This window comes from Citrus clementina, unplaced genomic scaffold (genome assembly GCF_000493195.1).
Source record: "Citrus clementina cultivar Clemenules unplaced genomic scaffold, Citrus_clementina_v1.0 scaffold_7, whole genome shotgun sequence".
Lineage (NCBI taxonomy): Eukaryota > Viridiplantae > Streptophyta > Magnoliopsida > Sapindales > Rutaceae > Citrus > Citrus x clementina.
This window is the reverse complement of record NW_006262075.1, coordinates 10,886,647-11,014,800: the sequence shown is the minus strand read 5'-3', so window position 1 is coordinate 11,014,800 and position 128,154 is coordinate 10,886,647. Positions and strand designations below refer to the sequence as shown.

Sequence of the window (128,154 nt, the reverse complement as noted above, 5' to 3'; positions counted from 1 at the left end):
ACATTCTTTATGAGATGCGCTCGGCATCACATGATCAATTCAGGATCACGACAATCACTTTATTTAAAAGTGGAGAGATTCGGCGAACAAAGCATCAAATTTTCTTAAAATCTTTTTTATTTGTGTTGTTTCTCTCGAGGATGTGAAAGTGGACAAAACAAATGAAAAAGCGTACAGTGACAAAGCAAATCGATTTTTCTGTGCCTCCTACGGCCACGTATGTGTTGCATCTGTGACACTATAGTACGCGTTTTGTCTTTTATCTCAGGTTATTATTGGATTTAAAAGTAAATGATCCAACGAGCAATAGATGGCCACGTTTCTGTTAAAATAAAGGACAGAAAAAATTATATAGTGGTTAGAATCTATTTAAAGGTTTGAGACATATTTGTGTAAGATAAATGCAATTTAGACGGTGATGAAATACAAAATTATTCATCAATGATTACCATTAGTGTAAAAATTATAATTTTAACGTTTGGAAGAATTGATAACTGTTTCATCGTGCCGTGAGTCTAAGCTCACATGCACCTCTTTACACTAAATTTAATACTTAGCAATTTAGTGGTTTAATCACCTTGAATTAAAAAAAAAAATTCAATGAAGGATCCCGATTTGACTTCATTGTAGTCATTCATTATGTTGAATCAACTATTTTATAATGCATGACAATACTTGTAATTTTAGACCCTTGGATTGTATTTGTATTATCAAAGGCCATTTAAAGGTTGTGGTTGCAAGTTCACCAAAAATATAATGTAAATGCCCACATTTGATCAACCTAGAATTTACCTATATAGAGGCAAGAGATTTGATGATTCGATGTGTAGAATTTTAGAGGTGAGTTTCCTAGAGAATTTTAGAGTAAATCTAGAGTGAATTTTATGGAGAAGTGTAGTTAATAAGAAGAGATTTCTTTTTTTTCTCTTCTTCTTTATTTTAAATTTTCTTATATTATATTTTTATAAATTTATTAAATAAAATAAATATTTTATTTACTAATATGAGTGGTTAATTTTTTAAGCGAATGTGATGAGTAAAGGCATAGTGGCTAATTTTCTTGTATTATACTTTTACAAATTGTTTGTTTCACTATTAACCTGGGAATCGAGGTGGCCAAAGATGCAGGATGGACCCCTTTGACTGTCGAATCGGATTCAAAAGTGGTGGTTGATTTGGTGCTGCGTAAGAGGAGCAGTAGAACAGAGATTTTTTTTGGAGCATTGAAGATATCCAAAGCAAAATTGAGGGAGAGAGTATGATTGTAATCCAGCACATTCCAAGGGAACGTAATGCAATGGCACATGCTATAGCCAATACAGCATTAGCATGCAGTGATGATTGTGTCTGGAGGGGACCTTTTCCCCTACAAATCATAAATGTATTCACCCAATTGCTTTAATGAAAGCATTTCTTCTTTAAAAAAAAAATAGTTTATTACAAAAAATATAATGAGTTCGACTATTGATACTCCTTCATTAATTTCATAAAAATTTTATTATATTACAATTATATTTAAGAATAAATTTAAATAAAATAAAATTATTTACATTTTCTTTCTCTTTTGAATTTTATTTTATTTGCACGATATAAATTTTTTTGTTATCACTAAAATAATTTAAATTTAAGAAGTAATCCTCTAAGCCAAAACAAAATTCTTATAATAAATATAACAACTTAATTAAGATACAACGTAGGAAAAAATAAACTAAATAAAATTTTATCCCTTTACAACTAATTTTTTAAGGATTCTCAAATTAATTGCTAACTCAATAAACCCAAAATTTATAGGGAGGATAAAATTATATTAAACCCATAAAATATTCATTATTTTTTAAGTATAAAGTTTTTTTTTTGATTTTTTTTAAATTTTTTTCTTTAGAAATTAAATAGTAAAAAAAAATTTAAGAGAGGAATATAAATATTAAGTCGAAAAGAGTGAGAAAACTATTAGAAATTAAAAAAAATCATAAATAAAAAGAATATTATTTAAAAAATAATATTTTTAATATTAAATAAAAATATAATTAAAAAAAGAGTTTCAATACGATTTTAATTGACTCGAATGTGACAAAGGCGCTGCCCGAGAAGAAAATTGGTGGGCAGTGTTTTCTCCGAAGTAATTGTCATACCATTACCGGATATTATTTATTTATTTTATTTGAAGTTGGAAGTGGACGAAATTTCTTAAAATCATTTTTATTTTTCGTAAATTTCCCCGAGGATTTGGAAGCGGACGAAATGAATGAAAAAGGGTACAGTGACTAAACAAATAGATTTTTTTTGCGCCTCTACAGCCATGTCTATGTGGTAACTGTAACACTATAGTGTGCGTTTTGTCTTTATCTCATGTAATTATTTGATTTAAAAGCAAGTGATCCAAGGAGTAACAGATGGCCACGTTTCTTTTAAAAATCGGGTAACCCTATGTTACGTTGAGTGTAACATACACATACTCACATCAACAGTTGAAGTCAGTTAAGAAGAGGTAAAAATAAGGACAGATAAAATTATACAGTCGTTAGAAACTATTTAAAGGTTTAAAACAAATTTGTATAAGATAAAAGCAATCTTGACGGTGATGAAATAAAAAATTGTTCATCAATGATTAATACTAGAAAGTATACATTAATTAAATAAAAGTAAAAATTATGATTTTAACTTTTGGAAGAATAGGTAGCCGTTTTATTTAATATTAATTTTAAGAGGCTGGGTATCATGCCTTGTGTCTAAGCTTACATGTACCTCTTTACACTAGATTTAATACTCATCAATTTTGGTGGTTCAACCACTTTGAATTAAAAAAAAAAAAAAATTCCAATGGAGGATCCCGATTTGATTTCATTATAGCCATTGATTATGTTGAATCAACCGTTTTATAATGCATGACAATACTTGCAATTTTGGACCCCTTGAATTGTATTTGTATTATCAAAGGTCATTTAAAGGTTGTGGTTGCAAGTTCACCAAAAATATCATGTAAATGCCCACACTTGATCAACCTAGAATTTGCCTATATAAAGGCAAGAGATTTGACAATTCCGTGTGTAGAATTTTAGAGGTGAATTTCCTAGAGAAATTTAGTGTAAATTTAGAGTGAATTTTATAAAGAAGTGTAGTTAATAAGAAGAGATTTTTTTTTTCTCTTCTTTATTTTAAATTTTCTTATATTATACTTTTACAAATTTATTAAATAAAATGAGTGTTTTGTTTACTAAAATTTATTAAATAAAATGAGTGTTTTATTTACTAATATGAGTAGTGGGAACACTCCAATAATTAATAATCAGTCTCATCACACACTCTTACGGCTTAATTTCAAAAGCTTTTTATATGATTGATCAGTGTACGTTACTTACAACTACCATTTTGATTATACAATAATTTTATCTCTGCAAAGTTTTTAGACTAGACAATTCTGGTTTTTGTTTGAAAGTGCTTTTTGATGCTGTTTGCTTTTGATCCGCGGAGAGGCAGAGACATGATGCGTGGTGCACGCAGCTGCCTCGTCAGGCCCACATGACACGAGGAATGAGCCATTCTGTGCAATAAAACGCTCGCCTTTTTTATTTCGGTCAAGCTTGGCTAGAGTGCCAAAGTGAAATAATTTTGTTTTTGCTTGGTTCGTTCGTTCACACTTGCTTTTCAATCTGTTGAAGGAGATGTAAGATTTTGGAGTGATTGGATTCCTTTCTTTCATTAAGTTCCATATATTTATAAATGGTTCTCTTTGCCGTATATTGCTCGTTGATTGGAAATTTTTTATCTACCCATTTGGATTATTTCTCATTATCAACAAGAAAACAATTCACAGTCTTGAACTTGATGTATAGACAGCGAGTCACGTACGCGGCATTTGGCAATTTTGCAAACGACGTGTCGATCTTTGAAATCACATACATCACTTTTAAACGACAACAAAGTATGGGCCTATGCCGACGACTTGTTCGTGTCATCTTCTGCGTAAAAACCATGCTCATTTCCAAAAAATTCCCCCCCACGCTATTAAATGCCGAAGATTTATCTCTATTTCTTTTCAAACAGTTTTACGGTACACTCGAAAAGAATTATAGGAAATAGACAATTGAATATCGTCAATTCAACAGTTGCGTTGATTTTCTCATACAGTCATGCCTAAACAAAATCAATAACCAAATTGTCAAATCACCAAAACGATAATCATATAAAATATGTTTAGCTTGATGCTTCATTACGGACTTGTTTCTTTGTCACAGGCTATATTTTGTATGTATGTTCTTAGATCAATGAATCTCTGAAATCAGCGTCTGATTTATAATATGTTTCTTGAATTATGAGTTCATAGTCCAATCAATTAATGAATTCGGTCAACAGTTGCCGTAATTATTTCTTGGCCTAGGAAGCATCGTCGACCTGCGTGTATAGACCGCAATCAAGAGCTAATTATTTAATTCAACCAAAGCATAAAACCCAACCATTATTAGCAAAAAAATAATTGAAGTGTAACTAACATTGAAATGCTAGCCTACCTTGATCTCTTCAACATAATTTAACATTCGTTTAGCCCTTTTTAGACCTAATGTTGACTACTAATATAATAGTGGGAACACTCTAATAAAGTTGTGGCATAATATATACTTAATTCTCATTTTTATTCATTGAGTGGTTAATTAAAAACTAAGTCACATAATATTAAAACAAGTGTATATATATAAATGTTATGGCCATGATTTAAATATCAAGCATGGATCTCATAATCTTAGCGGATTTTAAATTTATACTATTCCTTATCAACTTTTTTTTTTGCAATTTTTTTATGTAATTATTGACTGCCAGATTTATACTTTTAGAGTAATTAACCACTTTAATTTGAGTCGTGCGAATCAATGTCAATTTATAATTATGGAAGAATAAAACCGAAATTTGAAGAATTAGAACTATTGGAAAACGAAGCATTAAATAGTGATTAAGGTATGAAAAAATGAAACTTCCACAGGCAAAGTAACATTGTCGATGAATAATGTAATTAAGTAGATATGTTTGAAACAGGAAAGCTTATACAAGTTTAGCAATAATGTAATTAACTCCGATAAAACAATTGTTTGCTATAATTGAATAAATCATATTTGTTTGTATAGGATGATTAGATTTCAGTGTTATTTGCTTTTATATAAACTTCACCCTCATCTTGTAAGTCTAAAAACTTTGATTAACACAGAATTACTTGATTCCATCAGATTAAAGTTTGGTGTATGAGTATAATGCGTTATTCATACATTCTTTGTAAGCACATAATTAGTTTCAAACTTTGATAAACACAAGATAATTTTGCTTCGTTTAAGGTAATGGCGTACATAGCCCACATGTTGTTCCCGTCTACTTAACATGCCAACGAAAACATGTGTATGTATTCCTGTGGCCAATGATTTTGTTGAAATTTGAAGAAATATTAACCTCGTAGAAGTTGTCTATATTGAGTGACAAAAATTTATTCTAAGGTCGGTCACAAGCATGTTGGGTCAAGTGTCCCTAAACAGTTTATTTCGTTTGAGATGAGAAGCTATCTAAAAATGATTAATGTAATAAAATTTCTAGTAATTCATAGTTAGTGTATATAATGGATACACTGGTTGATACATAGTCGCCATACTTTTGCATAACAAAAGGGCAATACGTTGCTTATTTAAGAGTCATAGAGGAAAGAATCACAATAGAGCACCATCCAAAGAGAAACCAATACATGTATAATTAAACATTACAATGATATCTTATTGGTTTCGGGGAAAATTGTTGATGTCCCAGTCCTTTATCCGATCCAAGTGGTTATCACAGGCTTGCACACAAACGAATTGTCAATATTAAGTTTAGCAGTAATATTTAGTAGATATCAGAAGCAGCTTACAGATAGTATCATCGCTGGTAGTTGATGTCATCCTGAAGAAGTCATCCTCTTCAGAACAGTTGCCAAAGTTAGTTAATTGTGTCCACTATAATCAGGAATAAGTTAGTATAAGTTTTGTGAAATACCGAATTGAACTTGATAAGCCTAATGCCAATCGTATAGAAAGAATGTAAAGAAAACAAGTACCTATAGGTTATATGTAGTAGAGGGGTGTGAACAGGTGTGTCTGGCTAAACTGTTTTGAACATGATGTCATTGCTGGCCTTGCCTGAAACAGGTTTGAGATCTGAAGTCATTGGTAGAGCAAATTGTCACTTGCTTGCCACTTCCAAGCACTGTCTTTGGCTAATTTCATCATGCCTGGTGCATATGTTGACATATAATTTTCTGCGGACATCATAGTCTTTAATGTTTTAACTAATGTATTGTGTTGCCCTGCAAGCATAAGGACATAGAATTCCAGAGATCTACCACATTCCACAACTGCATGTCGTCATTTGTTCCATGTTTAACTCATAGCATGATGAAATGCTATTAGTGACTTTGACAAGATATTAAAATTAAGAAATTAACAAGTTAACAGTATTGTCCGGTATCACATAATTCATACCAAATATTCAGAATTGCAACAAAAAATGAGCTCAAACATACGACAAGATAAAATTGCATAGATTGCTTAGCCATACAGTTATCAAACATATTAAAACTAAAGAGAAAAAAATGAAAAATCACTGATGGTATTAAATGAGATTGTCCTTATGCAGAATATTCAAAATAAAAGTTCTTTTGAGATCAAGAATCTGTGCGGAAAAGAGTAACAAAGCTATTAACACTGAATAACATCATTGCAGAGCAAATATAAAAAAATTATTTCTTATTCAGGCTAAGTGATTAAAGATTAAGATCAAAACAAGTAAACATATTATATTCTACTCTTGAATTGGCTAAAGTCTACTACCTTACATGCCTCAAGAATTTAATACTCGGGTTAACTACCAAAACAAAGCAGATAGTTCAAACCTGCAACTTTGGCACTACAGTAGCTCCTCCAATGAACTCCACTGCATATATCTCGTCCATTTTCAACCCTGAATGCATAAGTTCATAGAGCTCTTCGAGCTTTTGACAGGTAATGCTGCTCCTAAGAGACAAAACAAACCCCATATATGCATGTGAATGTATTTGGGTTTATTATCTGTGTGCAACAGAACAAAATTTTCACCAAAATTAATAAATAAATTTTATATATACCAGCAGCGTGATTCAAAATAAAAGTAAAATAAGCCAATATAATTGATTAGAGTATATATATATATATAGAATAATTTACCAAATGAAAGTACCACTAGTAAACTTGAAAAAAAAAAAGAAAGAAAAAATCTCTTGTAAGAATTGGAATAAAAAATGTATCAGCTCAGTCAGTCTGGAGTCATTTTATTGACTCTATTTTTCATCAGAAGATGTCTTATAGTGCTATATTAAAGAACAAAGCACTCGTAAGAGAATATGCAGTTCCTCACCCTCACACAACAAACTCTATTTGTCATGTTCTGCAGTTCCTCACCCATTTAAAGAACACATTAATTTTGATAATAAAATTAAACACACCTCAAACAGTAAAATCTGAACTTGAACTCCACCTACCTGAAGCCCCTATCATCATGGAGAGATTTAACTGATATTGGTTCCATTGTGTTCGTACAAAGAATTATTTTTGTTTAATTAACTTGCTTCTTCAGTTCAGCCATGGCCTTGGGAGATTTCCTCACATCACCCAATTACCAACTTGTTTATTAAACTCTTCTGCAAAGTATTCAACCAACCGTAATTCCATGTTCTGACTGCCAAGTTCTGCGTCCCATCTAATATCCTTAACCTGCAAAATTGTCAAATATCAACTAGCATCTAAAAGTAATTAGATACGCAGGAACATAACACAAGCGACACATAAAGATTGAATAGAGCACGGATGAAGCGAGAAAAAAATAAAGCTATGGGAATAAAGACCACTCAATTCTTATTGCATCCTTATATTCCCAAATTATTTAGTCAGGGAGTTAGGGATGGCAATGGGGAGGGGAGGGGAGGGGACCAATCTCCCCGTAACCATCCCCAATATTTTGTGTATGTCCTCATCCCCTTCCCGTCCCCGTCAGAATTACTTAAGAGAATCTCTATCTCCTCCCCGAATAATAATAGGGGATCCTTGAGGGTCCCCGATTCCCGAATAATTAATACATTTTTTTGTTTTCGATTTGAGTTAATCATATTAAAATAAAAGTAAAGTTCGAAAAATATCTTGCATTAATATCCATTACAAAAGTCACATACATTAAATTAGTAAGTAATGCAGCATGCAAGGGATACAAACTTCTTTTACAAACTATCATAAATAAATTAATAGTCTAATACAAAATTGTTACAAATAAAATCAAATTTAGATTCAAAATTAACTTTTTCAATGGTGGCGTGGGCACTTTATAAATGTGGACTATTCCCTTTACAGCACAATAGTTAAGTAAGAGCAAATCAAGAGCAAATATTAGATTAAATTAGATTAGATATTAAAATTGTGATTCGCTGTGGGCAATTATAACATCTAAAAATAAATAAAAAATAGATTTAAGTTTAAAATATTTAATAGATATTAAAATTAAAACAAAATTTTTGGGCTAATAGAATCTATCCGGTCTTTTTAATGTCCTAAATAAAAATTTAGAACTTTAATTAGTTAATTAGGCCTAAAAGTTTAATGATATAAATATTTTGATATTTTTTATCTGATTTTGAGTGTTGAAAATGTCATTGAGTAATCATTGCAGCTTTGAATCTATCAAACCAAGCCCCGAGAGCTTGCTTCAAGCCATATATAGTCCTTTTTAATTTGCAGATGTGTTGGGGTTTAGTAGGATCCACCAATCCCTCAGGTTGTGCCATGTAAACTTCTTCAACTGGAATGCCATTAAGGCATTATTAATATCCACTTGTCTGATTATCCACTTGTTAAGTACTGCTAGGCTAAGAATAACTCTGATTGTTGAGGCCTTAACTACTGGATTAAAAGTTTCAGTGTAATAAACTCCCTATGTCTAATGAAACCCCTTAGCAACTATATATGAATCTCGTTGAATAAACATACTATAAAATTGTAAATGTCTCATATATTTTTTTTTCCCGTTTCTTCTTCCCCTTTCTCACTCTCTCTGTGTGATGAGTCTGATGGTGGCTTCAATTATTGATAAATGTTGCTAATGAAGAGAAAATGATAGTAGAGAGGGATGGATTCAAAGGGAATTTATCTTTATTTTGTTAATTTTTTTAATCATGAAAGTATTAATTATTATAAGATGATATTATAAAGAAGACGAATGGTCATATCTTTGAAAATTTTGTTGATAATGAGTGATCGAAAATGAGATACCATAATTCCTCAAGAGAGGAAAACATTTTTTAGTATTAATTTAATGATATTTTTATATTTTTATAAATATTCGTGTGTTATGATGATTACTATGTCGTGGTTGTAAATAGAAACTTTTTAATACTTACAAAAAAAAGTAAATGAAAAAGATTGTAAGGAGATAAATTGAATTTTGAAAGTGTAGGTAATTAGAAATTTTTATAATTCTTATAAATAAAATAGAGTATAAGGGGCTGAACGACATTTTACAGTAACTGAGTCAGCAAAGACAAAAGCTCTTGTAGCGTACAACAGTGGCAACGGAGCCAAATGAATGACCAAAACTCCTTTTTATTTGATAAAATTGATTATTATCTAGAAATAATATGTTAACCAGTTGGATACACTTTTTAGAATATATTTTAATTTGCATATAATATAAAAGATCTGTATGTTGAATAAGAATGGACTATAGGTAGTAGCAGAGCCACTAAGAAAGTAAAAGAAATAATAAAAATATCTCTTTTCTTTTTCGTTAAACTTTATTGGGATAATTATTTGTACTAAATTCTTGTGTTTTGAAGATGGGTTGGTTCTTTAGTGTAAGATGATCATTATGGTTTGCTTAATAAATTATCATTGGGAGAAGTTAATTCTAGTACTTAATAAGAAGCAATTAAAATTCTTTGATGTTCTAATTTTTTTCTTGAGTTTAATTTAAGTGATTGGTGTTTGATAAATTAAAAAATAAAATAATTAAATCATAATCATATACTACTATTATTAAAGAAGGGGTGGCATAACATTTTTAAAAGTCCAAGAGAGCTTAAATCACAAAGGATTTTAATTTGATAATTAGTTTTGACAACCTTGGAATTATGATGTTGATGTTATCAGAATTTTGATGCTGGAGACAAAATATGATGATGCTAGCCAAGCTTTAATGTTACTCACGCTGGAGATAAACTTATTATAATTTGCACGAAATTCAGATGTCAGTTTTGTTAATCTTTAATTTTATTTAATATAATTTTGAATGCTTTTTATGAAACAAAAATAAAAATTTTTACTTCTTAAATACCAAAAGTATTTTAACACATTGTTTATGAAAAAATGAACAATACTCCTTTTTATTTGATAAAATTAATTATGTTTCCCATATTTTTTAATCTCTAAATATACCCAGAAATAAAACGTTAAACAATTAGAAACACTTTTTTAGAATATTATCCAATTTGTACATAATATAAAAGATGTGAAAGTTGAATGAGAATGGACTATAAGTAGTAGCAGACCCACGAAGTGCGCGACTTGGTCCAAAAGCTTCTGATAACATATTTTATTTAGTTGGTGAAAATTATAAATTTGTCCTGTTGGATTAATTAAATACATAGATTTGAGTTCAAATTTTATTTTAAAATCACATATAAATCTCATTCATTTGCAATTTATTAGTCCAGTTGTTTAATTAGATGTCCAAAATCCAATTGAATCTATTAAAATGGGGTCTGTGATCTAATTTGAAATTTAATCTTATTTACTCCAAATATGCAACTTAACATTAGAAAGATGAAAATTAAATCTATTATTACGAAGAAAAATAAAAATATCCTCTTAAAACTGTATTTTCTGAAGACATGTAAGTAGATATACTAATAAGATTATAAAAGTAATGAAGTAAGAGCGTGAACTCTTTTCTTTGATTATTTATAAATTTTACTCTATTAATATGATTTTCTAGCTACAACAATGAGTCTACAATATTGGATTTCAATAAACATAATAAGATCCGTAATTAAGGTCAGGAGAATTCTGTGTGCTTTTAAATCACGTGGAGAAAAGTGTGAATCCTGTGTGCTTTAAATCACGTGGAGAAAATTGTGAATTTTGGCCAGAACATGTTCTTCAATTGAGAAAATGGTGTCCTCAAACAATGGAAAATTGAGAAAATAGTGGGCCAGTGTTTACTTCAAAATAAATGTCATACCATTACCAGATAATATTTATTTGTTTATTAGAGTGAGAAATTCTTTATGAGATCTGGGTTGGAAATTGAAATAAACATTTCTTTATCGCATTTACTAGAATCTGTTTTATTTGGAAGTGGATAATATGTTTGCTAAATTGCCTCAGAGGGTTTATTACCCCTCCCAAATTGGCACAACAACCCCGGCCGGCCCCCCCCTGCGGCGCCGGTTTGCTGCCATTCCATAATCGTTTAATAATCTGCAAGTATTAGGCCAGTATTGGAAAATCAGTAGGAACAATTTTCTATGAAAATTAAGACAGCTTGTCAGTAAAATGTGATGTGTGATGGCCACCATAACTACTTTTTTTAGACTATCAAACATGAGCTGAAAGTTTATTGGATGGATTTGGCCATCGCCCAGGCGACGAAGGCTGTTTGCGATGAGCCTAGTAAATTGGCTTGTCGCCCAAGCGATGTACGTCGTTGCCCAGGTGATGGCACCCATCGCCTATAATCTACGCCATTAGATTCTGGACAAAGCTTGTGACTTTGCACTGCTAAAGGTTTAAAGACTATAAAGGGCTACTACCAATTAAACATCATTAAAGTGAGTTCTTTAATATTAAAAATCTAATAGGTGTTCAATCAATCAAGATGGCCAGCCCCATGAATTAACTTGCATCTTTTACAGTTTCAATTCCTCCGTTACAGCATTTTACAATTTCTTTAATTTTCAAGCCGTTTTTGATGGGTTCATCAAAGAAATAGGCAGTCATTATATCTCCAATTTCTTCTTCTTTATACTTTTGTCTCATTGTCTTCCAAATCCTCCGTTTCGGGTAATTCTTTCTATTTCTTCCATAACTGTTTTCTCATTGTATATAATAATGGTGATTATTTCTCATTATAAGTGAAATCTTCCCTGAATTTGTAGCCAAGGTTCTTCTATATCCTTGAGCCTTTTCAAATGCTATAATGAAAGGCAAAAACATTCCAAACTACAGCAAATTGCTGCGGTTCTATAACTTCACCAATCTAACGAATTCCTAGAAAACTGATTTCCTCCGCCTAGAGGTTGTCGTAATATTTTTTTTTCTTTTTTGAAACTCTCATATTCATCATAATTCCTGCAAGAACATTGGGAGCCTTATGCCTAATTATAATCCTTTGTTTTTTTTGGGGGCACAAGGTTCTTGCAGGAAGCTAGGGGGCCTTCTAAGAGAAGCAATCATGTTCAGGTTTTCTTATGAAAAAGCTTCGAGAAAAGTTGTTTATATCAATTTTTGTGCTTTGTGCTTTCTTGTCTGTTAGAAAAGATTTAAGGAAAATTATTCATTACTGTAAAGCCATGCATATAAAAAATTCTCTCTTATTAGAAGTAAAATTATCTCTGATGAAGAAATGTGATTTCTGGGTGAAGTACAGTTGGGCCACATAGAAGGAATGATGTCGTAGTACAAGCTGAGATTTTAGAATCGCTTCGAATTTAGTGGGAGTTGGCCAGTAGAATATTTGCGTTTCTGTAGCTTGTAACTACTTTTTGCCTTCTTTTTCTGTAGGATCTTGTTGCCTCTGCTGTTTAAAAGACACTTTATGATTTTAATCCTGTTTCAATACTGAAAATTTGTTGTAAATATAGAAATCCCATTGAAAAATTTATTGGAGCAGCAATTTCAGCACTGCAAATTAATTTTGACAGCATCAAATATCAAGCATGCGACCTCCAATCTTTATTTTGCTACTTTATTTCATTACAAGTTTTAATTTTATTCAGGGGCCTAAGCAAATTATAATAGATTTTAAAACATCCCATGTTGCTTCTATGTTACTTTATGCCCCTAAAGTTTTGATGGTGTTACGATGTTATCATGTTTGTCACTCAAATTTCCATGATCTAAGCTTGAGGAGAAGAATATTGATGATAAGGGATAAGAATGTGCGAAACGTCAGCTACTTCACAGAATGATTTTGTGGTTTAGAATCTACTGGTGGGCAAGGCACAATAATGTGCACATTGCATTCTCTTATGGAATTCAGACAAGCTGGCAAAACATTCAGCATCAATATGAACATTATAACATGATCTCATAGCCTCGTACAGCTGACAGAGAGAGAATGATGAGTGATAAAGTTTGAAATTTGCTAGTTTTGGTGGATTGAAGACGGAGTTTGTTTCATGTGCATTGAAATTTAGATATTCATGCAGGTTTGTTAGCTTAATTTGGTTGGTTTTTGGTGTTTGGGATATTTGATAGAAGCCTGGCAGTATCTGTAGGCGGTACACTGGGTTCTCTTAGTTGTTATAGAAGTCTTCAAAAGACCAGATTGAATTTAATCCGGTTCTGGCTATTATTCTCATCTTCATTTCTCTTACAGACTGATGAAAGCAGGAGATTTCAAGAATTTAACAAGAGTTCTGGTTCAAATGGATGGTGATTCGGTTCTTAATCTAACGAAATTGCCTTCCGTTCTTGGTTGGCTTCAATCCTGTGTTAAGTAAGGATTTACTGCCACACGAGAGGAACTCTCTTCCTTCTCTTAATGGTAGAAGTGATCTGTTAAAGATGGAGCACGCCTTGATTGTGGAGAACCTGCAGAGTTTTGTAGAGAAATCGGGAGCTTCCTACAGTGTAATGCCTTGTCATATCTATCATATTCGGCATGATGAGGTTTCTTGTTCTGTTCATTTCCTTCATGTGAGTGAGTATGTGCAATGGAGCTAAAGCAAGCTAAGTCAAAGCCACCTGAAGCTGGGAGTCCTTTGGGGATTCGGGTGCTCACGACAAATGGCATTCTAACTGCAGGGTTTAGCAGGAGAGACCGCAGAGTGTGGTAATTCCCTCCTATGATTCATTTTGTATTTATTTCACATTTCTTGCTTTATATGATATGGTTATGGTGTCATCTGGAGTATGTTGTCAGTAGATGCTCACGAAGTATTTAGTTTTGATGTTAATAATTTCCTTCAAATAGAACTGAATTTTACAACAGAACCAAGAAAAGTAAAAGAGAGCAGACATGGTGTAGTATTTTATTGTTATTATTTAAGCCTGAATAATAGTGCCTAACAGACATAAGTTTTTCTCTTCTAATCTTTGAACTTTATGGTAACATTACAAGTTGTCTGGTTAGTTCAAATCTCAAGAAGTAAACGTAAAGCTTACTTGCTTGAGCAAATGGTAAAGGGATGATGAACTTTTGCCCTATTGAACTTGTCATTTTCTTTTTCTCCAACACTAGTTTGTTTTGCTTTATTATTTTTCTTCACATACCAAAAAGGAGTGAAAATTGGAAAGACTACTCGCAATGCTCTTTCTTTCTTGATAGGAAAAAGAAAATGGCAACATCACAAATTTACAATGTCTGATATGAAAGACAAGAAAGCATGTTAAACACAATTAGATACATAAATTGACAAAAAAGCTCCTACCATCAATCTATGAAAACTCTATCTCCATAGGATCGAAACAAGTAGAGAAAACTCTTTGCGTGACTCGATCCTCCAATTGTAGCTCCGAATGATCCTCTTCTTAATAAATGCATCGATCCAATGGATGCTTTGGTCTACAGTCAAATGGGTGAAATCTGTTGGAAAAGCTATATAGAGATCGCAGAATATTTTAATTTTTCACCTACATTATGCTAAAACTACTTTCGAAAGTGAGATACAGAGCCTTTGGGATGAGAAAATCAAGCCACGATCCGTCATTTAGGCCGAATCTAATGGACTTTTTTTTATCAGTAGCACAAATTTTTTTAATACCAACATTACATAAATTTCACTACTTCGAGATAATCAATCATCGAAATTGATAGTAACATTTTTAAAAAAGAAGTCATATTCAGTTAAGCAACTTGCAGGCCTTATTACTAGCAAAGCAATTATTAGAACAAATAAATTTTTTAGCTGAAAATAGGAAACAATATCTCCGATTTACCATTTATCCCATATTATTTTTATAATAACTAATAATTTCTAACAACATAATTTACAATATTATTTTTATTTATATGTATTATAAATTAAATAAATCATATGAATGATAATTTGAATAAAAAATTAAGTATTTAAAGTAAGAAATATATGTTTTGATGTGAATAAAAATTAATAATAAGATATTTTTCTTACACTTTTTATTTTATAAATATTTTCTTATAATGAATATATATAAAAAAAGTACAAACAAATATTTATATTTTTATTCAAATCAAAATATATATTTCTTGTTTTAATACTTAGTTTTCATTTTAATTTCTATTCATACATTTATTTAATTTATAATAAATATAAATAAAAGTATATTTAAAAATAAAGATAATATTAAAAAATTATACAACTATGCAATTATTAGCTGTAATGAAAATAGGAGGAAAGTAAATAGAATATATTACCAGCAAAGCATTTCTAAGAACAAAAAAATTTTATCAACTGGAAATAGGAAACAGCAGTGCAGAAGAATGACAAGTGACACACACGCAACACCGTAGAAAGCTTTTAAATTAAATGAAATGGATAGACAAGATAATCATTAAGCACACGCAGGAATTTTATTCACACTCTTGCTCCTTATTGTACTTCATTATTCTTAAAGGTAGGAAACAGGGCGAGAAAGCATTTTGAGTGGCTTGATCCTCCCATTGTAGCTCTTCCCACCATTTTCTCTCCCCGTAAATGGCAATTTTACGTCCCTTTGCGCTGCTGGAATTGAGCGGGAGCTTCTTCAACTTTGGGCATAGCGATATGGAAATTGTCTCCAGCTGTGGAAAGGGCAAGGGATCGCGGTAGATGCGCTCCAAATTACTTGCATTTTTTATTATCAGAAGTTCGAGTTTTGCGAACAAGTTAAGCCCTCCCATCATCTCTGAAACTTCACTCAATTTTTCAACACTGATTATTTCTTCCATGTCATCACAATGAAATATTTGCAGCCACTTGAGATTTGGAACAAAAACAAGCCACGTCAAGTCCTTCACATTTGAGCAATTCCGTATGGCAACCGAGTGAAGTTTACGCATTTTTTGTACCTCTCCCGCGCAGTCGACATTCCAGTCTTCCAAATTACTATCCTCGATATCTAACTCCTCAAGATGCTCCATGTTTGCTAGATGCAACAAATTGAGCGGTAGACTGTTGCAGTCTTTGATGTGCAGAGCTTGAGTGATATTCTGCAGCTTTGGGAATTTCAGAAAGTTTTCAACACCACGCGAACCATGTAAGGACAAGGTGATGAGATTTAATTGTTCCAAACAGTGGATTTCCTTCATCAATGATTCAGCATCATCAGATAGAACGTTGCCTTCTTCCACTATTGGCTGGTGACTTTGACCGCAACACAGCATCCTGAGTACCTGTAACTTTAAAAAGCTTGATATCAGCTGCTGTGGAATTTTACGCATTTCATATGTATACTCCAAGTTCAAATATCTCAGATTCACCAATGCCTTGAGCTCTTGCGGCAATCCGCGCACTTCAGTCCAAGACAGATCAAGATGGTGTAATGAAACCAAACTTGAAATCCCTACAGGCAGTTCAGTTAGGGAATCATTTCCACTTAGATTCAAAACTCTAAGCGAAGGCAAGGATTGAAAGAAAATGTCCGTGATCTCCTTAATACAATTATATTCCAGAAGCAATGTTTGCAGGCGCGGACAAGTGGGAATTTCTGGTAGACTCCGAATTTCATTATCTATCAAAGATATCCTTTTGACCCCTTCCCATTCTTCAATCTTTGGGGCTTCAGTTAATCCAACTCCTGCACGAACCAAAAAGTTCTCCTCCTCCTCCTCTATTTCATTTGCTATCCATAATGCCATGTCACGGATCATATCGTGCATTTTTACATGGTCACCTCCTTCCTCCAATAAGCATGCACGAACGAGAGCACCAAGAACCCCCCACCCGCTGCTGGAATCCAGAAATCCTTCACTTTTCCAATACTCCATCAAGTCGGTTTTTTCAATTTCATAGTCTTCGGGAAATAAACAACAGTACAGGAGACAAGATCGAAGTTCATCTTTCGGCAAACTATCATAGCTGAACTTTAAGCTCGAAAGCACCTTTTTCTCCATACCTTCGAATTTAGAAGCTGATGCGCTTAGGATCTCAATTGCTTCTTTCCATTCTTCAGGGTACACTTTGCTCGCCATGGCATTGCCTACTGTTTTGAGTGCTAACGGCAAACCATGACACTGACGTGCCATATCCTTGGCTAGCGTCGGAAAGTCGGAAAGCTTGTCAAGAACGTATCTCCCGACCACCCCCTCAAATAATTTCCAGGCATCGTCGTCTCCCAAACAAAACACTTTGTACCGATTCTTATGGGCTCCCATTTTACTACAAGTACCCTCAAAACGAGTTGTGAAGACTATTCTGGACCCAGAATCTAGTGTCTGAAGAGGGACGCCCAATTTGGTTAAATCAATTTCGGACTCCCATATATCATCCAATAACAATACAAACTTCTTATGCTTTAAAGTGTTGGTGATGTCTGAAGCCCTTTCTTCAAAACTTTTATCCTGCCATGAATTTTTTGAGAAGCCTATCCTTTTCCCAATATCCTCTTGAATCTGCATCAAGTTTGGCTCTCTAGATACAACCGACCAGATAACGACATCAAAATCATGCTCCTCACTGCAGAATTTGTTATTGACTTGTTTTAACAGAGTAGTTTTGCCGATGCCCCCCATACCATATAAGCCAATAATTCCATTATTCTTTTTTTGCTCAGTGATGCATCTCCAAACTTGGTCAAGTATGGATTCTTGACCAACAATTGTTCGGTCAACAGCCATTGCAACCGCTGCACCTTCTGGTACCCCCTCATAAACTTCTTTCATTGCTTCTCCTTTTTCCCACAATTTGATTACTTCTTCCTTCAACTTCTCCACCTTTTTGCCGAAGTCGTAGCTTGAAATCAAGTCCTTGGAACAGAAGCCTCCAAGACACAATCTGTCAATCTCTTGATCTCTTTCTTGTTGCAGCCTCTCAACTTTAGTTTCTATTTCTTCCACCCTTCTAAACCAAAGTTCCACCGTCGGTGTCCGTCTGTTTCGGGGTTGTTGTTCAGCAAGCCTAACCTTATTCAGTAGATCTAGTTTTTTTGCAATCAAGTTCTCCTTTTCAGTTTGCAAGTCATCGAGATTACCTATAAGACCCCATATATACTTTGCTTGTCCACCGACGTAAAATAAAATTGGACGAATTGTGTCCGCTGAGAAGAAGGTTGAGATGATGCCACCCATTTTTGTTGAAAGACTTCAAAGGGGAAAAAAATGAAGAAGAGAAACTAAACAGTATAGTATGATGAAAGACTTTTATTATTATCTCCTCAAGTTATAGGTGAGAGATAACATTTTTTTTTGTTATTATTATCTGACTACCCAAATAATTAGCGGCAAAATTATCTTTTCGGTGAAAATCATATTATAGATCCAAAATTCCAATTAATGTGAAGGCCAAATCGGCTTTTGACCAAAATGCTAACACACCCATTATTAATTTTTATTTATGAATGTTATTATTATCATAAATTTTTTTTGTTTTTTGTGGGGGCCGGGGGGTCCAGCGTTTTGACCAAAATGCTAACACAACCAATTGTCATTATTAAGTGTTGATGCCTTGATGGTGAGAGCAGAGGTGTCGGCGAGGGGGTTTAATCAGCATGGATAGGTAAGTGCAGTGTTTTGCCTTATGATTCATTTGGTATAAAATTTATTTTATTCAAAGTGGGCCGGTGTTTTCTCCAAAGTAATTGTCATACCATCACCAGATCACACGATCAGGATCACGACACTAATTAAAAGTGGAGAGATTCGGCGAACAAGGCATCAAATTTCTTAAAATCTTTTTTTATTTGTGTTGTTTCTCTCGAAGATTTGGCAGTGGACAAAATGAATGAAAAAGTGTACAGTAACTAAACAAATAGATTTTTTTCCTGCCTCTACAGCCACGTCTATGTTGTAACTGTAGCACTATAGCAAGCGTTTTGTCTTTATCTCACGGAATTATTGGATTTAAAAGCAAGTGATCCAACGAGCAACAGATGGCCACATTTCTTTTAAAATATATTAGGAAACCAGTTAACAAAAGGTGAATTACACAACTATAATGATAGGTAACAATATGTTGGTCAGTTGTGGATAACAAGATTAAGGACGACAGATAAAATTATGTAGTGGTTAGAAACTATTTAAAGGTTTTAAACAAATTTGTGTAAGATAAAGGCAATCTAGACGGCGATGAAATAAAAAATTGTTCATCAATGATTAATACTAGAAAGTATATATTAAATAAAAGTAAAAATTATAATTTTAACTTTTAAAAGAATTGGTAGCCGTTTTATCTAATATTAATTTTGAAAAGCTGATATCGTGTCGTGTGTCTAAGTTCACATGCACTTATTTACACTAGATTTAATACTTATCAATTTAGTGGTTCAACCACCTTGAATTAAAAAAAAAATCCAACGGAGGATCCAGATTTGACTTCATTATAACCATTGATTATGTTGAATCAACGGTTTTATTATGCATGTCAATACTTGCAATTTTGGACCCCTTGGCTTGTATTTGGATTATCAAAGGTCATCTAAAGGTTGTGGTTGCAAGTTCACCAAAAATATCATCTAAATGCCCACACATGATCAACCTAGAATTTGCCTATATAGAGGCAAGAGATTTGATAATTCGGGGTGTAGAATTTTAGAGGTGAGTTTCCTAGAGAAATTTAGTGTAAATTTAGAGTGAATTTTATGAAGAAGTGTAGTTAATAAGAAGATATTGTTTTTTTGCTCTTCTTCTTTATTTTAATTTTTTTGTATTATACTTTTACAAATTTATTAAATAAAATGAATGTTTTGTTTATTAATATGAGTGGCTAATTTTTTAAGCTAAGGTGATGAGTGTGAAATTCAAGGATCTAAATTGTGGATTTAATTACTTTCTCAACTGTATTTTAAGTTTAATGTTTGTAATTTATATTTTCTACCTATTATTTTCATTCCATATTTATATTTATTTACAAATATAAATTTGCTTGGATGTATATAAATGTTTAGACGCAACATTGACACACGAATATGGTAGTGGAAACATTCCAATATGGCCGTGGCAATTATGTACTTCATTCCCATGTTTATTCATAGAGTGGTTAATATTTGTAGATCTAGATCCCTTGGATTTATGTGGGTGTTTAGACCTAATGTTGACTACTAATATTGTAGTGGGAACACTTCAATAAGGTTGTGGCATAATATGTACTTAATTCTCATATTTATTCATAGAATGGTTAATTAAGAACTGAATCACATAATATATATCTATATATATATATATATATATATATATTATGGCCATGATTTAAATATCAAGCATATATCTCGTAACTTTGGCGGTTTTTAAATTTATACTATTCCTTATTAACTTTTTTTTGCAATTATTTTTATGTAATTATTGACTGCTAGAATTATACTTTAGAGTAATTAACCACTTTAATTTGAGTCCTGCAAATTAGTATCAATTTATAATTATGGAATAATAAAGCCAAAATTTGAAGAATTAGAACTATTGGAAAACGAAGCGTTAAATAGTGATTAAGGTATGAAAAAATGAAACTTCCACGGGCAAAGTAACATTGTCGATGAATAATGTAATTAAGTAGACATGTTTGAAACAGGAAAGCTTATACAAGTTTAGCAATAATGTAATTAACTCCGATAAAACAATTGTTTGCTATAATTGAATAAATCATATTTGTTTGTATAGGATGATTAGATTTCAGTGTTATTTGCTTTTATATAAACTTGACCATCATCTTGTAAGTCTAAAAACTTTGATTAACATAGAATTACTTGATTCCATCAGATTAAAGTTTGGTGTATGAGTATAATGCGTTATTCATACATTCTTTGTAATTAACTCAGAATTGGTTTCAAACTTTGATAAACACAAGATAATTTTGCTTCGTTTAAGGTAATGGCGTACAGCCCACATGTTGCTCCCGTCTACTTAACATGCCAAAGGAAACATGTGTATGTATTCCTGTGGCCAATGATTTTGTTGAAATTTGAAGAAATATTAACCTCGTAGAAGTTGTCTATATTGAGTGACAAAAATTTATTCTAAGGTCGGTCACAAGCATGTTGGGTCAAGTGTCCCTGAACAGTTTATTTCGTTTGAGATGAGTAACTATCTAAAAATGATTAATGTAATAAAATTTCTAGTAATTCATAATTAGTGTATAAAATAGATACACTAGTTGATACATGGTCGCCATACTTTTGCATAACAAAAGTGCAATACATTGCTTATTTAACAGTCATAGAGGAAAGAATCACAATAGAGCACCATCCAAAGAGATGGGTGATTGCTTGTGATTACAATATCTTATTGGTTTCTGGTCGATCTAAATGGTTATCACGGGCCTGCACACAGACGAATTGTCAATATTATGTAGTAGTAGTATTTAGTAGATAGCACCAAAACATTACAAGAGAGTGTCATCACTGGTAGTTGATGTCAGCCTCTTCAGAACAGTTGCCAAAGTAAGTTAATTGTGTCCACTATAATTAGGAATAAGTTGGTATAAGTTTTGTGAAATACTGTATTGAACTGGATAAGCCTAATGCCAATCGTATAGAAAAAATGTACCTCTAGGTTATATGTAGTAGAGGGGTGTGAACAGGTGTGTCTGGCTAAACTGTTTTGAACATGATGTCATTGCTGGCCTTGCTTGAAACAGGTTTGAGATCTGAAGTCATTGGTAGAAGCAAATTGTCACTTGCTTGCCACTTCCAAACACTGTCTTTGGCTAATTTCATCATGTCTGGTGCATAAGTTGACATATAATTTTCTGTGGACATCACAGTCTTCAATGTTTTAACGAATGTATTGTTTTGCCCTGCAAGCATAAGGACATAGAATCCCAGAGATCTAACACATTCCACAACCGCATGTCATCATTTGTTCCATGTTTAACTCATTGCATGATGAAATGCTATTAGTGACTTTGACAATATATTAAATTTAAGCAATTAACAAGTTAATAGTATTGTCCGGTATCACATAATTCATACCAAATATTCAGAATTGCATCAAAAAATGAGCTCAAACATACGACAAGATAAAATTGCATAGATTGCTTAACCATACAGTTATCAAACATATTAAAACTAAAGAGAAAAAATGAAAAATCACTGATGGTATTAAATCAGATTGTCCTTATGTAGAATATTCAAAATAAAAGTTCTTTTGAGATCAAGAATCTGTGCGGAAAAGAGCAACAAAACGAAGCTATTAACACCGAATAACATCATAGCAGAGCAAATACAAAAAATTATTTCTTATTCAGGGTAAGTGATTAAAGATTAAGATCAAAACAAGTAAACATATTATATTCTACTCTTGAATTGGCTAAAGTCCACTACCTTACACGCCTCAAGAATTTAATACTCGGGCTAACTACCAAAACAAAGCGGATGGTGCAAACCTGCAACTTTGGCACTATAGTAGCTCTTCCAATGAACTCCACTGCATATATCTTGTCCATTTTCAACCCTGAATGCTTAAGTTCATAGAGCTCTTTGAACTTTTGACAGGTAATGCTGCTCCTAAAAGACAAAACAAACCCCAGATATGCATATGAATGTATTTGGGTTTACTATCCGTGTGCAACAAAACAAAATTTTCACCAAAACTAATAAATAAATTTTATATATACCAGCAGTGTGAATCAACATAAAAGGAGAATAAGCCAATATAATTGATTAGAGTATATATATATATATATATATATATATATATATAGAATAGTTTACCAAATGAAAGTACCACTAGTAAATTTGAAAAAAGAATAAAAGGAAAAAGATATCTCATGCAAGAATTGGAATCCAAGGGCCCAGTCAGTCTGGAGTAATTTTATTGACTCTATTTTTCATCAGAAGATGTCTTATAGTGCTATATTAAAGAACAAAGCACTTGTAAGAGAATATGCATCCCTCACACAATAAACTCTACTTGTCATGTTCTACAGTTCCTCACTCATTTAAAGAACACATTAATTTTGTTAATAAACTTAAAACGCACCTCAAACAATAAAATCTGAACTTGAACTCCACCTATCTGAAGTCCCTATCATCGTGGAGAGATTTAACTGATATTGGTTCTATTGTGTTCGCACAAAGAATTGCTTTTGTATATTTAACTTGCTTCTTCAGTTCAGCCATGGCCTTGGGAGACTTCCTCACTTCACCCAATTACCAACTTGTTTATTAAACTCATCTGTAAAGTATTCAACCAACCGTAATTCCATGTTCTGACTACCAAGCTCTGCGTCCCATCTAATATCCTTAACCTGCAAATTTGTCAAATATCAACTATCATCCAAAAGTAATTAGATATGCAGGAACATAACAAGCGGCACATAAAGATTGAACAGAGCACTGATGAAGTGAGAAAAAAATAATGCTATGGGAATAAAGACCACAGAAAAAAATAATGCTATGGGAGTAAAGACCACTCAACTCTTACTGCATCCTTATATTCCCAAATTATTTAGTCAGGGAGTACAAATACTTACAAATAGCTTATGAATCCCTAAAGCTATCAGATTCTATTGTTCTAACTATGTTACCATCGGCTTCTAAAGCTTGATTGTAGCTCTTTAAATCGGTAGCTTTCTGTTTGTGAGCCCCCGCCTCATTGCTGTAATGAAATTACCGAACCATTGTTACCAATCTCACTTTCTCTGATTCTCATAAACAAACGCAGTGTTCTTGCAAGCTAATTACAAGTTTTAAATCTTTTCAAAAAAAATTTCCCGATGAATATGAATCATCGGGAAATTTTAATTCCCAAAAAAAAAAAGCGATCCTCTAATTCTAATTTTATGTCTTAATTGCTGTTGCGAGATCAATTTTCAGATGGAATTAGTGAAACCCTAATCAGGACTAAGAAATTTTCGGAACCCACGCATGTTGAACTGCTATTAAATTAATATACAACCAGCTGCAACGGTTGTCAGTTGCTGCATCAATTATCCAATAATTAATTTCAGCCGCTGGATTGAACTGGGAAGCACCCAAGAACTTTGTTAAATACTAAAAAAGGAGATTGCCACTTTCCCCGCTATAATAATTAACATATATCATTTACTCTTTTATTATTTTTATAATGATCAAAAATTTCTCTGACAACATAAATTTATAATATTACTCTTATTTTTAATTACTCTTTTATTTACATTTATTTTAAATTAAATAAATTATATGAATAGAAACTAAATAAAAAAATTAAGTATTAAAAATAAGAAATATATGTTTTGATATGAGCAAAAAAATTAATAATAAATTTTTTTTGTAATTATTTATTTTGTGAACATTTTCTTATAATAAACATTTTGTAATATTTTAAAATTAAATGTAAAAAATATAGGTAAAATATTTTATTATTTATCTTATAATAAATTTTTATTTGTCATTCAAATTTTCTTATAATAAGTTTTTTTATCATTTTATAATAACTTTCTTATATATTTATTTTAAGAAAATTTTCACAAAATAAATAAGTACAAGAAAAAAATTATTAATTTTTTTCTCATATCAAAACATATATTTCTTATTTTAAATGCTTAATTTTTTATTTAATTTCTATTCATGTGATTTATTTAATTTATAATAAATGAAAATAAATGAGTAGTTGAAAATAAGGGTAATATTGTAAACTTATGCTGTCAGGGGGGTTTTTGGCCATTATAAAAACAACAGAGAGAAAAGTGGTATATGTTGATTACTGTAGGGAGAAAATTGGCAATTTCCCAAAAAAAAAAAATATATATGGTACAATATCTCAGTTGCAACATAATTGAACCTTACCTCTGTAGTGCAAAATATTTATTTTCTAAGAGTTAGTGTACATTCGGTCAAATTTATTTATTTAATCTTATAACCTTTTTTTAAACTTAATATTTTTTTATAAAATTTGAGTAAATTTTTTTTAAAATTAAATAAGTTATTTTATCTATATTAGTAAAAGTTTAAATTTTAAGTTTTTTGAAGTAGAGGTTAAGTTTTTTTAAAATATTATATTGTCTAAAATATGCTTTATATATTTCACAATTTTATTTAATTCATTTCATAACATAACTTTAAGAAATTTACCTATTAAAGTAATTTTATAAATTTTAATAAAAATTCTCATTGATAACCAAACCATTATTTTTTAGTAAAAGCTCTACTTAAAAAGTTATAACAAAAAATAGAATCGAAGATAGTTAAAGGTTGGTGCTCTGAATAATGGTGAGGATATTGGTAAAATATGAAATAAAAGTATATTTTTGCTAAAATACTCAGGTTCTTATTGAGATTGGACAATTATAGCTTTTTATATTAAGTAAACATTACTTGCTGTTACTTGAAAACTAAATTAATTTATTCCACCACTTTTATTTTGAAAAACTTATAATTCTTTAGTATTTTTTAAATTATTATTTACAAGTCATATTACTATATATTATTAATTTTTATTTTGTAGTTACTGGATTTTTTCACAATAACTACATTATCTAAATACTAAATAGGGCCTTAGAGTTAGTGACAATAGATTGGATGTACTTTGGATTAAATTTCTGCACTTATCTCAGTAAATTTATGAAATATATTGTAAACATACGTACATAGACATAAGATAATAACAGTTCTAGTAACATTATAAAAAAAAGAGTATACAACTCATAGTTTTAGCTGCAAGACTTGTGACTTTGCACTATTAAAGGTTTAAAGACTATAGCAAGCTTTTTAAAGTTAACAGTTTTACAGCGTTTTACAGTTTCTATAATTTTAAAGCCGTTTCTAATGGGTTCATCAAAGAAATGGGCAGCGATGCGGTACTTGCATTCTAAAATTTATTTTGAATATCAGTTAATAATTTCAAAATATTAATTTTTATTTGGAATATTTTTCGACTTCCTATATTGTTCTCATTACCTATTTTTTTAATTACCTTATTTCCTCTTTACATCCAATAAAATATTCATCATCACAAACAAAATATTTGAACTTTTTTTCATTTTTATCAACTTTTATTTTGCTTTCATAATATGGTTTGACATATGTTTGTTCTTCTCTTCAATGTCGCAATTCAATTTTGTTTTTCAAATCCATGAAAGAATGCGGATTAGATAAGAGTGAAGATCAGAAAGCAAATTTAAAACAAATTTTATCCTTTGATTTCTTTCCTTTTTCATATATTGTAGTGGTGCAATTTATTGTTCTTCCTCCACCTCTGTTTTTAATTCCTTTTGTAACAAAAGATGGAACGTATTACATGATGTTTTCCTAGCAATTCTATTAACAAAATAAAAAATAAAAAATAAAAAATAAAAAATAAAAAAGGTTTAGTCCATAAGTACAGATAGCGTTTTCATATGAACTTTCATTCATTTCTTCATCGTTGATCTAGTTTATTGTAGATAAAATAAGACGTTGGATAAAAATTTATTGAACTATATTTTATTAAATTGTCCTCAATAGTAAATTACATTGAGGTTAATTTAGTGAAATAAAGAACTATTAAAATGTGAGTGTCTGTTATAGTCTTACAGACACAAATTATTGCAATAGGAAATCAAACAAAATAAAAAGAATAAGTGATAAATGGGTTAATTTGAGGAATCTAAGCTTTAATAAATATATTTTTGGTACTTTGAGGGACTAGATATCTCCCAATACAACTACTCAATCTCTAAACAAAATATTTCAGTCTACTATTATTGATATTGATGCTAGTTTAAATACTATCTTATAGAAGTTGGACCTCAAGATTAAAAGCATAATAAAACCCATGTTCATTAGAATTATGTAAACACAACAACTACTTTTATTTAATCAAAATGAACTATGATAACAACTCAAAGAGATAAAGATAACTTAAGAATAAAATTATATAATTTTTTTTAAAGACCACATCAATGTCCAAAATAAATTTTAGAGAGCCAATAGCCCTACCCTATCTTCAATTTCTTCTTCTTTATATTTTGTCTCATTGCTTTTCAAATCCGTCTTTTCCGATAATTCTTTGTTATTGACTTACTTCCATAATTATTTTCACATTTACATATCTACCCAACTATGCCAATTTTTGTGCTTTCTTGTCTATTAGAAAAGATTTAAGGAAAATTATTCGTTGTTGTAAAGCCAAGCATATCAAAAAGTATTTGTGATCTACAGTAAAAGATGTATGAGTTGAGGCGGATGAAGAAATGTGATTTCTGTGAGAAATTCGGTTGGGTAACAAACAAGGAATGATGTATTAGTATAAACTAAGATTTGGCTAGTAGAATATTTGGGTTTTTGCAGGTTGTAACAATTTTTTGCTTTCTTTTTCTGTAAACCCTTTTTTTGTAGGATTTTTGTTGCCTCTGCTAATTAAATGACGCATTATGATTTTATCCTGTTTCACTTCTGAAGATTTGTGGTAAATATAGAAATCCCTGTGAAAATTTATTAGAGCATCAATTTCAGTACTGCAAATTGTTTTTGATAGCATCAAATATCAAGCATGTGACCTCCAATCTACACTTTGCTGCTTGATCTCATTTGAAGTTTCAATCTTGTTCAGGGAACTAAGCAAATTATACTGTAGATTTGAAACATTCGATATTGCTTCTGTTCCTTCATGCCACTAAATTTTAGATTCTGTTATCATGTTTTAACTCAATTTTCCAATGATTTAAACTTGAGAATATGGGAGACGAATGCTGATGATAACTGCTAAGGAAGTGTGAAACGTGAACTACTTTACACAGATTTTGTGGTTCAAAATTAAATGGTAGGCGAACAAATGTAATGTGAACATTGCATTCACATCTGGAATTGGGACAAGCTGCCAAAATATCCAGCATCAATATGAACATTGTTAAAAGAGCATATCTCCACATCTTCACCGTCCGTTATTTAGCCCACTGCAGTAACAATCTCGCCATCATCTCCTCACCATCTTAAAAGAGCATATCTCCACATCTCCTCGTCGCCGTCATCTTTGTCTTCACCGGGGATCTTCATGATGATGATGATGATGATGTCGACACTGTTGATCATGATTCATGATGCCACCACCAATTCCGATTTGTTGTTGCTATTGTGATGATGATGATGATGATGATTTTGATTATTACTGTTATTTTTTTTAAATGGATTATTATTATTATTATTATTATTATTAACAATAAAAAGCATTATAATTAATTAATATATTAACAATAATTAATAATAATTTTTGAGTTGAATTGTTAATAATAATAATAATTAACAATATTTATTAGTAATAATTAATTTTTTAATGATAATAATAATTACAATAGTTAAAATACAAAATAATAATTATGATAATAATTAATTAAAGATTTTATAGTAATTTATTACAATTTAATTCATTACGATTTTGATTCTAAGACAAAGTAAACACATCAATGGTAATATAATTCATTCTAATTACGATTCCTATAGTTCAAGAAAATAACTTATTATGGTTTCAATTCTTCATTTCGATTTTAGCTCATTATGATTCTAACTCATTCTGATTCCAACTCATTTCGATTCATGTTGAGTAAACGTACTTTCGTTTCTTCTTCCTCTCTCTCACTCTCTCTGTGTGATGAGTCTGATGATGGCTTCAATTGTTGCTAAAGGTTGCTAATGAAGAGAAAATGATAGTGGAGAGGGATGGATTCAAAGGGAATTTATCCTTATTTTGTTAATTCTTTTATCATGAAAGTATTAATTATTCTAAGATGGTATTATAAAGAAGATGAATGGTCATATCCTTGAAAATTTTGTTGGTAATGAGTGATGGAAGATGAGATACCATAATTCCTCAAGAGAGGGAAGCATTTTTTAGTATTAATTTAAGGATGCTTTTGTCTTTTTATTAATATTAGTGTGTTATGATGATTAATATATTGTGATTGTAAATAGAAACTCTTTTTAATACTACAAAAAAACAGTAAATGAAAAAGATTGTAAGGAGATAAATTGAATTTTAATAGTATAGGTAAGTAGAAAATTTTATAATTCTTATAAATAAAATAGAGTACAAGGGGCTGAACGAAAATTTACAATAAACTGAGTCACAAAAGACAAAAGCTTTTGTAACGTACGACAGTGTCAACACAGGTGGATCAAATGAATGACCAAAACTCCTTTTTATTTGATAAAATTGATTATTATCCAGAAATAATATGTTAACCAGTGAGATACACTTTTTAGAATATAATTTAATTTGTTATATAATATAAAAGATCTGAAAGTTGAATAAGAATAGACTATAAGTAGTAGCAGAGCCACTAAGTGATAAACTGCCCCACTTGTACCCAAAGTTTCAGATAACATATTTTATTTAGTTAGTTGAACTTGCAGATTTGTCTTGTTGGATTAGTTAAATACATAAATTCAAGTTAAAATTTTATTCTAAAATCACATACAAATCTCATTCATTTGCAATTTATCAGTCCGGTTGCTTAATTAGATGCCCAAAATCCAGTTGAATCTATTAAAATAAGATCTAAGATCTAATTTGAAATTTAATTTGATTTAATCCAAATGTGCAACCTAACATTAAAAAGGTCAAAATTAAATTTATTATTAAAAATAAAAAAATAAAATGTTTGCAACCATATATTGCTCTTCAAATTTTACAATTTGATGATCTTATTTTAACTGTATTTTTTGAAGAGATGTAAATGGATATACTAATAAGATATAAAAATAATAAAGTAAGAGCGTGAACTTTTTTCTTTGGTTATTTATAAATTTTACTCTACTAATATGATTTTCTAGATACACCAATGAGTTTGCAATATTGAATTTCAAAAAACATAATAAGATCCATAACTAAGGTCGGGAGAATTCTCTGTTCTTTTAAATCATGTGGAGAAAAGTGTGAATTCCGTGTGCTTTAAATCATGTGGAGCAAATTGTGAATTTTGGACAAAACATATTCTTCAATTGAGAAAATAGTGTCCTCAGAAAAGAAAAATTGAGAAAATAGTGGGTCGGTGTTTACTTCAACGTAAATGTCATATTATTACAAGATGATATTTATTTACTTATTTGAGGTTGAGAAATTCTTTATGAGATATGGGTTGGATGGAAATTGAAATAAACATTTCTTTATCACATGATCAGGACACTCATTTTATTTAAAATCGAGGAATTCGGTGAACAAGGCATCAAATTTATTAAAATCTTTTTTTTTTAAATTTTTTTCTCTCTCTAGAATTTGGAAGCGGACAAAACAAATGAAAAGAGTACAGGGACAAAACAAATAGATTTTTCTGTGCCTCTGGGGCGTAGAATAGTTATTTTTTAAGGGTTCAAGTGCGTATACGTTTGGCAACAGTAGATTATCATTTAGACTTGTAATGGGAGGGCAAAATTAGCAATTATTTAGAGAATTAGTGGTATAAAATCATGGCACAAAAGATGTTTGCTAAATTGCCTCTAAGAGTTTTTTTTTTCTTTTTTTAACCTTAAGTTTGCTGCCTTTCCATAATCGATTAATAATTATCTGTAAGTATTAGGCCAGTATCGGAAGATCAATAGCAACAATTTTCTATGAAAATTAAGACGACTTGTAAGCAAAATGGGATGCGTGATGGTCACCAAAGCTGTTTTTCTTGGGCTAAAAACTTATTGGATGGATTTGGCCATCATGCAGGCGACGAAAGCTGTCGGCGCAATGGGCCTAGCAAAGTGGCTTGTTGCCTCAGCGATGTACATTGTCGCCCGGGCGACGACATCAATCACTCGAGTGATGGCACCTATCGCCCATAATCTATGCCACTAGATTTTGGGCAATGCTTGTGACTTCGCACTGCTAAAAGTCTAAAGACTGTAAGTCCATAACAAGCTATTATTATTCGTACATCATTAAAGTGAGCTCATTAGCATTAAGGTTTAATTAAAAAGCGTTTGATACTTTATAATTCATTTTGAGGAATATACGTTTACGTAATAACGTATAAAGAAGGGCAAAGCTTACGTTACATTCGCTGTATGTTACAGCCATAAAGTTTTAAATCCTTAGAAAATATAATAATTGTTAAAAAGTTTAATAAGTTCTAAAGCTCTACTTTCAGCCCCAAGCTGCAGCTAGGCAGCAGTACTGCAATTACTTCAATTTTTTTTTGAAGTTTTTCATTTTATAGTTATAACAAATTTAATACCAAATTACTCAGCAATTATTTTTATTTTATTAATTGAATCTCTAACTTGTTTAATCTTATATATATTGAGTTTTTATTCATTATATTAATGATCTCTTACTTTAATATATCATGATTTTCAATGTTGAAATCTTTCATTAATTGTTTAACTTTATTAAATTATTTACTCAATTGATCTCTTAACTTTTAATTTTTTTTATATTTTCTTCATTGCAATTATTAATTTCTAATATATTGTTTACACTTTCTATATCATTTATAGATAAATTTGGGTTTTCTAATTTATTTAATAAATATAGTGACATTCAATTTAATTGATTATTTCTCCATATCTAAATCATTGATCATATCAAGAATTTAAATCTTCCATAGAAAAATTATTTTTGCCTATAGCTAGAAGGTGGTAACTTATTGATTTTTATGTTTTGTGAAATTATTAGAGGTTCCGGTAATTTATTCATTATACCATTTTTCTAATAATTTATTAGATTTGTAACATATTTATCACATATAAGATCTCTTATAATTCAAGATACTAAATTTAGATTACAAAATTTATGTGACAAAATTGATGGTATGTTTTTAGGATGAAAAAATAGATTGAATATATGTGTGTGTGCATTAGAAGAAAAATATTGTCTATGTCTCAAGAGAGACAAAATTATAAATACCTGTGCAAAAAGACATTCAAAATTTGTAAATCTTTATGAATATGATAATCAGTTAGATCTTTATAAAAATATGGTAAAAACTCTATAAAATTTAAAAATATATGTAGAAAAGATGGACAACAAAACCATTTAATTATACAAAATCAATGAGGACTTATTTAAAAATAAATAACTATGTGATTAAAAATAAAATTTTTTATAAATTACTATCACACCTAGACTTGGTTTTATGTTAGAATAATTCTCATCTATTGAATTTAAGAAATGTCAAAATCAATAACCTATATTTATTGGTTGTTTGGTATATTATTTGTAACATAAGCTTTGCCATAAAGATGAGCACATACAGTGAATTATTAAAAAAAAAAGACATAAGATATTCGACAAATGTCAAACACGTGCGGAATAGTATAATTTACAAAAGGATATTTGTATCTAAAATGGGGTATTCTTGGCTAAAAAAATAAAACGAATGAAAAGCTGGCTAAAATTATAAATAGCTCCTAAGTTTTGGCTATTTTCAATAAACAATTTCCTAATTTAAGAGAGAAAACTAATGTCAGTATATAAAGGACACTTGTCAGGTGCTATGTGTTCAATCAATCAATCAAGATGGGCCCATGATCTAACTTGCATATTTTAGGTTTCAATTCCCTCCATCACAGCATTTGACAGTTTCTTTAATTTTCAAGCCGTTTTTGATGGGTTCATCAAAGAAATGGGCAGCCATTATATCTTCAGTTTCTTCTTCTTTATATTTTTGTCTCATTGTCTTCCAAATCCCTCTTTTCAGGTAATTCTTTCTGCTTCTTCCATAATTGTTTTCTCATTTTATATAATAATGGTGATTATTTCTCACCACGTACTCACTTCTATGATTCAATTATCACATGAAATTTATTTTACTGTCAATGGCAGCATTTTTAATTCTAGTAATAAAACGTAAAATCCTATCCAACCCACATTTCTTTTTTGACATTCCTTTCATATGTGAGCGGAATTCGAATTCCAGAGGTCTTGTAGAGATTTTATTGGCTAAACTTAATAGCATCAGAAATGCTCTCGATCTATTTCGTACTTGAAATACATGTATAATACATGTTGTATTGTTTGTTTTTGCAGGATACCATGTAGAAGTGGAAAATGTACGACACCTATAGAGGTGACATGCTTCCAGTTGATTATAAGTGAAGTCTTCCCTGAATTTGTAGCCAAGTTTCTTCTGTATCCTGGAGCCTTAGCAAGTGCCATAATGAAGGGCAAAAACATTCCAAGCTATAGCAAATTGCTCCGGTTATATAACTTCACCAATTTAACGAATTCCCGGAAAGCTGATCTCCTCCGCTTAGAGGTTGTTGTAATTTTTTTTCTTTTTAACCATCATATTCATATCAATTATTTGCTATTTCGAACATTACGAGCCTTATGCTTGAATGTGATCTTTGTACCAAAAAAGTCCTAAAACCATGGGCAAAGTGAAATTCCAGAAGTTTATGTTAGGAGCCTTTCTCTTGATTTTAGCAGTACATTGCATTTCATTTTGTGCTTTTTTTTGTGGGGGAACACTAGGTTCTTGCAGGAAGCTATTTGTCTGTTGCAGGAGCCTTAATTGGAGCTCGGAGGATGAGCCTAATTGGGACACTTCTTCTGCTCTGGGGCCTTGTAAGAGAAGCGATCATGTTCAGGTTTTCTTGTGACAAAGCTTCGGGAAAAGCCGTTTATATCTACCCAACTATGGCAATTTTTGTGCTTTGTGCTTTCTTGTCTATTAGAAAGGATCTAAGGAAAATTATTCGTTGTTGTAAAGCCAAGCATATAAAAAAGTATCTCTGATTAAAAGTAAAAGATGCATGAGTTGAGGCTAATAAAGAAATGTGACTTCTGTGAGAATTTCAGTTGGGGTACATACAAGGAATGATGTAGTACTATAAGCTAAGATTTAAGAATGGCTTCGAATTTTAATGAGAGTTAGCTTAGTAGAATATTTGGGTTTCTGTAATTTGTAACAATTTTTTTCCTTTCTTTTCCTGCAAACCCTTTTCCTGTAGGATCTTGTTGCGTCTGCTAATTAAATGACGCATTACGATTTTATCCTGTTTCTTATATATGCAAGAACAAACCGGTGGTCATATAGGGGCAATTATTGGAGATGAATTATTGGAGATGAATTATTGGACAGATAGGTGTTGGGATGTGTGTAGCCACATGTGACTGTGAATTTTTTTATTTCTTTTTTTCTTGCGCTTTGCCTTTTTTTTTTTTTTTTTAATTTTTTAATAAGTAGTTTGCTTGGTTTTTGGAAGAGATCAAGAGGCAAGAAATTGAAATAAAAGAAAGGAAAAGAAATAATAAAAATATCTCTTTCCTTTTTCATTAAATTTTATTGGGATAATTATTTGTACTAAATACTTGTGTTTTGAAGATGTGTTGGTTCTTTAGTGTAAGATGATCATTATGGTTTGCTTAATAAATTATCATTGGGAGAAGTTAATTCTAGTACTTAATAAGAATCAATTAAAATTTTTTTGATGTTCTAATTTTTTTCTTGGGTTAAATTTAAGTGATTAGTGTTTAATAAATTAAAAAAAATAATTAAATCATAATCAATACTACTATTACTAAAGAGAGGTGGCATAAAATTTTTAAAAGTCTATATAACTTAGGTCACAAAGGGTTTTAATATGATAAAAATTGTATAAAATAAAAATGTATTAAATAAAAGAATTTTGATGCTGAAAGTAAAGATGATGCCAGCACGCTATAAGCATAATGGCATTTTGAGATGATTAGTTTGACAACCTTGGAATTATGGTGTTGATGTTATCAGTATTTTGATGCTGTAGATAAAATATGATGATGCTAGCCACGCTTTAATGTTATTCATGCTGGAGATAAACTTATTATTATTTCTAACAGTATAATTTACAATATTACTTTGATTTACAAATATATTTATATTTATATTTATTATAAATTAAATAATGATTTGAATAAAAAATTAAGTATTAAAAGAAAGAAATATATATTTTGATGTGTAAAAAATTAATAATAAAATATTTTTCTTGCACTTTTTATTTTATAATATTTTCTTATAATGAATATATAAAATAAAAAAGTATAAAAAAATATTTATTTTTTATTCACATTAAAATATATATTTCTTATTTTAATACTTAATTTTTATTTTTATTTCTATTCATACATTTATTTAATTTATAATAAATATAAATAAAAATATATTTAAAAATAAAAATAATATTAAAATATTATGCTATCAAACAATTATTGACTGTAATAAAAATAATAAGAAAATAAATAGAATATATTAATCATAATATGGAAAAATTGACAATCTCCCTTTCCAGCAAAGCATTTCTAAGAACAAAAAAGTTTTATTAACTGGAAATAAGAAACAGCAGTACAGAAGAATGACAAGTGACACACACGCAACACCGTAGAAAGCGTTTAAATTAAATGAAATGGATAGACAAGACAATCATTAAGCACACGCAGAAACTTTATTCACACTTTTGCGCCTTATTGCACTTTATTATTCATGAAGGCACGAAACAGCCAAACAGGGAGAGAAAGCATTTTGAGTGGCTTGATCCTCCCATTGTAGCTCTTCCCACCATTCTTTCTCCCCGTAAATGACAATTTTACGTCCCTTTGCACTGCTGGAATTGAGCGGGAGCTTCTTCAACTTTGGGCATTTCAATATGAGAATTTCCTTCAGCTGTGGAAAGGGCAAGGGATCGCGGTAGATGCGCTTCAAATTACTTGCATTTCTTAGAATCAGAGATTCGAGTTCTGTGAACAAGTTAAGCTCTCCCATCATCTCTGAAACTTCACTCAATTTTTCAAAATTTTCAACACTGATTATTTCTTCCAGGTCATCACAACCAACTATTCGCAGCCACTTGAGATTTGGAACAAAAACAAGCCACGTCAAGTCCTTCACATTTGAGCAATTCCGTATGAGAACCGAGTGAAGTTTGCGCATTTATTGTACCTCTCCCGCGCAGTCGACATTCCAGTCTTCCAAATTACTATCCTCGATATATAACTCCTCAAGATGCTCCATGTTTGCTAGATGCAACAAATTGAGCGGTAGACTGTTGCAGTTTTCGATGGACAGAGCTTGAGTGATATTCTGCAGCTTTGGGAATTTCAGAAAGTTTTCAACACCACGCGAACCATGTAAGGACAAGGTGATGAGATTTAATTGTTCCAAACAGTGGATTTCCTTCATCAATGATTCAGCATCAGCAGATAGAACGTTGCCTTCTTCCACTATTGGCTGGTGACGTGGACCGCAATGCAGCATCCTGAGTACCTGTAACTTTGAAAAGCTTGATATTAATTGCTCTGGAATTTTACACATTTCACGTGTAAACTCCAAGTTCAAATATCTCAGATTCACCAATGCCTTGAGCTCTTGCGGCAATCCACGTACTTTAGTAGAAGACAGATCAAGATGGTGTAATGAAACCAGACTTGAAATCCCCACAGGTAGTTCAGTCAGGGAACGATTTCTTCTTAGACTCAAAACTCTAAGTGAAGGCAAAGATTGAAAGAAACTCTCAGTGATCTCCTTAATACGATTACTCGCCAGAAGCAATGTTTGCAGACGCGGACAAGTGGGAATTTGTGTTATACTTTGAATTTTGTTCTGCATCAAGGATATCCTTTTGACCCCTTCCCATTCTTCAATCTTTGGGGCGTCAGTTAATCCAACTCCTGCACGAACCAAAAAGTTCTCCTCCTCCTCTACTTCATTTGCTATCCATAATGCCATGTCACGGATCATATCGTGCATTTTTACATGATCACCTGCTTCCTCCAATAAGCATGCACGAACGAGAGCACCAAGAACCCCCCACCCGCTGCTGGAATCCACAAATCCTTCACTTTTCCAATACTCTATCAACTCGGTTTTTAGAATTTCAGAGTCTTCGGGAAATAAGCAACAGTACAGGAGACAAGATCGAAGTTCATCTTTCGGCAAACTATCATAGCTGAACTTTAAGATCGAAAGCACCTTTTTCTCCATACCTTCGAATTTAGAAGCTGATTCGCTTAGGATCTCAATTGCTTCTTTCCATTCTTCAGGGTACTCTTTGCTCGCCATGGCATTACCTACTGTTTTGAGTGCTAGCGGCAAACCATGACACTGACGTGCCACATCCTCGGCTAACTTCGGAATGTCGGGATGCTTGTTAAGAACGTATCTCCCGACCACCCCCTCAAATAATTTCCAGGCATCGTCATCTCCCAAACAAAACACTTTGTACCGATTCTTATGGGCTCCCATTTTACCACAAGTACCCTCAAAACGAGTTGTGAAGACTATTCTGGACCCAGAATCTAGTGTCTGAAGAGGGACGCCCAATTTGGTTAAATCAATTTCGGACTCCCATATATCATCCAATAACAATACAAACTTCTTATGCTTTAAAGTGTTGGTGATGTCTGAAGCCCTTTCTTCAAAACTTTTATCCTGCCATGAATTTTTTGAGAAGCCTATCCTTTTCCCAATATCCTCTTGAATCTGCTTCATGTTTGGCTCTCTAGATACAACCGACCGGATAACGACATCAAAATGATGTTGTTCATCACCGCAGAATTTGTTATTGACTTGGTTTAACAGAGTAGTTTTGCCGACGCCCCCCATACCATATAAGCCAATAATTCCCTCATTCTTTTTTTGATCAGTGATGCATCTCCAAACTTGGTCAAGTATTGATTCTTGACCAACAATTGTTCGGTCAACAGCTATTGCAACCGCTGCACCTTCTGGTACCCCCTCATAAACTTCTTTCATTGCTTCCCCCTCTTTCTTCAGTTCGATCACTTTTTCTCTCAAGTTCTCCACTTTTTTGCCGAAGTCGTAGCTTGAAATCAAGTCCGTGGAACAGAAGCCTCCAAGACAGAGTCTATCAACCTGTTGATCTCCTTCTTTTTGCAGATTCTCAACTCTAGTTTCTATTTCTTCCACCCTTCTAAACCAAAGTTCCACCGTCGTCGTCCGTCTGGTTCGGGATTGTTGCTCGGCAAGCTTAACCTTATTCAGCAGATCTTGTTTTTTCGCAGTCAAGTTCTCCTTTTGAGTCTGCAAGTCATCGAGATTGCCTTTAAGACCCCATATATACTTAGCTTCTCCACCAACATAAGATAAAATTGAACGAATTGTGTCTGTTGATAAGAAAGTTGAGATGGTGCCACCCATTTTTGTCGAAAGATTTCAAAGGAATAAAAGAAGAGAAACTAACAGTAGAGTATAATGAAAAACTTTTATTATATCCTCAAGTTACAGGCGAGAGATAATATTTTTGGTTGTTATTATCATCTGACAACCTAAAATTATCTTTTTGTTGAAAATCATATTATATTATAGATCCAAATAATGTAAAGGTAAAATCATCTTTTGACCAAAATGCCATCACACGCAAATACACAATATTAAATTTTTATTTATGAGATGAAACAATTAATAATTATCATTATTTTGGGGAGATAATGATAACATTGAAATAATATTGGTGATAGTATTGAAATAATATTGATATCGATGTGCGTAAATAGTATTGAAATAATACTGTAAATTTGACCAAAATGCTAACACACCCAATTATCTTTATTAAGATGTGATGTTCGTATTTGGTGACAGTATTGAAATAATATTGATAACGAGGGTAGAATTTTTTAAAATTTTAAAAATTAAACAGTACGGACAGGTGAGTAGACTCTGCAGTGTGGTAGAATTTTTATTAGTAAATTTTTTATTAAAATAATTTTAGTTATTTAATTATTAACGTGAGTTTTTATTAAAAATTATAAAATAATTTTAATAAATAATTATAAAATTATTTAATAAAAAATGAAATATTAAATAAATAAAATATATTTTAAATATTTTGATATTTTTAAAAATGTAATTTATGTTCTAAAAAATTTAGAGTTTAAGTTTTTATTAGTCGAGACAAAAATAATTTGTTTAATATTAAAAAATTACTAAAAAGTAATGAAACAATAATAAGAAATTTTAAAAAATTATAAAATTAAATAAATATTTATAATCATCTAATACCAAAAAAACAAATATTTTTTTTAGAAACAAACAAACATTTAATAGTTCTTAAATATCATATAGAGAGGAAGAGCAAAACACAGTGAGTCAGTGACAACGAGTTGGAGAATGAAAGCAGAAGGGGAAAGAGTTTTGGTTGGTTACTCGGTGGGCAAAGGCAAACACCCTTCTGAAAAGTGGAGTCCATAAAGAGGGTGGGTTTTGTTTAAATCGTGTGGAGAAATTCTTTATGAGATGGGATGAATGCTTATGTGGGTCGGAAATTGAAATAAATATTTATTTATCACATGATCATGATCACGTCACCCATTTTATTTAAAATTGGCCAGATTCGGTGAACGAGGCATCAAATTTATTAAAATCCCTTTTGTTTGTTTTGTTAATTGTTACTCTCCGGGATTTGGAAATGTATTTTTCTGTGCCGCCGCGGCGTGAAATAATTATTTTTTTTAAAGTTTAAGTAAATGAATATTGGATGAAAAATATTTATTTAAATATTTTTTTATCTCATAATATTTTTTAAAAATATAATATTATTATTTAGTTATAATTTGAGTAGAATTTTAAAGGAAATAAATAAGTTATTTCGTCTACGTTGATAAAGATTTAAATTTAAACTTTTTAGAATAGAGATTGGAAAGTATTTTTAAATTATCTCAAATATCTTTTACTTACTTCGCAATTTAATTTCACTCACTTCACAATATAACTTTAAGAAGTTTGTCAATTAAAATAATTTTATAATTTTTAATAATTTTTTTATTAATAAGTAAAAAACTAATTTTTTTAATAAAAATTCTACTTGGAAAGTTATAGCAAGCAGAGTGTAAGAAAGCCTAGGGTCGATGCTCTCAAATCTCAATAATGGTGAGGACACCGGTAATACTAATGTAGAATAAAAGTAGATTTTTTTGCTAATATTGTTAATCTTGTTTGGTAATGAGATTGTATGGCAATAACTTTTAATGTTTGGTAAACACTAACTATTGTGACTTAAGAATTAAATTAATTTGATCCACCACTTTTATTTGGAAAACTTATAATATCTTTATAATTTTTTTTCAAAATAATTATTTATAAGTCATATTTATTATATGTTAATCATTTTTATTTCATAATTATATTTTTTTTACAACAATTATGTTAACTCAATACCAAACATGGCCTTAATGAGAGTAGATTGAATATAATTAAAAGTAAATTTCTGAACTAGTCTGGGTAGATTTATAAAATAATATATAAATACATGTATCTAAAGTCCCAATAAACGTAAAATAATAATACATCTATATAAATTGTAACATTAAAAAAAAGAAGGAAGAAGAGTACCCAACACATTTTTAGCTTGGGGAGATATCAACTAGCTGCAGGACATAAGGTTATGACTTTGCACTATTAAATGTTTAAGGTTTATAACAAGCTACTGCTGTTCAAACATCATTAAAGTGAGCTCTTTAGCATTAAAGTTTAATTAAAGCGTTTAATACTTTTTAATTTATTTTAAGTAATATACATTAAAGTAATAATGTAGAAACAAATAAGTATGTATAATGAAATAGAAAAAAAGCATTGCAAATACAGTTGGTATTATTGAAAGAACGTCTGTTAGTTCTACTTTGAGTTTTTTGAGAAAATTATTTCAACTGGGTGGGGAAGAAAATGATCTTCCCGTCTTGCTTTGTTAGATCCTTTGTTAAAAAAGGAGTTATTGTCACATGAGATAGCTCATTTCCTTCTCCCAATGGTTATAGTGGGGGTGTTCAGTTGGATGACACTCTAAAAACTTTGATTAACATATCATTACCAGATAATATTTATTTATTTATTTATTTGAGGTTGAAAAATTCTCAGGGTTGGAAACTAGAATAAACATTTTGTTATCACACGCACTTAATAGTGTAACTTGCAAAAGGGCTAGCCAAGGCTGTTTCTATCTAAAATGGCGTATTTTTTGGCAATAAAATTAAAAGAAGTGAAAAACCGGCTAACATTATGGATGACTCCTAAATTTTGGCTATTTTCATGATATTTTCACCAAATTTTCTCCACTAATTACTGAAAAAAAAAAAACAAATGAACCATTTCCTAATTTAAGAGAGAAAACTGATGTCACTATGTACGGACACTTTTCAATTACTATGTAATCAATCAATCAAGATGGCCCCATGAATTAATTTGCGTATTTTAGAGTTTCAACTTTCAATTCCCTCCATCACAGCATTTTACAGTTTCAAGCCTTTGTTGATGGGTTCATCAAAGAAATGGGCAGCCTTTATATCTTCAATTGCTTCTTCTTTATATTTTTGTTTCATTGTCTTCCAAATCCCTCTTTTCAGGTAATTCTTCCTGTTTCTTCCATAATTATTTTCTCATTTTATATAATAATGGTGATTATTTTGTCATCATTTACGTCACTTTTATGATTCAATTATCACATGAAATTCATTTTACTGTCACTGGCAGCATTATTCAATTCTATTAATAAGCATAAAAGCCGACTCAACCCACATTTCTTTTTGACATTCATTTCACATATGAGGAGTTGGAATCCCAGATGTCTTGTAGAGATTTCATTGGCTAAACTTAATAGCATTAAAAATGCTTTTGAAATACATGTATAATACATGTTGTATTGTTTGTTTTTGTAGGATACCATGTAGAAGTGGAAAATGTACAACACCTATAGAGGTGACATGCTTCCAGTTGATTATAGGTGAAGTCTTCCCTGAATTTGTAGCCAAGGTTCTTCTGTATCCTGGAGCATTGGCAAGTGCCATAATGAAGGGCAAAAGCATTCCAAGCTACAGCAAATTGCTGCGGCTATATAACTTCACCAATCTAACAAATTCCCGGAAAACTGATCTCCTCCGCCTAGAGGTTATTGTTATTCTTTTTTTTTTAAACAATCATATTCATGTCAATTATTGCTATTTCAAACATTACGAGCCTTATGCCTAAATATGATCTTTGTACAAAAAGAGTCATAAAACCATAGGCAAACCAAAACTCCAAAATTTTATTTTAGGAGCTTTTCTCTTGAACTTAGTAGTACATTGCATTTCATTTTGTCATTTTTTTTTCTTTTGGAGGAACATCAGGTTCTTGCAGGAAGCTATTTGTCTGTTGCAGGAGCCTTAATTGGAGCTTGGAGGATGAGCCTAATTGGGACACTTCTTCTGCTCTGGGGCCTTGTAAGAGAAGCGATGATGTTCAGGTTTTCTTGTGACAAAGCTTCAGGAAAAGCTGTTTCTATCTATCCAACTATGGCAATTTTTGTGCTTTGTGCTTTCTTGTCCATTAGAAAAGATTTAAGGAAAATTATTCATTGTTGTAAAGCCAAGCATATCAAAAAGTATCTCTGATTAAAAGTAAAAGATTTATGAGTTAAGGCTGATGAAGAAATGTGATTTCTAGGAGAAATTCAGTTGGGGTACATAGAAGGAAGTATAGGCTGAGATTTTAGAAGGGCTTCAAATTTTAATGGGAGTTGGCTAGTAGAATACTTGCGTTCTGTAGATTGTAACAGTTTTTGGCTTTCTTTTTTTGTAGGATCTTTTTGCCTCTGCTAGTTATAGGACACGTTATGATTTTATCCTGTTTCACTACTGAAGATTAGCGGCAAATATTGAAATCCCTGTGAAAATTTATTAGAGCATCTATTTCAATACTGCAAATTATTTTTGACAGAATTAAATATCAAGCACGTGACTTCCAATCTATGCCCTGCTACTTTATTTCATTTGAAGTTTCAATCTTTGTGAGGGATCTAAGGAAATTATGCTGCAGATTTAAAACATCCGATGTTGCTTCTATGTTCCTTCATGCCACTAAAGTTTTCATTCTATTATCATATTTGTCACTCAGTTTCCAATGATTTAAACCTGAGAATATGGGAGATGAATGCTGATGATAATGGCTAAGAAAGTGTGAAACATGAACTTCTTTAGATAGATTTTATGGTTCAAATCAAATGGTAGGCAAGACAATGTAATGTGAACATTGCACATCTGGAATTGGGACAAGCTGACAAAATATTCAGCATCGATTGAATGTTGTAAATTGGCATCATAGGCCCAAACAACTGAGAAAGAGAGAGTGATGAGTGATAGAGTTTGAAATTCACTTGTTTTGGTGGATTTTGGTTCTTGAAGGAACTCAGAGAGAAGGTTGGGCCTTTCGATGATTTCTTTCGTGCATTATGAATTTACGATAAAGAATCCTTATTTCTAATGGTGGTCATTGGTTAAGAGAAGCTGGTATGTGAAGTTGAAGGCAGATCTATTCCATGGGTATTGAATTTTAGATGCTCATGCAGGTTTGTTAGCTTAAAAAACCCGATTGAATTTAAATCTGGTTCTGGCTATGCCCCCCTTCTTTCTTCCTTCAGTTCTCTTAATGAAAGCAGGAAATTTCAAGAATTTGACAAGAGTTTTGGTTCAAATGCTCCATTGGGTGGCGATTCTTTTCTTAATCTAATGAAATTCCCTGGTCTTCTTGCTCTGCTCTGACCCTGTGTTAAATAAGGAGTTACCATCGCATGGGAGGAATTCCCTTCCTTCTCTTAATGATAAAATTGAATGCTTTAAAGGTTGATCACACACTGATTGTGGAGAACCTATGGAGAAATTGGATTTTTCTAGAGAAATCAGGTGCATGCCACAGAGTAATGCCTCGTCTTATCTCTCATATTTGGTATGATGAGGTATTTTGTTCTGTTCCTTTCCTGGAGGTGTGTGTGTGTTGCAACAGAGCTAAAGGAAGCTAAGCTAAAGCCATTTCAAGCTGGGGTCCTTTGAGTATTAAGGTGCTCGAAACAATTAGCATTCTAACTGCTGGGTTTAGCAGGAAAAATTGCAGAGCATGTAATTTCCTTCTGTGACTCATTTTGTATTTCTTTCACATTTCTTGTCTTATATGATCTGGTTATGGTGTATCTGGAAATATGATGTCAGCAGACGCTTAGGCAATATGTAGGTTTTGATGTTAACAATTTCCTTCAAACTAGAACTGAATTTTACTGCAGAACCAAGAAAAGTAAAAGAGAGTAGAATTAGCCATTTTCTTCAAGAATTGGAGGTAAAGCTTACTTGATTGAGCAACGTTAAATGGACAATTAACTTCTACCATATTGAACTTGCCATTTTCTTTTTCTTCATTACTAATTTGTTGTTCTTTATTATCTTTCTTCACATACAAAGAAGGGGTGAAAATTGTAAAGATAGCTCACAATGCTTTTGAGGCTTACTCTCCATCTTGATTGGATTGGGAAAATAAATTTTTTCAAACTTGAACAATCATATGCAAATTGTTTGAAGACTGCGAAAACCGCTTTGTAGCAAATTTTGTATCTCTCTTGCATTCTCATATGCAAATTGAATAAGAAAATTTTTGAGATGCTTCATGTATGCTCGAGGTAAAACATTGAGGGACACTAGAATATAAATTTTTGTAAGCCATAGAGATTCTGTACAAATCAGCAACTTTTGTAATGTTAAAAGAATTTCAAGAATAGGGCAACTATCGAAGGTAATGCTCAACAGATTCAAGTTTTCCAAATAGAGCAACTTATGAAGGTTCGACATCTTCATATAAAGCTCTACCTTCTTCTTCTCCACTATAATTACTGCAACCCAGCATTTTGAGTGCCTGTCAACTTTAGAAAGTTACGCAGCAGTTGCGGGCACTCATTTTTTGATGTTACATATTCCAAGTTCAAATATCTAAGATTTACCAAGGCCTTCATCTCTTCTAGCAACTCCTTTATGACAGTTAAAGAAGGTAATTTGGTCAGAAATATAAAGAATCCTAGATTCAAAACGTTAAGAGAAGGTATAAATTGAAAGAAACCATAAATGATCATACTAATTTTGATTCTCTAAAGGAGCAAAGTTAGGAGACAAGGACAATTAGGAATTGCTGATAGACTCGTAATATTATTGTCCATCAATGATATCCTTTTGACCTCTTCCCATTCTTCAATCTTTGGTGCTGCAGTTAATAAAACTCCCGCATGAACCAAAAAAGTTCTCCTCCTACTCTATTTTACATGCTATCTGCAATGCCATATCCCGAATCACTTCCTGCATTTGACATGATTATCATTTACCTCTTGTAATAAATATGTGTGAAGAAGATCACTGATAATGGTGGATCGGTGGATCCTTCATCAAAATCAAGTACAAATCCCTCGTTAATCCAATAATCAATCAATTCCCCTTTATAAACCTCAAAATATTCACGAAATAAACTATAATACAAGAAATGATCTAATTAAGAAGAGCACTAAAGGTACTATTGGCGAGGGCAGTGAACATTGTTATCCTGGCCTAAGATGATAATCTTGATCTTTTGCCTTCGGATGATCCTCTTCTTAATAAATGCATCGATCCAATGGATGCTTTCGTCTACAGTCAAATAGGTGAAATCTGCTGAAAAAGCTACGTAGAGATTGCAGAATATTTTTATTTTTTACCTGCATTTTGCTAAAACTACTTTCGAAAGTGAGATACGGAGCCTTCGGGCTGAGAAAATCAAGCCACGATTTGCCATTTAGGCCGATGGACCATTTTTTATTAGTAGCACAAATTTTTTTAATACCAATATTACATAAATCTCACTGCTTCGAGATAATCAATCTCCGAAATAGATAAACTTTTTAAGAAAGAAGTCATATTCAGTTAAGCAACTTGAAAGCCTTATTACTAGCAATGTAATTCTTGGAACAAAGAAATTTTTTAGCTGAAAATAGGAAATAATATCTATGATTTACCATTTATCCCATATTATTTTTATAATAACCAATAATTTCTAACAACATAATTTACAATATTACTTTTATTTACAAATATATTTTTATTCATATTTATTATAAATTAAATAAATCATATGAATGATGATTTGAATAAAAAATTAAATATTAAAAGTAAGAAATATATGTTTTGATGTGAATAAAAAATTAACAATAAAATATCTTTCTTGCACTTTTTATTTTATAAATATTTTCTTATAATGAATACATAAAATAAATAAGTACAAACAAATATTTATTTTTTATTCACATGATAATATATATTTCTTGTTTTAATACTTAATTTTTATTTTTATTTCTATTCATACATTTATTTAATTTATAATAAATATGAATAAAAATATATTTAAAAATAAAAATAATATTAAAAAATTATGCAAAATAGTAGGAAAGTAAATAGAATATATTAATCATAATATGGGAAAATTGTGAATCTCCCTTACCAGCAAAGCATTTCTAAGAACAAAAAAATTTTATTAACTGGAAATAGGAAACAGCAGTACAGAAGAATGACAAGTGACACACACGCAACACCGTAGAAAGCTTTTAAATTAAATGAAATGGATAGACAAGATAATCATTAAGCACACGCAGAAACTTTATTCAAAGTCTTGCTTGGTATTGCACTTTATTGTTCATCAGGTAGGAAACAGGGAGAGAAAGCATTTTGTGTGGCTTGATCCTCCCATTGTAGCTCTTCCCACCATTCTTTGTCCCCGTAAATGACAATTTTACGTCCCTTTGCCCTGCTGGAATTGAGCGGGAGCTTCTTCAACTTTGGGCATTCTGATATGCGAATTTCCTCCAGCTGTGGAAAGGGCAAGGGATCGTGGTAGATGCGCTTCAAATTACTTGCATATCCTAGACTCAGAGATTCGAGCTCTGAGAACAAGTTAAGCTCTCCCATCATCTCTGAAACTTCACTCAATTTTTCAAATTTTTCAACACTGATTATTTCTTCCATTTCATCACAATCAAATATTCGCAGCCTCTTGAGATTTGGAACAAAAACAAGCCACGTCAAGTCCTTCACATTTGAGCATTCGTATATTGTAACAAAGTGAAGTTTACGCATTTTTTGTACCTCTCCCGCGCAGTCGACATTCCAGTCTTCCAAATTACTGTCCCAAATGCTTAACTGCTCAAGATGCTCCATGTTTGCTAGATGCAACAAATTGAGCGGTAGACTGTTGCAGTTTTCGATGGACAGAGCTTGAGTGATATTCTGCAGCTTTGGGAATTTCAGAAAGTTTTCAACACCACGCGAACCATGTAAGGACAAGGTGATGAGATTTAATTGTTCCAAACAGTGGATTTCCTTCATCAATGATTCATCATCAGCAGATAGAACGTTGCCTTCTTCCACTATTGGCGGGTGGCTTGGACCGCAACGCAGCATCCTGAGTACCTGTAACTTTGAAAAGCTTGATATCAGCTGCTGTGGAATTTTACTCATTTCATTTGTATACTCCAAGTTCAAATATCTCAGATTCACCAATGCCTTGAGCTCTTGCGGCAACCCACTTATGCCAGTCCAAGACAGATCAAGATGGTGTAATGAAACCAAACTTGAAATCCCTGCAGGTAGTTCAGTTAGGTAATGATTTCCACTTAGATTCAAAACTCTAAGCGAAGGCAAAGATTGAAAGAAACTCTCAGTGATCTTCGCAATATGATTTCGATTTAGAAGCAAAGTCTGGAGACGCGGACAAGTGGGAATTTGTGGTAGACTTTGAATTTTGTTCTGCATCAAGGATATCCTTTTGACCCCTTCCCATTCTTCAATCTTTGGGGCGTCAGTTAATCCAACTCCTGCACGAACCAAAAAGTTCTCCTCCTCCTCCTCTACTTCATTTGCTATCCATAATGCCATGTCACGGATCATATCGTGCATTTTTACATCATCACCTCCTTCCTCCAATAAGCATGCACGAACGAGAGCACCAAGAACCCCCCACCCGCTGCTAGAATCCACAAATCCTTCACTTTTCCAAGACTCTATCAACTCGGTTTTTAGAATTTCAGAGTCTTCGGGAAATAAGCAACAGTACAGGAGACAAGATCGAAGTTCATCTTTCGGCAAACTATCATAGCTGAACTTTAAGCTCGAAAGCACCTTTTTCTCCATATCTTCGAATTTAGAAGCTGATGCGCTTAGGATCTCAATTGCTTCTTTCCATTCTTCAGGGTACACTTTGCTCGCCATGGCATTACCTACTGTTTTGAGTGCTAGCGGCAAACCATGACACTGACGTGCCACATCCTCGGCTAACTTCGGAATGTCGGGATGCTTGTTAAGAACGTAACTCCCGACCACCCCCTCAAATAATTTCCAGGCATCGTCATCTCCCAAATAAAACACTTTGTACCGATTCTTATGGGCTCCCATTTTACCACAAGTACCCTCAAAACGAGTTGTGAAGACTATTCTGGACCCAGAATCTAGTGTCTGAAGAGGGACGCCCAATTTTGTTAAATCAATTTCGGACTCCCATATATCATCCAATAACAATACAAACTTCTTATGCTTTAAAGAGTTGGTGATGTCTGAAGCCCTTTCTTCAAAACTTTTTCTCTGCCATGAATCTGTTGAGAAGCCTATCCTTTTCCCAATATCCTCTTGAATCTGCATCAAGTTTGGCTCTCTAGATACAACCGACCAGATAACGACATCAAAATCATGCTCCTCACTGCAGAACTTGTTGTTGACTTGTTTTAACAGAGTAGTTTTGCCGATGCCCCCCATACCATATAAGCCAATAATTTCCTCATTCTTTTCTTGATCTGTGATGCCTCTCCACACTCGGTCAAGTATTGATTCTTGACCAACGATTGTTCGGTCAACAGCTTTTTCAACCGCTGCACCTTCTGGTACCCCCTCATAAACTTCTTTCATTGCATCTCCCTCTTTCTTCAGTTCGATCACTTTTTCTTTCAAGTTCTCCACTTTATTGCCGAAGTCGTAGCTTGAAATCAAGTCCTTGGAACAGAAGCCTCCAAGACAGAGTCTATCAACCTGTTGATCTCCTTCTTTTTGCAGATTCTCAACTCTAGTTTCTATTTCTTCCACCCTTCTAAACCAAAGTTCCACCGTCGTCGTCCGTCTGGTTCGGGATTGTTGCTCGGCAAGCTTAACCTTATTCAGCAGATCTTGTTTTTTCGCAGTCAAGTTCTCCTTTTGAGTCTGCAAGTCATCGAGATTGCCTTTAAGACCCCATATATACTTAGCTTCTCCACCAACGTATGATAAAATTGAACGAATTGTGTCTGTTGATAAGAAAGTCGAGATGGTGCCACCCATTTTTGTCGAAAGATTTCAGAGGAATAAAAGAAGAAGAGAAACTAACAGTAGAATATAATGAAAAACTTTTATTATCTCCTCAAGTTATAGGCGAGAGATAATATTTTTGGTTATTATTATCATCTGACCACCTAAAACTATCTTTTTTCTGAAAATCATATTATATTATAGATCCAAATAATGTAAAGGCGAAATCATCTTTCTGACGAAAATGCTACCACACACAAAGTCACAAATACAGAATATTAAATTTTTAATTTATGGGATGAAATATTATTATTATCATTATTTTGGGGGGTCCCCGGGTTCAGCTTTTTGACCAAAATGCAGCATCTTCAAAAGAACCTTTAAATTTTATCATTTAAATTTCAATTTGTTTACTGATGTGGTAAATAAATGTATAAAAAAATATAATTTCTTTCAAAAAACTTACCAAATAAGAATAAATTAATATTATTTTAATCAAATCTTTTTCACTATTAAATTATATTGTTATTATATTTTTTAAAAGAAATATAAATAATAATTATTGCAGTCTTATCTTTTCAATAAATAATAATAAAATATTAATAGAAGAAGGAGAAACTCACTCGGCAATATTGAAGAGTGAGAAACAAATTTTATTTGAAGAATCTAAATTAACGTGTCTTTTGGAGTGTTTAATATTGATATGGCTCTTCAAATAAGAAGTAAAATCTTATTTGAAGAGTCTTTTGGAAATGCTCTAACACACCCAATTATCTTTATTAAGATGTAATGTTCGTATTTGGTGATAGTATTGAAATAATATTGATAGCGAGGGCAGAATTTTTAAAATTTTTAAAAATTAAACAGTATGGGCAGGTGAGCAGACTCTGCAGAGTGGTAGAATTTTTATTAGTAAAATTTTTATTAAAATAATTTTAGTTATTTAATTATTAATGTAAGTTTTTATTAAAAAATATAAAATTATTTTAATAAATATTTTTTAAAATTATTTTATAAAAATAAAATGAAATATTAAATAAATAAAATATATTTTAAATATTTTGATATTTTTAAAAAATTTAATTTTTGTTCTCAAAAATTTAGAGTTTAAGTTTTTATTAGTCGAGACAAAAATAATTTATTTAATATTTAAAAATCTACTAAAAAATAATGAAACAAAAATAATAAATTTTAAAAAATTATAAAATTAAATAAATATTTATAATCATCTAATACCAAAAAAACAAACTTTTTTTTTAGAAACAAACAAACATTTAATAGTTCTTAAATATTTTATAGGAGGAAGAGCAAAACACAGTGAGTCAGTGACAACGAGTTGGAGAATGAAAGCAGAAGGGGAAAGAGTTTTGGTTGGTTACTCTGTGGTCAAACACCCTGCTGAGAAGTGGAGTCCATAAAGAGGGTGGGTTTTGTTTAAATCGTGTGGAGAAATTCTTTATGAGATGTGCTGATGTGGGTCGGAAATTGAAATAAATATTTATTTATCACATGATCAGGATCACGTCACTCATTTTATTTAAAATTGGCCAGGTTCGGTGAACCAGGCATCAAATTTATTAAAATCTTTTTTTTTTTTGTTTTGTTAATTGTTACTGTCCGGGATTTGGAAATGTATTTTTCTGTGCCTCCGCGGCGTGAAATAATTATTTTTTAAAAGTTTAAGTAAATGAATATTTGTTAACTCACGTGTATATATATGTATAACAAGTCACGTGTATATATTATTGGTTGTTATATGTTTCCTAGTTTGATAGGATTTCCTTTCCTTGTGAACTAGGGTAATTCTTATGTACATATAAATATTGATCAATAAGAGTGCAGACCACTGCAGTTTTGCATCGTAAAATTCTTCAATATTGGATGAAAAATATTTATTTAAATATTGCATAAAAATATTTATTTAAATTTTTTATCTCATAATATTTTTTAAAAAATTATAATATTATTATTTAGTTATAATTTGAGTAGAATTTTAAAGGAAATAAATAAGTTATTTCGTCTACATTGATAAAGATTTAAATTTAAACTTTTTAGAATAGAGATTGGAAAGTATTTTTAAATTATTATAAATTGTCTCAAATATCTTTTACTTACTTAACAATTTAATTTCACTCACTTCACAATATAACTTTAAGAAGTTTGTCTATTAAAATAATTTTATAATTTTTAATAATTTTTTTTATTAATAACTAAACAACTAATTTTTTTAATAAAAATTCTACTTGGAAAGTTATAGCAAGCATAGTATAAGAAAGCCTAGGGTCGATGCTCTCAAATCTCAATAATGATGAGGACACTGGTAATACTAATGTTAGAATAAAAGTAGATTTTTTTCGCTAATATTGTTAATCTTGTTTGGTAATGAGATTGTATGGCAATAATTTTTAGTGTTTGGTAAACACTAACTATTGTGACTTAAAAATTAAATTAATTTGATCCACCACTTTTATTTGGAAAAATTATAATATCTTTATAATTTTTTTTCAAAATAATTATTTATAAGTCATATTTACTATATATTAATAATTTTTTTTTTCATATTTTTTTTTTCACAACAATTATGTTAACTCAATACCAAACATGGCCTTAATGAGAATAGATTGAATATAATTAAAAGTAAGGATTTCTAAACTAGTCTGGGTAGATTTATAAAATATATTATAAATACATGTATCTAAAGTCCCAATAAACGTAAAATAATAATACATCTATATAAATTGTAACATTAAAAAAAAAAGGAAGAAGAGTACCCAATACATATTTTTGGCTTGGGGATATATCAACTAGCTGCAGGACATAAGGTTATGACTTTGCACTATTAAATGTTTAAGGTTTATAACAAGCTATTGCTGTTCAAACATCATTAAAGTGAGCTCTTTAGCATTAAAGTTTAATTAAAGCGTTTAATACTTTATAATTTATTTCAGAAAAATTATCATTGCACCACCTTTATTTTGTTTTATATTCATCCAAAATAAGGTAATTATTAAAATTTTACAAAATCTAAATTTAATAAAAATCAGTTGAGCACCTCTATTTGAGATTTATTTTTATTAAAATTAGGGTATTTTTATAATAATAATTTTTTATTTTTCAAAGCTTTTATAAGATAAAATGGTCTTTTAATTTTTTTAAGGGTAAAATTATCATTTCATTTAAATTATTTAATGGTGTTAGCGCAAAAGTGACTAGTTGATACAAATTTAAAAAGAAAAGTGGTGCAAAGAACATGTTAGATTTTTGTGGTGGTTGGATGAATATAAAGCAAAATAGAGGTGGTGCAGTGATGATTTCTCTTTATTTTGAGTAATATATGTTTAAATAATAATACACAAACAGATGAGCATGTATAATGAATTTAAAAAAGAAAAGCACGTGAGATATTCGACAAAATGTATAATCGATAAAAATGTTAGAAAGGACCATTTGTATCCAAAATGGGGTATTTTTGGCTATAAAAATAAAAGAAATGAACAGCTAGCGAAAATATAAATGGCTTCTCTAAAATTTGGCTATTTTCATAAATTTTCTGATATTTTACAAAATTTTCTCCACTAATTAGTGTAAAAATAAATAAACAATTTCCTAATTTAAGAGAGAAAACTGATGCTAGTAATGTAACGCACACTTGGCACGTGCTATGTGTTCGATCAATCAAGATGGCCGGCCCCATGAATTAACTTGCGTATTTTACAGTTTCAATTCCCTCCATCACGGCGTTTTATAGTTTCTTTAATTTGCAAACCGTTTTTTATGCGTTCATCAAAGAAATGGACAGCCATTATATCTTCAATTTCTTCTTCCTTATATTTTCGTTTTATTGTCTTCCAAATCCCTCTTTTCAGGTAATTAATTTCTTTCTGTTTCTTCCATAACTATTTTCTCATTTAATAAAATAATGGTGATTAGTTCTCATTATAAGTGAAGTCTTCCCTGAATTTGTAGCCAAGGTTCTTCTATATACTTAGAGCCTTTGCAAATGCTATAATGAAAGGCAAAAATATTTCAAACTACAGCAAATTGTTGCGGTTCTATAGCTTCACCAATCTAAAGAATTCCCGGAAAACTGATTTCCTCTGCCCAGAGGTTGTCGTAAATTTTTTTTTTAAACCCTCATATTCATCATAATTCCTGCAAGAACATTAGGAGCCTTAAGCCTAATTATAATCATTTTTTTTTGGAACGTGGGTTCTTGCAGGAAGCTATTTGTCTGTTACAGGAGCCTTAATTGGAGGTCGGAGGATGAGCCTAATTAGGACACTGCTTCTACTCTGGGGCCTTCCAAGAGAAGCGATCATGTTCAGGTTTGCTTGTGACAAAGCTTCGAGAAAAGTTGTTTATATCGACCCAAATATGCCAATTTTTGTGCTTTGCACTTTCTTGTCTATTAGAAACGATTTAAGGAAAATTATTTGTTGTTGTAAAGCCAAGCATATAAAAAATTATCTCTGATTAAAAGTAAAAGATTTATGAGTTGAGGCTGATAAAGAAATGTGATTTATGGGTGAAGTACAATTGGGGTACATAGAAGGAATGATGTAGTAGTACAAGTTGAGATTTTAGAATCGCTTCGACTTTAGTGGGAGTTGGCCAGTAGAATATTTGTGTTTCTGTAGTTAGGAGAATATTTGCGTTTCTGTAGCTTGTAACTTTTTTTTGCCTCCTTTTTCTGTAGGATCTTGTTGCCTCTGCTGTTTAAAAGACACTTTATGATTTTAATCCTGTTTCAATACTGAAAATTTGTTATAAATATAGAAATCCCATTGAAAAATTTATTAGAGCATCAATTTCAGTACTGCAAATTAATTTTGACAACATCAAATATCAAGCATGTGACCTCCAATCTTTATTTTGCTACTTTATTTCATTTGAAGTTTTAATTTTATTCAGGGGCCTAAGCAAATTATAATGTAGATTTTAAAACATCCCGAGTTGCTTCTATGTTCCTTCATGCCACTAAAGTTTGGATGGTGTTATCATGTTTGTTACTCAATTTTCCATGATGTAAGCCTGAGGAGAAGAATGTTGATGATAAGGGATAAGAATATGTGAAACGCGAGCTACTTCACACAATGATTTTGTGGCTTAGGATCTAATGGTGGGCAAGGCACGGTAATGTGCACAATGCATTCTCTTATGGAATTCGGACAAGCTGGCAGAACATTCAGCATCAATATGAACATTATAACATGATAAAGTTTGAAATTTGCTAGTTTTGGTGGATTTTGGTCGTTGAAGGAACTGAGAGAGAAGGTTCAATTTAGCAGGCTGACCAAAATTTAAAAGAAGAAACTGTTATGCTGAGGCATGTGAAAATACGGCAGGTTCTATTATTTTTTTAATGCAGAGTTACGAACAAGTAATTTTATCATCAATGTTCGCAAAAACGATATGCCAATACACACACATGGTGTCCTCATTTTTTTTTTTTAATATAGACACACTTTTAAGGGAGTTTAATAGAGTTAATTTTTAAACTTATTAAACTGTACAGTTTCATAGTGTATTGAAAATTAACTCTATTAGATCACAAGACATAACAACATGTCCTCATTAAAAAAAATAATGAGAACGCCTGCACTTAAAAGTGATTATATATATATATGGGGGTTCTTTAACTTCTTATCAATCAACAAACAAGTTGATATAAAATATTATAAATTAGAAATACATTTGTTAGCCATTTATATTATTTCTTATAATAAATTTATATTTGTTATCAGGTTGTTGTCGTCAACTCTTCAAAACGGAAAAGCCTCGAATTAAAATAAAGATTACTATTTTTAAACAATTCATGCGAAACAAGTCATAAAACTTATGACAGGACATATCCCATTTTTTATGTAAACTTGTTCCTCAGAAGTGGAATTCCTCATAATTTGCGATGTTTAGCATAATATTATGATATCCGAGAATTCCTTATAATTTTAATTCAATAAATTAAAATTAATGAATTAATTCAATTTTGCATAATATTTCGTACCATACAATGACTTAATTCCAATGACTAACAGACAATTCGTGATTGTGATATCCGAGAATATTATACATCAACTTGTTCATGGTTAGATATAGAAAAATATAATGTTTAGTTGGCATGTCGCTTTTGTAAATTTGATTAAAATTTGGTTGTGTACAATCATACAATTTCAATGGCATTATCGAAATATTAAACTCATGGACATGAACTAATGGAAGAGTTGTTCAACGACCTACATATGTTTGCATTGTCATTAATATTGGGCAGTCCCCGATGTATGTTGAAAAGTCAGAAAAAGAAAAGATTTTTAAATGTTGACACATAAGTGCGGATTGCTTCAAATTCTTTTACTCTTAAATTCATTGGGTGAACAACACTGTAATCTCACGTAAAAATTGTAAACCGTATGAAAAGTAAATATGTGTCAATAACAACTTTTTATTACATAATATTCATTAAATAGACAATAAATTATTTGAGTGTATAATAAAAATATATTAATTTACCAATAATAACATTGTAGGACTCAATAATGAACATGACTATGTCTAAATTGAATATTTTCAATAATAGTAATAATGAACTTGCCTCATAATCCTTAAATTATCATTAATTAAATTTTTTTATTTATTATTTATTATTATTCTTCTTCTTCTTCTTCTTCTTCTTCTGTATGGTAACCAAACTTTAACCCTCTTCTTTCTTCATCTTCCTAATTAGTTCAAAGATATATCCTAAATATTATTAATACGCCAACTTGTCATGTGAAGGAGGATAATAACAACGTAAAGCTCAAAGCAGACATTTTCAGATATGCTTTATAGAAAAAATATATATATTATATCATGATACGTTAACATCCAAAATCAATTTATACACACACATAATGTTTGTTCATTGAGTTTCGAAGAGCAAAAGTTAGTGGCATGGTAATATATAAATCTCAAAGCGATTCTAGACGCCAATGGCCCATCGGCAATGAACCTGCCCCTCAATTCAACTGGGATTTTTATTACCCTCCCAAATGAGTAGATAATCTTTGTCATAAATGTGTATAGAACAAATATATCTTCCGAATATTAATAAAGTAGATATATTATAAATGTAATATTAGTGTTCAAAAAATAAAGTAAGCATTTTAAATTACTTTTTATAATATTTGAGTGTTTGACCAAATCTTCTACTGAAAATTAAAGAAGAATGAACCAAATCCTCTGCGGCAGCTTTAAAACTTTATTCCGGGGAAAGAAGGGAGAATTGCGGTGAGAGGATCAGCAAATGTTTTTTTATTTGTTTTTCAGCTGAGTGGGGCGTGGCCCCCTGACCCATACATAGTTGATAGTTGCACCCCTAATAGTTATCTTAAGAATATTTTTTTTTTTACTTTTTTAGTTTTTTGTTTCAATTAAAATTTCTCAAACTCTTTCGTTTCACTGTATTCGGGAAACTTTTTCTCTAATTTTTTTTTCATAAGTTAGATACTGTATTCGAGAATTCTTCTCTCACATATTCTTCATCTAGTGACCATGAAAATTCATGAAATTCAAGGAAAAGAGAAAATTAGAAATTCTCTAAAAAACTTTGATGAAATAATAATTTTACTGATATTTTTTCTCGCATTTTTTAGCAACTAAAGCGTTTAGCTCGAATTAGTGCTTTGCCTATGGTCATGAATAATATGATTTTTTTTTTTTTTTTTACAATCTATATATATTTTACAATTTTGGGTTATATATATATAAATGCAAGGTGGAGCTCGGAGTAAATCTTGGGGTGGGGGGGGGGGAGGGGAAGGGCAAGTTCAAACTTCAAGTATTAATAGATGATTGATTTTAGATTTTTTTTTTAATATGTAACTGTGGTGTAGTCACAAAAAATAAGGATGACAAAATCCTCTACAGGTTTAGGTCTCATGGGGGCCCACGCCCAACCAAAATGGGGTTAATTTTAAATAATTTTTGGAAAATACAATAAGGAATAAAGGAAAAATAATCTCTAAATTCTTGATTGGGTGGGGTTTAGTTTCATACTCCTTACACCAATCCCTATTATCTATAAATATTTTTAATTTTTATTGAATTTTTTTTATTAATTACAATATTGGTTAATAAATTTTCTTTTTACTTTTACCTAATATAAATAGACTATAACTAAAAGAAAACTCTACAATATAACTTTTATTCAACCCTAAAATATTGTTATGATTTCTTCTCTCGTAAAGTGCTGCTCTCTTTAAACATTTTGTAATTTTGATATCATTTGAAGATATTTCAGACTTTTTGAGATTTTTTAAATAATTTAAATATTTTGTAATATGGTGATGATTTTACTTAAGTTTATAATTTTTTATTTATTGAAATTATGAATTCATACCTATTACAAAATAAATAAATGGAGAATATGGTGGGGATGGAGAAATCATTCCCTACATGAGGATTTTCTATCATCACCCCATTAAATTTTTTTTGGAATGAAACGAGGAATGGGGGCAAAATTTTTAATGGGGTAGGCCTCCCTATTATCACCCCGCCCCGCCCCACCCTATTACCATTCTTACTCGGAAACTTGTGAATTTTGCTTGTATCTAGAGCAATTTTGATTAATAATTGAGGCTACTGTTATAAATAAAAATAAAATAAAAGTAATTAAAAAAAAAAAGAACAGGGTCCAAACTTTATAAAATTTTTAAAAAGTTATTTGTTATTTTGCTAGAATAAAAAAGCAATTAGCAAAATAAAGATAAAACAATTGGGCCACTTTGACTTTATTTCTTAAACATAAAATTATATTTTTATTCTATATATAAAGTTTACAAATTAATTGTACAAGGGCCAAATCATATTTTTTTACCTAATTTGAGCATTTCCTTTAGAAATTTCAAATTTTTTTTTAAAGTCTGCAAGTGGCGTGCCCCTTCTAGCCTTAAGCACCTTCCGGCCCCTATATAACTGTCAGAAAATACAACTACTTACAGTCTTACACCTTACACCGTGCCGCGTATCTTAGAAAATATTCAAAATTGGTTTAAGTAAAAAAAAAGAGGATTCCGACTTAACCTCAAATAAGTAAAAGTACGGTAGGCAACAGTAGACCGCATAGACAATATGTGATCATTTATGTAACTCCGGAAAAGTCTAATAGATATATAAACACAAAACCAAGCAAATGAGCAGCAAATCTAAATGGAATCTCATGTAAAAGTGGCACAATGGTTTAGATCAAATGGCCTAAAATTAAAAGCGAAAAAGAGTGTTGGAGATTCAGATATGAAACTAGAATTTCCTATCAATTCTACACTCTTTAATCTATAAATAACAGGCAAAAGGATTGAGAAAGGATCTTTTGACTTAATCTCATCTAAATCAAAAGAAATTCAGATTTCAAACTTATAAATTCTCGAGGAACAAACATTCATAAGAACATCGGAGTGGCTTTGTAGTTACATGCTCAATCCATTCTTGAGAATTAGAAAGCGATCCTCAAGCTTATAAAACACAACATGTATAATTTACTGTCTAATTATTCTTCAGTTAATAGAGTTTGGACTATTGGCTTTGAATTTTCAATATATATATATATAATAGCGCACGTAAAAAATCTATCATTTAAAAATTTATTTCCACAACTAAAAAGAAAATTTACCTCTATTTCATATTTTTTTATATAAAAGAAAAATTCCCATAAAACTCGAATTGGTGCTTTTACAAGCCCAATGACCCTAGACACTATCTAATGGAGTAAACCTGCCTAATTATATTTTGGTTTCGTTCTTGATAGTGATATACTTCAAGAAATATTATGTGTCAACTTTTTTTTTTCATTTTTTACGTCAATTTTTTTAGTTGTTAGACGTAGATAAATATAATTTTCAATTGGCATGCATGATACATCATGCGGGTCCCTTTTTGTAAATGTCTAGAATATTTGGTTTTGAGCAATTCCTCCAGCAATGAATTTAAGAAATCTTAAACTCGTGCCCGTACTCTAATGGGCTGACAATAATAATGGAGATTAAAAATTTTGCACAATTTCTTTTTTAACACATTAGTTAATTCTGAACAAGACGTTTATGTCAGTGCTTCATTATTGATATGTTAAACTTACCGAATAAATGTATTAGGAAAAAAAAACTGCCTAATTAAGCTTTTTTTTTGGGCAGCTATATCTTATACATTAATAATTTAACATTATAATATGTCTACTTGCAGAGTGAAAGAGAATTAAAATAACATTGTTTTAATTGACACTTTGTTAAATGTCATAAAGTTGCTGTTATGTCTAATCCCCACTCCAAATTAGTGACCCTAGCTTTTCCTTAGGAACAAGTGAGTATATTCTAATGATCATCAATTGTAAATTTGTAATATGGCATTCTCTCTTTTTCAAATTGTGGAGAATTAATGTCAGTTTTGTCTTTATTGTTTTGACCACTTGTGTTTCTGATAAATTTTTTATACCCCATTTTGTACCGAGCCATAAAATAATTGTAACCAGGAAACTACGGTATTGATATTATAATCAATAACTTGATCACTGTTAACATAATTAAAAAAAGAGTGATGATACAACCATAAACTCTTGTATAAATTTATTTTGTACAAATTGATGTGGTATCAATTCATTGGTTGAATGAAAATACAAAATAATGAAAATAAATCATGTGGGCCAAAAGATATTTAATTTAACCAATGAATTGATGCCACATCAGTTCGTATAAAATAAATTTGTACAAGAGTTTGTGGCTATATCATTACTCTTAAAAAAAATGAATTGGAAGCCCTAAAGTAATTGCATTAAGGATTGCATCCAAATTGATGACGCACTTATTTACATTAAATTAGGACCACTAATTAACAATGCCCACTCTATGCTGTAATCAGGTTAATGTTGGGAAAATATGCTCTTTAAAAGCATATGTGTTTATTTAATTGTAATAAATCATTTTTCTTATTCATAAAATAAATGAGGTATTTTATTTAAATATATTAGTTGCATTAATATTTTGAATAAAATTCATTTAATCATATTATATGTATTTATGTGATCACCATGTAGATTCACAGAAAATATATATACAAGTTATCTTATGATTAAATAAATTTAGTTTGCAGTTGATAAATAAAGTTGGACACTTTATTTAGGTATAGACTGTAATATGAGATTTAATTAACTTTATAATAACTGTCATACTTATTAAATCTCATAGGCATTGATTTACTGTAATCTTAATATTGAGTTAGTTATAATTTCATGATTGTAATTGTTATTCCATTTTGAGTTACCAATGGGCACGACATATATTTGTAGTCAAGATTATCCGGTATCTTGGTGGAAACAATTATGAGTATTGGAGTTATAGATTAACAATATAGAATTTGTACAACACATCTCTTGATGAGTTTTCGGCACTTGATCATAGAATTCTCTGACCAGAGTGTGTCAACATATTTAATATGTTGAAAATAATCATTAGAGAAAACCAGTAAGTATCAAGGAACAAGATGTAATTAAATTGATTAGACATTTGAGATATCAATTTAATTAACAATGTGGTACAAAGGATTGTGCAGTAAAGAAATCAATGTGGCATGAGTCGAATTATTATTCGAGAACACTATCCTGTATAACATACAATTATGGAGGTCAGTTCCAATCTTTTAGTGGAGTAAGTTTGGAATTCAATAATTGAGCTAGTTTAATTACATGCCTAATTATTGTAGCCACTATTGTATGTACTCATATGATCCTCGGGTTAGCTTATTTAATTGACTGCATTGCTATTGGATTAATAAGTAAGATAACTAGCTATTTGGGTTAAAAGCATAAATATATTATTTAGTGGGATGCTCCATATAATGTGCTTATGTTTTAAGGGTCTTGTGTTATTTTACAAGGTGGGCTCCTTTGACAAGAAGAAGTAACGTTACTTTTGATTTTATTATTTTTTAATTTAAAACAAATTTGATTTAATAGAATTAAAAATATAAAAATATGGCGCCTAGGGTTTCCACCAGATAGAGATATAAAAATGACTTATTTTCTCCCAAAAGGAGAAAGAGCCACAATATACAGATCAAGAGAAAAAGATTTTTTCTCTCCAATTGTGAGAGGAATATTTTTTTTTTTACTAGTTGCTTTTAGTAGTGATAAAGGCGCCCACACGTCAAGTGCAAATCAAACATGAGTCATAACCTAGAAGATTATTTGGTGACAGATCGTAATCTAATCAGCATAGTGGTGGCGGATCGTGATCTAACAGGCGTAGTGGTGGCAGATCGTGATATGGGAAGCCTGGATTAATTTCAATTTTTCATCTTCTCGGATTGTCAATGTATGATTTTCTAGATTACGTATTCCTATATAATGTATGAGATCAATTTCAAAAGTTTTTATAAAAAAATTAAAAACTGATTTTCTCCTACAGTTAACACAACAAAGTGAAAAGAATTGTGTTAGCAAAGCCAGGAACACACAATGAAAAAAATGAACACTAAAATGAAGTGAAAACAAGGTTTCTCATAAGGTACGTGCCACGTTGATGTGCAGTTTTTGCCTTTTTGTCACCAGAAGCCTAAGGACCTTTGCCTTCAACTAATTGGCTTATGGAGTAATATAAACTATTTTAACTTTCTCTGTCTCTAGTGTTAATTCAATGCTCAAGAGAGCGATGAACATATGCCTTGAAAGTAAAGCTGGCTTGATTGAGCAATGGGAGCTTTGAGGGAAGATGAAATTTTACTCTATTCAACTTGCTGTTGTCTCTCTCTTCTATATTAGTTGTTCTTTAATTTCTTTCTTCTCATAACATATGTAGTAGAAACATTTGAACTTATGCTTATTTGCTTACATTTCAATCTCATTTTATTCTATTTTCTAATTTGATTGTGAGTTCGTAAGAACAAGCATATTGTTGCAGACCGCCCAAGTGCCCACAATTTCAGGCCAAGACCCAAGACAAGGCCGAGAGTGCTAGCTTGGCCCGATTCTAGAATTTTCTAGCTAACTTTAGCACATCTCAAGCTTGTACATATCTAGAATTCTCTACATATCTCTAGCACATGTAAATATCTAGATATTTAGGTAATTTGGTAGAATACTCTAGAGCTCTAGAGCTCGGCAAGCCCCCTATAAATAGGGCATGACATTTGGCATTTGAGCATCAAGCTTAGAGCAAGCAACTCAAGCTCTCTTGTAAATACTTTGCGAGTAATACAATTTTCCTTATTCAACACAATTGCTCTCTTCTCTCTAGCTCTTTAAAAACCTCTAGGCTTAGCTAGTTGAGAAGCTTAAAGGTTAACTTAGCAACTTTCGACAAGAGTTGTTTAAGTGCCGCATGGTTTCGTTGCGCAAAACACTCATCCCATGACAAGTGGTATCAGAGTTAAGGTTTGCACTCATGCAAGTTAGCTCACGACCAATGACCAACCCTCCTAACCCATCACAAGAGGGCATGGAAGCCCCACTGAATCCAAGCCATGGTCGCGAAGAAGGACGCGCTCAAGGCAAGTCCCTGCGGCAAGTCTAAGGTCCCATTTGTTGATGCATTGGAGCCTCTTATGGCTACGCTCGAAACGGCTATGACAGCAGCTCAAGACACCCTTGAAGGATTGGAGAAAATGGTGGATGGTCTCAAGGGAGAGTATGCCGACTTCACTATGGCAACCAAGACCCTTATCCAAAAACAAGCCAATACCCTCCAAGGGGAGTTTCAAGCATTTCATGAAGAGTTGCTGAAACTCCACAGTTTCATCCAAGAAGAACTGTGAGTTGTCTGTGCGGAAGTGGAGGAAGTCTGCTCGGATTGGGCATGGCACAAGCACACACTCTCCGCTAGCTCGGCATCCGTAAGTACGAGTGATACGCGACGCATCGATGTGCCAAAGCCCGACACCTATGATGGCACATTCAATGCCACTGTCATGGAAAATTTCCTCTTCGAACTAAAACAATACTTCGATGCCATTGGGTGTACGAGACGAGGCATTGAAAGTGGGTACAACACCCACCTATTTTTGAGGTGCCGTATAACTATAGTGGCGTAGGAAGCATGGCGAGATGAGTAAAGGTATTTGCACCATTGATACTTGGGCCGACATCAAGCAAGAACTCCGAAAGCAATTCGCCCTAAGAAATACGAAAAAGGAAGTGCGAGCACGCCTACGTCGCCTCAAACAAACGGGTAGTGTCCATGACTACATCAACGAGTTCATTACCCTCATGCCCGAGATAAGTAACATGTCCGACAAGGAATCCTTATTCTACTTCCAAGATGGCCTCAAAGATTGGGCCAAGACCGAGCTTGATAGGCATGACGCTCAAACATTTGATGATGCCATCGCCATCGCAGAGTCGCTTACCGAATACTCCACCCAATCCAAAGATAAAAGACCTAACCAAGGCAAAGGTGGGGGAGAGAGTCGCAAGGACAAGGCCAGCAACCACAAAGATTGGAGGCAGAAAAAGCCTCCTACCCACAAGAGCGGGCAAGGAAAATTGGAGAACAAGAAAGAGCCGCTGAAGCCTTGAAGCCCATGCTTCATATGCAATGACCCTCATTGGGTGTACGACTGTCTGGAAAAGAAGTCACTCAACGCTCTTGCTGCCCAACTCAAGAGCAACCCCACAATGTCCGCGGAGGAACCCCGACTTAGCATGGGTTCTCTCCAACGTCTTGGCGCGCTTAAGACGTGAGTACGATCATAAACAACCAGTCCGTTCGTGCACCTAGACACGGGAGCGACACAAAACTTCGTATTTGTAGATGAGGCCAAGCGCTTAGGTCTCAAGACGACCAAGGGAGGCACGATGAAAGTGGTGAACTCACCCGCCAAGCCCATTGTGGGAATCGCACAAGGCGTGCACACCACCTTGGAACGTGAAGCGAAAAACTTGATTTCTCCATCATGCCCATAGACGACTTCAAGATGGTTCTTGGCATGAAATTTTTTGATCAAGTTGATGCCTTCCCGTTGCCTGCTACGAACTCTCTAAGTATCCTCGACGGGAGTTAGGCATGCATGGTTATAACAGAACGTGGAAAATCCGAGGAGAAAACTCTCTCGGACATGCAATTCAAAAGGGCTTTAAGAAAGGACCCAAGTTTCTTAATCTCTATCTGGAAACTAAATAAGGGTGGAAATTCACCAAGCCAAGTCCCTCCGCAAATACGAGTCGTCCTAATGAGTTCAAGGACATTATGCCTCCCAAACTTCTGAAGAAGCTCCCACCTCGTCGAGAAGTAGGCCATGAGATCGAGCTCAAACAAGGCGCAAAGCCACCAGCCTTGGCGCCCTACCGCATGGCGCCACCCAAACTTGAAGAGTTGCGGAGACAACTCAAGGACTTGCTGGACGCAAGTTACATTCGCCCCTCTAAGGCCCCATTCGGTGCACCGGTCCTCTTCCAAAAGAAAAATGATAGATCGCTTCGGATGTGCATCGATTATAGAGCGCTCAATAAGATCACTATTAAGAACAAGTATCTAATTCCCTTGATAGCGGATCTCTTCGACCAGCTTCGCAAAGCGCGGTTCTTTACCAAACTCGACTTGTACTCTGTGTACTACCAAGTACGCATCGCCGAGGGAGACGAACCTAAGACAGCATGAACAACACGGTACGGGTCTTTGAAATTCATTTTCATGCCATTTGGCCTCACCAATGCACCTGCCACATTTTCCACACTCATGAACAAGGTACTCCAACCTTTTCTTTGATTAATTTATGGTCGTCTACTTGGACGATATCGTGGTGTATAGCACCACTGAAACGACCCGCCCCGAACCTCAGGGCGAATCTATTTAAACTCGTCTAACTAAATCGATAATAAATTTAATATCTAAGAATTCTACCAAAAATTTGGCAGAGTCTCCTATATAATTATGACTTCCCCAGACCTGCAATTTATAAAATTAACACTCCCAAAAAATAATACAATATTCAATCAACCTCTACAACCAACTTCATCAATCAAATACCAGTATCCTTCAATCATATAATGTCAAGAATACAATAATTTATCCTTAATAAAAAACAAGTAATAAATTATACAATTCAAAATATCCCAAAAAAGTATCTATGATTTCTAACACCATCACGTGGCCAAAATTTCAGATCTAACTATCATTGCTGGGTCGAATGATATACTTGCAAATCACCAGTGGGAGGGAAAAATATAATAAAAACAGAGTGAGCATAAAACTCAGTAGCTCAGTGAGTAGATAGTAGTTTTTGAAAATAAATTTATTTAAAATTTAATATTTCCCAAATCAATTTCATCGAAATATCATAAGAACTTACATAAACTTATTTAATTCAAATCATGCACTGAAATAACAATATTCCATAAATCCGCATAAAATCAATAAAACCATAACACTTATAATATCAAATACTAAATACTAAAAACTATCACTAAACAAGTACCCAGGGGAATAATCTCATCATATCCGGACCTCGACGAAGGGGGCAATCAGGGAACCATCATGCCCCAGAGCTATAACGGATAGACGTGGAAATGTCATGTCATATCTCATATATCTCAACATATTTGTGCATGCATAACTGGTCCCCAAAGGACAAAGCGCCCAAGCACACGGCCTAAAGCTTCTGTGTGTACTCAGACGGACCCCAAAGGCCTATATCACATATGTATCACTATATCGCATATGTATCATCATATCTCATCTGTATCTCAATATTTATATCTCTGTAATCATCATATTGCATGCATACGCCCCCAAAAGGCAAAAGCTCCCAAACACACAGCCCAATACCTCCATGTGTGTTCAGACGGGCCCTAAAAGCCTCTCATCTCATATCATATGTATCACTATATTCATCTCATGTCATCTATATCATTGTATTCATCTCATATCATCTGTATCACTATATCTGACGGGGAAGAGTATTGTCCAATGATTTTCCAAACAATATTTTATACACATGTATATAAACACAAAATCACATCTGAAATCCCATTTCCTTTTTATTTAACATATCTCAAGTCCACTCAATTCTATTATCATGCATTTACTCAAAAACAATAATAAAATCATTAATCAAACTTATTTTTAATAAAATAAATAATAGCACGGAGATAAAAATTTATTTTTTAGGAAATCATCAAATCAGAGCATTAAATATTTATTTATCAAAACATGTTGTACTGTATCACAAAATCAGGATCTAATATGAAAATAGATTTTGTATATTTCACTCACAGTGACAATGTCCAGACTCGGTATCAATAACGTCCGTGGGTTGACTCTCGTTTGCGGATCCTCCTAATTCAAGGAAACGACATAATCATTTTCCATAAATGTGAAATACAACTAATCTTATGCAATAGAGCTCAAAACGAATATTCATTCATAATAAACTATTCCCGTATGCATAAAATTACCAAAATACCCATACATGCCAAACTTACCAAAATATCCCTAACATCAATACTTACCAAATTATCCTCAGAATCCTAAATTACCAAATTGTCCTCAATTCAGATCCAAAAAATAACCACAATGTTAGAAATTACGAAATTACCCTCGGAGCGTAAAATTACCAAAATGCCCTTAACAACTTAAATTATCGAATTACCCCCGAAATCTCAAATTAGCTAATTGCCTTAGTCCAAAATTACTAAATTATCCACCGATTACAGAAATTACAAATTTATCCCCAAAGTTTGTGAAATTATCGAATTACCATTGACGGTCAATGGTGATTGGAGTTTAGTCAACGGCAAAAAGGAAGCTCTGGTCCGATAGTTCTGATTTCGATGAGTCCAATAGTGCTGTCAGTGACCACCTACGCGAGACAACGGCAGTGAATCAAAGCTTCCAATCCTGTGAGCTTGGTGGCGATTGATCGGTGGAATTCCGGCCGTTTCAGACGGCGAGTTTAGTCGGAAATGGAAGCTGGTGATGTGAGGACCGGAGCCCAACCGATGGCGCAGCTTAATTCCGACGAAATCGACGGCGATGGTTATGGGTTTTGGCTACAGCTTTTCGAGCTTCCAATGGCGGTGTTCCAATTAGTTTTCGACGGTAAGGACGACGGAGAAGTGATGGTCGGCTTCTAAGCTTCAAATCGGTACCTTGATCGGCTGGTGAGGTGGTCGGAATCAGCGGTTGGAGTCGGGTCAAGGACGTGGGTTTCCGGGTCATATCCGGTAAAAAATAGGTTTATCTCTCTCTTTCTTCTTCTCTCCCCCCTCTCTCTCTTCTCTTCTCAATTTATAGAACGCATCTTTTTTTAAGCTTAATACAAATTAAACTAATATCAGACCCGTGACAAAAACAAAATATGACTACATGACCCTTTAATCGCGTTTGATTTATTGTCGTGACAAATTTAAAATAATACAAACACGACATATTTAATAAACATGTAACATTTAACAACCTTCACCCACAATGTCGGAAAAATCAAGTCGCATCAACTTCACCGTAAAAATTCACAACAAGTCCGACAAATTTAAAATTAATGCCAAAGGGGAAAAAATTAAATACTACACTTAATTAGAGAAATTAGAGTGCGTATATTACAATATGCTCAAGGAGCATGCCCAACATTTATGATAAAATCTCCAAGTACTTCGAAACAACGAGTTCTTCCTCAAAATAGAGAAGTGCTTATTCGCTCAACAAGAGGTGGAATTCTTAGGCCATAAGATTGCAGACGGAAAACTCATGATGGAAAATTCCAAGGTAAAGACCATCCTCGAATGCGAACTTCCCACGAAAGTGTCTGAACTTCACTCATTCCTTGGGTTGGTGAACTACTACTGACACTTCATCAAGGGCTACTCAGCTAAGGCGGCACCCTTCAAAGTGTAAATGGATGCCTTCGACTTCGCCATTGGTGGAGTCCTTATGCAAGAAGGCCACCCAATAGTGTTCAAGAATCGAAAGTTAAATGATACGGAACGCCGCTACATGGTGCAAGAAAATGAGATGATTGCAATTATACATTGCTTGCGAGTGTGGCGACATTACTTGCTCGGCTCACACTTCACGATCATAACGGATAACGTAGCGACAAGCTACTTCTAAACGCAAAAGAAGTTGAGCCCCAAACAAGCTCGGTATGCAAGATTTTCTTACAGAATTTGATTATTGGCTCGAGTATAAACCGAGTTAAGCCCATGCCATTGCGGACGCTCTAAGCCGCAAGGCTAAATTGGCAACACTTAACATGAGTCAACTCAAGTCCGACCTTGTCTCAAGCATTAAGGAAAGCCTCCAACAAGATCTGCTAGCGAAAGTCTTGTTGGGGAAAGTGCTCGAAGGAAAGACGAAGTGATTTTGGCAAGAAAAATGCATCCTCCTCACCAAGGGAGATCGATTATTCGTGCCAAGGTGGGGAAATTTACGGAAAGAAGTTATCAAGGAGTGCTATGACTCTAAGTGGACTGGTCACCCAAGAATCGAGTGAACCACCACACTAGTCCAAGCCTCGTATTTTTTGCCACACATAAGGGACGACATCGAGGCATACATGTGAACTAGTCTTATATGCCAACAAGATAAGGTGGATCACCAACTCCCAGCAGGATTATTGGAGTCTCTACGACTTACGACAAGGTCATGGGAAAGTGTCTCCATGGACTGCATCACATCACTGCCCAAATCCGAATGGTGCGATAGCATTATAGTCGTTGTCGATCGTTACAGTAAGTACCTAACTTTCATTGCCGTACCAACCGATTACTTTGTCAAGCACATTGTGAAGCGTTGGGGAGTCCCGAAGAGCATTGTGAGCTACCGAAACTAATAACCCTAGGAAATACGAGTTATCATGGTATTTTTATACTTAAATCAAGAATACTTAGAGAGTAAATAATGTATTTTAGTGAATTTTATTGATAATTTGCATTAACATCTATCGCAGTTTAATTTTAATTAAACATTTGTTAAATTTTGAATAATTGTGTGCCTAAAACAAATGTTTAATTATAGGCAAGTGGAAATCTAAACTTCATGGAATGGATTGTTGTTGCAATGGGCTGACAAAAAGGACAAAAGAACGTAGTTGTAGAAGACTTGAAGTAAATCTAAAATCGTGCAGATGTTGTAGCCATTGCTGTAGCAATCCTAGAGCATTAATAGACAAGATTTTGCGTGATCCACTTAGCAAATTGTGATCTACAGTTTCCTAATCTGGAAAATACGTACCCTAAGCTTCCGTTTACCCTAATTTACAATTATAAAAGAGGCATACAAGCAAGGGAACAAAAGATGAGGCCATCAATCAAGATCAAAACAGAAAAGAAACAAAGAAGAAACAGAATTCATGAGCAAAAACTCAAGGCTGCACTAGTGGAAGAAATTGCAGAATCAATTGGAATTTTTTCTTTCTCATCCTTTTCTTGTTTTCTTGTTATTCTTTGATCATGAAAATGTATTTGATGGCTAGAACTTGGTTGTTTATTTTCCTTTCACAAATTGTGAACCAAATTTATTAGTGGTTGAGTGTTAAACTTTCTTGATGGTTTATTGACGGAATATATGAGTTGATGCATGTTTGTTGTAGTATTTTATTTTAATAATATTTATGTACATTCATTGTTTCGGCTGACCACTCATTTAATGATACAAGTTAAGAAATAGCTACAAAATGACCTATCTTAGTGGAACATATTATAGTAATACTTGGTCTTAGATTGAGTTTCCTAGATTGAGTTTAACTTGAGTCTAAAAAAGGATCATGCTTAATCTAAGATTAATGAACTAGATATAGAGATTCACCTTATAGGATAAAGAGAACCTAAATGTGTAATGTTATATCTTATGTTGACATAACAACTGGTCACTGTTAGGTTGCATAAAGGTATAAGATATCCAACATGCTACCGCTGAGGTTAAAAATGGTTTCTGCCCAGTGCTATAGCAGATGCTGCAGCAACTGAACTTAACATTAATAAAACAGTCAGCACTATCAACATAGTTTAATCACTCAAGTACTCTATTCTTATTGGTTTTACATTTGTGTTTAATGTGCAACTTTTATTCATTACAATTTTAATTATTGCGTTTTTATTTTATTTAGTTATTTAGTTCTATTAGTTGTCTTGTTTAATTTAGAGCATAGATTGCACTGTTGAGATTGTTGTAGCAAGTCTAATAACATCAACCCCCGTTGAGATGATCTTAAATACTTATCATTATATTACTTGTTGTGTACACTTGCACATTGACACCAATAACATAAGAAATCGTGCAACAAGTTTTTTACGCTGTTGCCGGGGATTGATTGTTTATTTTTTAATTATGAAATTAATTTCGACAATGCTAATCTTTGATTTTATTTCAATTTGTTTACTTTGTTAACAGATCACTCTTGCATGCACAAATACAAACTTGTTGAATTTCAAATTGGTCTAGAGATTGAAAGAACTGCAAGGAGATTGAAAAGAGAACAAAAAAAATTCAAAAGTTGCTATAGCAATAGATGATTTGCAAGACTTGAGAAATTTAGACCCTTACGGACCAATACAACCTGTCAATGTTCAAGAATGTCAGAATGGGCAAATTAATCAAAGGCAACCATGGAATAACTATATTATTTACATGGCAGATGATAAAGATAGAGCCATTAGAGATTATACTGTGTTGACCCCTCAAGTTATACAACCTAGAATAGTCAGACTTGAGGTGCAAGCTGCCAACTTTGAACTCAAACCAATGATGTTTCAAATGTTGCAAACAGTAGGGCAATTCAATGGATTGCCATCAGAAGATCCTCATCTCCATCTTAAGTTGTGCTTTTAAAATTGCTGGAGCATAACAAGATGCATTGAGACTCAGATTTTTTCTTTCCTCCTTAAGAAATCGAGCAAGAGAATGGTTGAACTCTTTACCACCAGATTCTATCACAACATGGAATGGCTTGGCTAATAAGTTTCTAATGAAGTACTTCCCACCAACCAAGAATGCAAAGTTGTGGAATGAGATCATTTCTTTTCATTAACTCGAAGATGAAAGCTTATATGAGGCTTAGGAAAGATTTAAGGAGTTACTTAGGAGATGTCCTCATCATGACATTCCCTACTGCATACAGTTAGAAATCTTTTATAATGGGTTAAACCCAAGCACTAGATTAATGGTCGATGCTTTACGAAATGAGGCTTTATTATTTAAATCTTACAATGAAACATTTGAAATTTTGGAGAGAATTGCTAATAACAACTATTAGTGGTCATCGACTAGACAAACTACAGCAAGAGGAGCAGTAGGGGTACACAATGTGGATGCATTTACAACATTATCAACCCAAGTAACATCATTGACCAATATGGTGAAAGCTATGACCACTGCTCTAGTAACTGTTAATCAAGTTGCTGAGGTTTCTTATGTGTATTATGGAGAGAGACATTTATTTAATAATTGCCTAGGGAATCCAGCCTCAGTTAGTTATGTGGGCAACTTCACTCGATAGAACTAGAACAATCTATATTACAATACTTACAAACCTGGATGGAAGCAGTACCCAAACTTTTCATGGAGCAACTAGAACCAGAATGCTACAACACCTAGTGGACAGAACAGACTTGCTTCACCACCTGATTTTCATCACCAAAATCAAGGGCAAATAAACACCAGTAATGATCAATTCCATTCTTTGGAAACACTAATTAAGGAGTACGTTGTAAAGAATGAAGCAGTTGTCCAAAGTCAAGCTGTGTCATTGAGAAATTTAAAAAATCAAATTGGACAGCTTCCCACAGCATTAAGTAACAGACTCCATGGGAGTTTACCCAACAACACAGACGATCCAAAGAGAGAAGATAAGGAACATTGCAAGGTGATCAACTTAAGGTTTAAGAAGGGTGTTGATATCCATGTTGGCATGCGAAGGAAAAAGATGAAACATATTTCATCCCAAGATGAGCTGCAAATTGAAAAAGAGCCACATTAACCTAATTATCAAAACACTGGTCAAAGTAGTTAGGCTACAACAACCATATACAAAAATAATTCTGTTGAAGCAGAAGCTGCAACATTAGTAGAAATAAACTAGGGTCAATCAAAAGAGCAGCAACATGTACCCCTTTATTGTAGTGCAGCAGTTTAGGCATCCACCCCTTTTCCTACAAAGATTCCAGAAGCAAAAACAACACAAGTTGTTCAACAAATTCTTAGAAGTGCTGAAGCAATTACATATCAACATTCCCTTTGTGGAAGCCTTAGAACAAATGTCCAATTATGTGAAATTTTTTAAGGATATTTTCACAAGAAAGAGAAGGCTTGGAGAATTTGAAACTGTTGTTTTAACACAAGAATGCAACCTTATGCTTCAGAATAAAATTCTTCAAAAATGGAAAGATCGAGGAAGTTTTACAATACCATGTTCTATTGGAACTAGGTACAATTGTAGAGCACTTTGTGACTTAGGAGTAAGCATCAATATAATGCCCTTATCTGTACTTAAGCAATTAGGAGTTGGTGAATGTAGACCAACAACAATCACTTTATAATTAGTTGACAGATCTCGTGCATATCCTGAAGGCAAGATTGAAGATGTGTTGGTAAAGGTAGACAAATTTATTTTTCCAGTGGATTTTATTGTACTAGACTTTGAGGCAGATAAGGAAGTACCAGATATACTTGGTAGACATTTCCTAGCCATGAGGAAAACCCTAATTGATGTGCAAAAATGAGAGTTAACTATGAGGGTGAATGACCAACAAGTCACCTTCAATGTGCTGGAGGCTATGAAGAGTCTTGATGAGGTTGAAGATTGCAATTTTATGAGTGTTGTAGATCTTGTTGTGACAGAAATGATAGACAGTTGCTGCAACAAAGAAGAAATCAAAGCTGTTACTTTTAAAGAACTTAAAGAAGAGGATGTTAAAGCCACCCCGATAGCATGGTTAGGAGAAAATCAATCTTTAAGACATGACAGACACTTTGAATCTCTAGATCTTTCAAACAAAGAAGTGAAACCAACAATCTCATCTATTGAATCACCTCATATTTTAGAATTGAAACTTTTATCTTCACACTTAAAATATGTTTATCTTTGCAAAAATAATGCACTTCATGTAATCATTTCATCTTCTTTAAATGCAGATCAAGAAATGAGCTTGGTAAATGTGCTGGGGAAATACAAAAAAGCAATTGGATGGACTATAGTCAATATTAAGGGAATCAGCCCATCCATATGCATGCACAAGATTCTACTAGATGACTGTCACATCAATTCAGTAGAGCAACAGAGGAGACTAAACCCTATCATGAAGGAAGTTGTGAAAAAGAAAATCATCAAATGGCTGGATGTTGGGATCATATACCCGATATCTGACAGTTCTTAGGTGAGCCCAGTACAATGTGTTCCAAAAAAATGTGGGGTAACTATTGTAGCAAATGAGAAAAATGAACTTATCCCCACAAGAACAGTAACTGGATGGAGAGTCTACATGGACTATAGGAAACTTAACAAAGCCACAAGGAATGAGCACTTCCTACTGCCATTTATAGATCAGATGTTGGACAGACTTACTAGAAAACAATACTATTGCTTCCTAAATGGGTATCAGGTTACAACCAAATTGCTATAGCACCCGAGGACCAGGAGAAGACCACATTAACCTACCCTTATGAAACTTTTGCTTTCAGAAGAATGCCATTTGGTTTATGCAATGCTCCATCAACCTTCCAGAGGTGTATGATGTCCATATTTTCATATATGATTGAGCAAACACTGGAAGTTTACATGGATGATTTCTCAGTTCTCAGAGAGACATATGATGACTGTTTGCAGAAAGCTTTCTAAACATGTAATTTTAGTTAATTTTTATGTATTGATTTAAACAAATGAGATTTTTTCTTTTCGCCGTGTTACATTTTGAGACTTTGAATGTATTATTCTAACTTTATTTAAACACTTAATTTATTTAAATGTTATTTAATTTTAAATTTGATTGGCAGTAAAATTATTTTTATATTAGATTTTTTTTATGTAATTAGTTCGTAGAATGAGCATAATTAAAAACTTTTAATCCACAAACCAATTCGTAAAATGGTGAATTGGATATGGATTAGGTCAAATCCATATCCGATCCGCAGACGTATGGATTAAATTTGAATTAAATTTACCAATCTGTGGATTGGATTGGATTAAAAATTTATAATCCGCAAAAGTCATGAATTGGATATGCATTGATGTTCATTCCATAAAATCCAATCCACGAACACTCCTAATATTATAAAAGATGAAAATAGAAAGATTGTGTGTGTGTGTGAGAAGTGATGAAGCAAGAAGATGATAGCATAAAAGAGCATGCCCTAATATGGGTGAATCAAACATTTATATAGTGGAGGTTAGTGGTAAAAAGAGTACATAAAAATTAGGATTAGAAGAGAGAATGTTTTTAGATTTATGTGTCATATTTAGGGAAAACGAAAAAGAATATTCCTTTTATAGTAAGTTTATTCTTTCTCATAAATATCTTGAAGTGTCCAACCTTGACCTTTAATTTCAAAGCTCATCCAATGAAGTAAATTCTTCCAAATGACATTTTTATATTACTCCAAGTATTTTGTCCATTTTACCTAAGTGTCATTTATTTATTAGTCCAAAAGTATCCTTCTAAATTTACCCCCAAACTGTTGGAAGAAAAATTAGTTTTTTAAATTTTTTATAACAATTTGATTTAGATTTTTCCGCTGAGGTGATTTAGGCTCCCAGATCACGATCCGTCACCACCACTCATGTCAAATCACTATCTGTCACCACCACTCATGTCAAATCACGATTCGTCACCACCACTCCTGTTAGATCACGATCCGCCACCAAATAATCTTCCAGGCTATGACTCAAGTTTGATATGCACTTGACATGTGGGCGCCTTTATCACCACTAAAGCAACTAGCACTTGAAAATTTTTCTCTCAACAATAGAGAGAAAAAAAATTTTTCTCTGATCTGTATAAAGTGGCTGTTCTCTTTCTCTTTAGAGAAAATAAACCTTTTTATATCTCCCTTTAATGAAAACCCTAGGCTCCAAATAATGAAAATAAAAAACCACGTTACTTGTTTTTTCTATAGGGGGCCCATCTTGTAAAATAACATAAAGCCCCTTGCATACAAGCATATTAAATGGAGCCTCCCACTAAATGATATATTTAGGCTTTTGACCTAAATAGCTAGTTATATTGCTTATTAATCCAGTAGTGGCGCAGTCAATTAAATGAGTTAACCCGGGGATCATTTGGGAACATACAATAGTGGCTACAACAATTAAGCCTGTAATTAAACTAACCCAATTATTTAATTCCAAATCTACTCCACTAAAATATTAGAACTGACCTACATAATTGTATGCTTGAATAATAATTTGTCTCAAGCTACAGTGATTTCTTTACTGCATAATCTTTTGTACTACATCGTTAATTAAATCGATATCTCAATTGTCCAATCGATTTAATTACATCTTATTCCTTGATACTTATTGGTTTTCTCTAATGATCATTTTCAACATACTAAATATGTTGACACAGTCTGGCCAGAGAATTCTATGATCAAGTGCCGAAAAACCCATCAAGAGATGTGTTATACAAATTTTATATTGTTAATCTATAACTCCAATACTCATAATTGCTTCCACCAAGATACCGGGTAATCTTGACAACAATTGTGTGTCGTGCTCATTGGTAACTCAAATGGAATAACAATTATAATCATGAAATCATAACTAACTCAAGATTAAGATTACAGTAAAATCAATACTTATGAGATTTAATAAGTCTGACAGTCATTTCAAGGTTAATTAAATCTCATATGTGATCCAGCTCAATATAGTCAAACTACATCAGTAAATTCATATATGATTAAGACAAATCATTTAATGAATTTACTACAGTCTAAACATAAATAGAGCGTCCAACTATATTTATCAACTGCGAACTAAATTTATTTAATCATAAGATGACTTGTATTTATGTATTCTGTTAATCCATATGATGATCACATAAATACATATAATATGATTAAACGGACCTTGTTCAATATATATTTATGCAATTAAAAATATCTCAAATATTTTATTAATTAAAAAATAAATTAATATGCTTTAAAAAAGCATATAATCCCAACACAAACAATATGTTAAACCTACCTAATTAACATACTAAAAAAACAGCTACCTCGCCAACCCCTTTTTTTTTGTCGATATCTTATATATTAATAATGTAATATTAAAATAAGTCGATCTGCGGAGTGAAAGAGAATTAAAATAATATTGTTTTAGTTCGCACTTTTTTAAATGTCATAAAGCTGGTAATTTGGTATTATGTCGAATCCCCTCTCCAAATTAGTGACCTTGGCTTTTCCTTAGGAATTACAAGTATATTCTAACGATCGTCAATTGAATATCGCATTGTTTGAAGGCACAAAATATTTATTTTCATTTTCTTTCTCTTTTTTTAATTGTGGAGAACTAATGACACTTTTGTTCTTATTAGAAATTGTTGTGACCACTTGTGTTTTTTATTAAAGATTCAAAAGGTCCGTTAAGCGCCTCCTGGATATGTCATAATAGATTGATTAATTTTTAATACCCTACTTTGTTCCCAATGTTAAAAAAATAATGGCAAAAAAACTACGGTATTAATACTATAATCACATTTAGATTAGTGATGATAAGAACGCTAGACTAGTAATATAGATTATAAATTAATAACATGATCACCGTTAACATAATTAAAAAAAAAGAATGGGAAGTAGAAAAGTAATTACATTAAAAATTGGATCAAAATTGATGACAGACTTTTGTAGAACTATAAATAAACAATAACAATATAGAGTAGAAACTACAAGGCACAACCAGTGTTTGCTTTCAACAATTAAATTTCACTTATTTTTTAAACAATATGATAATAAAACACATGAATCATGAAATATTAAAGGGGTTGATTTTTTTTTTCAATTGCCAGTAATTAGAACTCTGGAGAACAATTAAAGAGTTTTATTTATAAATTTTTATTTTAATTAAATTGATCGAAAAAGATTAAATAGGATTTGACTATCTGATTGGATCCAAAATATAAAATCCAACATATGATGTATTAGACTTGTGACAAAATCCAATGAATTTGAGCCATTAAACACCCTAATAGATAAATTAATTAATTTGAGAAATAGTCACTCAAACATCTTTTGCTTGTTATCTCCAAAAATGAACTTTAAAAAAGCATAATCAGTATAGTGAATATTTAACAAAATTATTTTAATAGTATTAGTATGTTTTAACGTATTAACAACAGGCAGAAGAAGAAGTCATAATTTACACCAACCTCAATTGGAATTCCGCCAGCAAGTCGTCCAATATTGCAAAGCACGTGGCCCTCCCTCATTGTCTGCTTCTGTAGAGCAGCAAGGCAGATGTTATCAGCAGAGATTTGATAGAAACTTTCACGAGGGTAAGTATATCTCTCGAAAGAGAAGAGGAAAAAGAAATTCGGAAACCCAAAAGAAGAAAATAGAAATAACCCTGTTCAGATATCAATCAGCCATTACAATGAAAATGTTTTGGAATATGTGTTATGATGAGTTCAAAGCATTTTCCAATAGTTAACAGGGCATAATCCCAATGAAAAGTCTCAATTACTCCTGAAGAAGGCTCCGGTTTTGAAATAGCTACAGATGGAGTAGGAACCACATTTCTTCTTTCTTTCCTCTGGAGGGTATGGATGATGATTTGTTACCTCCCCTTTTATATACAGGGTTTTGAAGTTTTGCTACCAGATAAAGAAACAATGGAACAGAAAGGACGTGGAAGACGGAAGGGGCACGAAAGTTATCGATCCAATGGATGCTTTGGCCAGGTCTACAATCAGATGGGTGAAATCTGCTGAAAAAGCTATATAGAGATTGCAGAGCAGCTAATTCCTCACCTCATTTTGCCAAGTCTAATTTGGAAATTGGAACAAATGTGTTAGACAAATACTATTACAATTCTATGGGGAATTAGTGTGTTTGAATTGCCTCCCCTCTATTGATATATATATATATATATATATTGAAGATTCAGAGATTAGAGAAGTGCCTGAAGCTTGTTTCTCTTTTTGAAGAATAATGATTAAAGAACATTCTGGACAGCGAAGGGTACATTGACATCAGTTATGCTACATAAAAAGATTAACAGAAACTTAAAACGGATTAACAATGCATGATGTGAAATAGATATTAAAACCACATTTTAATACCACTACTTCAGACATCTCACTACTTGAGATAACTGATCTCGGAAATAGATAATTGTTGAAACCTTTTCGAGCTAGAAGTCATATTCAGAGTTGCAGAACATTTAATTCTTCACCTCCATTTTGCTAAATCTGCTTTGGAAACAAATGTGTTTGATAGATATCACTACTCTCTATTTTGAGGGGAATATATCACTACTCTTTATTTTGAGGGGAATTTGTGTGTTTCAATGGTACCCCTATAGTGATATATATGTATTAATTGAAGATTAAATGATTAAAGAAGTGTCTCTTCATTCCTAATATTGTCAAACTGCCTGAAAATTGTAAACATGCAAATGATTCAAGGTCTGTTGGGACTGAGTTTATGGGATGCGTAGTGAAAAGACCAAGAAGTAAGTCTTTGAATTTAGATCTAAGCAACCATTGAAATAAAATTATGCAAGAATTTAACAAGATCTGGTTCAAAAGCTGCTCCATTGGGTGATGATTTGTTTCTTAATCTAATGAAATTGCCTTCCTTCTTGCTTTCCTCTGATCCTGTGTTCCTAGCTTCAAGTGACTTCAGCTTGGTTTCCTTTAGCTCCATTGCAACACACCCACTCACAAGCTGGAAAGGAACAGAACAAGAAACCTCATCAAGACAAATAAAAGTTAAGAGACAAGGCATTATTCTGTAGCAAGCCCCTTATTTCTCTCTAAAATGTCCAATTTATCCACAGGCTCTCCACAATCAGTGTGTGATCCAACTTTAGCACATTCACTTTTATCATTAAGAGAAGAATCCAATTCCTCCCAATTCAGGAGGTCGCAACAAATAGCAGTCTAACTGCAGGGTGTACCAAGAGAAACTGCAGAGTGTGGTAATTTCCCCCTGTGACATTTTTGCAGTTCTTTCACATTTTCCTGCTTTATATGATCTAATTATGATGTCATCTAGAATATGTTGCAGCAGATGCTTAGGAAGTATTTAGGTTTTGATGTTAATAATAGCCTGAAGTTTACTACAGAGCCAAGAAAAGTAAAAGAGAGCAGAAATGGTGCGATATTTTACTATTTTATTGTTATTATTTAAGCCAGAAGAATAGTGCCTGACAGACTAAGTTGTTGTCCTTATAATCCTTGAGCTGTAAGACTCACACGGTAATATTACAAGTTTTGCTGTCTAGTTCGTTTAAATCTCCAAGAAGTGAAGGCAAAGCTTACTTGATTGAGCAAATGCTAAAGGAATGATGAACTTTTATCCTATTGAGCATGCTATTTTCTTTTTCTTCAATTCGAGTTTGTTTCTCTTTATTATCTTTCTTCACATACCAAGAGGGAGTGAAAATTAGAAAGCTTAATCTCCATCTTGATAGGAAAAAGAATATGGCTACATTACAATATCCGATATGAAAGACAAGAAAGCATGTTACAAACAAGTAGACACAAGGAAAAAGAAAAAGAAAAAAAGAAGCTCCTACCAGAAATCTTATTCAAAACACTATCTCCATAGGATCGAAACAGGTAGAAAAAACTCTTTGAGTGACTCGATCCTCCCATTGTAGCTCAACCCACCACTCTATGTTTCCCTTGACAACAATTTTATGTCCCATTGCTCTAGTGGAATCGAGCGGGAGCTTCTTCAGCTTTGGGCATCCAGTCACTTCAATTTCCTTCAGCTGTGGAAAAGGCAAGGGATCGAAGTAGATGCTCTCCAAATTTTCGAGATCTTTCAGGCATAGAAATTCGAGTTCTGCCAGAAAGTTCTGCCTTTCCTTTATCTCTGAAGCTTCACTCAATTTTCCAGGACTGATTATTTCTTCCATATTATTGCAATTCTGAACATCAATATTCTTGAGGTTTGGAGCAAAAACAAGCCATGTCAACTCCTTCAATCTTGAACAATCAGATATGAAAACTGTGTGAAGACTGCGGAAACCCCTTTGTACCAAATTTTGTATCTCTACTGCATTTTCAATCTTCAATTCTTCAAAAGCACAGTTCTGAATAAGAAAGTTCTTGAGATGTTTCATGTATGCTAGAGGTAAAACATTGAGAGACATTGGAGTATAAAGTTTTGTAAGCTCTAGAGATTCCGTACAACTCAGCAACTTTTGGAAGGTCAAGAATGTTTCAAAAGCATGCCAGCTATCAAAGGTAAAGCTCAGCAGATCCAAGTTTTCCAAACAGAGCAATTCCTTCATAAATGGTTCAGCATCTTTGAAGAAAACTCTATCTTCTTCTTCTCCACTATAATTACTGCAACCCAGCATTCTGAGTGCCTGCAACTTTGTAAAGTTACATAGCAGTTGAAGTGGAAGTCTGTTGAGGTATACATATTCCAAGTTTAAATATCTAAGATTTACCAAGGCCTTCATCTCTTCTGGCAACTCCCTTATGACCGTAAAAGACAGATCAAGATGTTCTAGTGAAATCAAACTTGAAAGTCCAGAAGGCAATTTGTTTAGGAATATATTGAACCCTAGATTCAATACTTTAAGAGAAGGCATAAATTGAAAGAAGCCATCAGTGATCATGCTAATTCTATTTCTGTAAAGAACCAAAGTTCGGAGATGAGGACAATTAGGAATTGCTGACAGACTTGTAATATTATTTTCCATCAATGATATTCTTTTGAACCCTTCCCAGTCTTTAATCTTTGGGGCTTCAGTTAATAGAGCTCCTGCATGAACCAAAAAGTTCTCCTCCTCCTTGTCTATTTTACATGCTATCCATAATGCCATATCACGAATCACGTCATGCATTTTGACGTGATTATCATTTACCTCTTCCATTAAGCATGCACGAAGAAGATCACTAATAATGGTGTATCCTTCGTCAAAAGCATCTACAAATCCCTCACTAGTCCAATAATCAATTAAGTCCCCTTTATAAACCTCATAATCTTCAGGAAATAAACTACAATACAAGAAACATGATCTAATTATGTAGTTAGGCAGGCTATCGTAACTGAATTTTAAACGTGCAAACACATTCTCTTCCATACCTGGAAATTTTTCAGGTGATGTGCTTAGGACCTTTATTGCATACTTCCATTCATCAGGATTCTTTTTGTAGGCCATGGCTCGACCAATTGTTTTCAGTGCAAGTGGCAGCCCACAACACTCTCTTGCCAAGGTTTGTGCTAGCTCGAGAATATCAGAATGACATCTAAGAGTAGCTTCACCAACTTTCTCTTGAAATAATCTCCAGGCTTCATCATGAACCAAATATTTGACCTCAATCTTCTCATCAGCTTCCATTGAACCGCAAACATTAAGAGAGCGAGTTGTGAAGACCACCTTAGATGAAACATTCAGGCTTTGAAGAGGGATACCCAATTCTGTTAAATCAATGGGCTGCCATATATCATCCAATAACAACACAAATTTCTTTCTGCTTAAAATGTTGGAGATGTCCAAAGCCTTTTCTTCAAGGCTTTTATCCTTCCATGACTCTGCTGATAAACCTATCCTCTTCCCAATAGCATCTTGAATCTTGTCAAGTTTTGGCTCTCTAGACACAACCCCCCAGATAACAACATCAAAATGATGCTGCCGCTGCTCAATGCAGAATTTGTTATTGACTTGTTTTAAAAGGGTAGTTTTGCCGACTCCCCCTGTGCCATACAAGCCAATAATTCCTCTGTTCTTTTCTTGATCAGTGATACATCTCCAAACTTGATCAAGCATTGATTCTTGACCAACAACTGTTCGCTCAAGAGCTAATTCAACCGCTGCATCTTCTGGTACCATCTCAGCAATGTCTTTGATTTCCCCTCGTTCATTCTTCAAAAGGATCACTTGCTCCGTCAGAGTGACCACTTTTTTTCCGAAGTAGTAGCTTGAAGCCAAGTCTTTGGAACAGAAGCCTCCAAGACAGAGTCTATCAAGTTCTTGATCTCTCACATTTTGCAGGTCAACAGCTTTGGTTACCGTCTCTTGCACCCTCTGAAGCCAGCCTTTGACCTGATTCGTCCGTCTGGCTCGAGGTTGTTGTTGTTCAACAAGCTCAACCTTGTTCAGCAGATCGTCTTTTGTTCGAATCAATTTGTCGAGTTCAGCCTGCAAGGCGTCAAGATTGACTTGGAGAGCCCATACGTATTTAGCTTCTCCACCAACGTATGACAAAATGGAACGAAATGATTCAGGCGATGATAAGAAGCTTGAGAGCAGGTTACCCATGATGTTGCTAAAAGATTAACTTCGAGTATATTGTAGAACAGATTTATGTTCGTCAAGATGGAATCCAGAGCAGATAATAATATCTATGAACATTTAAAATTATGACTTCAATGCGAAATGGGTTGACTCCGCCGGCCTCAAGAGCGTTGAATTCCAGTAGAGGAGAGAGAAAACGTTGAATTTCCTTCCAATCAGCCTTCCAGCTGGTACTCGTTTGGTAGTCGTTCCAATCAGGCCGAGCCTACAGTACAAATGATATGACAAGAGCACTACCTCAACAAAGTTCATAAAACACTTGGACATTTGTTCCATTAATGTGTGATGGGATGGGAATGGGTCGGGCCGGGTCCGGTGTCGGCCAAGGCTGGGTATGGCCCGAACCAAAGAAAAAGCCCAGCCTTTCCATTTTCAAATTATCATCTCCGTTCTCCAGGCTAATAATTTTTGAAAATTAAATTTTGTTGTCTTCAATAAATGAGTTTAGGTCTTTTTATATGTTTATATGGATTAAAAAAATGTTAAGTGTATTTGATTTAGTCAGACTTTTAGGTAAAATATGATGAAATATACTTTTATGTACATGTAACATGTCGTGTTTAGATGAGATTAATGATGTTGATTCTTAATAATTGAGTTTGGTGCTAGATTGTTTTCGGAACATTTTTCAGATTTCTAAAAATCTAGATCTCTAGACTATGAATTCTCATGTTATGTAAATTGATCTGAACTTCTAGACCTTCACAGATTTTTTTTTTTCAAAATATTCTTAATGCAATTAGTGATTTTAAATGTCTTTGCATTTGCTAACACTTATTTTGACATGAAAACTATTGAATTATATCAATGACATTTACATTGCATTAAGTCATATGCGGTGAAAATCACTCTTTTGCGTGAAATACAATTGGAGATGTAGAAAAACTTTTTAAACGGAGATGTGGAGATTACTGTTCATTTCGAAACATCCCATGTTCCTTCAAGCCACTAAAAGTTTAGAATGCGTTATCATGTTTGTCGCTCAATTGCCCATGATTTGAACCTGAGGTATGGGGCCTGAGGAGAGCAATTCTGATGATAAGGGCTAAGAATGGGCGAAACGTGGACTACTTCACACAATTATTTTGTGGTTTAGAATCAAATGTTAAGCATTAGTCAAGAAAATATAATGTGCACACTGTATTTACATTTGGAATTGGGACAAGCTGACAAAGCATTCAGCATCAATATGAACACATGACCTCATAATACCAAGATTGAAAATGTTCGCCAATTACTTTTTATTACTATGATCTTTTTATAGCTTTTTACTAAAAGGGGTGTAAAGAAAAAGATATAAAGTAGACTATTTTATGGTATTATGTGGGCTTCAACTTGAAAACTTGATGCATAATATATATCCGAAATCTCATTTTTTATGAAAGCATAGAAGATAGCAGTAATATTCATTCATATTCCAATTATATAAAAAATAAAACTGTAATTATGATTCATAGTTTATTTATCTTATAAATTTTATTTGTTAATAGAAAAAAGAATGCATGAGTGGTCAAAGTGAAAGTAATTTTGGCAAGAAGCACAAAGTTGAAGCAGATGAAGGGGCCCCTCCTTCCCCAAGTAGCAGATTCCACAAAAGATAACAGAAAAAGACATAAACATGTGTTCTTTAGTTATTTTCTTTGTTTAGCAAAGGGTAGTTTAGAATTCGCACATGATTTTGTTCTCAAAGTGCAAAGATTCCTTACCCCAACTTGCAATGACTGCTGGTGCATTAATGGGAGCATACAACAAAAAGATAAAATAAAATAAAAAATAAAAAAATGAAAAATTCTTAGATTTTGCAAGTTTTGTGTGTCTTCAATTTCCCTTTCATCATTCCACACTGGGGATTTTGGTATTCAAGTTGGGTTCTTCTTGGTTGTTGCTTGAATTCTAGAAAGAGTTGATAGAGACAGATATGTAGTCTAGAATTGGGTTTTGCTTTTGGGTCTGCAAAGCTAGAGATTATTAGCACAACAGGTTGTCTCTTTTGGGCGATTATTTGGACAAACTATTAGGAGTTTTTGGTTTGAAACTCAGATCAAAGTTGGTTTGAAGAGTGATGAGTGATAAAGATTGAAAATTTGTTATTTCTGGAAGTGGGTTTTGGAGAGTGCCTTTCAGTGACTTGTTTCATGCATTGAATTTACAATGACGATTCATTAGTTCTGAGAGGTGCGTTTTGGTTCAAAGAAGCTGATATGTGAAGTTAAAGGCAGAGTATGGTTCATGGGTAGCAAAGTTTAGATATTCATGCAGTTTTGTTTGTTTAAATCGGTTGGTTTTTGCCGCAAGAGATGTTTGATAGAAGCTTGATAGTATCCGTCAATACACTGAATTACCCATCTTGTACGTTGGGTTTTGTAAATAGTTATAGAACTCTATCTAGAACAAGATTGAATTCAAATCCACTGCTGGCTATGCCCCCATCTTCAGTTCTCTTACAGACAGATGAAAGCGGGAAATTTCAAGAATCGAAGAAGAGTTTTGGTTCAAAAGCAGCTCCATTTTGCAGTGATGCGTTGCTTAATCAAGCAAATACTGTCGGTATTGTTGGAGGTGCATCAGTTGATTCTACTTTGAATCTTTTGGGAAAATTAGTTCAACTAAGTGGGGAAGAAAATGACTTTCCCTTCTTGCTTTGTTCTGATCCTTTGTTAAATAAGGAGTTATTGTCACATGAGAGGAGTTCCTTTTCTTCTCTCAACTGTAAAGGTGGGGGCGTTCAGTTGGATGACAGTCTAATTGTGGAGAATCTGCGAAGAAAAAGGGTTTTTCTTGAGAAAGCAGGAGCTCGCTGCATAGTAATGCCATGTCATCTTTCTCATATTTGGCATGATGAGGTTTGTAAGGGGTGTTCTGTTCCTTTCCTGCATGTGAGTGAGTGTGTTGCCAAGGAGCTCAAGGAAGCCAATATGAAGCCACTGGAAGCTGGGAGTCCTTTGCGAATTGGGGTGCTCGCAAAAAATGCGATTCTAACTGCTGGGTTTTACCAGGAGAAACTGCAGCATGAGGTAATTTTCTTCTGTGTGACTTGTATGCCACTAGTTTCACATTGTCTTTGGGAGGTACTTCTGTTCATATTTGGTTACAGATAAATTGCTTGAAAGAAGTACTGAATTTTTAACTACAGAATCCAGAGAAATAAAAGGATGTTAGCTACAGAAGACATTTTGCATTATCTTATTGGTATTATTTTAATGGTTCTAAAATGTTCACATAGTAATCATGACCTTACCTGACTGAAATTGGATGCCTGGTTGATTCAGCACCAAGCAAAAATCTATAAGATCATTTAATCCAGAGCATTTCTCTACCTGCTACTGTAGTGTTTATGTCATTTTTCCAGGACTGCTAAAATGAAATGTGTACAGAAAAAGATTGTGTTGGCAAAGCCTGAAAGCTGAAATACACAATGAAGAAAGATGAAACAAGGAAAAGAAGTGAAAACCTGGTCTCTCATAAGGTTCATGCCACATAAATGTACATCTTTTGCCTCTTTGTCACTAGAAACCTGAAGAGTTACATCTTTCAGACCCATGCCTTGGACGGTTGGCATATAGAGTACATGAAATATTTTAGCTTTCTTTCTGTCTCAAGTGTTGATCCAATGTTCAAGAGAGCGGTGAACATATGCCTTGAGGGAAGATGAAATTTTACTCTATTCAACTTGCCATTGTCTCTCTCTTCTATTTTAGTTTGTTGTTCTTTGATATCTTTCTTCACACGAGATAGGTAGTAGAAGCATCCGAGCTTATGTTTAGCTGATTACATTCAACCTCATTTCTGTCTAATTTTTTATGTGGTTTGCTTGATTGTAGGAACTAAGCATAAGCTTAAAACTCTAGAAAATTGGCGAAGGCCAAACACTAGGAAAATTAATGTTTGTTTTGAAAAAACTAGATATCGACTGATTTTCTCAGTCTACTGAGCAACCAAATGATGCAGAGCATATACTGGTACAAAATTTTCTGTACAGAATTGAAAATCGAACCTAAAATTGCTATTACAATTTATTCTTGAGTAAGGGTCGTCTGAAACATTGTTCGTATAGCATATCAGTAAGGGCACTATCAAACAAACTTTCTTTTCTTCATTCTTTCCTCTGGAGATATAGTTGATGATTTGTTCCCTCCCTTTTTTACACAGGGCTTTGAAGTTGTGCTACCCGATAAAGCAACAATGGAACACACATTGATTCCTGCCCTTGATGCTTTGAACAGAAAGGACGTGGAAGGGGCAAGAAACTTGTTGAGAATAGCACTTCAGGTACTACTGGTGAGGGCAGTGAACACTGTCATCCTGGCCTCTGATGATATGCAGGATCTTTTGCCTCCCGATGATCCTCTTCTTAAGAAGTGCATTGATCCAATGGATGCTTTGGCCAGGTCTACAATCAAATGGGTGAAATCTGCTGAAAAAGGTACATAGAAAATGTAGAACGTTTTAATTCTGTACCTCCATTTTGCTATATCTTCTTTGGAAACAAACGTGTTAACAAATATTAATACCATTTTAAGGGGAATTTGCGCGTTTAAATGGTAGCCCTATATATATATTGAAGATTAAATGATTAAAGAAGTGCCTTAAATTTCTGTCTCTTTTTTTACCACTAAACCTCTCTTTCCATGATAGCAATCACCCTTACTCTAGAAATTAGAAATGTCAAGTACCTGTGGAAATTGAGAGTCTGTGGTGTTTTAGTGATGAACGATGTTAGGAAATTGATGGATGAAGTAACGCACGCCACTGCTAAAATGAAATTTGAAGAAAATAAAGAACAAGCACAAAGAGGACACTAGAAATTTACGTGGTTTGGCTTTTAGTTTACGTCCACGGACGAAGATAGAAGGAAAATATTTTACTAGTGAAATGAAAATTTCAAGTATTGTAATATTTTTGGATCACTACCTGGAACCTCAATACACTCAAGCTCTCAAAACACTACAACAAGCGCTTTTAATTTCAAACTTTCTAAACTCTTTCTTAAATATAAGAAATGTTTCTCAAAATTGGGATGATCAAATGAGGGGGTGAACCCCTCTATTTATAGTCAATATTTTGGCTACTATTCACCTTTTTTTGAATTATTTATTATTGTTCAAAATTCAAAGTTCAAAGTTTGATATTTAAACTTTGAATATTTAGAATTTAGAATTTGATATTCAAAGTTTGAATATCTAGAAGAGGCACCAATCTTGACATTACTGACCACTCCCACTACTTGTTCAATATCTGGTCTTCTACATATCATAGCAAATATTAAACTTCCAACTGTTGATGCATACGGTACTTGAGACATCTCTTTCCTCTCTACTTCATTGCTAGGACACATACTTGAGGATAACTTGAAATTAACAGGAAATGAGGTAAAAATTAGTTTACAATCTTGCATGTTGAAGCGTCGTAAGATTTTCTTCAAATAGTTCTTTTGAGAAAGCCAAATCTTCTTCTTTTTTCTGTCTCGGTAAATTTGCATCCCTAAAATATTATTTACTGGTCCCAACTTCTTCATTTCAAACTCCCTAGCCAATTGTGCCTTTAACGCTTGTACTCAATCTCTCTTGGGGCTTGCTACCAACATGTCATCCCCATACAACAACAGAATGATGAAATCGTCATCCTCAAACCTCTTGTAATATGCACAATGATTTGAACTGAATTTATTGTATTCAACACTCACGATGAAAAAATTGAATCTCTTATACCAATACATTGGTGCCTATTTGAGACTGTATAAAGATTTGTTCAACTTGCAAATCAAGTTCTCTTTAGCCTTTTTAGCAAAATCTTCTGGTTAAAGCTTATAAATTTCTTGTTCAAGTTCTCTACGAAGAAATGCAGTTTTCACATCTAACTGCTCTAGATGTAGGCCAAATGCAGCACAAATTGTCAAGACTACCTTGATTGTTATGAGTCAAACCACTGGAGAAAATATCTTGTTGGACTCAATATCTTCTTCCTAAGCATATTATTTCACTACCAATCTTGCACGATATCGTTCCATTTGGTCTTTGTCATCACGTTTGATCTTGTAAACCCATTTGTTTCTAATGGCTTTTCTTCCATGTGGTAGTGGTACAAGTCCCTATGTCTTATTCTTGTGTAGAGCCTCAATTTTTTCTTGCATTGCTGTCACCCGCAAAATAACATCTAAGTTGTTTAAAGTTTCATAGAAAATTAACGACTCTCCATCTTTCATTAGAAGACAGTATGCAATATTGATCTCTATAACATAATCCGAGAGCCACATTGGCAGTCGTCTCTCACGAGTTGACCGACGAACTTCTAGAACCTCGGACTCAACTGTTCCTCATGTTCTGGTGCTTCTTTAGAAGAATTTGAATCTTCATCTTCCATATTATTTTTAATAAATACCGGCACAGTCTCTGATTTTTCCTTTACAGTGTTATCATCATCATCTTTCCTTTATAGTTGATCTTCTACAAAGATAATATCTCTACAGATAACAATTTTGTGGGCAGTGGGGTTCCACAGACGATATATCTTTACTCCATCAGCATATCCTAAGAAGATACATCTCCTAGATTTTGGATCCAACTTTGTTCTTTCTTAGGCATTGTACATCACATACACATGACATCCAAATGAATGTAGGTGGGAATAATTAGCTGGTTTTTCAGTCCATATCTCCATCGGAGTCTTCAACCCAATTGCTATGGATGGCGACTGATTTACTACATAACAGGTAGTTTTAACTGTTTCTGCCCAGAATAAATTAGGTAGTGCAGCAGTGCTCAAAATAACTCTTATTCCTTCTGTAAGAGTCATGTTCATCCGCTTTGCCATTATATTTTGTTGAGGATTGTATGCCAGCGTGAACTGCCTTTGAATATCTTCTTGTTTACAGTATGCAAGAAATTTGTCATCTGTATACTCTCCACCATTATCTGTCCTTAAGCACTTTATCCTTTTTCCGGATTCAAGTTCTACCCGCGCCTTGTATTCCTTGAACATTGGAAACACATCTGACTTTTTCTTCAGTGGATACACCCAACATTTCCTGGAATAATCATTAGTAAAAGTCACTAAGTATTTTGCACCTCCCATAGACATATTTGGTGATTCCCAAACATTAGAATGAACCAAGTCTATGATGCATTTACTTTTGGCATCAGATCTGCTGAACTTCAATCTATGTTGCTTATTTATAACATAATGCTCGCAAAACAGTAAGTTCACCGATTTGAGCTCCGGAAGCAACTTTCGCTCAGAGAGAATCTTCAAACTTTATTCTGACATGTAGGCAAGCTTGAGATGCCACATCATCGCCGACTCTTCTCCATTTGACGCAACACATTTATCAGCTTCATGTAGTATTTCCTCTTTAAGTATGAATAGATTAGTACTGATCTTTTTCGCCTTCATCAATACAAGTGCACCTTTGACTATCTTCATGATCTCATTTTCTACATGAGTTTTGCATCCAAGACTATCTATTTGTTATAAAAACAATCAATTTTTCTTTAGATCTTTGACATGTCGTACCTCCTCAATTGTGCGAACTGTACCATAAAATATTTTTATTTTGGTAGTACCAATATTAGCGATCTCCAAGGCATGATCATCCTGAGATATGTTCATATATGTAGAACCATTCTCTCCCAAAGGTCATGTGTCAGGTAGCTCCTAAGTCTATGAGCCAACCATCAGATAACTGTTTTCTACCTTCTGAAACTATTGTTGCCTTGCTGTAGAGGATTTCGCCATCATCTGAGGTACTTGCTACACACCCCTAAGTATTTAATGACTCAGAATCTTTACTCTCTCTTCTCTTTTGGTTGTTCCAACACTCTTTCTTGACATGCAATTTCTTGTCATAGTTGGAGCACTTGACATTCTTCTTACTTCTTGATTTTGATCTACCATGATTATGACTCCTACTGGTGCCACGTTCCATTGACCTCCCTTTTGTCATTGGTTACACTTCCGTTTGCTGCAAATTCGTCGGTATGTCTTCTTTATTTTTTCGCTTACTCTCTTCATTTAATACAGAGACTATAACATCGTCAAAGACTAGACTATCCACTTGGTTGTTATTTGTTAGATTGATGATACATTGATCATACGAATCTGGTAGACTTTGAAGTAGGAGCTCCGCACGTTCATTTTCCTCTATTTTGTGACCCAACATTGTGAGTTGAGAAAATAGAGTCTTTAAGGTGTTGATGTGGTCACTCATCGATGTAGATTTCGCCATTCGAAGAGTAGATAGTCTCCTTTTTAAGAAGATCTTGTTGTGCAGCGACTTGGCCTCGTACAATGTTGTAAGAGTATCTTATATTTCTTTATCTGTCTTTTTCTATGTCGCATTAGATAACACCTTATCTGCAAGTACCAAGTGTAGATTAGCAATTATGTTGCCATCCATCAAGTTCCACTTGTCATTAATTATCTTTATAGGCCTAGCAGAGACATGAAGCAACATGACAAGGGTGATGTGGAGATTGATTGGTTCATAATCAAATCTCCAAGTGATAGAATGTCAAGATTGGTGCCTCTTCTAGATATTCAAACTTTGAATATCAAATTCAAAATTCTAGATATTCAAAGTTTGATATTCAAACTTTGAACTTTGAATTTTGAAAAATAATAAATGATTAAAAAAATAGGTGAATAGTAGCCAAAATTTTGGCTATAAATAGAGGGGCTAACCCCCTCATTTGATCATCACAATTTTGAGAAGCATTTCTTATATTTAAGAAAGAGTTTAGAGAGCTTGAAATTAAAAGCTCTTGTTGTAGTATTTGGAGAGATTGGGTGTATTGGGGTTCTGGGTAGTAAATTAAAAATATTACAATACTTGTAATCCTCATTTCACTAATAACATATTTTCCTTCTATCTTCGCCCGTGGACGTAGGCTAAAAGTCGAACCACTCTTTGTACTTGTTCTTTATTTTCTTCCAATTTCATTTTAGCAGTGGTCTTACTTCACCCATAAATTTCCTAACAAGCAATACTACTATGAGTAGCCATCCATGTACTGTCAAACTGCTTGAAAATTGTAAAAATGCATATGAATTATGATTCAAGATCTGTAGGTATTGAATTTATTGATTAGGTGGTGAAAGACCAAGATGTAAGCCAATGTCTTTCAATTTAGATCTAAGCAACCATTAAAATATAATTATGCAAACTGAGATAAGCATACTGAACAATTAATGGTACTTTGACATCGGCTTTGTTTCATATATAAAAGATGAACAGAAACTGAAAAAAGATGGATATATAACAATTCCTGTTGTGAGATAAAAATTAAAACCACAATTTCCTTTATATCTCTACTACAGAAATCTCACCACCTGAGTCCTTCACATGATTTTTTCCATGTCTTTATAACAATATATATCTGGAAACTTGAGATTTGGGAGGGGAAGGAAGGGAGACCAAAAAAAAAAAAAAAAAGGCCCACGTAAAGTCCTTCACAGTTGAGTAATCTCCTAGGATAACGGTGTGAAGATTTCGGAACCACCACTTTGAAGTACTTTATGTACCTCTCCTGTGCACTTGTGCCAATCTTCCACTTCCAAATTTAACCTCCTAGAAGTAAGACATTGAACGGTAGGGAGACCACATAAACTACATAAGCTACATGAGGTCAATCTGATGATATTTAATTGTTCCAAACAGAGCATTTCCTTCAGCAAAGATTCAGCATCATCAGATTGACAGTTACCTTCTTCCATTACTTGCTGATGATCTGTAACTTTGAATAAAAGCTAGATATCATCAATGCTGTGGAATTCTTGACATTTCACTTGTACAGTCCAAGTTCAAATGCCTATCAATTAACCGGGTATAGTATTGACGAAATTTTTTTTTGGGGGGGGGGGGGACAGTATGAAATCGCTTTGAGAGTCAAATATTAAAAAAATACTAATAATAATAGTAACAAGAATAATAGCAATAATAATAATATTTTAATCGACACACAGGTCTGAGGTGATTCATTGTTTATTGTTTGAAACCAAACGACATGCCATTCAACAGTTCATGAAGAAGATGACATGTCGTCGACGTCATTTAGCCAAAAACGCTCGATAGGCTTTATACCACCTTCCCTGGGCTTATATTGCGGCTCAGATCCGTCATTCATGAAACATAGTACAAATTCTTTGAACTTCGGCCTTAACCAGTACCCAAGATCTGTAGGTGTTGGAGTTGTAAGGTGAGCACCATTTAGCCACAGTAGTTCAATTGAACAAACAAGTTGGGGTGAGGGTTTCTTAGTGAATAATTGTTGTGTACTTGTGTGCATAATATACTCATTCTTGATTGATAAGAAGACAATAATATTATTATATTTAAACGCTGTTACAATGAATTTACAAACCGTAAATCGAAAGGAAAAGTACACAAACTAAATCAATCATCAACAAGCCCCTGCGCTGCTGATTCCCAAAGAAATTTATCAACAATAACTTTAAAGCAGGAAGAAAAGACATTTTGGGTGTCTTTGTCTTCCCATTCTAGGCATTGCCACCATGACTCCAATTCCTCGATATCGAGCTTTCCTTCCTTTGCACTTGTTGGATTCAAGTGGAAGCTTCCAAAGCTTTGAACAACTAATTACTCTGATTTTCTTCAGATTGGGAAATGGTAAGGCGGTGTAATAGATGCTGGTCAAAATAAACAGATTTTCTAGTTGAAGAACTTCGAGTTTTAAAAATGGGATTTGATTTCCGACCATCTTCTGAACTCCACCAAATTTCTCAACATTGATTATTTCTTGGACGTTACTGCATTTGATACTTCAACAATCTTGACGTTTGGCTCAAGAGTAACCCTGTCAAGTCACTCAATCCCCCGGCATCTTGCTATATATACTCTGCAAAGGCTGAGGAAACTCAGAAGTTCTCGTATATGTTGTGTTTGGCTTGCACTTTCAATCTCCAACCCCTCAAATTCACAAGAACTCAAATTTAGCGTATGAAGATTTTTCAGATTTGTTAAATATGAAATATTCGGTGACTTTGAATCTATAAATCGTCGGGGACGTAGAGTCACGAAGAGACCAAAAATCTTTTCAAAGCACGAAAGCTCCATATGTCGATGGAAGTGAATGATATATCAAGAAGTACCATCCATATCCAGATATTTTAGCTTTTCCAAAGCCTTCAATTCCTCAGGCAACTCCAATGTGGAGGTGAATGATATATCAAGATGTTGTAGAGAAACTAATTTTGAAATCCCTGATGGTAATTTGGTCAGAAAACGATTGTACGACAAGTTTAAAACTTTTAGACAAGGCATAAACTGAAAGAAACCATTTTTGATGTCTTGTAAATAGTTATCATTGAGAAACAGAGTTAGGAGATGTGGACATGAAGGAGTGTTCAACAAGGTTTTAATTTGATTATTCATCAATGACATCCTTCTTAACCCTAGCCATTTTAAAGCATCTGAGGCTTCAATTAATCTAGAACTGAATAGAAGAAACTTCCCTCTTCTCAATTTCGCATGCTATCCATAAGGCCATGTCACGAACTACATCACGCAATTTTTCTAAAGTGTCTTCCTCTTCTTCTAACAATGATGCACGAATAAGATCACCATTAATAGAGTACTTTCTATTTATTGCTTTATTTCTGTCAAACTCATCATCCAAAATAATTCCCTCATCAATCCAATAGTTTACTACCAAGTCCCTTTTGTGTATCCTATAATCTCCAGGAAATGGGCTACAGAACAAGAAACAAGATCTAATTTGATCGCTAGGTAATCTATCAAAACTGAACTTTAAACGATAATAGACCTTATTGATACCTGGGAATTGAAGGGCTGATCTCATTAGGATCTCAATTGCATCCTTCCATTCTTCAGGAGTTTTCTTGTAAGCCATGGCTCGACCAACAATAGTAAGTGCAAGTGGCAGACCTCCACAGTCTTTGGCCACCATTTTGGCCGGCTTATGAATAGCAGGATGACTAACAAGAGTTTCGTTCCCAACCTTCATTTGAAACACTTGCCATGATTCCTGAGGGGTGAAACAATCCACTAAGTTTTTTTATGAGCTTCCATTTCACCACAAACCTCCTCAGAGTGAGTTGTGAACACCACCTTTGATACAATTTTTTGGCTTGGAAGAGGAACTCCTATTTTAGACAGATCAATCGTCTCCCACAGATCGTCTAATAGCAATAAAAACTTTTTCGTGCTCAAAATCCTGAAGATATTTTCAGCTCTCTCTTAGTACTCTTATCCTTCCATGCTTTGGTAAGCATGTCAATCTTTTTCCACATGTCGTCTTGACTCGTCTCAAGCTTCAGTTCTTTGGATACTACTACCCATATTACAACATCAAAACCCGGCCTTTCACTGCAGAATCTGTTGTTGATTTGTTTTAATATAGTAGTTTTGCCAACTCCCCCCGTACCAAATAGGCCAATGATTCCTACATCTTTCTTTACGAGAAATCGCCAAACTTGATAAAACTGTTTGGGGTTTTCAATATCTAATTAATTTTGGAAGGTTTTTTAATGTATCACCATCTTTAGATTATCAATAATGCGTTGACAAAATGATTAACCAAATTACTGGATCTAAATTCTAATTAGTACCCTTAGAAACATGCTAAACACTTGATATTCCCAAGAAAAATGCCTGTAACACTTCAATTTAAGAAAAAATAACGGTAGCAATTATTTACTAGATATTTTAGTACTGTAATTATCCAACCATAATATCAAATAGGACCCTAAATAACTGAAACTTGTAAAATGATGCCAAAGAAATAGGATTTTAGGATGATCTGCTCCGACCGTTTATGACTTGTAGTAAACAACTGCATTCTTCTTTCCTTAAGTTTTGAAATGATATATTATTGACCCAAAATAGACAACTATAGCAAAATTATGACCTTTAAAAGTACCTCTGCTCATTTCCTACATCAGTGGTTTTCAAGTAACTTATCCTGCAGGTCTTCTTAGTATGGTGAGTCACCAGCCCTCATCCTGCAGGTCATCTAGAAGGTGTTTGATCAATTGCATTGCAACTTCCATTCTCCTGCCTAAGCCAATTCAAAGAGACACAAGACATTTCATCGAGCATCTTCGCATTTCCATCAAACACCTTCTTCTTTAATTAGTGGGACATCCTTGAAATAAAAATCTGTTACACCACAAATACTCTTTTATAACACTCCACGAATATTCAGCTTTTTCCTCATTCTCCTTAGAAGCTTGAAGACTTATGCTTTACAGACTCTGACTTGTATCCCTTTAGCCTTGGACAGTAAGGCTTATATAGATTAATTTAAGTTGCTGTTCTTTGTAATTTTTTGGCCAAAGCCACTGTCCTCACAAAGGTCAGCGGTTCGAGCCCCCACAAAGAATAATATTGTGAGGCTTAATTCCTTCCTCAATTATAAAGAGTAACATTATGAATATATCAGCATTAATCTCATATTATATGAGTTGTAATCTGAGTATAATTTCACGCGGAAAATTGCGAGGCTTTTGGAAGCAGAAGGGGCACAATTAAAACATAATTTGTATATGTCTTCACAGTGAATATTTAGCAAGCATGGATTCTTTCCAGCAGAGCGATTCTGAAACCAAGAATCTACTGCTAAAATTTTATTAATTGAAAGTAGAGAACATCAGTATGTACAAATGTTGATTAGTAAGAACAGCAGAACGGGAAAAATTATCTGCCCGTTTAAGTATTTCTATTCAGCCGTAGGCCTTTTTGCATTAGTGACAGCAAAGGGACAAATTACACTGTAGTGTGATAAGAAGAATATGAAAGCTATTACAATGAATTTAAATTTAGAAACCATAAACGAAAAGAAAAGAACAAAAATCTATCATCATCAAATTCCCGCTGTGGTGATATCCAGAGAAATTTATCATCAGTAACTTTAAAGCAGGAAGAAAAGACATTTTGAAAGCTTGTGAATGACATTACACATACCAAAAAGGCAAAGAAAAATTGCAATTCATCTCTAATCTCCAAAACAGAGAAGAAAAGCATTTCGAGTAGCTTGATCCTCCCATTCTAGCTCATTCCACCAGTTTTCATCTCCCTTAACAACAATTTTACATTCCTTTGCGCTGGTGGAATCAAGCGGAAGCCTCTTAAGCTTTGGGCATCCGCATACTACAATTTTCTTCAAATGTTGGAACCCCAACGCACTCCAGTAAATGCTCTTCAATTCTGGAACATGATGTAGTTCAAGAAATTCGAGTGTATTAAATGGGATCTCTTGAACTTCACCCAGTTTCGCAGCACTGATTATTTCTTCCATCTCATTGCAATTCAATATGTCTAGAATCTTGAGGTTTGGAGCAAAAAGAAGCCATGCCATGTCCTTCAATGCATTGCAATTCTGTATATAAACTTTATGAAGGGCATGGAAATCATGAGCTTCTCGTACTCTTTGTACATTCCCCGCAAAGCCAATCTCAAACTCTTCCAAACCATCACAACTTATAGAGAACTTGTGGAGATGCTTCATATCTGCCAAAGACGAAATATTCAGAGACTTCATTTCGCTATGGAATCGAAGTCGCAGAGAGTGAGTACAGCTCTTTAACTTAAGAGAGCTCAAAAACCTTTCAAGAGCATGTGGGGTTCTCAAGGTAATGCTGAGCTCGTTCAACTGTTTCAAACCAAACAATTCCTCTATCAAGAATTCATCATCAAAAACAAAATTTTTATCTAATGTTCCACCAAATTCACCACAGTTCAACATTCTCAATACTTGTAACATTGAAAAACTAGATATCAGATGCCGTGGAATAGTACGGTGACTATACATGCGCTCCAAGTTCAGATATCTGAGGTTCACCAAGGCCTTTAGTCCTATGGGCAACTCTGCAATGCGAGTGCAAGATAGATTAAGATGTCGTAGTGAAACCAACTTTGAGACTCCTGATGGTAATGAAGTAAAAAAAAAGATTATATGACAAGTTTAAAACTATGAGAGAAGGCATATGCTCGAACAAATGATCAGAGATACTCAATAAATTGTTAAAATCAAGGAGAAAAGTTTGGAGTTGAGGACATATAGGAGACTGTGACAGATTCTGAATTTGGTTATTTCTCAATGATATCCTTCTCACCCCTTCCCAGCTCTCAACCATCGGTGCTTCTGTTAATCCAGCGCCAGCTAGAACCAAAAAATTTGCTTCTCTTTCTCAATTTCGCATGCGATCCATAAAGCCATATCACGAACAACATCATGCATTTTCACACAGTTGCCTTGTTCGTTTTCCAATAAACATGCACGAATGAGATCACCAATAATGGTGTATCCTCTGTTTACTGCTCTACTTCCACCATATTCATCCAAAAAACCCTCGTCAATCCAATATTCTATCAAATTTCTTTTATCAATCTTATAAACTTCAGGAAATAAACAACAATATAAGAAACAGGATCTGATTTTGTCACTAGACAATCTATCATAAGTGAACTTCAAATAACGATAAACCTCATCCATACCTGAAAATTCAGCTGTTGATCTTGTTAACATCTCAATCGCATCTCTCCATTCCTCAGGGGTCTTCTTACAAGTCATGGCTTGACCAACAGTAATGAGCGCAAGCGGCAAACCAGCACACTCTTTGGCCTTGGTTTTGGCTAGCTTAGGAATATCAGGATGACTTTCAAGAGTGTCTTCTCCGACCTTCATTTGAAATAATCTCAATGCTTCCTCGAGCCCCAAACACTCCACTTTGATTTTCTTCTGAGCTTCCATTTTGCCACAGACCTCCTCAAAACGAGTTGTGAAGACAATTTTAGACTCAGTTTTTTGGTTTGAAAGTGGAACACCTACTTTGGTTAAATCAATAGACTCCCACACATCATCCAATAGTAACAGAAACTTCTTTTTGCTCAAAATATTGTAGATGTCTCGAGCTTCATTTTCAATACTTCTGTTCTTCCATGAGTCAGTGGGCAACCTTATCTTCTTCCCAATATCTTCTTGAATCCTCTCAAGCTTCAGCTATTTAGACACCACAACCCAGATCTCAATATCAAAATTATGTCCTCCATGGCAGAAGTTGTTGTTGATTTGCTTCAATAGAGTAGTTTTGCCGACTCCTCCACTGCCATAGAGGCCAATGATTGCATTTTCCGCAAGGCAATTCAGGACCTTTTGAAATGTTGCTTGTTGGCCTAGAATTGTCCGCTCAAGAGGCATTTCATCAACAGGATCTTCTGGTACTGTCTCAGCCACATCTTTGAAATCTCCTTCACCTTTTAACTGATGACTGCTAGCAGCTTTCTTGCCACTTCTTTGCCAAATTTGTAGCTGGACTTGCAGCTTTTGGAACAGTAGCCTCCAAGACACAGTTTTTCAATTTCTTGAGATTTATTAACTTCTTGTAGTTCCCCAGCTTCAGCTTCAACAGCTTCCACTCTTGAAAGCCACCCTTGTACTTGAGCTTTCCGTTTCATCATCTGATGCTGTTCAGCAACCATTACTTTCCTCATCACATCATTCCTCACTTCAGTTAATTTTTGCAATTCATTCTGCAAGGCAATAAGATTATCTTCTAGCTCACTTACGTACCCCACTTTCATAACACTGCAATCTATACAACGAGATAGAATACCATCACATGGGATTGAGATTGAGCAGATATTACCCATAATTTCTGCGACATATCAAAGAAGTAGGAATAAATTAACAATGAAAATTTGTGCTTGTGAGGTTTTGAAGAAATGAATTATAGCTAGCTTAAGAAGAGGCAATAAGTTCAAAGAATATTATGATATTATTAGTACAATAAAATGGCGGGTAATTTTTTTATTTAAATTAAGTAAGTCCATTAGTGAGGCTCGATCCCAGAACTCGAGTTCTAGGAAAGTCGTTCCTTATCATAGGAGTTAGACCTTGGCTTCAAATGAAGGATAATAATATCAACTAACACCTCCAATGATTCACATCAAAACCGTTACACAACAAGCTATCTACAATGACGATCTATCATTAAATAAAAAATAAAATCATATATCAAACACTTGTATCAACTCAAAATATTTTACCAGCTAATAGACCCAGACTTTAATTACAAGGTTCCTTTCGTGTTTTTTTTTTCAAACGCATATGTTATATGCACTAAGGAAGCTGAGAACAGACATGTTTTATTTCGCTATTTTACTGATAATTAATAACCAAAGACAAGTCCACAGTTAAAAGGGTGAAAGCATAGCAATTAGCAATCTGAAATTGCACACAATTACTAATTATTTTCAATATATCCTTTTTAATTATCTCTTTTAGGAAAAGAATTATTTTAATTTGGTATATAGCACACAATTTTAATTTGGAATTCTTGGGATGCATCTTTACTGCGACAACATATTTCTGTGTTTGTGGATTGTTGTATTTCTCAGACTAAATTGTCATTTAATTGCTTGCTACTTCTGAAGATGCGTTGCCGTGGCATTACGATAGGCAGTGATGTTTGTCAATGTGAGGTATTTGTTGGTTGGATTTACAGCATTTGTAGTGATTGAATCTGCTCTCTTGTATGCAAGACACAATCACTTCGCAGGACCTTTGATACAAAATTATCAAGTTGCACAAATTGAAGAATGAATCCAGAAAGAACCAATGTAACACAAGAATTAAGAGACTTGAAAAGAATAGAAACAAACACAGACAACACAAGAATCGATTACGTGGTTCAGTTGCACCAAAAGGGCACAACCTACATCCACAGGAGAAGCTTTCTGGAGAGCTCTTATTACTCAACAATGGAGGATCTTTTTTACAGGGCTTACTCACAAGATTACAGAGAACTCATATCACACATTCTCTGATCTCTCTCTCTCTTAACACGGTTACACACGCTTGGCTAGCAAACTGTTATATCAGTCTGTTCTTAAAGCTACCAGAGCAACAACCCAGCTAAACCCAGATCGCACAGCTTGTTGACACGCAGCATAACAAACTTAACGAACTGAATCAAGCTGCTCCACACTGCTGTCACGCGCATCACTTAAAGCTTTCTATAAACGACACTAGTGGGCTGTCGTTTCAAGCTTAAAACATAAGTGACTACACACGTGCTTTTCCCGTGACTTTTAAGTGCTCTCTTATTTGACAAAACGCCACCGTTTAGAGCTGATGAGTTTGATTCACCAGCAAGCCTCACAGCATTCTTGCTCAGATAGTAGCACATGTTTATGCTAACTGTGTGAAGACTGCGGAAATCACTTTGAAGAACTTTCATACCTCTCCTCTGCTCTTAAATTCTCCGAAATTACAGCACATATTATGCCACTCCTTAATCTGCTTCATGTCTGCTAGATTTAAAATTGGATGGCAAGTGAACCATTTAATGTCAGGCTGATAACATTTAGATGATCTGAAAAGAGCAATTCCTTCATCAAAAGTTCTGCATCTTCAGATAGAAAGCTACCTTCTTCAGGTTTAAATGTTCTGCATTGTAGCATCCTGAGTACCTGTAGCTTTGAAAAGATAGACATCAATTGCTGTGGAATTCTAGACACATCAGATGTGTAATCCAAGTTCAAATATCTCAGATTCACCAAAGCCTTCAGCTCTTCCAGTAACCCACAAATGTCTGTGCATGACTGATCAAGATGAAGCAATGAAACAAAAGTGAAGCCAAACTTGAAATCCCTGAAGGTAGTTCAGCTAGGGAATCATTTCCTCTTAGACTTAAATGTCTAAGAGAAGGTATAGATTGAAAGAAACAATCAGTGATCTCAATACAAATTTCGATCCAGAAGCAAAATTTAGGAGATGCGGACAATTGGGAAAGCCTGATAGACTTCGAATTCTATTTTTCATCAAATATATCCTTTATGAACCCTTTCTATTCTTTAATATTTGTTGCTTCCGCCCATTGAACTCCTGTAGGGACCAAAAAGTTCTCATCCTCCTCTTCAATAATTATACTAATAATTTATTTCACAATAATATAATAGGAATACAAATTCTTGTTTGTGTTTGTGTGTGTATGTATATATATATATACACCGTTTTACTATTAGATGTGTCAATAAATTATTGGTTGGATGATTTTCATATGACCCACTTCACTAATTACATTAAATTTTATATTTATATCCAACCAATAGTGTATTGACACATCAGCTCTGTAAAGAAAAAATTTGTACAACAATTTGTATTTTTATCATTGCTGTTTATTTAAATAAGGATCTGCTTGGCATTTAAGCAAATGGGCATGGAAAAAAATATTCTAATTGGTTCAAATGTCCATCCACTGCGCATGACAAGATGACAAAAAAAACCAATAAACAATCAACCATACAAATTAATATTAATAGGATGACAACTGATCATATATAACATTGAGCTGGAATTGGCTACAATCTTACAAACTTGAAAGGCTCATACAACAGAACAGAGAACCTGGGACATAATCTGTACAACACCCCATGAAGCTATACAAGTCATTTCCAAACACTGCCCCACACAACGGATTCGTCTGTATGCTGGTCATAGTAATATATTGTCACTACATTATTATTCTTATACTTACAAAGCTGTATATACAATGCCGTCTGATCGAACAAAGTTTCTAACATCTCTCCTATTTTACACAATTGCCATTCCCACAAATATATCCTCACTACTGCCACACACTTTTAATTTGTCTTTACGCTCGTCATAGTCAGATATGAAACAGGGACTAAAAGCATTACGAGTGGCTAGATCAAATTGTAGACCATGCCACCAATCAATCTCACCTTTAATCACAATTTTACGTTCCTTTGCGCTGTTGGAATCCAGTGGGAGCTTCCATAGCCGTGGACATTTAAATATCCGAATTTCTTTCAGATGCGACAAGGATAGAGGAGTCCAATACACACTCTCCAAATTCGGCAGCCTTGCTAGTTTAAGAGACTCGAGTTTTGCAAACGGGATTTGATGATGATTTCCTGCTGTCGCTCCAAACTCATCCACTTTTGCCTTACTGATTATTTCTTTCATCTCAAAGCACTCACTTATTTCCAAAATGCGGAGATTTGGAGCAAAAATAAGCCATGTGATGTCCTTCAAGCTCTCGCAATTAACTATACCTACTCTATGAAGGTTGTGGAAACGAGAAGTTTCTGGAGTTTTTCGGATTTCCCCAACACAATCAATCTGCAATTTTTCAAAACTGGAATCGGCTATGAATAGGTTCCGGAGCTTCTCCATATCCGTCAAAGATAAAGTACGCAGCGACTCTGATTCCTTCTTCAACTTACGGAGTCGAAGTGTTTGAGTACTGCTCTTTAGCCGATAGGAGCTCAAAAATTTTCGGAGAGCTTGATCGCTTTCCAAGCAGACGCTCAAAACACTCAAGTGATTCAAACAAAGCAATTCTTCAATCAGAATTTCACCTCCATTGAAGAGAACGCTTCCATGCTCTGCTCGTTCTAAAGCACCACAATCCAACATTCTCAAGACACGTAACAGTGGAAAATTAGATATTAGTTGCCGAGGAATTCTTCGGACAAAAGGAGTACGTTCCATATTCAGATAGCTAAGATCTTTTAAGGCCTTGAGCTCTTCTGGCAAAACTCTTATGCCAGTGGATGACAGGTTAAGGTATTGTAGTGAAATCAATTTTGAAATTCCTGGTCGAAATTCCCTAAGAGAAAAATTGTTTGACAGGTTTAACACTTTTAGAGAAGGCATAAATTGGAAGAAATTGGCAGTTATATTCGACAGCCGATTATTTTGAAGGAATAACGTTAAGAGGTGAGGACATGTAGCAGGCTCTGATAGATTCCGAATTTTATTGTTCATCAATGACATCCTTTTAACCCCTTTCCATTTTTCAATCCCCGGTGCTTCGGTTAGTCCAACACCTGCACGAACAAAAAATTCTTCCTTTTCCTTTTCAATTTCGCTTGCGATCCATAAAGCCATATCACGAACCACATCGTGCAGTTCTACAAAATCATCAGCGTCTTCTTCCAATAAACAAGCTCGAATAAGATCTCCAATAATTGCGTATCCTTCGTTTCTGGCTCCGATTCCATTATGTTCCTCATCAAAGAATTCCTCTCCAATCCAACAATCAATCAAATCCTCTTTACTTATCTTATAATCTTCAGGAAATAAACTACAATATAAGAAGCAAGATCTGATTTTGTTGTCAGGCAATCTATCGTAGCTGAACTTTAGGTGAGGATACATCGCATCCATACCTGGAAATTTAGAAGAAGATTTCTTTAACACATTAACTGCATGCTTCCATTCTTCAAGTTTGTTCTTGCAACTCATGGCTCGACCAATGGTGATAATCGCGAGTGGTAGACCGCCACACTCTTTCGCGACAAGTTGAGCATGTTTGGGAATTTCAGGATGACTGTCAATTGTGTCTTCTCCGACCTTCACTTTAAACAACATCCAGGCGTCGTCAGCTGTCAAACACTCCACCCTAAGCTTCTTATGAGCTTCCATTTTCCCACAAACCTCCTTGTACCGAGTTGTGAAGACTACCTTAGATGCATTTGTGGAGTTTGGGATGGGGACACCTACTTTGGTTAAATCAACTGGCTCCCACATATCATCTAATAACAATACAAATTTCTTGTTGCTCAAAATCTTAAAGATTGCACAAGATTTTTCAACAGGACTTTTATTCTTCCAGGACTCGGAAAACATATCTATCTTCTTTCCGATGTCCTCTTGAACCTTCTCAAGATTCAAATCTTTTGACACTACTACCCAAATGACAATATCAAAATCATGCCTTTCCTGACACAATTTGTTATTTAGTTGTTTTAGCAAGGTAGTTTTGCCAACTCCTCCTGCTCCATATAGGCCAATAATCCCAACTTGTTCCTCTATCATGCACCTCCAAGCATCATCAAATATTGATTCCTGACCTATTATTCTTGGCTCAATAGGCATTTCTTCTATTAATGGAGCTTTCGCTGTCCTCTCAGCGATGTCTTTGAAATCTCCTTCATCCTTTAGATCAGCCAAGACTTTCAGCTTTGTAGACACTTCTTTCCCAAACTTGTAGCTTGATATGCACTTCTTGGAACAATAGCCTCCTAGACAAAGATTGTTGATTACTTGAGTTTGGATTCTTTGCAATTCTCTTACTTCTGCTTCCACAGCTTCCACCCTTTTGAGCCACCCCTGGACTTGATTCAGCCGCTTCATTTGCTGTTGTTCGGCAATGATAACCCTTGTCATCACATCGTCCCTTACTTCAATTAATTTTTGCATTTCAGCCTGCAAAGCATCGAGATTATCTTCCAGCTCACTGATAAATGCCACTTGTCTCTCTGTGCAATTTAGGCAATGAGAGAAAATGGCATCACAGGAGAACGAGATAGAGCAGCAGCAGATATTGCCCATTTGTATTAGTTATAGATTTCGTAACAAGAGGACGGAGAGAGAGAGGATTACATATAATGGAAAATTAATTATGAGAAAAATGCTCAAGCTGGGGTGGAAAAAATAGATGTGTTCAAAGAATATGCAAAGTTAATCAGCTTGGCTATGCAAAATGAATAGAGAGGATAATATGCAAATCATAATTCACCTACTGACCTACATATATACTTCCGGCTTGTTTCGAGTTTGTAATTATTTCTTTCTTTGTTAATTTCAATGTGCTTGCGACCAAAGCGTTCGATAAAAATATGAGACAGAGAAGGCAATTTTCAATCGATGTAACCAAAGCAATGAAACAATACTATTGTTACAATATAGCATGTGTCCGACTCATTTTTGAACAATCCTAGGTAACGCGAACATCTATTTGCTCTCACCAACGCAAAAAGGCCGGCAGTTGAATTTGAAATACCCCATTTGCCATTACAGTGGGTTATTTGAGCCCATAAAAATATTCACCCACCTATTTCCTCAACACACCCATCGCCAAAATTTAAAAGTTAATATTTTTTCAACAAACCTTCTTGAATAACAACATACCAGTATTAAAATAAGCAACAATGATAAAAATACAAACTCTTTTGCAAACATTTTCATACACTATTGATTAGATAAAAAATATAAAATTTAATATAATTAATAGAGTAGGCCATATGAAAATCATTCCACAATTAGTGTAATGTCATGTATCTGTGTAGGAAAATTTGTGCAAGAGTGATCCCAAAGTTTGTATTTGTCCAAGAGTGATGCAAGGATTCCAAACCATATCTATCTATTGAATGATATGATATTAATTTTATAAGCTATGAAATTATTACCTAATATTAGTAATACATAATATTGAGATCTAAGTTAGCACTTAAATATAGTGATTCTTAGCATTATTATTATTTTGCGACTCTATCAGTATTGTTAAATAAATTATTGTGATAATATCATTTGGTTTAAAAAGCGAACAAAAAATTGTGAAAAAAGCATTTCTCTCGCTTATGATTGGAAATCATGCGAAATTTGTCACTTACAACTTAATCTAGAAGCGTGCGAAATATTATTAAATTTACTTTTTGACATTTAATCGAGACAGTAAAAGCATTTAATACATCTTATACTCCAATGTTATCAAACAAATGCATAGCACATGATGACCGAATAACAAAACTTGCAAATACCAAATAGAATTTCACATCATAGCTCATGCGGCTTGATCAGTTAAAACATTACCAACGAAAATATAAACCACTGTAGAAAGAGAAATTGCTGTTAATCAAGCAATAAATATATGTGTAATGTGTTGATGCAAGGATCAATATGTTGAAAACTAATGAGGACTAAACTGCTCAAATCTAAAGTTATTTGAGTATCAGTAACATTTTGTTAAATTAAAGGACTTTATTAATATTTTACAAGAGATGCCACAACACACGGCTCACTCTTCTTTCTCCCTTATAATTCTTCACTCATCACTTATGCCTACAACAAAGTGCCTAGCGGTATTTATTGGAACTTAGAACTAATATAAACCGCACAAATATTAAATTACAAAAGTATGACAACAACATTTTACAAATATCTCTAAATATTCAAGAGATTTATAAGTTTAAATATTTTTATCATCATTGGATATTTTTAGTTTAGGAGTATCTCCCATTCTCTATGCAATTCTTAAATCTTCCATAAAAAATATAAAAAAAATTAACAAGCGTCATTTCTCACTTTTATGGCTTATGGTTAGATTCTCTCCTATGAGTAGATTTTACAATTCTTTGTGATGAATTTCGTTTGAAGTTAAACGAAATTATCAGCGGAGATTTGACAGAATCATTGGTAGAGGTGCAAACAAACTCCAAATTAATTTTTTATCTCCTACATCCTAAGATTTACACATTGGTGACTAGTTAAATAAAGTTGCTCGAGTCAAGACCTTGGGGCACCTCTTGATAAAGAAGAGAAAAAGAATTTCGGAAACCCAATAGAAAAAGACTGAAACGACTCTTAAATGACAAGAGGTCAGTTCAATATCCATCAAAATATATCTTAGGATGAGTACAAAACAATTTCCCAACCTAATGATTCATCAAGAAAAGTATAATATGGAACTTTCATTTTAGCCTTATCTCCACTTCTCTGTTTTTGTAGGCAAACAAACAAGATTTTTTTTTTTTTTCTCTTAAGCCGAGCAAGGTGGAAGTTGTATGAACTTCTAATAAGCCTTTGGTTCAATTCTTTCTTCTCTTTTTCATATTTTCGGAGGCCTGGATGATGATTTGACTGAAAGTCGAAAAATTTGCTCAACATGAATTTCATTCTCTGCACAAGGTGTTTATTATTTACACTATCGCTGTACCATATTTCAAGCTGACAAGTTTTCTATCATTGCTCTGATTCAGTCAAATGATGGTGTTTGGGTTGGATTTTTCTAGTAGTATCTCAAAATATAGTCGATCCTAATCTACTCAGAACTTATTGTTGTTGAGCTGGCCTCATAAGTACAACTTGGAGCCTATGTTGGCGACCTGGTTTACAAGTACGACCTAATATCTATGTGAATGACCTAGTTTAATAATACAACCTCAACGCTATATGAGCGACTAAGAAATTCATCTGTCTGATCTGAAAGTGAAGTAATCCGACCTTGAAATTCTCTTGTCCGACCTGAGAATTAGCTTGACATGGAAAATTACTAGTTAAGAGAACGTGGCCTAATTTATAGGGAAGTTGTGTGCCACGATCTATTTAAACCACCTCCAACTGACAACCACTTGCAACTGCTGAAGAAAGCGGGCTGAAGTTAAGGAGGTAACCGTACACGACGAAGAGTGTTGAGTGTTAGAAAATGCATATTTATAAAGGAGAAAACCGTCATTTTACATTTCAAGTCTTATTAACAACCCTTACTTTTATGTATTTAACCTTCTTGTGATTTAATTACATGTGTTTTATTTTAATTAAGTATTTTATGTATTTTAGGGGCATTATAGTCATTTCACAATAAAGGAGAAATCAGACGGCAAAACGGACATCACTTTTGAACTCAGGACGATCAAAAACCTTAGGAGGAGTATAAAAGGAAAAATGGCACTATTCACATGTACGGTACTATTCACGTGTACGGTACTGTATACGTTACTGTTCACGACACTATTCACATGTACGGTACTATTCACGTGTACGGTACTGTATACGTTACTGTTCACATAGACGGATGATGACGTGGCATTGACCGATGATGTGGCATTGACTGATGAGGTGTCACGATCCTGTTGGACTAAAATTCTTATGTACTGTTGATGGTGACGTGGCAGCATATCAGTGGACGAAAAATCTCGCGTACGGTGCATGCATCACACAGGATTATTTTCAACCAAACCGCGTTACTGTTCATCCGGGTCAAACCGCGTTACTGTTCAAAGTCGGGTCAAACCGTGTTACTGTTCATCCGCGTGGTCAAACCGTGGACTGTTGACTGATGACGTGGCGCAATCCTGAGCGTCCAAACTGTTTTTAATCCGATGGCCATGATTTACTCCATGTATCTATAAAAAGGGGGCCTCTCCCCCCCTAATTTGATATCTCTGAATCCATTTTTGGGATCCATTTTCTGTAATTCCCTCTCCATCTTGTATTTTCTTCGTATTTTAATAAATTCACATTTTGCCCCTAGTTCAACTATGAGTGGCTAATTTTCTTTCAAGCTTGGGTTGAAGGTGAAGTCTCAACATGTGTCATGGGCTTAATTTGGTAAATTTATTTTCTCTTCCCCTCTAGTTTTTGTGGATGTTTTGACTTCTCGTCGACAAATAATACTAATCTTGTCTAGTACCGCCTTGGTTTCACCGGCCCTCTAGTACAAGGTTATTATTATTTGGCACGATAAGCCCTTAGCACTGTTGTGCAAATTTTAATGTACTCGCAAGTGCACGAATCTATTGTAGTATAGATCTATGGTGACGAGTGTCGATCCCACGAGGAGGTGGATTTTAATTGTGTAGAATTAATTTTGTAAATGGGTGATTGGATTTATGGTGGAAATGATTTGGAATATGCTAAAACTTAAATTAAAATGGCGAGAATAAATTCTAAAACTGGAATTGAAATGGCGAGAATGAATTGAAGAGAATTCTATTGAAATGACGTACTTGGGTATCTGGATCCGTATCAACATGCATCACGGGCTAAATAATCCGTATTAATGCCAATTAAATCATGAGGGGGGAATCCACACCTCATGAACCACGCTCTAATCAATATGGTGCTAAGGGCTTATCGTGGCAAATAATAATAACCTTATACTAGAGAGTCGGTGTAACCAAGGCGGTATCTAGACAAGATTAGTATTATTTGTCGACGAGAAGTCAAAACATCCACAAAAATTAGAGGGGAAGAGAAAGTAAATTTACCAAATTAAGCCCATGACACATGTTGAGACTTCACCTTCAACCCAAACTTGAAAGAAAATTAGCCACTCATAATTGAACTAGGGGCAAAATGGAAATTTATTAAAATACGAAGAAAATACAAGATGGAGAAGGAATTACAGAAAATGGATCCCAAAAATGGATTCAGAGATATCAAATTAGGGGGGGAGGCCCCCTTTTTATAGATACATGGAGTAAATCATGGCCATCGGATTAAAAATAGTTTGGACGCTCAGGATTGCGCCACGTCATCAGTCAACAATCCACGGTTTGACCACGCGGATGAACAGTAACACGGTTTGACCCGACTTTGAACAGTAACGCGGTTTGACCCGGATGAACAGTAAAATAATCCTGTGTGATGCATGCACCGTACGCGAGATTTTTCGTCCACTGATATGCTGCCACGTCACCATCAACAGTACATAAGAACAGTACATAAGAATTTTAGTCCAACAGGATCGTGACACCTCATCAGTCAATGCCACATCATCGGTCAATGCCACATCATCATCCGTTTATGTGAACAGTGTCGTGAACAGTAACGTATACAGTACCGTACACGTGAATAGTACCGTACATGTGAATAGTGCCATTTTTCCTTTTATGCTCCTCCTAAGGTTTTCGACCGTCCTGAGTTCAAAAGTGATGTCCGTTTTGCCGTCTGATCTCTCCTTTATTGTGAAATGACTATAATGCCCCTAAAATACATAAAATACTTAATTAAAATAAAACACATGTAATTAAATCACAAGAAGGTTAAATATATAAAAGTAAGGGTTGTTAGTAAGACTTAAAATGTAAAATGACGGTTTTCTCCTTTATAAATATGCATTTTCTAACACTCAACACACCCCCCAACCAGCTTATTGCTAGTCCCTAGCAAATAAAGCGAAAATAAAATTCAAATTCAAAATATATATATATATTTTTAATAGAAACACTCGTATTTATTCCATCAGATTAATGATAGCAATCAAATAAAAGTATAAGCATTATCTCCAGTCTAAAACAACATCACACCCACATCAACCATCCACATGAATTAGCCCAGTAGACTTTGTTTTAGCTACTCTCAAGAATGACATGTCAAACCCCAAAAATCTCACTGGAAGTAGTGACACTCTCACAAATAAATTAATCCCAATAAAAATAGTCACTCCAATGAATGGTAATTGAGAGAGAAAATAATAAAGAAGTGATATCACATGCTCTCACCAAGATGAAATAAATATGCCCTCAGCTTAGAAATAATACGATCTCAAGTCAAATAAAATGTTAGTCAACCCACTTTATTTATCTTTTTTTTTTTTTTAATTATGCATCACTACATCTTTTTAGCCCATATAACTAGCTTCTACTTCGGACTATAGTTCCCTAAAATCAAGAAGGACTTTTATTAGGACGTAACGTAGGCTAGGGACATGGTTAACAAAGAAGGGAAATAAGGAAAACAAAGTGTATGTTTGAGAAAAATGCAGAGAATTTTTTTTTTTTTTTTTTTTTTTTTTTTGGAAGTTGCAAGGTGGATTTCACCTATTTTTATTCTTTTGAAACAACAACTTTTGTTTTTGTTTTTTTTGTTTTTTTTGTTTTTTGTTTTTTTTTTGCTTTTATTTGGCATAACTTCACTGAACAAAATAATTATTTACATTTTCTCAAACATAAATAGGTGATGGAACTTATAAGACATCGGGTAATACTCCAAATCGGAGTGGGTCAAGATGATAAGTTGACAAAGAAAATGTTTTTTTTTTTTTTTTAAAGGCTCAAAAGGGTTAACTATGGATATTTAATAAAAGGGATGGCTAGAAAGGCTCAAACGGATCAAAGATGGCCTTTCCATCGTCTTTTAGGGCTCTGAATAACCTTCCATATCTACTAGTTAGATGGGCCTCCAAATGTAGCAACACACTTTTTTTTTTTATTAAGGGTTAACTCAAAAGAAATCTAGAGATCGTGTATACAATAATAAACTGTTAAGCTGTATAAAGAATGGGCAAAAGGGTTACTCTCCAAGAAAAATGATAGGCTCAAAAACTCACTTGGTACTTATTATGACATGTTCATTCCTTCAAGCAACTCATATTTGTCTCCGACATCAACATGTAAAGTAGCAAACATAGCGTAACATCACTTAAGACCAAAGATAATACAAATAATAAAATTTAAATTAATCATGTCACCCAATGTTAAAACAAATCAAATTTTTTTTTTTTTTAAAAAAACATTCTACCCCCCAACCTATTCTAAACATAAAAAAAAAAAAAAATATGTATGCAGAAATGTGAAAATGATGTAGAAAAATTAATTTAGAAAAGTTACATTTAAAATGATAGAAAAGAAAATGATTTTTTTATTATTTTTTTAAAGAAGATGCGTTTCTAGAGGAACTACACTCCATATTCAAAAGTTGGAAAATGCATTTTTATAGAGGATAAATTAAAAAGAAGAAAAATAAACATAAACACATAATAAAGAAAAAAGAAAATGTCTTAATTTTTTTTTAAGTTTTTTTTTTAATTTTTTTTTAAACGATGAAGATGCGTTTCTAGAGTCACTACACTCCATATTCAGCCATCTTCAACACAAAAAGTTAGCAACAGTTAGTTTCTACAACAAAAAATTAGTAAAAACTTAACCAAAATTTCATAATTGTCGACTATTCCCTCCCCCCAACCAGAACGAAACATTGTCCTCAATGTTTGAAATGAAAGAAGTAGAGTTTAGAAGACATCACCTGGGTGGTGCAACACAGAAGAAAATATTTACAGGCGGAGAGTTAAATCTAATTTGTACTTCTTACTGCTGCTACTGTTACCATCATTATTTGGGCGCTCCAACACAAAGGTCCAGGGGTCTGGCTCCGGTTTATACGCTTGTAACAGATCAAGTAGCTCATTAGCAGTGTGAGCACAAATAAAGAGTTTTTTCACATTAGCGGGAATGAAATAGTTTTTTATTGCATGGTTAAGAAATGCGATAAAGCCATCATAAAAGTTATTGACATTTAACAAACCGATGGGTTTTTGGTGGATGTGCAGATGGGCCCAAGATGCTAGTGTCATAAGTGCCTCTAGTGTTGCAAGATCTCCTGGAAGGAAAACAAAAGCATCAGCATGATTAAGCATTTCAGTTATTCTTTCTTGCATACCTGAGACGACTAACTCTTCTCCAGTTGATGAGTCAGACGAACTGCCCAATGGTTTTAGGACTCTTGGGATGATGCCTAACACTTGACTTCCTCTGATAAAAGCTGCTTCGGAGACCATTTTTGATAACCCTCGGTTACCTCCTCCATACACCAAATGTAAATTTCTCGCTGCTATGCTTCGACCAAGATCTATGGCTGCCTCAACGAACTCTTTATGTTTGCCATAGGTAAATCCAGAAAGCACACAAATGTTCTTGAATTGTCTATTGGGAGTAGCTGCCATTGGAATATTTCTCAAAAACAATTTGTGAGTGTTTGACAAAAGAAATCACATTTAAGAGTCTTGGTGATAGTGGGTCACAGCTGTGAATGAGGTAACATGTTAGTGTCAAATAACGCATGAAGCACATGGCTCGCGAGTCAAAAAGAAAACAGTAAAAAGGAAAAAGCAAACAGTAATAAAATTATTAAAGACAATAATGCAAACAATAAAACAACAGTGAAATGAAATAAAATAACAGTAAAGTAAAAGGATATTTACACGTAGTTGCGACTGTGGCTCACATCTTCCTCTGGTTTTACGTCCAGAAACGGCTTGAACGCCCTCTATGGGTCGAGGATAGGCTTCCTATCCAGTTTTCTTATAAACTGGCAAACAGGGTCGTTTATAGTCAGATTCCCGAGACTATATCGTGCATGCTCTTTCTGGAATAACGGCCATAACTGGAGAATCGCTCCTTGCACATATCCACTGGGATGCGTTTCAAGAGACAAAAGGATATCATCCAATGACTCCTTATTCAAGCCATCCCTAATGAATTGAATCTTATCTTCCCTGTTATCAGACACCATTCCTAAAGAACATGGGTTTTTATTGCAACTCATTCTGGCACACTTATGACAAGCAACAGAAATTCTTCGAACTCGTCGTTTTCTTGCATAATTTCCTTTACCACAACCAGGCATGTATGCAATAAATTTTGGAGGTAACTCACCTGCCGATCGTACTTTAGCCTCGATTAACCAACGGATGTCAGCAGGTATGTTATTCCTCATGAGTAATCGCATGCGTTCGGACCGAGCTTTATAGATCGTAAAGAGGGCATTCTGAGGAAGTGAAGGGAATCGCTTGTGAAGCTTCGCTAGAATCTCGTTTCTGTCCATACCTTCGCCTCAGAATATCAGTTATTATGGGAAACTGAAGTAACCGACTTGATTGTCACGGAGTACCGTTATCCGCCACTTCACCGGGGTAACAAACTAAAGCACACAAACAGAAAAACAAATTAAAACACACAAAGAAAATTAAAATCGTCCTCTTATTGAATTTACCTCAAGCTCCAACTGGATGTCGTAAACACTTCTCTCAATGTCTCTGAGTTGGCTTTCTAAACCCTCAACATAGGCTACTAACTCTGGTGGCTGTAGAGCCCAAATGCGTTGTGTTTTACAAAATTGAATCTGCCTTTTGAGATGAGTTTTGACACGTTGAAGTGGTTTAAGAATGTTCAGGAGGAACGGTCTAAGTATGAGACTCATGATTAAAAATGATAAGAGAAAACTTAATGGTAAAATAAACACACTTATGCAAAAAAATTTTCAATTAGCAAAAGAATAATATAAAGAAAGAAAACAAAATCAAATCAACGAAAAGAAAAAAAAAATCAATTCAAATTTGGTGGGTCACTCAAATTTATTTCGGTGTCTTCTTCATGTGGTTGGTACTCTAGATATGGCTTTAATCTTTGACCATTAACTTTAAATGTGACACCGTTCTTTGGGTCCTTAATTTCAATTGCCCCATGTGGAAAAACAGTATGAACAATAAATGGGCCAGACCAACGAGAGCGTAACTTACCTGGGAACAGGTGCAAGCGAGAATTGAATAAAAGCACTTTCTGACCTGGAGTGAACGATTTTCTCATAATTTGCTTATCATGGAAGACTTTCATTCGTTGCTTGTAAATCTTGGCGTTTTCGTATGCATCATTGCGAATTTCTTCAAGTTCTGCCAGTTGTAATCTTCTTTCTGAGCTGGCTTGCTGCATGTCAAAATTGAATTTCTTGATGGCCCAATATGCACGATGCTCGAGTTCCACAGGTAGGTGGCAAGCTTTTCCATACACTAGCCTGTAGGGTGACATCCCAATCGGGGTCTTGAAAGCCGTTCTATATGCCCATAAGGCATCATCAAGTCTTAATGACCAATCTTTTCTGTCCGGCCTCACCGTTTTTTCTAATATGTGCTTTATTTCTCGATTGGAGATCTCAACTTGGCCACTGGTTTGCGGATGATACGGGGTCGCCACTTTGTGTGTGATTGAATACTTTGTCAAAAGAGCTTTGAATGCTTTGTTACAAAAGTGGGCACCACCATCACTGATTATTGCTCGAGGGAATCCAAAGCGTGAAACAATGTTGCTTTTTAAAAATGCTATTACCACCTTGTGATCATTGGTCCTACATGGAATTGCTTCTACCCATTTTGATACGTAGTCAACAGCAACCAATATGTATTGATGGCCAAAAGACGGGGGAAAGGGTCCCATGAAGTCGATACCCCATACGTCAAAAATCTCAACCACTAAAATTGGATTTAGTGGCATCATGTTCCTTCGCGTAATGCTCCCCATTCGCTGACACCTATCACATGAAGAACAGAAAGTGTAAGCGTCTCGAAATATAGATGGCCAATAGAAACCACATTGTAAAACTTTAGTCGCTGTTTTCTTAGCACTGAAATGGCCTCCACAAGCTTGTTCATGGCAGAATGAAAGGATATTCTGAATTTCATTTTCTGGGACACATCGTCTAACAATTTGGTCTGCACAATACTTGAACAAATACGGGTCATCCCAAAAGAAATTCTTTATTTCCGCAAAGAATTTGATCTTGTCTTGCTTGGTCCAATGCTCTGGAAGTTTACCTGTAACAAGATAATTAACTATATCAGCATACCAAGGTAATACTTCCACACTCATTAATTGTTCATCTGGAAATGACTCATTTAATATTAATGGCTCTGTAATTGTGTCAAAGTGAAGACGAGAGAGATGGTCTGCCACAACATTTTCTGACCCTTTCTTATCTTTGAATTCCAAGTCAAATTCCTGCAAAAGTAACACCCAACGAATTAGTCTAGCTTTTGCATCTTTCTTTGTGAGAAGATATTTAAGAGCAGCATGATCTGTGAACACAATTATTTTACAACCAATGAGATAAGATCGAAATTTTTCCAATGCAAACACTACTGCTAGCATTTCTTTTTCAGTAGTTGAATAGTTCAACTGTGCATCATTCAATGTCATACTAGCATAGTAAATAACATGGGGAATTCGATCAACTCTTTGTCCTAATACTGCTCCTACTGCATAATCAGATGCATCACACATGAGCTCAAATGGTAATTTCCAGTTCGGGGGCTGAATGATGGGTGATGATGTCAACAAATGCTTTAATTTTTCAAAAGCAACAAGACATGAATCATCAAAGACAAAAGGTACATCCTTAGCAAGTAAATTGCATAAGGGTCTAGAAACTTTGCTAAAATCTTTAATGAAACGTCTATAGAACCCAGCATGCCCAAGGAAAGATCTTACTTCTCTGACTGTTTTGGGTGGAGGAAGATTAGAAATGAGATCCACCTTGGCTTTGTCAACCTCAATACCTTTGCTCGAAATGATGTGACCGAGAACAATACCTTGTTTTACCATAAAATGGCATTTCTCCCAATTTAAGACCAAGTTCTTCTCGATACATCTCTGCAGAACTAGTGTTAGATGATGTAAACATTGATCAAACGAGTCACCAAAGACAGAAAAGTCATCCATAAAGACTTCAAGGAATCGTTCAACCATATCAGAAAAAATGCTCAACATGCATCGTTGAAATGTAGCAGGTGCATTACATAATCCAAATGGCATTCTCCTATATGCAAATGTGCCAAAAGGGCAAGTGAAAGTAGTTTTCTCTTGATCTTTTGGTGCTATGGGAATCTGATTATATCCTGAGTAGCCATCTAGAAAGCAATAAAATTCATGGCCTGCTAATCTATCAAGCATTTGATCAATAAATGGTAAAGGAAAATGGTCTTTACGTGTGACAGAATTCAATTTTCTATAATCAATGCATACACGCCATCCTGTAGTCACTCTAGTGGGTATCAATTCATTATCAGCATTGGTAACTACTGTGACTCCTGACTTTTTGGGGACAACTTGTACAGGACTGACCCATGAACTATCAGAAATGGGGTAAATGATACCTGCATCTAATAGCTTAAGGACCTCAGTTCTAACAACTTCTTTCATGTTAGGATTTAACCGACGTTGCATCTCCCTAGTAGTTTTAGCATTTTCATCAAGGTGAATGTAATGCATGCAATCTACTGGGTTTATACCTTTAATATCTGCTATGGTCCATCCTAATGCTTCTTTGTGCTCTTTTAAAACATCCAACAACTTACCTTTTTGTTCGTCATTTAGGGATGATGAGATGATTACCGGCAGAGTACTTTCTTCTCCCAAAAACGCATATTCCAAAGTGTTGGGCAATGGTTTGAGCTCGAGTTTCGGTGGTGATTCTGATGATGGAATGAGTTGCTTCTCTGATGGTGCTAGTTGCTCAACTCTTGACTTCCATTTATTAGTGTCCATAGATGGTGCTGAGTCAAGCAGGGCGTTGACCTCATCAACTGATCTGTCAATATCAAAATCAAAACCAAAGTGAGTTAAACATGTTTGTAAGGGATCATCACTAAGGTTTGAAAGAAAAGTGTCATCAACTAATGCTTCAATTAAATCCACATCAACAATTCCATCATCTGCACTGTGAGGTTGTTTGGCAATGTTGAAGATGTTCAGCTCCATAGTCATGTTGCCGAAGGACAACTGCATATTTCCAGTTCTACATTGAATGTGAGCATCCGCAGTTGCCAAGAAAGGTCGGCCTAGAATAATGGGGATGTGCTTCCTTGAATCCTGTATTGGTTGAGTGTCAATTACAATGAAATCAACAGGAAAATAAAACTTGTCTACCTGGATAAGCACGTCCTCCACAATACCACGAGGTATTTTCGTGGACCGATCTGCAAGTTGTAACACCACTGGAGTTGGGTGTAATTCTCCCAGTCCAAGTTTCACAAACACAGAGTAAGGCAATAAATTTACACTAGCTCCTAAATCCAACAAAGCATTCTCAATTGTGTGGTTCCCTATACTACATGAGATAGTGGGGGAGCCTGGGTCTTTGCATTTTAAAGGAATTTTATGTTGGAGTATAGAACTAACGTTTTCTGTTAAAAATGCCTTCTTTTGAACATGCATGTTTCTCTTTTTAGTACACAAATCTTTAAGAAACTTGGCATAAGATGGAACTTGCTTTATAGCATCAAGTAAAGGGATGTTAACACTTACCTGTTTGAAGATTTCGAGAATCTCACCTGTAGATTTTCCCTTTTTTCCTTTCGCTAACCTCTGAGGAAATGGAGCTTTGGGAACGTATTCTCGTGGGTTGGCTTCTTCTCTCTCCTCCGGTGGTGAGTCCTCAACGTTCACAGGTACAATTTGATTTTCCTTTGTCACCGGCATCTCCACTTTGTTGTCGATTTCTTTTCCTTTTCGCAAGGTCATTATTGCTTTGACCTCTCCATGCTGCTGTGGTGAACTGGTACTCGCTTCATGCACTCCTTTAGGATTAGGCACTGGTTGACTTGGAAATTTTCCTTTCTCAACAGTCATTGCCAAGGTCTGAACTGAAGAAGCGAGTTGTCCCACCATCTTCTCGAGGCTTGAAACTGATTGAGCTTGTGAGTTGAAGCCCGCTCTCAATTCATTTCGTAGTCCATCAATGGTGCGATTCTGTTGCTCAATCGTGGAGTGAGTAAGATTCTTGAGATTCTGGAATGAATCCTCCCATGGTCTGGGCTGAGAGTAATTCTGGTTCTGATTGTATGGTCTAAATGGTGGCTGAGAGGCTTGAGGATTTTGTGGAATTGGTGGAGCTGGAGCTGTTGGTCCATTTTGTTGGAATCCTTGAGACCATGAAAAATTGGGGTGGTCTCTCCATCCAGGATTATATGTGTTGGAGTATGGGTTGTAATTCGATGGTTTTCTCATTAATCCTATGGCATTGGCTTGATCTGAGTATGAGTCATGGTCATGTGGTTCTGTTGATTTAGCAGTCGATAACGATGCTATTTGTCGAGCAAGACCTTCAACCATCTCCTTGACTTCTTTGATTCCCGAAGTTGACTCGCCAATTTGAACCTCATTTACTCCTTTAATTCTTCTAGTATTCCTGAGTGATCGACTCCGTTGTTGGGAATTATCCGCTTGTCGCTGGAAGAATTCCCAAATTTCTGATGCACTTTTTGACATTAGCTCTCCTCCACTTGTTGCCATTAGCCATTCTTGCACATTTGGTAGTAATCCCTCCAAAAAGTATTGGCATTGGTGCCATTTCTCGTACCCATGATGTGGACACTTCAAGAGTAGCCCATTGAATCGCTCCCATGTTTCGAAAAACTGCTCGTCCTCTCTTTGGGTAAACTCCGAGATTTCCCTGCGAATAGCATTGGTTTTATGCACTGGGAAATATTTATTCAAAAATTTTGTTACCATTTGTTCCCATGATGAAATGCTATTAGCAGGCAATGTATTAAGCCATGAACGAGCTCTATCCTTTAAAGAAAATGGGAATAATCTGAGTTTAACATCATCGTCTGAAAAATTCTCATATTTAAATGTTTGACAAATAGCATGAAAATCATTCAAATGATTATATGGGTCCTCATTTTCTAAGCCATAAAATGTGGGGAGACAATTTAGCACACTAGGTTTTAGTTCAAAGCTCCTAGCAGCTACATTTGGGTATCTTATGCATGATGTGCTCAAATTAGCTAAGGGACTAAAATAGTCCTTAAATGGCCTCTCCTGTGGTGCTTGTAAATCCATTCCAAATTTATTTTTAATGTGCTTTTGTGTGCGAATTGTTTTTTCTAATTCAAGGTCTATAGGTTCAAGATTAGGTAATAATGACCTACGACCATGCATGCAAATAAATAAAATAAAAATAAAGATGCAAACAAAACAAAAAATAAAGATGGGAACAAAACAAATAAAAATAAAGAAGAGGGAGAAATTACGATACTAACCTTATTGCGCTATTACAACCTTTCTATAAAAATACACAAAAATAAATACGTGAAAGAAATTAACTAAAAATTAAATTAATAAGATAAACAAAAAAAAAATTACAAAGAAAAATAAATGGAAAATTAAATTACAAAATTTTAAAGAAGAGAAAAAGAAAAGAAATACTAACCTTTAAATGTAGATTCACTTTTTTTTTCTTTTTTTTTTAATAATAAAAAAAATACAAGAAAACAAATAAAAGAAATTATTCACAAAAATTAATTCTATGAATTAAAATTACTTACCTCCCCGGCAACGGCGCCAAAAACTTGTTGTGCAAATTTTAATGTACTCGCAAGCGCACGAATCTATTGTAGTATAGATCTATGGTGACGAGTGTCGATCCCACGAGGAGGTGGATTTTAATTGTGTAGAATTAATTTTGTAAATGGGTGATTGGATTTATGGTGGAAATGATTTGGAATATGCTAAAACTTAAATTAAAATGGCGAGAATAAATTCTAAAACTGGAATTGAAATGGCGAGAATGAATTGAAGAGAATTCTATTGAAATGACGTACTTGGGTATCTGGATCCGTATCAACATGCATCACGGGCTAAATAATCCGTATTAATGCCAATTAAATCATGAGGGGGGAATCCACACCTCATGAACCACGCTCTAATCAATATGGTGCTAAGGGTTTATCGTGCCAAATAATAATAACCTTATACTAGAGAGCCGGTGTAACCAAGGCGGTATCTAGACAAGATTAGTATTATTTGTCGACGAGAAGTCAAAACATCCACAAAAATTAGAGGGGAAGAGAAAGTAAATTTACCAAATTAAGCCCATGACACATGTTGAGACTTCACCTTCAACCCAAGCTTGAAAGAAAATTAGCCACTCATAATTGAACTAGGGGCAAAATGGGAATTTATTAAAATACGAAGAAAATACAAGATGGAGAGGGAATTACAGAAAATGGATCCCAAAAATGGATTCAGAGATATCAAATTAGGGGGGGGAGGCCCCCTTTTTATAGATACATGGAGTAAATCATGGCCATCGGATTAAAAACAGTTTGGACGCTCAGGATTGCGCCACGTCATCAGTCAACAGTCCACGGTTTGACCACGCGGATGAACAGTAACACGGTTTGACCCGACTTTGAACAGTAACGCGGTTTGACCCGGATGAACAGTAACGCGGTTTGGTTGAAAATAATCCTGTGTGATGCATGCACCGTACGCGAGATTTTTCGTCCACTGATATGCTGCCACGTCACCATCAACAGTACATAAGAATTTTAGTCCAACAGGATCGTGACACCTCATCAGTCAATGCCACATCATCGGTCAATGCCACGTCATCATCCGTTTATGTGAACAGTGTCGTGAACAGTAACGTATACAGTACCGTACACGTGAATAGTACCGTACATGTGAATAGTGCCATTTTTCCTTTTATGCTCCTCCTAAGGTTTTCGACTGTCCTGAGTTCAAAAGTGATGTCCGTTTTGCCGTCTGATCTCTCCTTTATTGTGAAATGACTATAATGCCCCTAAAATACATAAAATACTTAATTAAAATAAAACACATGTAATTAAATCACAAGAAGGTTAAATATATAAAAGTAAGGGTTGTTAGTAAGACTTAAAATGTAAAATGACGGTTTTCTCCTTTATAAATATGCATTTTCTAACACTCAACAAGCACCATATTGATTAGAGCGTGGTTCATGAGGTGTGGATTCCCCCTCATGATTTAATTGGCATTAATACGGATTATTTAGCCCATGATGCATGTTGATACGGATCCAGATACCCAAGTACGTCATTTCAATATAATTCTCGTCAATTTATTCTCGCCATTTCAATACCAATTTTAGAATTTATTCTCGCCATTTTAATTTAAGTTTTAGCATATTCCAAATCATTTCCACCATAAATCCAATCACCCATTTACAAAATTAATTCTACACAATTAAAATCCACCTCCTCGTGGGATCGACACTCGTCACCATAGATCTATACTACAATAGATTCGTGCGCTTGCGAGTACATTAAAATTTGCACAACAAGTTTTTGGCGCCGTTGCCGGGGAGGTAAGTAATTTTAATTCATAGAATTAATTTTTGTGAATAATTTCTTTTATTTTTTTTCTTGTATTTTTTTTTATTAAAAGAAAAAGAAAAAAAAAGTGAATCTACATTTAAAGGTTAGTATTTCTTTTCTCTTTCTCTTCTTTAAAATTCTGTAATTTAATTTTCAATTTATTTTTCTTTGTATTTTTTTTGTTTATTTTATTAATTTAATTTTTAGTTAATTTATTTCACGTATTTATTTTTGTGTATTTTTATAGAAAGGTTGTAATAGCGCAATAAGGTTAGTATCGTAATTTCTCCCTCTTCTTTATTTTTATTTATTTTGTTCCCATCTTTATTTTTTATTTTATCTGTTTGCATGCATGGTCGAAGGTCATTATTACCCAATCTTGAACCTATAGACCTTGAACTTGAGAAAACACTTCGCACACACAAACAAGTAAAAAATAAAATGGATTTGCAACCACAGGAGAGGCCATTTAAGGATTATTTCAGTCCTTTAGCAAATTTGAACACATCATGTATAAGATACCCAAATGTAGCTGCTAGGAGCTTTGAATTAAAACCTAGTGTGCTAAATTGTCTCCCCACATTTTATGGCCTAGAAAATGAGGACCCATATAATCATCTGAATGATTTTCATGCCATTTGTCAAACTTTTAAATATGAAAATTTTTCAGATGATGATGTTAAACTCAGATTATTCCCATTTTCTTTAAAGGATAGAGCTCGTTCATGGCTTAATACATTGCCTGCCAATAGCATTTCATCATGGGAACAAATGGTAACTAAATTTTTGAATAAATATTTCCCAGTGCATAAAACCAATGCTATTCGCAGAGAAATCTCGGAGTTTACCCAGAGAGAGGACGAGCAATTTTTTGAAACATGGGAGCGATTCAATGGGCTACTCTTGAAGTGTCCACATCATGGGTACGAGAAATGGCACCAATGTCAATACTTTTTGGAGGGATTACTACCGAATGTGCAAGAATGGCTAATGGCAACAAGTGGAGGAGAGCTAATGTCAAAAAGTGCATTAGAAATTTGGGAATTCTTCCAGCGACAAGCAGATAATTCCCAACAACGGAGTCGATCATTCAGGACTACTAGAAGAATTAAAGGAGTGAATGAGGTTCACATTGGCGAATCTAGCTCAGAAATTAAAGAAGTCAAAGCAATAATTGAAGGTCTCTCTCAACAAATAGCATCGTTATCGACTGCTAAATCAACAGAGCCACATGACCCTGACTCATATCCAGATCAAGCCAATGCCATAGGTGTAATGAGAAAGCCTTTAAACTACAACCCATACTCCAATACATATAACCCTGGATGGAGAGACCACCCCAATTTTTCATGGTCTCAAGGATTCCAACAGAATGGACCAGCAGCTCCAGCTCCACCAATTCCACAAAATCCTCAAGCCTCTCAACCACCATTTAGACCATACAATCAGAACCAGAACCACTCTCAACCTAGACCATGGGAGGATGCATTCCAGAATTTCAGGAATGTTACTCACTCCACGATTGAGCAACAAAACCGCACCATTGATGGACTACGAAATGAGTTGAGAGCAGGCTTCAACTCACAAGCTCAATCAGTTTCAAGCCTCGAGAAGATGGTGGGACAACTTGCTTCTTCAGTTCAGACCTTGGCAATAACCGTTGAGAAAGGTAAGTTTCCAAGTCAACCAGTGCCTAACCCTAAAGGAGTGCATGAAGCAAGTACCAGTTCACCACAGCAGCATGGAGAGGTCAAAGCAGTAATGACCTTACGAAAAGGAAAGGAAGTCGACAACAAAGTGGAGATGCCGGTGACAAAAGAAAATCAAATTGTACCTGTGAATGTTGAGGACTCACCACCGGAGGAAAAAGAAGAAACCAACCCACGAGAATATGTTCCTAAAGCTCCATTTCCTCAGAGGTTAGCAAAAGGCAAAAAGGGAAAATCCACAGGTGAGATTCTCGAAATCTTCAAACAGGTAAGTGTTAATATCCCTTTACTTGATGCTATAAAACAAGTTCCATCTTATGCCAAGTTTCTTAAAGACCTTTGTACTAAAAAGAGAAATATGCATGTTCAAAAGAAGGCATTTTTAACAGAAAACGTTAGTTCTATACTCCAAGATAAAATTCCTTTAAAATGCAAATACCCAGGCTCCCCCACTATCTCATGTAGTATAGGGAACCACACAATTGAGAATGCTTTGTTGGATTTAGGAGCTAGTGTAAATCTGTTGCCTTACTCTGTATTTGTGAAACTTGGATTGGGAGAATTACACCCAACTCCAGTGGTGTTACAGCTTGTAGATCGGTCCACAAAAATACCTCGTGGTATTGTGGAGGACGTGCTTATCCAAGTAGACAAGTTCTATTTTCCTGTTGATTTCATTGTAATTGACACTCAACCAATACAGGATTCAAGGAAGCACATCCCCATTATTCTAGGCCGACCTTTCTTGGCAACTGCGGATGCTCACATTCAATGCAGGACTGGAAATATGCAGTTGTCCTTCGGCAACATGACTATGGAGCTAAACATTTTCAACATTGCCAAACAACCTCACAGTGCAGATGATGGAATTGTTGATGTGGATTTAATTGAAGCATTAGTTGATGATACTTTTGTTTCAAACCTTAGTGATGATCCTTTACAAACATGTTTAACTCACTTTGGTTTTGATTTTGATATTGACAAATCGGTTGATGAGGTCAACGCCCTGCTTGACTCAGCACCATCTATGGATACTAATAAATGGAAGTCAAGAGTTGAACAACTAGCACCATCAGAGAAGCAACTCATTCCATCATCAGAATCACCACCGAAACTCGAGCTCAAACCATTACCCAACACATTGGAATATGCATTTTTGGGAAAAGAAAGTACTCTGCCGGTAATCATCTCATCATCCCTAAATGACGAACAAAAAGGTAAGTTGTTGGATGTTTTGAAAGAGCACAAAGGGGCATTAGGATGGACCATAGCAGACATAAAAGGTATAAACCCAGTAGACTGCATGCATTACATTCACCTTGATGAAAATGCTAAAACTACTAGGGAAATGCAACGTCGGTTAAATCCTAATATGAAAGAAGTTGTTAGAATTGAAGTCCTTAAGCTATTAGATGCAGGTATCATTTACCCAATTTCTGATAGTTCATGGGTCAGTCCTGTACAAGTCGTCCCCAAAAAGTCAGGAGTCACAGTAGTTACCAATGCTGATAATGAATTGATACCCACTAGAGTAACTACAGGATGGCGTGTATGCATTGATTATAGAAAATTGAATTCTGTCACACGTAAAGACCATTTTCCTTTACCATTTATTGATCAAATGCTTGATAGATTAGCAGGCCATGAATTTTATTGCTTTCTAGATGGCTACTCAGGATATAATCAGATTCCCATAGCACCAAAAGATCAAGAGAAAACTACTTTCACTTGCCCTTTTGGCACATTTGCATATATGAGAATGCCATTTGGATTATGCAATGCACCTGCTACATTTCAACGATGCATGTTGAGCATTTTTTCTGATATGGTTGAACGATTCCTTGAAGTCTTTATGGATGACTTTTCTGTCTTTGGTGACTCGTTTGATCAATGTTTACATCATCTAACACTAGTTCTGCAGAGATGTATCGAGAAGAACTTGGTCTTAAATTGGGAGAAATGCCATTTTATGGTAAAACAAGGTATTGTTCTCGGTCACATCATTTCGAGCAAAGGTATTGAGGTTGACAAAGCCAAGGTGGATCTCATTTCTAATCTTCCTCCACCTAAAACAGTCAGAGAAGTAAGATCTTTCCTTGGGCATGCTGGTTTCTATAGACGTTTCATCAAAAATTTTAGCAAAGTTTCTAGACCCTTATGCAATTTACTTGCTAAGGATGTACCTTTTATCTTTAATGATTCATGTCTTATGGCGTTTGAAAAATTAAAGCAGTTGTTGACATCATCACCCATCATTCAAGCCCCAAACTGGAACTTACCATTTGAGCTCATGTGTGATGCATCTGATTATGCAGTAGGAGCAGTATTAGGACAAAGAGTTGATCGAATTCCCCACGTTATTTACTATGCTAGTATGACATTGAATGATGCACAGTTGAACTATTCAACTACTGAAAAAGAAATGCTAGCAGTAGTGTTTGCATTAGAAAAATTTCGATCATATCTCATTGGTTGTAAAATAATTATATTCACGGATCATGCTGCTCTTAAATATCTTCTCACAAAGAAAGATGCAAAAGCCAGACTAATTCGTTGGGTGTTACTTTTACAGGAGTTCGACTTGGAATTCAAAGATAAGAAAGGCACAGAGAATGTTGTGGCGGACCACCTCTCTCGTCTCCATTTTGACACAATTACAGAATCATTACCATTGAATGAGTCATTTCCAGATGAACAATTAATGAATGTGGAAGTATTACCTTGGTACGCTGATATAGTTAATTATCTTGTTACAGGTAAACTTCCAGAGCATTGGACCAAGCAAGACAAGGCTAAATTCTTTGCAGAGATAAAGAATTTCTTTTGGGATGACCCGTATTTGTTCAAGTATTGTGCAGACCAAATTGTTAGACGATGTGTCCCAGAAAATGAAATTCAGAATATTCTTTCATTCTGCCATGAACAAGCTTGTGGAGGCCATTTCAGTGCTAAGAAAACAGCGACTAAAGTTTTACAATGTGGTTTCTATTGGCCAACTATATTTCGAGATGCTTACACTTTCTGTTCTTCATGTGATAGGTGTCAACGAATGGGGAGCATTACACGAAGGAACATGATGCCATTAAATCCAATTTTAGTGGTAGAAATTTTTGACGTATGGGGTATCGACTTCATGGGACCCTTTCCCCCTTCTTTTGGCCATCAATACATATTGGTTGGTGTTGACTACGTATCGAAATGGGTAGAAGCAATTCCATGTAGAACCAATGATCACAAGGTGGTGATAGCATTTTTGAAAAGCAACATTGTTTCACGCTTTGGATTCCCTCGAGCAATAATCAGTGATGGTGGTGCCCACTTTTGTAACAAAGCATTCAAAGCTCTTTTGACAAAGTATTCAATCACACACAAAGTGGCGACCCCGTATCATCCGCAAACCAGTGGCCAAGTTGAGATCTCCAATCGAGAAATAAAGCACATATTAGAAAAAACGGTGAGGCCAGACAGAAAAGATTGGTCATTAAGACTTGATGATGCATTATGGGCATATAGAACGGCTTTCAAGACCCCAATTGGGATGTCACCCTACAGGCTAGTGTATGGAAAAGCTTGCCACCTACCTGTGGAACTCGAGCATCGTGCGTATTGGGCCATCAAGAAATTCAATTTTGACATGCAGCAAGCCAACTCAGAAAGAAGATTACAACTGGCAGAACTTGAAGAAATTCGCAATGATGCATACGAAAATGCCAAGATTTACAAGCAACGAATGAAAGTCTTCCATGACAAGCACGTTATGAGAAAATCGTTCACTCCAGGTCAGAAAGTGCTTTTATTCAATTCTCGCTTGCACCTATTCCCAGGTAAGTTACGCTCTCGTTGGTCTGGTCCCTTTATTGTTCATACTGTTTTTCCACATGGGGCAATTGAAATTAAGGACCCAAAGAACGGTGTCACGTTTAAAGTTAATGGTCAAAGATTAAAGCCATATCTAGAATACCAACCACGTGGAGAAGACACCGAAATAAATTTGAGTGACCCACCAGATTTGAATTGATTTTTTTTTTCTTTCTTTTCGTTGATTTGATTTTGTTTTCTTTCTTTATATTATTCTTTTGCTAATTGAAATTGTTTTTGCATAAGTGTGTTTATTTTACCATTAAGTTTTCTCTTATCATTGTTAATCATGAGTCTCATACTTAGACCGTTCCTCCTGAACATTCTTAAACCACTTCAACGTGTCAAAACTCATCTCAAAAGGCAGATTCAATTTTGTAAAACACAACGCATTTGGGCTCTACAACCACCAGAGTTAGTAGCCTATGTTGAGGGTTTAGAAAGCCAACTCAGAGACATTGAGAGAAGTGTTTACGACATCCAGTTGGAGCTTGAGGTAAATTCAATAAGAGGACGATTTTAATTTTCTTTGTGTGTTTTAATTTGTTTTTCTGTTTGTGTGCTTTAGTTTGTTACCCCCGTGAAGTGGCGGATAACGGTACTCCGTGACAATCAAGTCGGTACTCAGTTCCAAAAAAAAAAATTTTTAAAAATTTTTGGAAAGGTTTTTTTTTTTTTT

At 34.0% G+C, this 128,154-nt stretch overlaps 9 protein-coding genes, 1 long non-coding RNA gene, 2 other non-coding genes and 3 pseudogenes across 15 annotated transcripts; 5 read left to right on the top strand and 10 right to left on the bottom strand.

Moving 5' to 3' along the window:
• Positions 1 to 5,613: 5,613 nt before the first annotated feature.
• Positions 5,614 to 7,922, bottom strand: LOC112096791 (heat shock 70 kDa protein 17-like). Of its 3 annotated transcripts, none has more exons than XR_002904604.1 (3): positions 6,902 to 7,068; positions 6,068 to 6,241; positions 5,614 to 5,966 (listed from the first exon to the last, which is right to left on the bottom strand). XR_002904604.1 is itself a non-coding variant. In XM_024180550.1 (3 exons), exons 1-3 carry the CDS (start codon positions 7,570 to 7,572, stop codon positions 6,075 to 6,077), a joined length of 243 nt encoding a protein of 80 aa, XP_024036318.1. In that variant the 5' UTR covers positions 7,573 to 7,922; the 3' UTR covers positions 5,614 to 6,074. The 3 variants fall into 3 exon arrangements, 1 of the variants encoding a protein (XP_024036318.1); XR_002904605.1 differs by lacking the exon at positions 6,902 to 7,068 and having other exon boundaries at positions 5,614 to 5,812; positions 5,882 to 5,966; positions 6,068 to 6,572; XM_024180550.1 differs by adding an exon at positions 7,526 to 7,922 and having other exon boundaries at positions 5,614 to 6,149; positions 6,902 to 7,022.
• A 4,075-nt stretch (positions 7,923 to 11,997) lies between these two features.
• On the top strand, positions 11,998 to 12,833 carry LOC112096901 (annotated as a pseudogene).
• Positions 12,834 to 15,661: 2,828 nt separating this feature from the next.
• Positions 15,662 to 18,534, bottom strand: LOC18037042 (probable disease resistance protein At5g63020). The gene has a single exon (XM_006427154.2). It carries the CDS (start codon positions 18,490 to 18,492, stop codon positions 15,799 to 15,801), a length of 2,694 nt encoding a protein of 897 aa, XP_006427217.1. The 5' UTR covers positions 18,493 to 18,534; the 3' UTR covers positions 15,662 to 15,798.
• Positions 18,535 to 21,505: 2,971 nt separating this feature from the next.
• LOC18037209 lies at positions 21,506 to 24,196 on the bottom strand. Its single transcript, XR_002904606.1, has 5 exons — positions 23,825 to 24,196; positions 23,332 to 23,599; positions 22,736 to 22,856; positions 21,898 to 22,099; positions 21,506 to 21,671 (listed from the first exon to the last, which is right to left on the bottom strand). It is a non-coding gene; the product is annotated as an uncharacterized LOC18037209 (long non-coding RNA).
• Positions 24,197 to 32,816: 8,620 nt separating this feature from the next.
• Positions 32,817 to 33,991, top strand: LOC18037173. Its single transcript, XM_024180924.1, has 3 exons — positions 32,817 to 32,929; positions 33,259 to 33,487; positions 33,706 to 33,991. Exons 1-3 carry the CDS (start codon positions 32,838 to 32,840, stop codon positions 33,967 to 33,969), a joined length of 585 nt encoding a protein of 194 aa, XP_024036692.1. The 5' UTR covers positions 32,817 to 32,837; the 3' UTR covers positions 33,970 to 33,991.
• A 1,594-nt stretch (positions 33,992 to 35,585) lies between these two features.
• Positions 35,586 to 38,384, bottom strand: LOC18037188 (annotated as a pseudogene).
• A 3,086-nt stretch (positions 38,385 to 41,470) lies between these two features.
• On the top strand, positions 41,471 to 42,838 carry LOC18037187. The gene is made up of 3 exons (XM_024181120.1): positions 41,471 to 41,562; positions 41,875 to 42,103; positions 42,325 to 42,838. The coding sequence occupies exons 1-3, from the start codon at positions 41,471 to 41,473 to the stop codon at positions 42,586 to 42,588; spliced, it is 585 nt and encodes a 194-aa protein (XP_024036888.1). The 3' UTR covers positions 42,589 to 42,838.
• A 3,682-nt stretch (positions 42,839 to 46,520) lies between these two features.
• Positions 46,521 to 49,364, bottom strand: LOC18037177 (probable disease resistance protein At5g63020). Its single transcript, XM_006427149.2, has one exon. It carries the CDS (start codon positions 49,333 to 49,335, stop codon positions 46,663 to 46,665), a length of 2,673 nt encoding a protein of 890 aa, XP_006427212.1. The 5' UTR covers positions 49,336 to 49,364; the 3' UTR covers positions 46,521 to 46,662.
• Positions 49,365 to 53,076: 3,712 nt separating this feature from the next.
• On the top strand, positions 53,077 to 54,022 carry LOC18037176. The gene is made up of 4 exons (XM_024181119.1): positions 53,077 to 53,168; positions 53,269 to 53,273; positions 53,522 to 53,655; positions 53,999 to 54,022. The coding sequence occupies exons 1-4, from the start codon at positions 53,077 to 53,079 to the stop codon at positions 54,020 to 54,022; spliced, it is 255 nt and encodes an 84-aa protein (XP_024036887.1).
• Positions 54,023 to 71,244: 17,222 nt separating this feature from the next.
• LOC112097097 lies at positions 71,245 to 71,351 on the bottom strand. Its single transcript, XR_002904754.1, has one exon. It is a non-coding gene; the product is annotated as a small nucleolar RNA R71 (small nucleolar RNA).
• A 7,471-nt stretch (positions 71,352 to 78,822) lies between these two features.
• On the bottom strand, positions 78,823 to 82,891 carry LOC18036770 (disease resistance protein SUMM2). The gene is made up of 2 exons (XM_006427147.2): positions 79,975 to 82,891; positions 78,823 to 79,121 (listed from the first exon to the last, which is right to left on the bottom strand). The coding sequence occupies exon 1, from the start codon at positions 82,675 to 82,677 to the stop codon at positions 79,987 to 79,989; it is 2,691 nt and encodes an 896-aa protein (XP_006427210.1). The 5' UTR covers positions 82,678 to 82,891; the 3' UTR covers positions 78,823 to 79,121; positions 79,975 to 79,986.
• A 1,499-nt stretch (positions 82,892 to 84,390) lies between these two features.
• Positions 84,391 to 95,896, top strand: LOC18036497. 2 transcript variants are annotated; one of them, XM_024181350.1, is made up of 3 exons: positions 84,391 to 85,727; positions 86,863 to 87,136; positions 95,655 to 95,896. In XM_024181350.1, exons 1-3 carry the CDS (start codon positions 85,011 to 85,013, stop codon positions 95,816 to 95,818), a joined length of 1,155 nt encoding a protein of 384 aa, XP_024037118.1. In that variant the 5' UTR covers positions 84,391 to 85,010; the 3' UTR covers positions 95,819 to 95,896. The 2 variants fall into 2 exon arrangements, with proteins under 2 accessions (XP_024037118.1, XP_006427209.1); XM_006427146.2 differs by lacking the exon at positions 95,655 to 95,896 and having other exon boundaries at positions 84,469 to 85,727; positions 86,863 to 87,286.
• A 784-nt stretch (positions 95,897 to 96,680) lies between these two features.
• On the bottom strand, positions 96,681 to 102,140 carry LOC18036696 (annotated as a pseudogene).
• A 141-nt stretch (positions 102,141 to 102,281) lies between these two features.
• LOC18037114 (disease resistance protein SUMM2) lies at positions 102,282 to 105,050 on the bottom strand. Its single transcript, XM_006427142.1, has one exon. The coding sequence runs from the start codon at positions 105,048 to 105,050 to the stop codon at positions 102,282 to 102,284; it is 2,769 nt and encodes a 922-aa protein (XP_006427205.1).
• Positions 105,051 to 122,730: 17,680 nt separating this feature from the next.
• LOC112097104 lies at positions 122,731 to 122,834 on the bottom strand. Its single transcript, XR_002904761.1, has one exon. It is a non-coding gene; the product is annotated as a small nucleolar RNA R71 (small nucleolar RNA).
• Between the last annotated feature and the right edge of the window lie 5,320 nt (positions 122,835 to 128,154).

Coding starts and splice junctions, on each gene's coding strand:
- LOC18037187 (XM_024181120.1), top strand. CDS start 41,471: ATGGGTTCATCAAAGAAATGGGCAGCCTTTATATCTTCAATTGCTTCT. Junction 41,563..41,874: donor TTCCAAATCCCTCTTTTCAG/GTAATTCTTCCT, acceptor TTGTTTTTGTAG/GATACCATGTAGAAGTGGAA. Junction 42,104..42,324: donor CTGATCTCCTCCGCCTAGAG/GTTATTGTTATT, acceptor GAGGAACATCAG/GTTCTTGCAGGAAGCTATTT.
- LOC18036497 (XM_024181350.1), top strand. CDS start 85,011: ATGTTTGATAGAAGCTTGATAGTATCCGTCAATACACTGAATTACCCA. Junction 85,728..86,862: donor AGGAGAAACTGCAGCATGAG/GTAATTTTCTTC, acceptor TTTTTTACACAG/GGCTTTGAAGTTGTGCTACC. Junction 87,137..95,654: donor GGTGAAATCTGCTGAAAAAG/GTACATAGAAAA, acceptor CTTATCCTGCAG/GTCTTCTTAGTATGGTGAGT.
- LOC18037042 (XM_006427154.2), bottom strand. CDS start 18,492: ATGGGTGGCATCATCTCAACCTTCTTCTCAGCGGACACAATTCGTCCA.
- LOC112096791 (XM_024180550.1), bottom strand. CDS start 7,572: ATGGAACCAATATCAGTTAAATCTCTCCATGATGATAGGGGCTTCAG. Junction 7,023..7,525: donor CATGATGATAGGGGCTTCAG/GTAGGTGGAGTT, acceptor TTTGTCTCTTAG/GAGCAGCATTACCTGTCAAA. Junction 6,150..6,901: donor CTGTAGTGCCAAAGTTGCAG/GTTTGAACTATC, acceptor AACCTGTTTCAG/GCAAGGCCAGCAATGACATC.
- LOC18036770 (XM_006427147.2), bottom strand. CDS start 82,677: ATGGGTAACCTGCTCTCAAGCTTCTTATCATCGCCTGAATCATTTCGT.
- LOC18037176 (XM_024181119.1), top strand. CDS start 53,077: ATGCGTTCATCAAAGAAATGGACAGCCATTATATCTTCAATTTCTTCT. Junction 53,656..53,998: donor GTGACAAAGCTTCGAGAAAA/GTTGTTTATATC, acceptor CTTTTTCTGTAG/GATCTTGTTGCCTCTGCTGT.
- LOC18037114 (XM_006427142.1), bottom strand. CDS start 105,050: ATGGGCAATATCTGCTGCTGCTCTATCTCGTTCTCCTGTGATGCCATT.
- LOC18037177 (XM_006427149.2), bottom strand. CDS start 49,335: ATGGGTGGCACCATCTCGACTTTCTTATCAACAGACACAATTCGTTCA.
- LOC18037173 (XM_024180924.1), top strand. CDS start 32,838: ATGGGTTCATCAAAGAAATGGGCAGCCATTATATCTTCAGTTTCTTCT. Junction 32,930..33,258: donor TTCCAAATCCCTCTTTTCAG/GTAATTCTTTCT, acceptor TTGTTTTTGCAG/GATACCATGTAGAAGTGGAA. Junction 33,488..33,705: donor CTGATCTCCTCCGCTTAGAG/GTTGTTGTAATT, acceptor GGGGAACACTAG/GTTCTTGCAGGAAGCTATTT.